Source organism: Nicotiana sylvestris, chromosome 10, assembly GCF_000393655.2.
Source record: "Nicotiana sylvestris chromosome 10, ASM39365v2, whole genome shotgun sequence".
NCBI classification, from domain to species: domain Eukaryota; kingdom Viridiplantae; phylum Streptophyta; class Magnoliopsida; order Solanales; family Solanaceae; genus Nicotiana; species Nicotiana sylvestris.
The window spans coordinates 25068615-25196439 of NC_091066.1; the positions used below are offsets into that span (position 1 = coordinate 25068615).

A 127825-nucleotide genomic window follows, 5' to 3' on the forward strand; every position below is an offset into this window, starting at 1 on the left:
GTGAGGTGACGAATGTGCACTTGTGCTAATTTTTGGAAATTCGACTTTCTTTAAGTGATTACTAGTATGTTCCCTTTTCTGTTTCTATTGCTTGCACTATTAAGCCTGTTGTTAGCCTAGAAAACATGTCTAAGTGAGTTAATTTATTTACTTGATTCATCTTGCCTTACTTGAATTCTATGCAGCATGCTAGGCTAGAATTGCTTATTGCCTTAATATGAATTTTGTTATTTCTGTTTATCTTCCTATTGCTGGTGTGTATTTATTTTGGGACTACGGATGTGGGATTCCGGTAGCTCCCCCTTGTCTATTTACTTTGGGACTACGGGTTAGATTCCTGGTAGATCCCCCTGAACATTTACTTTGGGACTACGAGTTAGATTCCTGGTAGATCCCCCTACACAGTTAAATGGAACTACGGGAATGCACCTGTTAGATTCCCCCAGTACTGGGTATTTACATTTGGGACTACGGATCGGGATTCCGGTAGATCCCCACGCATTGATAGTTGGACTATGGGACGGGATCCCGGGAGATCCTTCGAACATATATATAATGGACTACGGGGCGGTATTCCGGGAGATCCACTGGACAGTTGTAATTGGGACTACAGGACGATATCCTGGAAGGTGCCCCGATTGTAATCTCTGTGTTGAGCTATATTTCTTTTCGTGGCTTGTTTTGTCTCTGATCTAGTTGTTGTTGTTATGTCAGTTCTATGTTATTTCTTACTGTTGCACTTATTTATACTGTTTTATTCCACACTGTTAACCCTTATATTGTATTTAACCTCAGTAGGGCCTTGACCTTCCTCGTCACTACCCAACCGAGGTTAGGCTTGGCACTTACTGAGTACCGCTGTGGTGTACTCATGCCCCTTCTCCGCATGTTTTTCATGTGCAGATCTATGTACCGCTGATCAGGCCTACTATCATTGAGGGAGGCGACTGCTTAGAGACTCCGAGGTACATCTGCCGCGTCCGCAGGAAAAGGAGTCCCTTTCTATTCCTGCCTTTAGTATTTTGCCCTTATGTACTTTCTTGTTCTTTCTTAGAAATTCCGGAGTTAGAGCTATGTAGTATTTCTTTTCTTAGCTTGTGATTCATGGGTTTCTGGGTCTTGAATTTATGTTTAGTATTGAGAGTTAATCATGGTGTATGCCGAGCGGCACATTTAAACGTTGTTACTACTTTATTTTAGTTTTAAATTGTTTACTTTCGCAAGTTTTAGTTTTTCTTCCGCAAATTAGGCTTACCTAGTCGTAGAGACTAGGTGCCGTTATGGTGGTTCACGGAGGGCGAACCGGGATCGTGACAAGTTGGTATCAGAGCTCTAGGTTTGTAGGAGTCATGGATCACAAGACGATTTATTATAGTCTCGCTGATCGGTACAGAGACGTCTATTCTTATCTATGAGAGGCTATGTAACTGTTAGGAAAATTCCACTTTATTTGATTTCCTTGTCGTGCGATATTTTTGACATCACAATTCTAAACTTCTGTCTTCTATTCTCTCACAGATGGTGAGGACACGTGCTACTCGAGATGATTAGGCACCCGTGCCCCCTACTGCAGCCGCCAGAGGCCGGGGCCGGGGAAGAGGCCGAGGACGCAAACGTGGTATAGCCAGAGCACCTGCATGAGCTGCCACCGAGTTACCACCAACGGATCCAGCCGGAGTCCATGCACCTGACACGCCTACTACTACTATTACTCCAGCTCTTCAGGAGACTTTGGCATAGTTCATGAGCATGTACACCACTTTGGCTCAGGCAGGGTTGCTTCCCCTTGCTGCAGCTACATCTCAGGTCGGGGGAAGAGTATAGAATCCTTCCGCCCACACTCTTGAGAAGTGAGTGAATGTTGAGCAGGTCCTTGAGATTATTCCTGTACCACTTGCAGTGCCAGCTCAGCCCGAGGATGAGCAGTTGAGGCTTGAGAGGTTCAAGAAGTACAACCCTCATGTATTCAGTGGTCTAGCATCAGAGGATGCTCTGGGATTCCTTGATGAGTGTTATCGCATTCTCCGTACCATGGGTATCTTAGGATCGAGCGGGGTTTCTTTCACTACCTTTCAGCTTTGAGGAGCCGCCTATGAGTGGTGGCACACCTATGAGTTAGACAGTCCAGATGAGTCTATTTCACTGACTTTGGCTTAGTTTTTAGATCTGTTCTTGAGGAAGTATGTTCCTTAGAGCCTCAGGGGCGCATGGCACGTAGAGTTTGAGAATTTGCACCAGGGTGCTATGACTGTTTTAGAGTATGCTGTCCATTACACCAGTTTGGCTGGGCATGCACCAACCTTGGTTTCTACTGTTCGCGAGAGAGTTCGTCGGTTTATTGAAGGCCTTATTCCCATCATCAGATCTAGCATGGCTTATGAGTTGGAGATAGATATTTCTTATTAGTAGGTGGTGAGCATTGCTAGGAGGATTGAGGGTATGCATGCTCGAGAGAAAGAAGAGAGGGAGGCCAAGAGGTCTCGAGAGTCGGGCCATTATTCTGGTGCCCGTACCCCCAGCTGCAGATCGTCATGGTAGGGGTTATATGAGTTACCCTGTTCATTCAGCTCTTCCATCAGCCAGTGGTATTCCAGCTCCTCCTAGACCTCAGGAGCCTTATTATGCACCATCGGTTTCTAGCGCGCCTCCTGCACGGGGTGTTTTCAGAGGCCAGTCCAGCAGACCTGGCCCTAGCCAGTCATAGCCACCACGTCCTTCCAGAGCTTGTTTTGAGTGTGGCAACACACGCCATATGGTGAGGGATTTCTCCAGACTTGGGAGGGGTGCACCTCCACAGACTTCTCAATTACAGCATGCCCCGCAGAGCTCTCAAGTTATGGTTATAGCTCCAATTGCTACCCCACCTGTGCAACCAACTAGAGGTGGAGGTCGGGGTGGTAGAGGTTGCCCTAGAGGAGGAGACCAGGCCAGATACTATGCCCTTCCTGCTCGTACCGAGACTGTTGCCTCCGATTCTGTCATCACAGGTATTATATTGGTTTGTCACAGAGATGCATCGGTTCTATTCAATTCAGTCTCTACTTATTCTTATGTCTCTTCTTATTTTGCTCCACATTTGGGTGTATCTCGGGATTCGTTGAGTTCCCCTATTTGTGTTTCTACTCCTATGGGAGATTCTCTCATTGTGGACTGCGTTTATCGGTCATGTTTGGATGCTCTTAGTGGTTTTGAGACCAGAGCTGATTTATTGTTACTCAACATGGTTGATTTTGATATTGTCTTGGGCATGGACTGGTTGTTGCCCCATTATGCTATTCTTGATTGTCACGCCAAAACCGTGACACTAGCTATGCCAGGTGTACCACGTGTTGAGTGGAGGGGTACTTTAGATTACACCCCCGGTAGAGTTATTTCTTTTCTTAAAGCTTAGCGTATGGTTGACAAGGGGTGTGACACATATTTTAGCTTATGTGAGAGATGTCAGTATTGATACCCCTTTAGTTGATTCAGTTCCAGTAGTATGGGATTTTCCCGATGTGTTTCCAGCTGACCTTCCAGGCATGCCACCTGATAGAGATATTGATTTTGGCATTGATATGTTGTCGGGCACTCAGCCCATTTCTATTTTTTCCGTATCGTATGGCTCCTCCTGAGTTGAAGAAGTTGAAGGATTAGTTATAAGAATTGCTTGATAAGGGTTTTATTCGGCCAGTGTATCACATTGGGGTGCTCCTGTCTTGTTTGTGAAGAAAAAGGATGGTTCTATGCGTATGTGTATTGACTATCGCTAGTTGAACAAGGTTACAGTGAATAACCGTTATCCTTTGCCTCGTATCGATGATCTGTTTGACCAGCTTCAGGGCGTACGGGTGTTTTCTAAGATTGATTTGTGCTCAGGTTACCATCAGTTGAAGATTTGGGAGCCAGATATCCCGAAGACTACTTTCAGGACTCGGTATGGTCATTACGAGTTCCTTTTTATGTCATTTAGGCTGACCAATGCCCCAGCAACCTTTATGCATTTGATGCACAGTGTGTTTCGGCCGTATCTTGACTCGTTCGTCATTGTCTTTATTGATGATATTCTGGTGTATTCCTGGAGTTGGGAAGATCATGAGCAGCACCCGAGGACTGTGCTTCAGACTTTGAGAGAGAAGAAGTTATATGCTAAATTCTCGAAGTGTGAGTTTTGGTTGGATTCAGTGGCATTCTTAGGCCACGTGGTATCGAGTAAGCATATTCAGGTGGATCCGAAGAAGATAGAGGCCGTGTAGAGTAGGCCCAAACCATCCTCAACTACAGAGATCCGCAGTTTCCTTGGTTTGGTGGGTTACTACCGTCGTTTTGTGGAGGGGTTTTCATCGATTGCAGCCCCTATGACCAGGTTGACCCAGAAGGGTGCTCCGTTTTAGTGGACGAAGGAGTGCGAGGCGAGCTTTTAGAAGCTCAAGACAGCTTTGACCACAACTCCAATTTTGATACTACCTACAGGTTTGGGGTCTTATACGGTTTATTGTGATGCCTCGAGGGTTGGCCTCGGAGCGGTGTTGATGCAGGACGGTAGGGTGATTGCCTACGCGTCTAGACAATTGAAGATAAATGAGAAGAACTACCCTGTTCACGACCTTGAGTTAGCTACCATTGTTCACGCCCTGAAGATTTGGCGCCATTATTTATACGGGGTTCCCTGTGAGATTTATACCGACCATCGGAGCTTGCAGCACTTGTTCAAGCAAAAGGATCTAAATTTGCGCCAGAGGAGGTGATTAGAGTTGCTAAAGGACTATGATATCACTATTTTGTATCACTCTGGCAAGGCCAATGTGGTGGCCGATGCTTTGAGTCTCCAGGTAGAGAGTTTGGGGAGTTTGGCTTATTTACCAGCATCAGAGAGGCCTATGGGGATGGATATTCAGGCTTTATCCAGCCAGTTTGTGAGATTGGATCTTTCGGAGCCCAGTCGGGTTCTAGCTTGTGTGGTTTCTCGGTCTTCCTTATTTGATCATATCAGGGAGCGGCAGTATGATGACCCTCATTTGCTTGTCCTCAAGGACAAGGTTCAGCACGGTGATTCTAGGGATGTGACTATTGATGATGATGGGGTATTGAGGATGCAAGGTCGGATTTATGTACCCAATGTTGATGGGCTTTGAGAGTTAATTCTAGAAGAGGCCCATAGCTCACGATATTCCATTTATCCGGGTGCCGCGAAGATGTATCAGGATTTGAGGCAGCACTATTGGTGGAGGCGGATGAAGAAAGATATAGTTGGATCCGTAGCTTGGTGTCTCAACTGTCAGCAGGTGAAGTATGAGCACCAGAGACCAGGTGGGTTGCTTCACCAGATAGAGATTCCCAAGTGGAAGTGGGAGCGGATCACAATGGACTTTGTAGTTAGGCTCCCACGGACTTTGAGGATGTTTGATGCCATTTGGGTGATTGTTGATCGGCTGACCAAATCCGCTCATTTTATTCATGTGTGTACTACTTATTCCTTAGAGCGGTTGACGGAGATTTATATCCGGGAGATTGTTCGTCTGCATGGTATTCTAGTTTCTATCATTTTAGATAGAGGTACCCAGTTCATATCACAGTTATGGAGAGCCTTTCAACATGAGTTAGGTACTCGGGTAGAGTTGAGTACAACATTTCACCCTCAGACGAACGGATAGTCCGAGCGCACTATTCAGATGCTTGAGGATATGCTCCGTGAGTGTGTGATTGAGTTTGGAGGGTATTGGGATTAGTTCTTGCCATTGGCGGAGTTTGCTTACAACAACAACTATCAGTCCAGCATTCAGATGGCACCGTATGAGGTTTTATATGGTAGGCAGTGCAGATTTCCGGTGGGTTGGTTTGAGTCGGGTGAGGTAAGACTATTGGGGACAGACTTGATTCAGGACGCGGACCGGAAGGTTCGTGATGTTTCCTATATGGTTGGAGAGCGAGTTCTGCTTCGGGTTTCGCCTATGAAAGGCGTCATGAGATTCGGGAAGAAAGGAAAGTTGAGTCCAAGATTTATTGGCCCTTTTGAGATATTGAGGGATGTTGGGGAGGTTGCTTATGAGCTTGCCTTACCTCCCAGCTTGGCCGGAGTTCACCCGGTATTCCATGTTTCGATGCTCCAGAGGTATCACGGGGATCCATCACACATGTTGGATTTCAGTTCAGTCCAGTTGGACAAGGATCTATTTTATGTTGAGGAGCTAGTGGCAATGTTGGCATGCAGATTAGAAAGTTGAGGTCAAAGAACATTGCTTCGGTAAAGGTTTAGTGGTGAGGCCAGCCGGTCGAGGAGGCGACTTGGAAGACTGAGCAAGATATGCGCAGCCGTGACCCTCATCTTTTCACTACTTCAGGTATGTCTCTATGCTCGTTCGAGGACGAACAAATGTTTAAGTGTAGGAGGATGTGACGACCGGGCCGATCGTCTTAAGAATTTACGCCCCGATCCCCTATTAATTGCTTTCCCAAATTTAATTCTACTATTTTGATTTGCCGGGATGTTCGGCTTTGAGTTTCGAAGAGTTTTGGGACACTTAGTCCCTAAATGAGAGCTTAAGTGTTGGAAAGTTGACCGTAGTTGGAACAGTGTAAAGACGACCTTGGAATGGAAATCTGATGGTTCCGTTAGCTCCATTGGGTGATTTTGGGGTTAGGAGCATGTTCGGATTGTGTTTTGGAGGTCCGTAGCTAAATTAGGGTTGAAATACCGAAAAGTTGAATTTTGGAAGTTTCCGGTTCGATAGTGAAATTTTGATCCGAGGTTCAGAATAGAATTCCGAGAGTTGCAGTAGTTCTGTTATGACATTTTGGATGTGTGTGCAAAGTTTCAGGTCATTCGGAGGTGGTTTGGTTGGGTTTTTGATCGAAAGCATATTTTTGAGAATTTTGGAGTTCTTAGGCTTAAATCCTTGAATTATCCAAGGTTTCGATGTTGTTTTAGGTGTTTTAAGGATTGATACAAGTTTGGATAGTGTTTTGTGTTTTGTTAGTGCCTTTGGTTGAGGTCCCGGGGGCCTCGGGATGATTTCGGATGGTTGACGGAAGGATTTTTGAAGTTAAGAGATTGTTGGTTCAGCTGGTACCTATCATAACCGCACCTGCGATTTGGGTTCCGCAGGTGAATAGCCGCAGAAGCAGGGAGGACCGCAGAAGCGGATATTGGCCTTGTCTTCAAAGTCCGCTGATGCGGAAGGTAGACCGCAGAAGCGGTTTCGCATCTGCGAAAAGGTACTCGCAGGTGCGGTTGTTGGTCACTTAAAGGAAAGTCGCATATGCGACATCAGTTCCGTAGAAGCGGGACCGCAGATGCGGAAATTACTGGGCAGAACATATAAATAGTTGCCTTCGCGAATTTGAGGGATTCTTTCACCATTTTCATTCGGGTTTGAAGCTTTGAGAGAAATTCTTAAGGAAAACAAAGGGAAATCGCTTGGAGGTAACATCCTTGACTTCATAACTCGTTTTTATGTGATTAAAGACCTAAATAGTGGTGAGAAATTTGGGGAAAATGGTTAATTAGGGTTTGAGTTTAAGATGCCTTTAAATGAGGATTTGAGGGGTCATTTGGACTCCGATTTCAGTGTTCTTGTTATGTATGGACTCGTGAGAGTACGAGGTTTCTGAAAATGTAAATTTCACCTAATTCCGAGATGTGGGACCGAGGGCCATTTTAGTCATTTTACATAATTTCGCGTATTAGCTTAAAATTTAATTGTAGAATCAGTTGCTTGAAGTGTTATTTACATTATGAAATTGAATTGAATAGATTTGGGTCATTTGGAGTCGAGTACTCGTGGCAAGAGCGTGGTTTCAGATTGATTTTGAGCCGATTCGAGGTAAGTGGCTTGTCTAACCTTGTGTGGGGGACCTTCCCCTTAAGATTAGTATATTTGGTAATTGAAATGCCTTGTACGTGAGGTGACGAGTGTGCACTTGTGCTAATATTTGGAAATCCGGCTTTCTTTAAGTGATTACTAGTATGTTTCCTTTCTTGTTTCTATTGTGTGCACTATTAAGTCTGTTGTTAGTCTAAAAAAGCATATCTAAGTGACTTAATTGATTTACTTGATTCAACTTGCCTTACTTGAATTCTGTGCAGCATGCTAGGCTAGAATCGCTTATTGCCTTAATATGAATTTTGCTATTTTTGTTTATCTTCCTGCTGCTTATGTGTATTTATTTTGGGACTACGGATGTGGGATTCCGGTAGCTCCCCCTTGTCTGTTTACTTTGGGACTACAGGTTAGATTCCCGATAGATTCCCCTGCACATTTACTTTGGGACTATGGGTTAGATTCTCGGTAAATCCTTCTGCACAATTAAATGGAACTACGTGAATGCACCTGGTAGATTCTCCTAATACTGGGTATTTACATTTGGGAATACGGATCGGGATTCCGGTAGATCCCCAAGCATTGATAGTTGGACTATGGGACGGGATCCCGGGAGATCCTTCGGACATATATATGATGGACTACGGGATGGTCTCCCGGGAGATCCACTGGACAGTTATAATTGGGACTACAGGACGATATCCTAGAAGATGCCCCAGTTGTTATCTCTGTGTTGAGCTGTATTTTTTTCTGTGGCTTGTTTTGTCTCTGATCTAGTTGTTGTTGTTCTGTCAATTCTATGTTATTTATTACTGTTGCACTTATTTATACTGTTTTATTCCACACTGTTAACCCATATATTGTATTTAACCTCAATAGGGCCCTGACCTTCCTCATCACTACCCAACCAAGGTTAGGCTTGGCACTTACTGAGTAACGCTGTGGTGTACTCATGCCCTTTTCTACGCATGTTTTTCATGTGCAGATCCAGGTACCGCTGTCAAGCCTACTATCGTTGAGGGAGGCAACTGTTTAGAGACTCCGAGGTACATCTGCCGTGTCCGCAGACTAAGGAGTCCCTTTCTATTCCTACCTTTAGTATTTAGCCCTTCTGTACTTTCCTGTTCTTTATTAGAAATTCCAGAGTTAAAGCTATGTTGTATTTCTTTTCTTATCTTGTGATTCATGGGTTTCCGAGTCTTGAATTTATGTTTAGTATTGAAAGTTAAACATGGTGTATGCTGAATGGCACATTTAAACACTGTTACTACTTTATTTCTGTTTTAAATTATTTACTTCCGCAAGTTTTAGTTTTTCTTCCGAAAATTAGGCTTACCTAGTCATAGAGACTAGGTGCCGTCACGGTGGTTCACGGAGGGTAAACCGGGGTCGTGACAGCTTTTGATCAAAACCCAACCAAACCACGTCTAAATGACGTGAAATTTTGCACACACATCCCGAATGACACAACAGAACTACTGCAACTCTCAGAATTCCATTCCGACCCCTATATCAAAATCTCACCTATCAATCGGAAAATGCCAAAAAATTCAATTTTGCCAATTCAAGCCTAAATTTACTTCGGACCTCCAAAACACATTCCGATCACGCTCCTAAGTCCCCAATCACCTCCCAAAGTTATCCGAATCATCAGAACTCACATCCGAGCCCTCAAACAGATAAGTCAACATCCGGTTGACTTTTCCAACTTAAGCTTCCTCAAAAGAGACTAAATGTCTCAAGCCTTAACAAATCCTTTCTGAACCCGAGCCAACCAACCCGATCATATATAGAACCGATAGACAAAGAAATAAGAAACAGAAATGGGGAAAACGAAGCGGTAACTCATGAGACGACTGTCCGGGTCGTCATAATTGGAAATCTCAAAATATAAGAGATGAAGAGAAAGAAGGATCTTGAAAGAAGAGAGCCCAATGAGGAGAGGAACCTGGTTCTCGAAGCTGACCTCACTGACTCAAGTAGCGATGAATCTGAAATGAAATATCTCACTCGAAGATTTCAAAAGATGGTTCGTTAAAATGGTGGGATCCCAAAGAAAGGAAGTTCCAACAGGAATTTCAAAGGAAATGATTGCTGCCATAAGTGTGGAAAGCCTGGACATTTTACTAAAGACTACCCTCTTCATAAGTAGGATTATTACAAAATCAACATTGATAAGGCAGCTAAGAGGAACCCGGTCTCTGACAGAAAATTCAAAAGAAGAGATATTGCTGACAACATGGTGAAGGCAGCTTTGGCTGACTGGGGAGATTCCTCCAGTGAATCTGAAGGTGAGGATGACCAAGGAGATGCACCTATGATGGTTGTTGACAATGAATATGAGTAAATCTTTACACTCATGGCTAAATCTGATGATGACGAGGACAAGGAGGAAGATGAGGTAAGTTTTCTTGATGTTCAAAGAAATTTAAAAACTTACTCTAAGAAAAAATTGATGTCCTTAGAAAATGTGTTGATTGATGCATATCATAGCCTCATTAATGAGAAAAATGCTTTAATAGAAGAAACTGGTGATATAGAACAAGAAAAGGATAATATTGTAGTTTCTTTTGTAGATTTGAAGGAATAAGTGGAAGAAGTAACTAGAGAAAATAACTTATTGAAAAGCCAAACGAAAAAATGGATGGACAACACTAAGGGTAAAGAAGTGGTTAGTAAGACTCAACTTGAGCTTGAGAAAGTTAAAACAAGTCTTGTTGTTGATCTTGAAAAGAATAGACAACTTCAGGAGGATTTGAAAAGGGTTAAAAATGATCTTGATAAGTCACTTAATTGTACCTGGTCCTCTAATGTAATAATGTCTATGTACAAAAGTAATGGTGGAAATAGGCAAGGAATAGGGTTCCAAAAGGTTAAAACCTCCTATAATCCACATAGCAAGTATGTAACTGTGGCTGATAATAGGTAGTGTACTCACTGTGGTCAAACGGGTCATTAAAATAACTCTTGTAAAACTAAAATTCAGTCTTTGCCGAAAAATAAAGTTTTTGTTGAAAAGAGGTGTACTGATGAGGAACCTGGTTCCCTGAAAAGAAAATATGTGCTGCATGCATGGGCAAAAAGAAGTTTGATCCGCTCGTTCTATCATTATAAGGGACCCAAAATGGCTTGGGTTCCTAAGTCTAATCATGATTTAGTGTGCAGGCTAAAGTGAGAGGTAGCAGTCAAAAAAATGGTACCTGGATAGTGGCTGCTCTAAGCATAAAATTAGAAGAATGAGTGATGTCCGCTCACTCTAGGCCTTCCAAGGTGGGAGTGTGTCCTTTGGAAACGACAAGAAGGCTATATTCTTGGTGTTGGCAAAATTGACAAAATGCTCTCCCATGCAATTAAAAATGTGTACTATGTGAATAACTTGAAATGTAGCTTGTTGAGTGTGTCTTAAATCTGTGATAAGAAAAAATGAAGTGAAGTTCTTGTCCAAATATTGCATTGTCACCAATCTCAAAACTGGTGAAGTGGTGTTGATAGCCAAAAGGTTCAAGAACATCTATGTTGCAGACCTTGATTCACTTAATGGTGGTGATCTAACAAGCCTAAGTGTCATTGATGATGATGCTGAGTTATGGTGTAGATGACTGGGGCTAGGGGTGTACAAAGAAAACCGACAAACCGCACCAACCCGATAATCCGAGTCAAACCAAGAAAAAAAATCCAACTATGGTTTGGTTTGGTTTGATTTGGTTCGGTATTGGAAAAAGAACCCGACCATAATTGGTTTGGTTTGGTTTTAACTAAATAAAGTCAAACCGAAACTAAACCAACCCCACATTACATGTATAGAAATTTCGGATATATTTAATATATAAATATACTTATTGTGATGTAATTTATAAACATTCTTAAAAATATTTCACAATTTTATCTTTTAAGGTATTATTTCAAGGTTGGACCTAAAACTTTTGAATGCTCTAATAAGTTTTATAGCCATTAATATTAGTAAGTTAAATAATGTTAACAAAAGCCCAAACCAAAATCAAATCAATACTAATGCTAACAAAAGACATTCAATTCAATATTACGAGCAGAAATATATTGAATATCTATTTTTTATTTTGCAATAGTTTAGACAAAAATGCATAACCTATTTTTATTTTCTTTAGCATTTAGTCATGTAATTAATACTCCCTTATTAGTCAATTTATTTTAGTATGACTTAGTACTTTTAGATTATGTTTATTTTTATTATGGCTTTTTAATTAGCAATATTTAGATTACATAATTTTATTGTCTTTATTGTTGAATATTTTAGGATAATGCCATGACACATCTCATATTTTGTATTATTTTCTTGAAAAATACTTTATATAGTTGTATCTTACTAGGATTAAAGAAATATTTTGAGCATACGTTATATGTTTTGTTCTACGAAGATTTTACCGGAAAAAACCCCGAAAAAAACCCGAATAACCTGAAAACCCGAGAAAAACCGAGATTGAAAAACCCGAGTTTTATTGGTTTGGTTTGGTATGTAGATTTAATAACCCGACACAATTGGTTTGGTTTGGTAATTATAAAATCCGAATCAACCCGGCCTACGTACATCCTTAACTGGGGCATGTGAGTTTTTATTTGCTGAACAAGTTGGTTATAGAGGACTTGGTTCATGGGCTGAAGCAGTCAACACTTCCTGCTACTTGATTAACAAGTGCATGATCAGGTTCCTTCTCGAGAAGTCTCTCTATGAACTGCTCAATTGGAGAAAACTCAAGCTGACTTACCCGAGAGCCTTTGGATGCAAAACTTTTTGTTCTCAACAATGGTGGCAAAGGGTCACATGACAAAGAAGATGAAGATGGAGAATTCACAAATACTCCTAGTGAAGCTATAAATATTGCAAATGGAAAGGGTCACATGACAAAGAAGATGAAGATGGAGAATTCACAAATACTCCTAGTGAAGCTATAGATATTGCAAATGGAAAGACTGATTTGATGTGTCAATTCAAGTAGAGCAACGTAGAAGATACAACAGAATCTCCGAAAAGCACAAAGGGACTTGGTCCCTTGATGATTGGCTATGTTAAGAAGGAAAGGTACAATGCTAAAAAGTGTTTTTCAGTTACATCTAACTCAAAGCTATACTATTACAGGTACACACATATGGTAGTTTCAGGATAAAACAAGTAAGAGTGATATTGCACTTCTAGAAGTCTTTGCTTAGATTTTCAAAAACCGTCAAGGAACCTGGTTTCTGCGACTCAGGTTAGTAGTCTCTCCAATACTTATATTCCTTTTTAAGCTGCTGAAGTGTCATGTCATTAATTTATTCTCGCCTTTCTCCTGCCTCTCTACTAATTTTTGAAGTCTAAAATATTAAACCTCTTTTGAACTTACCCATTGCCCAAAACAAAAATACTTCTCTAGCTTACACCCGACCAAAATCGATTCTTTTCTTCTCTCCAAATACACCAGAAGTGAACCTAACTCTGTCACTTTCCAAAATCCTAATTCCATCTGAATCAAAACCCCAAGAAGTCTTTGGTAGATTTTGATGGAAGTTTAACTGAAAGGGAATAGGGTATATCTAATATTCTAGAGCGCGAGGCTGAAATCGTTGATGGATTTGTGGAAGTCTTGAAGGATGGAGAAATTGGTAAATGTGAGAACTGAATGAGGGACCTAATCCCTCAAGTCCTTCTCATGAAGTCAATTTTAATGATGATCTTTTTATTTTTGAGTTTTTTGTGTTTAAAAGAACTTCCGATCCAGTAAAAAGAATTGATGAAAAGTAGGCTGATTGATGATAAAGTCGTGTGACCTGCTAATGTGATTATGGAAGAGAGAATGAAGTAAAAAAAATTTGGAGAAAAGTTGGCTGAGAAAGATGCAGCAGATGATAAGGGTAAATAGATTGAGAAGAAGAAGAGGGAGACATGGCTGCTTAGGGATAGAAAGGGTAGTGTAAGTGAGGAACCTAATTCCTTACAGAAGCAAAAGGTTGAGTCATCAGGTTTGGAGAGGTAGAAGACTCTAAAGTCTCAAAAAGTACTGTCAGGCAGAGTGTTGACTCTGATATTGCTGAAAAATAGAGGAACTTCTTGACATTGTTGAGTTCCAAAAATAGAATCACCTCTTTGTTCTTCCAAGTCCCAACATTTATGAAGAAGAAGTAAAAACGTCTATGTTTTATGTGATACTCTAATGCTATATGTGCATGAGACTGAGTTTGTTATTGATGAGAAGAAGTTTGGGGAGATTCTTGGTGATCTGATTGATGGTTCAACCTACTCAGATAGTTTGAGAACCAGGTCTCCGTGGATGATAACTATGGATTTTAGCCTATATTATGCTCTCTTTGCTTAGGTTTTAGATAAAAAATGTATAAAAGTATTCTCGAAAACTAACTTAAGGTGCTTACTTGCAGATTTTGGTCAAAATAAGGTAAAGACGCCATAATGAACTCATAAAGGAGTCGAACTTGCACAAGCCCAAAGAATGGAACTGGAGCGTTGTTAGCGTTATCATTACGCGGACGCGTATGAACCTCCGCTAAGGTGATTAAAAATATGCTGCAGCAAATGTGATGTTCAAAGAAGCTGCATCTAAGTGTTAACACTGCCGCTGACATGTGGCTGCAAAATTACTAGGTGCGGACGCGGTGCAAATTCCGCTGAGGGCGTAAAAGAAGTTCAAAGACTTGGCAATTGGAACATAACTGAGGAACGCGGTCCGCGAACATTCTACGTGGACATGATAAAAGTCAACGCGGATGCGGTAGACTTTACGCTGTTCGCGAAACTTAGCCCAGTCCAAGTCCAAAATTGAAGAAACGCGGTCTGCGCGTGTTTTTGCGCGGACGCGAAAGTCCATGTGGTGAGGCGCCGAGTATTTCGCTAACAGCGGAACCTCCCTAGGTATTTTTGTCCAGTAATTTCAACTATGTATAAATAGATCTTTTTCACATTTTTAGGTTATCTTTTGTATTAGTGAGCTCATGAACAGCCGTACTTTACCATTTAGTGTAATTTTAGAGCAGCTTAACCTTATATTCTTAGATTTTGTTCTTGTAATAAACTTTTATGGCTTATATTTCATCTCCATCTTTGATTTCTACCTTGATTATGAGTAGCTAAACCCATTAGTTAGGGTTGTGACCAAACCCTAGTATGGGTATTTAATGAGTCTTCAATTTTAGGGCTTGATTGTGACCCAACCCTATTATGTCTATAATTAAAGCATGAATCAAGCTAAATAGAGTAAGTAATTATGTGTAAAGGTTATATCACGACCCCAAATATAACAAGTTTGTCCTAAATTATAGACCCCATTAGATACTCGCCTAGGTGTAAGTCACTTCCCTAGTGCTTTTTATCAATTGAGAAAACTCTTACAAAAATATTGTACTTGGATTATTTTCAGCAATCAATAGCATTAAATGTAGAATAGAAACAAATCCAAGCATGGTTAGAAGTGCAGTTAAAAACAATACGCATAGCTAGATTAGATAGAAACCCAACTCCCAACCAATATTAACTCTCTGTGGATATCGATCCTGACCTTTCAGGTAAAAGCTGCATCGACCGCTCCTCGCCATTATATAGTGGTGCAGGGTTGGAGCAGATCACTTTTTGGTGCTGTTTCCAGGGAGTTAAATGGTTTTGGCTAACTATCTGACTAGTTGTGTGTCTTATTTTTCTTTTCTTCTATTTTACTAATTTGTGTGAGTTAATCGATTCAGGTACAAAATAGCAAATAATGATCCTCTCGGAAATGTTCTCCCAGTGGAGAAGGTAGATGATAATGCTGAAGATGAGGTGCCTCTATACCTCAAGCTCAAAGAAGAGGCCGCTAGGCCAATGAAAACATTCCAGACCCTCCTCAGCTCCTTCGCGAGTAGCTCCTCGGGTGCTTCCAAATGAAGGTTACGCAAGTGCAATTGTCCCACCCCAGATCCGGGCGGGAAATTTCCAAATTACAAATGTCATGTTGACCTTATTGGAGCAAAGAGGGTACTTCACAGGCGCTCCCCATTAGAATGCATATAAACATCTAAAGGGCTTTGTGGATACCTGCTGGGGAAGCAAACAGACAAATGTGTCAGAGGATACATTGAGACTGAGATTGTTCCCTTTTTCACTTAGAGGGAAAACTTTGGACTGGCTTGAAAGACTTTCCAATCATTCTATCACCACGTGGGATGAGTTGGACGACAAGTTTATAGCCAAGCTCTTTTCATCGGGGCATATGGAGACGCTGAGAGATGAGATCCTTGCCTTCAAACAAGATCCAAATGAACCACTTCATGAGATCTGGGAAAGGTATCGGACGATGGTGAAAGAATGTCCGAACAATGACATGACTGAAGCAATGATCCAGCAAACATTCTACCGTGGCATCAACACTATCAACCGGTGTGTAGTTAACCAATTCGGGGGGGGAGGGAGGGGGAACTTTATGAACACTCTTTATGTTGAGGCGTGTGATATACTTGATGAGATGGCTGATACTTCCTCGGCGTGGCAAAGCCGAGCTAATGTGCCACAAGGTGATCCCAATGTCATTCACCTGCATAAAGAGCTCCATGACCACGACCAAGTAATAGCCGAATTAACAACCATGAACCAGTTGGCCAAAGCTCAACTGCAGCAAGTTCAAGCTCCGCGACAAGTGAATGCCATAGAAGGGGTAAATATGATGGTTAACAAGAGGCAACAAAGAGGTCAACAAAGTCAAGAAAATCCATATCAATATGAGCAAGGTAGTAGTGGTTACAACCAAGATGAAGGGTATGATGAGAAAAATGAAGAGGTTCAGTATGTGAGCAATTACCAAAGATAATAGGCAATGCTCCTAATCAACAACAACAGTGGAGATCCCAAGGAAATTGGGGAAATCAAAATCAACAAGGAAATTGGAACAATGCAAACAACAACAACCAAAGCAACTAGGGGAACAACAATCAAAATTGGGGCAACCAAGGCAACTGGAGCGGCAATAACAATAGCAATTGGGGTGCCAACAACAAACAAGGGGGTTGGAATAACGGTAATCAAGTTAATCGGGGGCCGGGCTTTCAAAGGCCTCCAATATTTCAACAACCTAACAACCCGCCTGCATTTCCGTCCCAAGGTCCTAGTTTGTCCAATAATGAGATGGGATGGATTGAGTCAATGTTTGAGCAAATGAAGAAAAACACCGACTCCGATGCCCAATTGGCGTCCCATAATACTTCTATCCGCAACCTGGAGGTCCAACTTGGCCAGATTTTGTAAGCTTTGGACACTTGCCCTAAGAGATAACTACCTAGTGACACGGTAGTAAACCCGAAGGGAGGGAACAACACGGGCCACGCTATGGCGGTGACCACAAGGAGCGATAGAGGTGGTGAAGCAAGTACCTCCAAGCAAAAGAAAGTTGTGAGTGATGATGTTGAAGTGCAAATGACAATGATCCAATAGTTGATGAGCAAGTGAGTGAAGAGAATTTGAATAGTGAGGTGAGAATTTATATTCATGACAATGAGGAGGAGACTCAAAATGACGTGAACCCGTCTAGGGAACACATGATAGACATACCGAGAAACGGTAATGCCTAAAGCCAAAGCTCCTTTTCCAAGGCCTCCTCCGCCTTACCCTCAAAGACTTGCAAAGCAAAAGAACAAAAACCAATTCAAGAAGTTTATTGTGATGCTGAAAAGCTTGTCGATCAATGTGCCCTTGGTAGAAGCTCTTGAGCAAATGCCGGGATATGCCAAGTTTATGAAAGACTTGGTGACTAAAAGAGATCTATGGATTGTGAGACCATCAAAATGACTCATCAAGTGATTTCCATTGTGCACTCGATGGCTCCAAAGCTTGAAGATCCCGGCGCATTATTCTATGTACCATTGGGAGTGCGAATTTTGCAAAGCCTTGTGTGATTTGGGAGCAAGTATAAATTTGATGCCTTACTTTGTATTCAAAACTTTGGGTATTGGTCAACCGCGAGCTACTTCAATGAGATTGCAAATGGCAGATCAAACAATGAAGAGGCCGCTTGGTATTATTGATAATGTTCGTGCGGGTTGACAAGTTCATACTTCCCGCGAATTTTGTGATTCTGGACTGTGAGGTTGACTATAAGGTGCCGATCATATTGGGGAGACCTTTCCTAGATACAGGAAAGGCTTTGGTTGATGTGGAAGTAGGGGATCTCACATTTCGGGTGGGTGATGAAAAAGATGTATTCCATGTCTGCAAATCAATGAGGCAGCCCAATAGCAACGAAGTATGTTCCTTTGTTGATTTTGTGACCGAGGTGATTGTTGAAGACACCAGTGCTGTGATAAATGTGGAGGACCCTTTGGAAGCTGTGTTGTTGAACCATGATGTGACTGAGGATGAAGGCTTGGTAGAGTATGTCAATTCTTTTCAAGGAATAGGTTCTTACATATATGAGCCCCGGAAACTTTCCTTGGATCTTGAGAACCGAAAGACTCCACCAACAAAGCCCTAAATCGAGGAACCTCCCATATTGGAGTTGAAGCCTTTTCCTTCACACCTCAGGTATGAATTCTTGGGCCATTGTTCAACTTTACCTGTTATTCTTTCTTTGTGCATAACTAACGTGTAGGTAGATGCCACTATTGCGGTGCTCCAAAGGAGGAAGAAGGCAATTGGATGGACTCTAGCTGATATTCAGGGGATAAGCCCCGCCTTTTGCATGCACAAGATTATACTTGATGATGATGCCAAACCCTCCCTGGAACATCAAAGGAGGTTGAATAAGGCTATGCAAGAGTTCGTCAAGAAGGAAATTATCAAGTGGATGGATGCAGGGGTTGTGTACCCCATTTCGGATAATTCATGGACTTCACTGGTACAATATGTGCCGAAGAAGGGGGTATGACTGTGGTCACAAATGAGTAAAATGAGTTTATCCCCACTAGGACTGTCACCGGATGGAGGGTATGTATGGATTACCGAAAGCTGAACAAAGTGACTCACAAAGATCATTTTTTGTTGCCCTTTCTTGACCAAATATTGGATAGACTTGCCAGGCGTGTCTACTATTGCTTTTTGGATGGGTACTCAGGTTACAGCTAGATTTTGATTGCATCGGAGGACCAAGATAAAACCACCTTCACATGTTCGTATGGCACCTTTGTATTCTCACGGATGGCGTTTGGTTTGTGCAATGCACTGGCTACATTTTAGTGGTGTATGATGGCTATATTTATGGACATGGTGGAGGACTTCTTGGAAGTGTCCATGGATAATTTTAGTGTTGTGGGTGAATCCTTTGAAAAATGCTTGAATAATCTTGATAAAGTGTTGGCCCGATGTGAAGAGACCAACCTAGTGCTTAATTGGGGAAAATGCCACTTTATGATTGAGGAGGACATTGTCCTCGGCCATAAGATCTCATTGAATGGTATCGAAGTGGACAAAGCAAAGATTGAAGTGATTTTAAAACTCCCTCCTCCTACTTCCGTCAAAAAAGTGAGGATCTTTCTTGGGCATGCGGGGTTCTACCGAAGGTTCATCAAGGACTTCTCAAAGGTGGTGAATCCCTTGTGCAAATTGTTGGAAAAGGATGCAAGGTTTGTGTTTAATGATGATTTCATGAAAGCTTTTGATTTTCTCAAGTATAGATTGACTACCACTCCCATCATCACCGCACCCAATTGGAGCTTGCCATTTGAGCTCTTGTGTGATGCTACTGACGTTGCAGTAGGAGCGGTTTGGGGGCAAAAGATCAACAAAATATTTAATCTGGTCTACTATGCAAGCAAAATGATGAATGATGCCCAAGTTAATTATATTGTGACCAAAAAAGAGTTGCTAGCCATTGTCTTTGCCATGGAAAAGTTCAGGCCATATCTCATAGGTACCAAAGTGATTGTGCACACCGATCACGCGACACTCCGTTATTTGATGACTAAGAAGGACTCTAAGGGTAGGTTGATGAGATGAGTTCTTTTGCTTCAAGAGTTTGAACTTGAAATTATTGATCGAAAAGGGTGTGAAAATCAAGTGGCGGACCACTTGTCCCACTTGGAAGAGGAGGGGAGGCCCCATGATGGCCTCGAAATTAATGATTCATTTCCGGGTGAACAACTCCTCTCCATTTCTTTGAATAGTATGCCTTGGTTAGCCGATGTGGCTAACTTTCTTGTGACCGGCATTGTTCTGAGTGAGCTCTCTTCTAACCAAAGGAAGAAGCTTAAACATGACAACTTGGATTACTACTGGGACGAGCCTTACCTTTTCAAGATTTGTAATGATTGTGATCCGGAGAAGTGTTTCGGAATAGGAGCAAATGAGTATTTTGATGCTTGCCATTCCTCACCCTACGGTGGTCATCATGGTGGGGCGAGAACTGCTTCAAAGGTTCTTAGCTGTGGATTTTATTGGCCTACTATGTATAAAGATGCTAGTGAGCTTGTAAGGAGATGTGATGAGTGTCAGAGAGCTGGTGGAATTTCCAAGAAGGATGAAATGCCTCTCACCACTATTCTTGAGATTGACATTTTTGACGTGTGGGGCATTGACTTCATGGGACCATTTGTGAGTTCATGTGGTAACACTTACATTCTAGTTGCTGTTGATTATGTTTCCAAGTGGGTTGAATCTATGGATTTGCCCAATAATGAAGCACGGAGTGTGGCGTCATTCTTAAAGAAAAATATCTTCACAAGGTTTGGCACTCCAAGGGCGATTATCAGTGATGGGGGTTCTCATTTTTGCAACAAGGCCTTTGTTACTTTACTCTCCAAGTATGGTGTCAATCATAAAGTATCAACCCCTTATCATTCCCAGACTAGTGGAAAAGTTGAGGTCTCCAATAGGGAGACAAAGAGCATATTATCAAAAATTGGCAATGCAAACCGGACTAATTGGGCAAGGAAACTGGATGATGCTTTGTGGGCTTACAGGACTACGTACAAGAGTCCAATTGGTATGTCTCCATACCGGTTGGTATTTGGGAACGCATGCCATCTTATGGTTGAGTTAGAGCATAAGGCCATGTGGGCGCTTAAGAAGTTAAACCTTGAATAGGATGTCACTGCAAATCTCCGGGTAAAGCAACTAAATGAACTTGATGAGTTTAATTTTCACTCCTATTCTAACTCATCCTTGTATAAGGACAAGATGAAGTACTTACACGAAAAATATGCACGGAGCAAAGAATTCAAGGAGGGTGACTTGGTTCTTCTATTCAACTCTCGGTTATGTCTATTTCCGGGAAAGCTTAAGTCAAAATGGAGTGGCCCTTTTGAAGTGGTGCATGTAACTCCGTTTGGTGCTCTTGATTTGAAAAACAAAAATGGTGAAATCTTCCAAGTTAATGGGCACTGAGTGAAGCACTATCTTGGCAAGTTTGATGATAGCCACGTGGTGGCAATGATCTATTTCAAGTGATTGATGGTAACCTGCGTCGTGACGCGACGTTAAATTAGGCACTTCTTGGGAGGCAACCCATGTGTTTTTCTTTCTTTTTGATTTTCTTTTTGGTGTAGGCTTTGTTTTGGACTAACTGGTTGTGAAGTTTGTGTAGGAATTATTTGTGCAGTGCAGGACTGTTGCTGAAAAAATTTGCCTAAGTGTAAGAAATACGTTGACCACATTCAAATTTTGCGATCAGCAAGTGCTTTTCACGGGGGCGTAAATGGTCAGCGGACGCAGACTTGAAATGTCCAGAATAGCAACACTATGAAGTTGTATTCGCATCTGCGGTTGAAATTTCGCAGTCCGCGTTACTCGTTCATGGTTGCGGTTGTTTTTTTCGCTCTCAGCGGTTCTTGCTTGGTAACAGCCCTTCAAAAAGTTAAAAGTGCGGACCGCGGTGGAATTCCGCGGACCGCGCTTAGGTAAGTCTATGGGCCCTTTTACTTTTAGTATAAATAGAAGGACCTTTCTCCTGTAACACTTTTCGAACCCTTCTCTCTCACAACAATAGACTACTATTCATCTCCCTCTAATCTGATCCCAATATCATAGCATTAATCAGGAATTAGTTTCTACCACAAAATCAAACAACTGGTATGTTCAAATCATCGCATTGCTTTTATATTTGTGCTTTTCTTTTCTCTTAGTTTTAACTTCTTTTTTTAATTAGGGTCTGATTACTTCCCATAATCTATGCACTGATGTTAAACAATTCATGTGGGTGCTTGTTGTACATGCATAATAGGGGGCAGGGTTGTTCATTATACCGGTTAATTGCTAAAAAGGTGAAACCCTAGGACTAAGAGAACTCAAATATGCCCGTCTAGTTTGAAATTTCGCGAATAGCGATCCAAATTACGTTGTCCGCGTTGATGCTTTGTGAGAACTGAGTTAATTATAGGTTGATGGATGAAGTGCTTTTTCTGCAGTCTGCGGTTGCCTTTACTCGGCCGCGTCTGTTTTTCCGCAGTCAGCGTTAATGAAGTTTAGAGAATTGATAAGTTGGGTCAGCGACCGCATTCGTTTTTACATGGACAGTGGTGCAGCTTTCGCGGCCTCGCCCAAAATTTCTCTGTCAGCGGTGGTCAAGCTTCAGAGACTGGGTAGTCTGAACCCCAGTCTCTCGCGGCCGCGACCCAATTTTCGCGGATAACGGTAGCCAGTTTGGGGCCGCGTACCTTTTTTGCTGACAGCAGTCCACTATGCTGTAAATACTGTAATCATTTATCTGCTTCATTTGATACTCACTTGAATACCAATACTAATGAGCTTTCACTGATTGTGTATGCAGATAATGGTCCGATCTAGAGGACGAAGTGATAAACTAAAAGGGATAGCAGAGTCTTCCCGAGGCCGGGGTAAAGGGAAGATCAAATTACCCCTCGCCATCTAAAAATCAATTGGTAAAATGAGAACTACACTCAAGCGACAAAGCCACATCCCATTCTGACGGTAGTGAGAATGTCCCTTCCCGGGAAGTTTCGGAAGGAGAGACTCGGTGCCACGCCATGTCCGTGCAGACTTTCAAGGGAAATTCCATTTGCGAGACGAGCCTACACCCTCTTCTTCTACTGAGTTGTCTGATGGCTCAGAGGAAAGTAGTGAGGCTTCAGCATCAGCTTCCCCACCTGCTACAACTTTGGCCTCACCAGCGGATCCTATTGATATTGATGCTGAGATCCCTGATGACGGGAGGGGTGGTGACACCCAGACAAGGGGTTGGTGAGATCAAGGAACCCTGTGGTATGGCAAGAATAGTTTGTGAGTGAGAAAGCCTACCACAAGTTCCGGGAGTGGTGGCTCAAAGGTCACTTACACTTGAGAGGGTGTTCATTAAGCGAGATCTGCTACCCCACAACCCTAATGTAAAGGGGCAGTTCAACGAGAGAGTGGGGTGGAAGTTCTTTACCGGCAACTTACCGGAGGCCAATGAACATTTGGTCAAAGAATTCTATGCAAATGTATCCCACATCAAAAAGGGCACATATTTGACCAAAGTCCACAACAGGAGATTATGTTTGATGGCAAGACATTAAATGACTATGCTGCTTTCAATGACAAGGATGAGTCCCTTTATCTGGAGAAGGTGGCTATGGATAAGTTAGACCGCCCTTGGCTTGCATCGGTGATTGCTTTTCCTGGGACTACTCCAGCTTGGCTGACACCTGGTGTCCCGATCTACAGGAATAGTCTGAGCTTCGAAGCGAAGGGATAGTCTACTTTTGTGTGCAATCAGTTAAACCTTACTACGCATGACAGTGATATGCCGGTCTCCCGGGATATTATTATGGGGGCTATCATGGCGGGGTACCCGATCAACATCGGGAATATTATGGCCAAGGTGATTACCAGATCAATTGGCAAGGATGAGAGTTCGTATCCCTTCCCAAAATTCCTCACCATTAGGGGTGTTCAATACCGAACCGATACCAAAAACCGAACCGAAACCGAAGCTTAATGTCTTATTGGTATCGGATTAACGGATGGGGAACCGATTGAAATATTTTTATTAACGACTTATCGGTTTGGGGGAGAATTATTCAGTTTTCTTAACGGATAATCTGTTAACCCGTTAAGAATATATATACATATATATATATATATAAAATTTATTTTTATCCCCATATATTAAATAATCAAAGACTCTTCCACTTCCACTCTTCCAGTACTCAATCTCTAATCAAACGCCGAAATAATTAGAAACCCTAAGTCCCTAACACCTAAATTTCAACCAGCAGCCACCAACAATACTCTATCTCATCGACTTCTAGGCTTCCAACACTCTATCTCGTCGACTTCCGGCACTCTATCTTTCTAACAATTCAAGCAGAATAGACTAAAAGTATTTTACTTTTAACTCAGTTAATACTTTTATGTAGTCTTTTGACTGTCGGCACAAACTTTAAATGAATCCCCAGTAGTGGATTGTGCAATTGTAGGCATTATTTCCTTTCTCTTGATGCACTTGGAGCATTAATATCCATCCATTGTTTTATGTATGCAATTTATTGATCAAAATATCCAGACAACGGAAAAGTAAACGTTAGAGGACATAAAATAAAGACCAGAAGCAACAGACATCAAACCAGATAAAAGCCATGAATAAGAAATTGAATAAAACCAATGACTAAACATGCGTCAATTTTCCTATGTGATCAAATCGAATCTTGAATAAATGGCCAATAAACTGCCCAATAATCGCCCGATAAGAGCTAAATCGATACCAATCCGCCCGATATCTTATCGGGTGACTAGTGGATTAATACATTTAAAAGCCGATAACCGATAAGCCAAACCGTTAAGAGTAAATTACCGCCCAATCTGCCCGATAAGCAGCCTTACTCACCATGTACCTAGAGGATCAGGAAATTGAAGGAATGGACTTCGACACCAAAGAGGCCATTTTCCTGGTACAACCTTCAGGGTCCGGAAAACCCCAAGTCCAAGGGCAAAGCCACCACTTCCACTGGCCAGTCTGAAGAGCTAGGGGTAGTGGCCACTGGTTCCGAGCCTTCTACTGGTCCCTCCAAACCATCTGCTTCTATTACTACTTCAGTGCCTTCTTTATTAGCATACCCTCAGACTACTCTGAGGGTCAACCAGACATTGGCCGGCATCAACAGTTAGATGCGGGTAGCTAAATCAAAGCTATCTGCCTTATCTAGTGCAGTAGCAGCTCAGGTAGCTCCAACACTGCTCCAGATGCCTCCATCAGTGGAGGAATCATTGAAGACTATTCTTGCCAACCAAAGAAAGATTCTGTAAACTCTGGATGCTCATGGGAAAACAATCAAGAAGCTGGGTAAACAGGTGAGGAAAGTGAAGAAGGGTCAAGGAGAGCTGAAGAAGGAGATGGAGAAATTTGCTTCAGTCGGCGACATTCCTATAGATCTCCTTATGGGAGAGACTGCCCTTGCAGCACAGACAGTTCAGCCAGCACAGGGACAAGAATAAGAGGCTGATAGAGATCGGTGAGAAGAGGGGTGATCCCCCAGACTGAGGGTTTGGAGATTGAGCGGGAGGACCCTGAGGGAGGTGACTCAGGCCAGCCATAAGACCCAGCCAGTGACCCCATGCAGACAGAGGCATCATAGAGAGTTTTTTCTACTCTCTACCCTTCCCCTATTCTATTTTTGCTAATAACATTGAGGACAATGCTAATTTTTATTTAGGGGGGGGGGGGATAGCCTTATTTTGATGATGATTTGGATAATTAATCTGTAATAACCTTGATACTATTTTTCGTTATTTTTGTACTTTTTTTATTTTGGTATGTATATAAAGTTACCTTTCAATGTATATATTCATTTCCCTTTTATGTATATTTATCTCAATCCCCTATTGTACATATTCGATTTATTTTTCATATTTTACTTTATAACTTCTTTTGAAATTTTCCTTAATAGCGTAGCTTCTTATTTCATTTAGTAGTTTCTTTTTTAATTTGTAGCTTATTACTTTTACAAGTTTTCATGATCAATAAGCCTTTGGTTTTCTTCATGCCACAGTTCTTTCCAAAGGTGGAATTTGTATAAACCGAGTGGCTCTTCCCGATGATGGATGATGTGACAACCTTCTTAAGGGTTTGAGTCCGTTTTCTTTATGTTTTTTTTTGTAAATAGTAGTAATAAATAAAAGTATCTCAGGCAAGATTCTCTTGGGCCTAACACATTTAACTTTGACCTTATGGTTAGAAACAAGTTGATTTGCAAAGAATAGTGTTAGTTGTGACCTTTAAACTCTTGTGTTGGCTAAACAATCACCGAGTGCTTCTTGGAGCCATTTGTGTTGTTCAATCTTAGCTAGGGTTATTGTGGGCCCTCGACATTGTTCTCTTTAGCAATCCAACAACTTGTGAGGTGGGGTATTGATTTGCAAGTCCAAGTCCCATGCCAATAAGTCTAGAACTTGCCCTGAATGTTTGTCTAGGCAAAATTCTAAGTGTAGCTCGATTTGAGAAATGATTGTAGGCTCTCCTTGATCCAAGTTAAAAATTGAAAGCATCCATAGCCAACCAAATATGATATCCCTTGTCAACCTCGTTGAGCCGAAGCCCTTGTTCTTTCAATAACCATGATACAAGCCTTTATCCGCTCTAAAATGATCCTCTCTTGGCACCCGATCTTTCCTTAGCACAATTGGCAAAAATATAAGTTTGGGGGGGAGAGACAAGGAATGCAAAAGTAATAAAAGGTACAAAATGAAGAAAAGGGGAGACAAAAGAAAAGAAAGAAAAGTAAAAAAAGTGAATAATATAGAAAAATGAAGGGATTCAATGAAAGCAATGATGAAAGGCTTGGAATGATTAGAAAGGAGAAAAATGATTATCATGAACAAACAAGAGTGATAGTGTATCTCTCTAATCCCCTAAGGAAGAAGAAAATGACTCAAAGAGTCAAGAAAGCGTGAGCTGAAATGAGAAAATGAAGTGCTTAAGGAAATATGAAACCTTCATAGACCGATATATCCTACCTTCATTACGTTCCCGCAAAAGCCCTATATGATTTCGAGTTGTGTGAGCTTGCATTAGTGGTGATTCATATAAGGGGAAAGTTTATGGTACTTAGAGCCGGACTTGTGACGTTCCTTTGAGAGAGATCAGTGTACTTTTTCACAATCCTTGTTGTGAGTGCTATAATCTAAAGTGAAATTTGCTTATGGAGAGTAGAGGAGAAAGAGTTTGGGTTCCACAATGACCTACGTAGTAGAGCGAACTTACTTGATGAGTTAAGTCAACTCTTGATGCTCTTGTGTCGCACTAGATCTATGGTACTAAAAAAGTTGTGCGTTGTTAATAATACATTTGTGTTGAGGGTAATTGTTAATCCCAATTGATGCTTGATGAAGTCACCATAGGACATCTGAAAATTTCCTTTCTTTTGTTCTTATGGAGGTGGGAATTACTTTGTTTGCTTGAGGACATGCAAAAGCTTAAGTTTGGGGGAGTTGATAACTATGAATTTTAGCCTATATTATGCTCTCTTTTGCTTAGGTTTTGGATAAAAAACGTGTAAAAGTATTCCCGAAAACTAACTTAAGATGCTTACTTGCAGGTTTTGGTCAAAATAAGGCAAAGAAGCCAAAATGAACTCATAAAAGAGTCGAACATGCACAAGCCCAAAGAATGGAACTGGAGCGCTGTCAGCGATATCATTACGCGGACGCGTATGACCAAGTGTTAGTTTTATTATAATTTTATATGTTTGTTTATAAATTAAATCATTAATTTTTATAATTATATAATATTTAATTATTAAATATTCACATATGAGTTCAAGGCTCGATATTTGTGGCCCAGTAGAACCAAGATATCCTGAATTCTTGTATGTGTTAGTTTATTATTTTACATGTTAGTTTTATAATTTTATATGTTTGTTTGTAAATTAAATAATTAATTTTTATAATTATACAATATTTAATTATTAAATATTCACATATGGGTTCCAGGCTCGATATTTGCGGCCCAGTAGCACCAAGATATCCGGAAAATATTGTTCTTTTTTCATGTTATTTTTTTACGATCGTTGACTATAATTGGATAGAGTTTGTGTTTGATCTATCAGTTATTTTGACGTATTTTTGAGTATAAGAGATACTTAAACCACAGGGAAACTACGCTAAAAGACACTACATTTTACTACGCTAAAAGGCACTTCATTTTACTACGCTAAAAGACATTATATTTTACTACCCTAAAAAAGTACTATATTACTAGTCTTTAAGCAAATAAATAATATAAACCAGATAAAAAATAACAAATACATTTAATCACAAAACATTCACGAAAATACATATACAACAGTAAAAAGTAACTTATTAACATTTGTTTATGCAAATAATAATAATTTCTCAATTGAAACATATTTTTTTAGTACACTAATATTTAAGTCCAGATGAAAATAACATACCAGTTTAATCGCAAAAAAAAAAACAAAATAATATAGAACACATGTAAAACAACTAATATACATTTTTTATACGAGTTTCGACAAAAACTATATCGGAATACCTCGATTTATGTTTTTTGAAAAGTTGAAGAATTGGAGATTTTAGTCCGAAACTAGCAACCACAACAAGAAAAGTCCTTAACTAGGATGTGGCACCAACACTCTATACTTTTTATGGGACGGGTGGGGTCCGCTCGAGTTTTTTTATCTCGTTGGGGGGGATTCTGGTTTGACATGGGGAAGGGAAGGGGGCGGGTATATGAAGAGGCAAAACGTGGTTTATTAAGGCTTTTTATATAAAACACCTTAATAAACCACGTTTATATAAATGTCCAATCAGAAAAGGTAAAACGTATCTAAAAAGGCGTTTTACATAAAACTTCTTTTTAAAAGGGCAGAATAGCATGGCAGACACTTTTACTTATTCGGGTTTGACATCCCGGTCCCCCTACTCCGCATAGTTTCAACCAGGCACTTAAACTTGTTTAAAATATTAATTTTAAATACCTCTGACCCTTGACCAAACTTATGTGACCTTTGTTTTGCTGAGTCAAACAAAATAAGTGATTGCACGCTCCTAAAAGCGAGTAACTATACAAAATTTGATTAGAAAATAATAAAAGAGAAAAATAAAAAAATAAAAAAAACAACGCTAGCCATTATCTCGCCCCTCTCTATCCCATCCGCTTCTTACCCCCAAATCCCTAAAAAACCACCCTCTAAGATTAAATTTTGTTTCAGCCAGAGTTTTCCAAACACCATTACATTATTTCTTCTCCAATTTTAGCAATCAACTGGAGCTATGATAAAAATATTAGTATTATAACACATGGAAAGACCAAATTGATAGAGCTTAACAGAGCAGCTAGTCAAGGAACAAAGTTGTTTAATTTTTGTTTTTCTCAAAATAACGGAAGAAGCCGATGAAGACGTCGGAGAATTAAGTGACGGTGAAGCTTTGAAATAGCGCTCCAAGCCAAAATTGGGTCATCATCGACTGCTGACGACGACGAACCTGTATTTTGTTAGTTTTATAATTTTCTCGGCTATAGCTGAAGGGGTCAATAAGGATTTTGAGGTAGGAAATACTGAGTGAAACATTCTTCTCTTTCTTTTTCAATTTTTTGGTGTTGCTTCTTGGGTGTTTGGCTTGAAAGAAAATTTAAGGATAGATTTTCTTAAATTCATTCATTGTCTGGGTTTTGAAAGGATGACATAAATGTGAAGAGAAGAGGAGAGATAATGGTGATTTTGGAGTGCTTGCCAGCGATGGTGGCGACAGGAACACCATGGCTGGTTGAATAGATTGTAGTAATGGAAAAAAAATTTGGACAAATAAAATGGAATAGGTTTGATTGAGTGTTTTCAGATGGAAAAGGAAGGGTGGCGGTGGTGGGTGAAGGAGGCAGAGATAGAATGGTAGAGAGAGCAGGAAGGTTTGGGTTTTTTTTGGAGAAGAACGGGATGTGTTTGATATTTTTATTAAAAAGTATTTTTTGTAAAAATAAATAATGACATGGTATTAATTTATCGGAGGTGGATATGATTTGTCCTTTATATCAGCACGAGTGAACAACACACGTTTCAGAGGTGTTTAAAATTAATCTTTTAAACAAGTTTAAGTGACTAGTTGAAACTATGTGGAGTAAGGGGACCGGAATGTCAAAGGCTAATAAGTAAAGGTGTATGTCAGGCTATTCTGCCTTTTAAAAGGCGTTTTACTTTAACGTCCCAAACGGACGCTAAGGTAAAACGCGGTTCAAAAGCACGTTTTATATACTTTGGTCACTAAGTTTTTTTCTACCTATTTCGATATTTAAAATCCAAAAAAATCACAATTAGGTTCTCCACTCTACGGCTCTACAGAATAAATCCCATGCGTGAGTCTCAAAGCGTAATTTTCTGAAGTACTAGGTTGCTGGGAGCCAATTGGATAGTAGTTTCACTTCAACGGCTGACGCTTATCCACGTGGGAGAAAAAGAGCATGGGAAACTGGGCAAAATATCAATCACCTTAGCTGCTGGGGACCAATCAATGGCTGAAGATTATCCACGTGGATTTGAAAAAGGTATGGGCAATTGGGCAAAATATCTCCTCGAAAGTTTCAAAATATCATTACGCCAATACGTGACCCTCTCGAAGCTCCGGACAAATATAACAGTTGCTTTTGAAGCGTCATATTTTTTAAAAGATCCTCTTATTTTTGTTACCGTAGTTCCTTGCTTCCACAATAAATCATTATTTTCGAATTAATCTTAATTTTGCATACCAAATAATTAAATTAGAAAATTCTTTTCACACAGTGACTATGAATTTTGACTACGTAATATATTTTCGACCTGATTTTTTTTGTATACACCCTAATTACTAAAAGAGAATAACGTACGAATTTATTATCCTGTAACCTCTTTATGTAATTGAAAACTAGAAAATCAATCCAAATCATGTTTTTCAGTAAACAATGAAAAATATATTACCGAAGCCAAACTTAGTCCAAAAAGCAGTTGTATGAATAAAATGTTTCCCAAAATATTCCAATAGGAAAGACCTACCAATAATTAACCCATAATTTTTGACACAGAGCATAAATTTATATGTAAAACAATACTAAATTTTAATAAATGTTATATTTGAACTCTAAATTTTAATAATATAATGAATTCAATGTTGCAAATCTTAAAAATTGAACTCTATATAATAGGAGTAGTAATAAGTGCCTCTCATTCTTTCTACTTGTTCTTTTGAAGGAGAAAAAATAAAACTTCAATATATCTTTGTTAAGTTTCTCCCAAGCTGCATTTAAAAGACATGGAGAGTCCCAATACCTTTCCTTTCTCCTCTTTTACCTAATAACTTGACATGGAATAAATAACTTATATTATAGGGTAAATATTGTGGATCTCTTTAGATTATAGGTAGGCAGCAGATAGCTTTTCCTTTTAAATTATGGATATGACTAGTAAATCCCTTATCGAATGTCTGCTAAAGTTCTATACATATTCTACGAGAATACACTTTAAAAAGATATACTTTGTCTTTAAGTAGGTGAAAATTGAATAGTGAAAAAAAAGATAATCGTAAATAAAAAATAAAAAAAAAGTAAAGTAAAACTGGCTTATATAAAGAGTTGTCTCTTTCAATCCAACTCATTCGACTTTGCTTTAAACATTCCTTTGTCCCTAGAGGGATGAGTTGTTTCAAAAGTTTTTGACATTGAACCATCGAACCTTCTTTTCTTCTTTCAAAATGATACAAAATCATTAATTCGTTATAACATTAGGAGGAATGAGGCTTTATAGTCTGTTTGGCCAAAAGTACTTTTTTTTTTTGGATCTTTATGTCAATAGTCGGTCATATTTTTTGTTTATTTTTTTTAGCCATATACATAAATTATACATTCATTATACACAATTATAAATATAGCACATAAGTTATGCATATATTATATCTCTACGGCTATTTATAATTTAAGCGGTTGGGTAGGCGGTTATTTGGTTATTTTTTTTTGGGCCAAAAGTATTATTTTTTTTGGAATTTTTACATACCTATACACTAATTGAAAACTTTATTACCCTCCTTACTCAAGTTTCAATTTAATTATACCTATATACAAATTTACCAATTATATACATTTTAGGAATTAAATGAGTATCCTTTTATATTAGGAATTAATTATTTTTCATCTTTATTCTCTCTCCCTCCTGCTCTCTCTCTCTCTCTCTCTCTCTCTCTATATATATATATATATATATATATATATATATATATATATATATATATATATATACATATACCTAATTCTAGTAATGTAGAGCAAAGAAAACGAGAGCAACAATTCCACTATATATATATATATATACCTAATTCTAGTAATGTAGAGCAAAGAAAACGAGAGCAACAATTCCACTATTGACGGCCATTACAAAGCTTTGAATTTGAATTTGGATTTTCAAAAAATAATATTTGTTTGAATTGGGTGTTGTTGCAAACAATTGGGAATTCTCTCTACGTCTCTCTCTATCTCTCAATCCCTAATTCCATAATGTAAATCAAAGGAAAAGAGAGCAGCAACTCTACCATTGACAACCATTAAAAAGCTTTGAAGCTTTGAATTCGAATTTAGGTTTTTAAAAACTATTATTTGTTTAGATTGGGTGTTGTTGCAAATAATGGAATATGGTTTGGAATTTATATCTCAATTTTGAGGGTGTTTTGGTAAAGATTAGACTTGATTTTGGCTGAATTTCAGATTGAAACTCGAAAAAGAAGAAGAAGAAGACGACATGATATACATTATACTTACGAAACTGATTGTAGTAAAATTATATTCTGTTTTTTATATATATATATATATATATATATATATATATATATATATATATATATATATATATATATATATATATATATATATATATATATATATATAACTATTGTACGAAAGTTGAACAACATTGTATAAAAATTGTATTTAAGTGTTATGATATTGTAGTTATATAGAACTGAGTAGAAATAATGTATAAAAATTATAGATAAGTTGTATAATATATAATTAGTTGTATGAAATTTATTTTTACTATGTATAAATCAGATACAAAATATACAAAAGACATATTGTATAAAATTTGTATTTAAGTTGTATGATATTGTAATTGTATTTAACTATGTAGAAATAATATATGAAAGTTGTAAATAAATTGTATAAATCAGATACAAAATATTGTAGGCATATGTGTATTGGGAAAAAACTGAGTCTGAATATTGAAGATGACGTGTCATGACACGTGGACTGGTCAAAAGGTCAAAACGCAATAAATAGCCAAGAGGCACGGGCGACAACAGATAGGGGGAAAAGAAAGCAACATAGGTGTGGACCGTTACTAAAGTAGGTACGAGTCTCGTACCTATTCGAGTCGTTTAAAGATCAAAGATCAGAAGAAATTGAAGATACGAATCTGATGACGTAAAAGAGTTTAAATACAACATTAAATATCAAATACGTTAGAGAATCTGAATTAAATAGAAATGATTGTGTAACGTTTATTTTAAATATCATTTATTGCTCATAATTGCCTCATTAAGACAAAGACATTATATCTTCTCCTAGAATCAACTATAAAAGGGGAGAGACTCAACATCTGTAAGGACATGAAATATTATTGAGATCTTACTGAAATACAAAACTATTTACTGCTTTACCTTCATTCTAAAAAATATATTATTTTTGTCTCCTGATTATCAGTAACCCGAATTTCTTTCTAGCTTTGACCAAAGACTCAGATTTTTGGTTAAACAAATTGGTTCTGTTACCGGGAATCTGATAATCTTTTCTTTTAAGCTACATCTTGTCCATTGTTATCACCATGTCAAACAACAACACCAACAATAACAACGAAAACACTTTGGGAAACCCTGAAAATCAAATCCATCAAAATCAAGGAGATTTACATAACATTGAAGTGGTTCCCTCCCCTCAAAATTCACCACGTCAATCTCGTGAAGGCACTCCTGAATCTCGTGCTGATCAACAAGAACAATCTAAACACTTTGAAGGTGGTACAAATGAAGTTTTACAAAAGCTAATTGATGCACAGGTCGGCAAAGCTCTTCAGGCTCTAGTTAGTCGATTGCCTGCTGCACCACCCACACCAACTCCTAATAATAATACATTGGAGAATCCCCGTTCTGGTCTTGTTAATTCTGGAAATGGAGGAATCACCAGTGATCCACAGGAAGGGGAACCAGGTAATTCAAATAATTCCTATTTGCAAAATTTAGTACTAACCTTGCAAAAACAGATTAAGGAACAAAATGAACGTATTGAGCAAATCCCTGGAGTTCCGCCTGTAATAAAAGTAGTTGACATGGACAAATACTCACAACAACCTTGGAAGCCAAGTGCTGCTCCCCTTCCAATTCCGAAAAAGTTCAAAATGCCTGACATCCCAAAATATGATGGTACTACAGACCCACGTGACCACGTGACTGCATTTACAACAGACGTAAAAGGCAACGACTTGACCAAACAAGAAATTGAATCAGTACTGGTCAAGAAATTTGGAGAAACACTCACCAAGGGTGCATTAACCTGGTATTCTCTTTTATCTGAAAATTCTATAAATTCTTTTGCTGAGCTTGCAGATTCTTTTATTAAAGCACATTCGGGAGCACAAAATGTTGAGAAAAGAATGGAAGATATTTTCAAAATCAAACAAGGAGGTTCAGAGTTGCTCATAGACTTTGTTGATAGATTCCAGCGTGAAAGAATGACTCTACCCCGTGTGCCTGACAACTGGGCTACAATAGCCTTTGCAAGTAATTTAAATGACAAAAGTTCTGAAGCCACGAGAAGACTCAAAGAAAGCCTTCGAGAATTCCCTGCAACCATGTAGAATGATTTTACAACAGGTATAGTACGAAGCTGCGAAATGAAAAAGATATCGTACCTAAGTTTCGTCATGAAGAAAGGGGTGGTTCCAGAAGATCAGAAACCAAAAAAAGATCAGGTAAAAACAGGTACGATCCATATATGGGACCTGTAGGAAAAGACCCACGGTCAAAACAAGATAGCCAACAATATGATCAAAAATCGAGGAATAGGGACTCTGGTTCTTCATCGAAATTCAGAAATGAGAGGAACAGACAAGAGTCGTGAGATGATGACAGAAGATTAAAGGCACGGTTCGGCGGATATAACTTTAATGTCACTACCTCCGAGCTCGTGGCTGTTTTGAGAAGTATGGGAGATAAGGTGCGGTGGCCAAAAGAGATGCGGTCAAATCCAAATAGACGCAATCCAGATCATTCGTGCAAATTCCACAATGATCACGAGCACAAAACTTCAGAATGTAGATTCTTGCAGAGTGAAGTGGATCATCTATTGAAGCAAGGGTACCTCACTGAGTTATTTAGTGAAAAAGTTAAACAAGCCTATATGAAAAATAGGCAAGAGCCACCAAAGCCTCCTTCACCCAAAAGAACAGTGAATGTGATAAGTGGGGGAGAAGATATTCACGGCATAACCTACACAACTTCCAACAAGGTTTCTAAAGTAACAATTACATACAGGAAGCGGGTACGGCAGGTTTTAGAAAATGAAAGTATTTCATTCGATGATGCAGATACCGAAGGAGTGATCAGCCCCCATAATGACGCACTGGTAATATCTTTATTTGTACATGATACTAATATAAAACGAGTTTTGATTGATCCAGGGAGTTCCGTAAATATTATACTACTAAGGGTATTATGTGAAATGCAAGCTGAAGACAAAATGATACCCAAGGCGCATACCTTGTCAGGCTTCGACAATTCAAGTGCGGTAACAAAAGGAGAGGTAATTCTAACAACTTTTGTTGCAGGTGTTGTTAAAGAAACTAAATTTCAGGTAGTTGATATGGAAATGGCCTACAATATGATCATGGGGAGGCCTTGGATCCATGATATGGATGTTGTTCCGTCAACTCTACATCAAATTATTAAATTTCCATCACCGTGGGGGATTTGTCAAATTCGAGGGGATCATCAAACAACGAGGAGTATCAACACTGTAATAAATACGAGCACCGTAAACAAAGAAAAATAGCAATTACAGGAAATAGTTGAAGGTGTCAGCAATCAAACCTCAATTGAGCGAGAGAAAATAGATTTAGACTCAAGACCTGATACAATTCAAGAACCTGAGGAGAATAAAAATATCAAAACAACCATCGAAGAACTCGAGGCTGTGATATTATTTGAGCAATGGCCTGAACAGAAAGTTTATGTTGGAGCTAATTTAAACTCAAACATGCGAGGTATGTTAATTGAATTTCTAAAATCTAACGTGAACTGTTTTGCTTGGTCCTATGCTGACATGACAGGGATACCACTAGATGTGATGACTCACAAATTAAACGAAGACCCATCCTTTACACCAATAAAGCAAAAGAAAAGAAAACAAGGGGCTTTCAAAAACTAGGTGATTCAAGATGAGGTCCAAAAGCTATTAAAAATTAGGTCAATCCGCGAGGTAAAGTACCCTAATTGGTTAGCCAACACAGTTGTTGTACCTAAGAAAAATGGTAAGTGGCGAGTCTGTGTAGATTATACAGATCTTAATAAAGCTTGTCCAAAAGATTCTTTTCCTTTACCACATATAGATCAATTAATTGATGCAACTGCAGGACATGAACTTTTAAGTTTTTTAGATGCATATTCAGGGTACAACCAAATTAAAATAGACCCTAGTGATGAAGAAAAAACTTCTTTCATCACAGACAAGGGGACTTACTATTATAAAGTAATGCCCTTTGGTCTCAAAAATGCTGGGGCAACCTATCAAAGGTTGGTCACCAAAATGTTCCAAGAACATTTAGGAAAGACAATGGAGGTATATATAGACGATATGCTCGTCAAAACCCAGCAGTCTCATGATCATATTTCTCATCTATTTGTTACATTTGAAATTTTGCGAAAATTTAATATGAAACTCAGCCCAGAAAAATGTGCATTTGGAGTTGCGTCAGGTAAGTTTTTGGGTTTTCTTGTTTCTAACCGTGGTATTGAGGTAAATCCTTCTCAGATCAAAGCAATAGAAGAAATCCCTGATATCCTTACTAATAAAAAGGAAGTTCAAAGATTAACAAGAAGAATTGCAACTTTGGGGAGATTTATTTCCAAATCCTCAGAAAAGTGTTTTAAGTTTTTCTCTGCACTCAAAAAGAAAGATCATTTTGAATGGAATGAAGATTGTCAACAAGCCCTTAGAAATTTGAAAGCTTATTTGTCAAAACCACCGTTATTGGCAAAACCAAAGGTGGGAGAAAAGTTTCTCATCTATTTGGCTGTATCTGAAGTTGCGGTAAGTGCTGTTTTAGTCCGTGAGGACCAAGGTAAACAATCTCCTATTTATTATATAAGTAAGTCCTTATTAGATGCTAAGACACGATACCCACAGCTAGAAAAGTTAGCATTAGCTTTGATCATGGCATCTAGAAAATAAGACCTTATTTTCAATGTCATCCCATTATTGTAGTTACTGCTTTTCCGCTTCGAAATATTTTGCATAAACACGAACTGTCAGGAAGATTAGCAAAATGGGCTATAGAACTAAGTGAATACAAAATCATTTATCAACCCAGGACCACTATAAAATCTCAAGTACTAGTTGATTTCGTGGCTGATTTTAGTCAGGGGATGTATTTAGAAGCAAAAAAAGAAAAGTTTTTAATGGTGCAAACCCAGGGACTTGGGTTTTATTCACTGATGGATCATCCAATATAAAAGGAGCACGTCTGGGTATAGTTCTCATACCACATACGGGTGAAATTATTAGGCAAGCTATAAAATGTCATTCTATAACTAACAATGAAGCAGAGTACGAAGCTGTAATTGCAGGTTTGGAATTGGCAAGAGAACTCGGCATAACACAAATTATAATCAAGAGTGATTTTCAACTCGTGGTCAATCAAATGCTGGGGACTTATACAGCCAGGGAAACTCGAATGTAAGAATATCTCGAAAAGGTACTGGAACTAATTAAGCAATTCCAAACTTGGAAGGTAATGCAGATCCCAAGAGATGAGAATGTGGAGGCAGATGCTTTAGCTAATCTCGCATCTGCAGCTGACGTAGCAAATAACGCAAATGCTTCAGTCATACATTTATTTCATTCCATTCTCGAACTTGATAAGAATGAGGTAAATTTTAATCATCTAACATGGGATTGGAGAAACAAAATTATTGCTTTTTTACAGCACGGAATCGTGCCTATTGACAAAGGGAAGGCTCACGTGCTTCGCAAAAAAGCCGCTCGATATTGTTTTTATCAAGGAAATCTTTATCAAAAGATGTTCGGTGGACCACTAGCACGGTGTCTCGGACCCTCTCAAACAGAATATGTGATAAGGGAAGTGCACGAAGGACATTGTGGAAATCACGCAGAGGGAAGGTCGCTGGTAAGAACATTGATTCGAGCAGGATATTATTGGCCTAAGATGGAAAAAGAGGCAAACAATTTCGTGTCCAAATGTAATAAATGTCAAAGATACGGCAACAATATGCACAGACCAGCTGAGTTACTACACCCTGTTATAGCCCCGTGGCCCTTTATGAAATGGGGAATGGATATCGTAGGTCCACTTCCACAAGCAAAAGGTCAGGTAAAGTTTCTACTTGTACTCACAGATTATTTCACTAAATGGGTAGAAGCAGGAGCATTTAAACAGGTACGAGAGAAGGAAGTTAAAGACTTCATATGGCGAAATATAATATGCCGCTTTGGAGCACCAAAGGAGATCGTGTGTGACAATGGACCACAATTCATAGGATCTCAAATCACAAAATTTCTTCAAAGTTGGCAGATTAAAAGGATAACGTATACGCCATACCATCCAGTGGGTAATGGACAAGCGAAATCCACTAACAAAGTCATTATCAACAACTTGAAGAAGAGGTTACAGGATTCAAAAGGTAATTGGCCTGAGGTATTACCTGGAGTATTATGGGCTTATCGTACAACGACAAAAACAAGCACTGGAGAAACACCATTTTCAATGGTTTATGGTGCGGAAGCCTTAATTCTAGTTGAAATAGGTGAACCAAGCACACGGTACGTTCGGGCAACGGAGGAATCTAATGATGAAGAGATGCAGGTCAACCTTGATTTGCTTGAAGGAAGAAGAGAAGCTGCATTGATAAGAATGGCAGCACAAAAGCAAGTAATTGAACGATATTACAATAGGAAAACACGCCTCAGATTTTTCATTATTGGGGACTTCGTGCTTAAAAAGGTGTTCCAATCTGCAAAGGCTGCTAATTCAGAAAAGCTAAGTCCAACGTGGGAAGGACCATACAAAGTTTGTGACATTGCGGGAAAAGGAGCATACGAGTTGGAGATAATGGACGACAAAGTTTTACCCTCACATTGGAATGCCGTCCATTTAAAGAGGTATTACTTCTGAAAAAGTACCCACGGTCAGGTATCGCCATGTTAAAAAATTTTCTTTTGAATTATTAAAGTTTTACTAACGATTTTAGATGCTAGGAAAAAACCCTAACTCGTGCCAAATGATGAGTCACGATCTGCAAGGCAAAATGGAGTGTTCTAAAATTCCCAGCCCAGGGTTACAGTTAATCTGATGGAAATACACACGAGTTAGGCAGTCTTCATCTATAATCACACCTCCGAGTCCCGTATCTTTTTCTGTTTCAGGAAAAGGACCAAATAGAAAGAAATAAACAAGTGCTTGAGGCTTCATACTTCACCGCTCAAACACTTGGGGGACTACATATTATACACAGATATGTGTAGATAAACAGATACGAATATCGAACAAAAGTCGGCCACAAAAAGACAAGTGTTGAGAAAAAGTTACGAAGTCTTCAGCATTCATCATCGTGTTCAACAAACACAAGACATTCATCATAATGTTTTTCCCATGAGAACAACAGAGTCATCTCTCAAACTCATAAAAGCTATGTACTAAAACAGGTTATGAAGAAAAACCTTGTTTATTTCACCACTGTAAAAATCTGTTACAAGAAAAACAGTTATGAGAAAGTCATAGATGGATTTTAATACATGTAATAGTCAAAAAAAACTTGTTAAAGTTCATGAATAGAAATTGTCACAGTTGTTTCATACAAAACATGTGTATTCCTATTTCTTTCATATTATTATAACACCATTGTGAAGTTGAGACGTCTTCTTCATTAAGTGTTGATAAAATAAAAGGGCCCTCTTTTATAAACCTCATGTTAATAAGTCATGAGAAGAATCATAAAGCATTTTCAAAGGATAAAAATGCTAAACTATTCTATAAGTCCTAAATAAGTAAGGAAAAGACAAGAATAGAACACATTGAAGTACTAACAAAACTTCTTAATATAATTAAAAAGACTAAGTAGAAACTTAGTCAATAAAAGTTTATACAAGTGCCCCATTATGATAACTGGGGACTTTCACCAAAAAATCCCTTAAAAGCTAAGGGATAAAACCATCATCCAATTGAAGGGGTTAGCACATCAGAAGTTGCAATATTAATTTCACTTTCAGCCACATGCACGGTGGCAACTTCTGAAGAAGCAACAACAGGAACGGTTTCAATTGAGCTTGAAATGTTAGAATCAACGAGGGAAGCAAGAGTCACAGAAACTTCAACTTCCACAGACTGAGTCATAGAAGTTTCACCCTCTGAAGTTGGAATTGCAACATTTTCAACTTCAACTGCCATAGCAACGACTTCTTCATTTAAAGGTTCTTCAGCCACGAGAGCTTCAATTGACGGAGAAGGAAAGTTAAGTGGTTGTTGGGTTCTCTCAATGGTCTCTAAAACTTTGGCCAACTCTGAGTTTAAATCAAAGTTTTCTTGACTGGCCTCCATTAAAGCATCACGACGAGAGTTTAGAAAAGCCCATCTCACCTCTATGTTAAAATTCTCCTCAAGAAGTTCACACTCCCTTTCCCACATAGCAAGATCATTCTTTAACACTTGATTTTCAGCTAAAGAGGATTCAAGGGATGCTTCAAGGGAGGCATGAGAACTCTCTAAGGTACGTACCTTATCAGAAGAGATTTTTAAATCAGCTTGAGCTTGAGTCAAGCTTTGCACTAACTCCCCTGCATACTCTTCTTTCTTGGCCAAGAGTACCTTAAGTTCTCTGATCTCTTCACTACAATTTGATAGTTGTTCTAAAAATGAACACTCAAGGCGCTCCTTCTCTTTCTCAAATTGGCTTGAAGAAGCCTTGGCAACTGCTAGCTCAGAAGTCAAACCTCGCTTTTGTTGCTCTAGGAGATTTCTACTCTCTAGAAATTCTTCTATAGTTCCCTGAGCATTCTCAAACTGCTCTTTCTAATTGGCTGCTTCTAGCTGTGCTCCCCTGGCTATTTCCTCAGCCTCGTGGATATACTTTTCAGACTCACGGACTTTCTTTTCCAGAAGGGAAATTCCCATCAATTATGTACCAATGAGGTTAGCCTGCAGTGACAATTCATAGAAATAAGAATTTTCTTAAAAAAAAACTTGTTAGTAAGTGAAGGAAGAATACCTTCAAAGTAGAATGAACAATGTCATTCATCAAAGTTAAGCAGCTATGGCTGTCCATCTTCTTCTCAATATCTCCAATCAAAGGCCTAAGCCAGTCATCTGCTCCACCAAACTTCCTTAAAAGGCTGTTGTTAGCAGGAACTTCAAGCGTAACGCTCCTCAAAGCTAAACTTCTACTACTAGAACCCTCCTCTGCATATTGAACGGAGGAAGGGGGAACTATAGAAGGAAGAGTGGTAGAAGAAGTGAAAATAACAGGAGTCATAGGACTCGAAACAGGTAAGGGAGCAGAAGTAGGTAAAGAAGCAGGAAAAGAAGGAATGGGAACAGAGGAAGAAAGAGGAACTTCATCTAAAACTGGACCTAGTTCTCCACTCTCAAAACCACCAACGAAGAGACGATGAATAGATTCGTTGGTGTCCCTCGGAGTGGTTTCATCTTCAGAGGGAATGTGAACTGGTTCAGTAAGTGAGGCACATACAGGGGTAACTTCAACTTCATTCTCGGAAACTATGCGTCTCCTGGCTCTTGGTCTAGCTATCAAAGAGGTGTCTTCATCTTCATCGTCCTCAGAATCTTCTTCTACAACTTTCCTCTTTGACAGCCTAGCTTGAGTTCTCTCCACAGAAAGAGAAGTACAAGAAGAGGCTCGAAGGGCAGTAGCCACTTCGGTTGTCATTCCTCGAATAGCAAATCCTGACAAAAAGAAGGATTTAAAAAAAAAAGTTAGGAAAAATAAAGGACTTGTCATACAAAAAATGATAAAGAGATGCATACCGTGAGTTTTCACTTTCCAACCATGTAAATTGAAAAGGGATTTCCACGTTCTCGCCTCCATAGGCACGACTTTCATGATTAAATCTATCCAACCACGGAAATTAGGAACGGGTTCCACATCTCTCATGGTTTCTATAGAAAAGCAAAAAAAGATGAAATTAGAAAAGGAGTTGAAATTCTTAAGAGGTAAGAATGGTAAGTAAAAAAAAACTTACATGCAAAGTTCCACTTCTCAGGGAAGGGGATATTTGTTTCACCCACCAAATCAACTGTGCGTACCGCAACATAACGAGTGTACCACCCGCGGTCCTTGTCATCTTCAGGGCTTACTAAGACCCTTTTACTTCCTGTAGTTAGAGTAAGAACTCCATTGCGAAATAACTTGGGGTGGTAAAGATGAATAAGGTGGGGAAAGGAAAAATCAACACCGGCTTTAACAGATAAATACCTCAAACAAGCCACTGTTCTCCATACAAGGGGACTAATTTGTCCCAAACAAATTTTGAAAAAATGACAGAAATCAAGTATGAGTGGGTCAATAGCAGGAATAAATCCCAAAGTGAAGGGGTAAGTATAAACAAAAGAAAATCCAATCCTAAAAGAAGATATTCTTTGATTTGGATTAGGGATTACTATACGAAAATCACTTCTCCAGTTGCAATCTTTTCGAACAATAGAAACCAAAGGTTCAGTGATTAAAGAAGGAAAAGTGTCAGCTTTCTCTAAATTGACAACTTGCTCACGAAGAGATTTCCTATCATTCTCAAAAGATAGGTCGTTGGGTACTATTTCCTCAACTAAAGGCTCTTGAAGAGGCTCAGGAAGTTCTTTACCTTTAGAGGAAGATTTCTTAGTGATAGAACCTCTAGAAATAGTACCGGAGCTAGAAGAAGGCATGACAGAACCAAAGGCACCACCACGAATGGATCCTAGGCTACGAAGCTTGCCTCCTCTTCCTCTTCTATGTCTTACAGGGGCATTGGGGAAGCTATCAAGAATTGGGATTCTTTTAGGGTTAGGATTCAGAGATGCCATTGCAGAGAAAAGGATGAACTCAAGGAGAAAGGAGTAGAAATAAAGAGTAAAGGATCTGTTAAGGGTTTATGAAGAAAAGGACAAAGGGAAAAAGGATATATATGTATATAATAGCAACGGTCAAGCAAAGAAGTGTAATGATGGAAAGCCTATAATAAAGGCAACTATCGCTTCGTGAATATAAGGGATGAATAAACCTTGGAAAAGGCTGCAGAATTATGAAACCAATCGGAAGGTGACACGTGTGCAGAGCATTAAATAGAAAAGATAATTGGGGCGTCAGTACTGTCATAGCATTGATTACAGCAAAAAATTCCCTTTTTGTGAAGGTCCACTTCCCAAATATTTAATGGATAAATAAATGAAAAGTGGAGGGACTATCTGTATTGGAAAAAAACTGAGTCTGAATATTGAAGATGACGTGTCATGACACGTGGACTGGTCAAAAGGTCAAAACGCAATAAATAGCCAAGAGGCACGGGCGACAACAGATAAGGGGAAAAGAAAGCAACATAGGTGTGGACCGTTACTAAAGTAGGTACGAGTCTCGTACCTATTCGAGTCGTTTAAAGATCAAAGATCAGAAGAAGTTGAAGATACGAATCTGATGACGTAAAAGAGTTTAAATACAACATTAAATGTCAAATACGTTAGAGAATCTGAATTAAATAGAAATAATTGTGTAACGTTTCTTTTAAATATCATTTATTGCTCATAATTGCCTCATTAAGACAAAGACATTATATCTTCTCCTAGAATCAACTATAAAAGGGGAGAGATTCAACATCTGTAAGGACAGGAAATATTATTGAGATCTTACTGAAATACAAAACTATTTACTGCTTTACCTTCATTCTCAAAAATATTTTATTTTTGTCTCATGATTATCAGTAACCCGAATTTCTTTCTAGCTAAGACTCAGATTTTTTGTTAAACAATATGTTTGCTCAAACTTCAGAGTTTTAATCTGTTTTTTTATTTTCTTTTCACTTTTCTTAATGTGGAATGCTCTCTTAGTAATGTTAGAGTAAAACTTAAATCTTCTCGAAGAAGGTGAAGATTGCAGAGAAGATTCTTATGCTCCAAAAAGTGGTTTAATACTATGTCCTGAAAACCACATCTAAACCCTTGGAGTTTATTTGCTTCTCTTCTTGCTTTTGTCCAAGGCTCATCACACAGACAATAAGTTAAAGTTCCATCATTCTTTTCTTTTTTCCTTCTCTTGCATTTTTCAAAGCTTTACTTGTTTCAGAAAACCACCGTATCTTTAGTATAAATGGTAGGTTTTACTTGTTATTCTTACTTTTGACTTCTAATCCTTCTCCGTTATACCATCACAGAAAGAGTGATATATAAGTGTTGGAGTACTCTACCAAGGTATTCGTTGACGTTATAACATAGATTTTGCCTAAGTTTAAAAAAAAAAGACGAAAGGAATATAGGCAGTGTTCGTATTCACACCTTGTCAACTCTGCCTTTTAGAAGGTGAAGATTGCAGAGAAGAGACGGCCGATGATTGCAGAAAAATAAGGAAAGAGAAGAGGAGAAAAAAAAAATGTTTTGAGTTGAAGTAGAAGCAATTTTTAATAAGCAGAAAAAGTAAATTTTCCAAAAGTACTTTTTTATAAAAGAACTTTTAAGGAAAATACACTTTAAAACTTTTTTAAAAGCTTTCCTAAAGATTAATTGTGCTAAAAAATACTTGTCAAGTTAGTTAACCAAATACAAACTATTTCTCACAATATTTTTTTGAAAAGCATTTTAACATACTGTTATCCAAAGAGAGTTTAAGAGAACTCATTATAAGAACTGAGTCACAGACCAAATTTGTTATTTGCCAAGACTATTCGAACATATGCGGCGCGAATTGTTGGTAGGGAGCGCTTTCTCTCGAATGGGGCCCTACACTGTGTGAATCCGGATATAGTCGAACTCCAATGCGAGTATCGAATATTGGATAAGAAACAAAAAAAAATATTCGAACATTGCGTTTTTACTAAATCAATAAGTGCAAAACAATGTCTTTCATACATTGATCACTTAACTATAATTAAGTGATATGTATTCTCGTTTTAAGTAGCATTTAATTAGAAAAAAAAAATATCACAGACGAATAAAGAATAAAATTATACCTTTTTTGTGACTATCCAAGGCTTTAAAAGATATAGTTTTCCAATATATAGTTCACAAATACCGTGCTATAAAACTTGCTGTTTATACGATACCGATAAATGCATCACATATGTAGAATTTCACTTAACTAAGATTAATTAATATTTAATCTCTCTTCAATTTATTATTTAACTAATAAAAATTATATGGTTCGAAGCAACACACTAAGCATGAGTAAATCTTTGCCAATATATTGTCATACATACATGAACCAAAAGATCAAGATTAACATTAGTTGTTTCACATTATTTCACTTAATTAGGACCTTATCTCTCGACTCTCTCATCAATCCAAGTCCTCATATCAGCTAAAACAAGATTAGAAGCTTCATCAGGTTCACCTTGAATGAAAGAATGATACATTCCATCATAGAGCTTAAGGGTCTTGTCCTCACTGCTTGCTTTGTTGTACAACATTTTCGAGCCAGTGGGACATGTAACACCATCTGAAGTCCCATGTACTGTCAAAAATGGAGTTATTACCTTATGAAAATTATTTTGCACATATTTACATTGCTTCTCAATTTCCCTCATAGTTCCAACCCTTGGTTTAATTTCCTGTATATCTTCTTGGATTACGTAAGATTATTTTCAGTTTCTTAGGGTCTCTGATTGACTTTACCACCATTTTCTTGTCTGGCATTTGTTTAACCAAAAAAGTGTTAAACCCTTTAGTTAAACTAATTAATAGAGATAGAAGGTAAATCTTAGCCTAACATAATTAACTCTAGATCTAAATATATTGAGTACATAAATCGAAGAAGAACAAACTCGAGTAATATTTCTTAAGGCCATTATCATACATCAAATGTAAATGATAAGCTTACATCTTTGACAGGTTTGCACCATAATTGTAAAAGCATAGAAGGAGAAGCGAGAAAGCTGTTGATGACTAAGAGATCCCCCCTTGTTGATTCTATGGTGATGACTATAAAAATTGTAGCCAGATCTGGGCTCAGATGCCCTTTTAACGATCTCCCGCTTCTCTATATATATTAACAATTTTCCCTTTTATCCAATGGTCTTTGACCGTCGCTATTTCTCATGACTTTATCCTTCATTACTTGCCCAAACATTACACTTGTTCTGCGATGTAAGCTTTCTCATGGCTTGATCTCGGCAGTGACCGTGATACTCGTCGGCGTTACGCCTCGTGGGCACGACCATTACTGGGTTGACCTCTTACCGTTCCCTTTAATGATAACCATCTGGTGGTCAGATTTTGACACATATAGTTAGTCCCTCCGCCCGTTAGGGTCGTCTTTTGGCGAGCTCAATGGGTGGACCCTATGGATTCAAGAGTTAGGAGAAATCTGGTCATTATACGAGGACGGGGTTCTCATGGCGAGGTGGCGAGGTGATGCTTTAAGGACTTTATCGGACTGTTACGCCAGTTCAGAGATGGATCGTCACGTCGATTCAAGGTACCATAAATGCCCGTTATGTGTCATTATGGCGCATGTTTCCCAGGCACCGTATCGTTTCCTTTGCCCTTTCATCTTTTTGATTGGCGGCTCTCGGGTTTCCTGCTCAGGACATTTGTGTTCCTATAAATATGGGAAACCCACCATTTGGTTGTTAGACTTTTCGATTTACCTGAGGAATTTTGCAAACTTCCACCTTCTTCAGTATTCCACACTTCTGCTTTGATCAGAATTTGACAAGACCATCCTCTCTATTCCTTCATCACTCTTGTTTATTTCTATCAAGCTAGAAAAATGGCTGGTATTTCTTCCTAGACTGACAGATCCATCGAAGTTCCGGTACCGGAAAATCTATTCCTTCTTGGAAAGGGAATGGAGGTGACAAAAGATGAGGGATTTTCGACAGTGGCTGAGATATTACCCCGTCTCGGGAAATTATGGACTGACTTTAACACCCCTGCCAGAGATGAACCGGAACGTGTCCCTTCCACCATGGATGAAGCGGCGATTACGGCACTCAAGGCTATGTGGGGAATTCCAAATCATATCGAAATGGTACCGACAGCGGGGACGGACATTGTACATTTGCACCGCCTGGGGTATTGAACATTTTATGTGTATCTTTTTTTTGTCGGATATACGCTTCATCTCCCCTCTCTAGTGGTAGAATTCTGCCACTTCTACGAAGTGTTCCCGGCTCAGCTCTCACCGTACTCATACAAGCTCTTCCTCATACTCATCAAGTATGTGGAGCTCGCCGGTCGAGGGATTACTTTGGGGCACATTTTTCATATTTTTGCCCCTAAATTGTTTCGTGGAACGATGATCCACATGCGCCATCGAGGAACCAAGAGTTTGGTGGTGAAGATGGACGATAAGGCTAATCGCCGCTTCTCGGAAAGCTATTTGTATATGCAGACAGAGCTTCTTGTGGCGGACTCGGCAGGCTTCCCTGAGACGTGGAACTTCACTCGTAAATTTTCCTTTGTTTATTTTGCGATTCTCCTTAAGGTGGTCGTCGATCGTTTTTCTCTAGGTAATATTGCTAAGGACTTGTTTTTGTTTTTGCAGTCGAGAGACTACCTCCCCCGATAGTTGATGACATCTACGAGTGGGTGAACGCAATTCTTCCCCATAAATGGGGATTCATAAATGGGCGTCCTTCTACGAGAAATATGGGCGTAAGCCTCTCACTGGTGAGTCGACCCTCTGCAATTTTTCTTTTTGCTTTACCTCATGGTTTAATCTTGTCGTTGTATGATCGTTTTTCTTCGTTGACAGGGAGAGCGCAAAGGACGAGGGCTTCTCTGCTCATATTCCGTCAACCGGTGCCGCTTGCCTGGCCTGCACCGAGGGCCACTATCCGGCCTGCATCAAGAGCTACTACCCAATCCACGCCTGCGGCCGGAGCTGTGTGCGGGGAGGCTACTCCTCAATCTGAGACTTCGGTGTCTACCATCCGCTCAAGGGGCAAATATTCCCGTGCTTGCAATGGAGAATCCCCATCAAAGAGACGACGAGTGGCATTGGAAGTGGCTCTTCAAGCCAAAACATCTTCGAGGGGCGACCTTTCCTTGGCGGTGCCCGAAATTGACGGTGGTGCTAACCCGGCCGTAGAGGCTAGACCCATTGTGAGCGGTCAACAGAATGATGTGGCGGAGAGACGGAGTCCCGAGGCTGTCGGTGTTGTCTTGGGTGGCCTTTCGTCATCCCGGCCGAATTGTATTTCTTCTTCGGTCGAAGAGAGGGGAAAGGGCATCGTGGTCGATGATTACGAGTCTGAATCAGACCTTGATCTTGACGACGTTAGGATGTTTGAGGAGGGCTTTACCCGAATTATGGTAACAGCGGGAGGTCCTTCCCGAATACTCAAAATTCTGTCGGACCTTAATCTTCTGCGAGACACGACGGATTTTGTGATGCAGTTCGACCTTCTATACTCTACCGTAGAAAGCGGAGCTCTTCAAGACGTTAGCGACACTGAATTGTCACGTGGTGTATCCGAGATGGGCCTAAGGGTAAGTTTATCTTCCTTGTTTGTTCCCACCTTTTGTGGCCTTGATATTTATTGACTCTTTTCTTTATTTTCAGTCTTACATGCTGGAGATTGAGAGTGCTCGCAGGGCCGAGACTCGGGCCAAGATTTTTCTGATGATGCTTGAAAAGTATCGGCAGTATCGCAACAAATTCCGTGAGATGCATGAGCGGCTTAGGGCGAGTACTGACGCCCAGTCCATCGGAGATGAGTTGGAGAAAATGGATCAGGAGCTGATGTAGTCCATTCGCTGATGTAGTGAGCTCGAAGAGCTGCTCCGTACCAAGGACTAAGAGCTTGAGTTGGGAAAGGGGGTCGCTCCGGAGTGCGAGCATCTTCAGGCAAAGTTGTTTTTGTTGCAAGCTGAACTTGATCAAAATGCCACTAAAGTTAAAGCTTTGAATGCAGAATGGGTGAGGAAGTTAGCCGAGCTAGAGAGAAAAGTGGCCGAGGTGGAAAATGCCGAGAATTCTCGGGCATCGGCTTTGGCGAGAGCAGCGGTGCTGGAGGACACTATCCGCGTCCTCAGATCTGAGCAGGAGTTTGAGAGATCAACGAACACACTGAGGGAGGCGAGGCTCGAAGAGCGCATCAGCAAAATTGACCGGGAAGCTTTAAACTTGGGAGACCGGGTCGCGACCCTCGAGGCTAAAAAAGCGTAATTACTGGATCAAGTTGAATCTGTTTTCGCTGTTGTTCCTCATTACTTGCATGAGTTATGGGTCCATTATGAGGCCCAACGAGACATATACAAGGGTTTATGGGAGGCAGGCAGTGTTTTCGAAGCTGCTTTCGAAGAAGCTCGGGCGAACGCATGCAAGGCTCCTATCAACTGCGACTACGACCCCGCAACACTAGAGGTTGGCGAGGACGCTGATGTTGAAGAGGGGTTTCCCGAAGACAACGATGGGGAGAACGATGGCGATGAGGCTGAGTGAAAGTTACTCTTTTTTTTCTTTTTGTTGTTCATCTTCGTCTTCTTTTTTTGGGCTTGTTTTGGCCTTTTGTAAGGTGCGGCTATTGCGCATGTATATTTAAATAAAATAGTTGGTTCACCTTTGTGTATCTGTTGATTCTCTTTTTCTTTTCCTCGTTCGTTGGATATCTTTTTGTTTTGGCGTAGACCTTTGGGTTCTCCCCTTTTTTTTTGCGATGAGTCCCTGATATTTTCGATTGGGAGTCTGATCCTGCCCAGATCGAGTAGGATCTCGTCGCATGAGTCTGAATGAAGTCACTTTGGATCTTCAGATCTGGGCAAGGTTAACTTTTGATTTTCCGACTTATGTGGAATCATCCTTGGTTCAAACAAGGTTGAATTCGGATTCGTCATTTTGGACGAAGTCACTTTCTACTTAAGAATTCGAGTGGTTTTGAATTTAGACTTATCGACTTAGGTGAAGTCAATTTTTTCATATGTATTCGAGTGGGGTCGAACTTGGAATTGCCATCTCGGGCGAAGTCTGACTTGTGTTCGAACGAGGTCGAACTTGGAGTTGTCGTCTTGGGCGAAGCCAATTTCTGACTCATATTTGAACGAGTTCGAACTCTTTATTTTATTTGATGGTAGCGGGTGGCTTTAAAGGTGTTATTCTGAGTGATGTTGTATTGTGACCTATTTGCTTTGACGATGGTCGGTGGACATAAGGTGTTATTTCGAGCAAGGTCGAAATGGTAACACGTTGTATGTTTGACATGATATTATGTACACCTATACCTATACATGACACGATATTTATATGAATGTGCATGACATTATAAATGTTTCAGAATTTATAAAGATATTCAGATTTACAGATGGATTTCTTATTTTCATGTTTTATCTATGTCTTGTACGTATTGATTTTCATGCCTTACATACTCAGTACATTTTTCGTACTGATGCCCTATTTCATGGGACCTGCGTTTCATGCCCGTAGGTGCAGGTAGACAAGCTGACGGTCCCCCTTCTTAGGATCCTTGATCAGCGAGAGTTGGCGTGCTCTACTTGATCCGGAGCTGCTTTTGATTTGGTACAATATGCTTATATATATAGGTATGATATGGTTCAGTCTCGTCTTTGTCCAGTTGTATTTCTATTAGAGGTCTGTAGACAGTTATGTACAGTTGGTTAGTGTGTGGCCTTGCCGACTTTCAGTTTTGGGTATATAGGTTTCTATCGCGGCCTTGTCGGCTTGCCCACTGTAATCCGCACGTACATGTATATATGTCTTTTGGACAGGTTTCCTTCATGTATGTTATTATCGTAATTCAGCGGATGTTAATCAGGTCTATAGCTTAGACGCATGCTTAGGGGTGTTTGACAGGTAGGACTCGGGCACCTGTCGCAGCCCTTTGGTTTGGGTCATGACAAAAGTGGAATCAGAGCAGTTCTGTCCTAGGATTTTCTACAGACCGTGTCTATTAGAGTTTTGTTTATGGGTGTGTTGTGCACCACACTTATAGATATGAGGCTACAAGACATATAGGATGTTATCCTCTCTGTTTATCTTAGATCGTGCGAGATAAGAATTCATGTTCCTAATAATATGTTACGTTTTTAGCGATGCCTCCGAAGACTACAACCACCCAGAAGGGAAAATCCGTGGCTGGCGAGACTACTAGTTGAGTGCCACGAGTTACCAGGGCTCGAGGAGAGTCTCATAGTGAGATTCCATCTCAGACTTCACATACCGCGCCCTTTCCAGAAGAGCTCTGAGGGGCACCAGCTCCAACGCCCGCCCCTATACGTCCAACTCCTCAGCCAGATGTACCGGGTCAGGAGATGAGAGATGCTATTCAACTATTAACCCGATTAGTAGCCATGCAGGCTCGGTGTCAGGAGGTAGGTATTGGTCATGTAGATAGGTCCGTCAGTGCGAGAGTTCGTGACTTCTTTAATTTAGACCTTCCGATATTCACTGGAGCAGATCCAAATGAGGACCCTCAGGTATTTATTGATAGAGTGTAGAGGACGTTAAGGGTAATGAAGGCCATTGCGACTGAGTCAATGGAGCTAGCTTCTTATAAACTCTGAGATATTGCAGTTATTTGGTACGAGTCTTGGGAATTGTCCAGAGGTGAGGATGCCCCTCCAGCAGTATGGCAGGATTTTACAGAAGCTTTTCTTCATAATTATCTGCCACCAGAACTTATACGGGCCTGAGTTGATAGGTTTTTGACCCTTCAACAGGGTAACATGAGTGTTCGGGAGTATAGTCTTTAATTTGATTCATTGGATAGGTATGCTCCCACTATTGTATCTAAGATGGAGGATCGGGTTCACCGATTCGTGATGGGATTAGAGTTGTACTTGCTTAACGATTGTATGTCGGTCTCACTCAGACGGACATGGATATTTCTCATATTCAGGCGTATGTTCAGGGTGTAGAGGAGCGTAAGTAGAAGCAGAAGCAGAAGCAGAAGATGGATCGTGAGCATGATAGGGCCCAGAATAAGAGAGCGAGGTCTTCGGGTCCTTCTGGTGAGTTTCGAGGTGGTCAGAGGCAACAATACCTGAGGTATCAAGCCCATCCATCGGCTAGCGCACCCCCTCAGTTTGGCGGCAAGAGAATTGATTGTTCCACATATTCAGGGTCTGGTCAGAATTTTAGGGCCTTAGGTTCTCAATATAGGGAAGAGTCAAGTCAGATGAGGCCGCCCATGCCACGATGTGCTCAGTGTGGTAAGCAGCATGTCAGGAAGTACCATATGGGACTGTATGTTTGTTATACTTGTGGTTATCCGGGCCACGTTATGAGGGATTGTCCGGCGAGGGGTGATACAAGCATAGCTCAGCCAACAGGATTTGTAGCTGGTTCGTTATCATCAGTACGCCCCTTGGGAAAGGTTCACAAGCACCAGTGAGTTGCGGTAGAGGCAAAGGCAGAGCATCTAGCTCAACGTTCCTCAGAACCGCATTTATGCATTGGCAGGACGACAGAACCAGGAGTCATCGCTTGATGTTGTTACAGGTATATTATTAGTCTCCTCATATGATGTATATGCATTAATTGACCCAGGTTCCACTTTATCATATGTTACTCCATTGGTGGCTAGTAAGTTTGGAATAAAACCTGAATTGGTTAAACCTTTTGAGGTGTCTACACTTGTTGGGACTCAGTGATAGCTAAGCGAGTATATAGGGGTTGTATAATATTAGTTTATAGTCGAGCTACCGTAGCTGACCTAATCGAGTTGGATATGGTAGAATTTGATGTTATAATGGGTATGGATTGGTTGGCTTATTGTCATGCCAACGTTGATTGTAGACCAAAGATAGTCCATTTTCCATTTCCAGAGGAGCCTGTTTTGGAGTGGAAAGGTAATACAACATTGTCGAGAGGAAGATTTATTTCCTATCTCAAGGCAAGGAAGATGATTAGAAAGGGCTGTATTTATCACTTAGTTTAGGTTTAGTATGTGAAAGTAGAGTCACCAACTATTCAGTCCATCCCTGTGGTTAATGAGTTTCCCAATGAGCTTCCAAGTTTTCCGCCAGAGCGAAAAATTAAGTTTGCTATTGACCTACTACCGGATACTCATCCATATCCATTCCTCCCTATAGAATGGCCCCTACTGAGCTGAAAGAGTTAAAGGAACAACTAAAGGACTTGCTTGAAAAAGGCTTTATCAGGCCTAGTACATCACCGTGGGGGGCACCTGTGTTATTTGTGAGGAAGAAAGATGGTTTCTTACGGATGTGTATTGATTATAGACAGTTGAATAAAGTGACAATCAAGAATAAGTACCCGCTCCTGAGGATTGATAATTTATTTGATTAGTTGCAAGGTGCCAAGTGTTTTTCAAAGATAGACTTGAGGTCCGGGTACCATCAGGTAAGGGTTAAGGAGGAAGATATTCCGAAGACAACATTCAGGACTAGATACGGCACTTTGAGTTTCATGTTATGTCGTTAGGTTTGACTAATGCCCCAACAGTATTCATGGATTTGATGAACCGTGTGTTCAAGCCCTTTTTAAATTTGTTCATAATTGTTTTTATCGATGATATATTGGTGTATTCTCGTTTAGAGGCTGAGCATGCAGATCATCTACGTACTATGCTTAGAGTTCTACAAAAAGGAAAGTTGTATGCAAAATTCTCTAAAAGTGAATTCTGGTTGAACTTTGTAGCTTTCCTTGGGCATATCATTTCGGGTGAAGGAATCCGGGTGGATACACAAAAGATTGAGGCAGTAAAGACTTGGCCTAGACCCATGACACCGACGAAGATTCGTAGCTTTCTCGGTTTGGTAGGTTATTACAGGAGATTTGTAGAGGGATTTTCTTCCCTTCAACACCTTTGACAAAGTTGACTCAGAAGGGAGCAAAGTTTCAATGGACCGATGCTTACGAACGGAGTTTCTACGCATTAAAGGACATATTAACTTTTGCACCGGTTCTAATGCTCCCAGAAGGGACAGATGGTTATGTGATCTATTGTGATGCTTCGGGCGTTGGGTTGGGTTGTGTACTGATGCAGCATGGTAAGGTTGTAGCTTATGCTTCTAGACAACTGAGAAAGCATGAGAAGAATTACCCGACCCACGATTTAGAGCTACCCACAGTGATTCATGCACTAAAGATGTGGAGGCACTACTTTTATGGCATTCATGTTGATATCTACAATAGCCTCCAGTATATCTTCAGGCAAAAGGAATTGAATTTACGTCAAAGAAGATGGTTGGAAGGCGAATGTGGTAGTCGATGCCCTCAACCATAGATCGATGGGTAGCATGTCATATTTACAGCTAGAGAAGAGGGGAATAGCCCATGAGATTCATCAGCTAGGTAGTCTTGGAGTTCGGTTGCTAGACTTAGGTAATATTGGAATTACTACTCAGGATACGGCAACATCCTCTTTAGTAACTGAAGTAAAGAAATACCAATATGAGGATCCCGTGTTAGTTCGTTATAGGGATACCACCCCTCAGAAGGAGAAGACATTATTTGAAATTACAAGGTCCTCAAATATCAAGGACGATTATGTGTCCCTAATGTTATAGGGTTGCATCAGCAGGTTATGGGAGATACTCACTATTCTCGTTATTCTATCCATCCCGGAGTGACAAAGATGTATCATAATATCAGGGAAGTATACTGGTGGGATGGAATGAAAAACGATATAGCAGGGTTTGTTGCTTAGTGTCCTAACTGTCAGCAGGTTAATATTGAGCATCAAAAACCCGGTGGATTATTGCAGGCTATGAAGATTCTGACTTGGAAATGGGAAATAATCAATATAGATTTCATCATAGGCTTACCTCGTACCCAGCATAAGTTCGATTCGATATGGGTGATTGTTGATAGGCTTACAAAGTCGGTCCATTTTCTGCCCGTTAGGACTACATATTCTATAGAGGATTATGCAAGGCTTTATATTAAGGAGATAGTACGACTGCATGGTGTCCCTGTATCTATTATCTCGGATAGAGGAGCTCAATTTACAGCTAACTTTTGGAGGTCCTTCCAAAAAGGATTAGGGACTCAGGTAAGTCTTAGTACAACATTTCATCCCTATACCGACGGACAGGCTGAGCGTACTATTTAGACACTTGAGGATATGTTACGGGCTTGTGTGATAGACTTCAAAGGTAGCTGGGATGATCATCTGTCGCTTATTGAATTTGCATATATAATATCTACCATTCCAGTATTCAGATGGCTCCATACGAATCTCTTTATGGATGGAAGTGTAGGTTGCCTATAGGGTGGTTCGATGTTGGGGAAACTACGTTAGTAGGACCAGAATTGGTACAATAGGCAATCAAGAAAATTAAGCTTATACAGGAAAAGCTATTAACAGCTCAAAGCCGTCAGAAGTCTTATGCGGATAATCGATGGCGAGACTTGGAATTTTAGGTTGATGATTGGGTATTCCTAAAGGTATCATCGATAAAAGGCGTTATGAGATTCGAAAAAAGGGGAAAACTTAGCCCTCGGTACATTGGACCATATAGGATCATACGCAAGGTAGGCTAGGTAGCATATGAGTTAGACTTGCCTTCGGACTTGGAGTCTGTACATCTAGTCTTTCATGTATCTATGCTCCGTAAATGTATCGGAAATCCTTCCATAATTGTGTCAGTTGACGACGTTCAGGTCACAGAGAAGCTATCATATGAAGAAACTCCCATTGCTATACTAGACAGGCAGGTTCGGAGATTGAGAACTAAAGACGTAGCTTCGGTAAAAGTACTTTGGAGAAACAACAATGTGGAAGAAATGACTTGGGAGGCCGAGGAAGACATGAAGTCTAGATATCCCTACTTATTTCCTCCTCCAGAGAAGGGTTCGATAGAGACATCACAACCTTAAGGTATGTGTACAGATTCTTGTGTTAGTTATTATCATTGGTCGTGTGAGGCCATTATCGTTATTGATAATGGTGGTCCCATATGGCATTAAATTATTGAGTTTCTACAGGAAGCATTGGTAGTAGTATTGTTACAAAGGTGACTCTGCCAAAGTTATATAGATCCCAGGGAGTTAAAACATTCGAGGACGAATATTTCTAGGGGGGGAAGGATGTTACATCTCGCGTTTTCGTACGTTAAAGGTTCGTCTTTAGCTAATCGATGTAGACTCGGGGATGAAATTATCTCGAGGTTAACATATTTATGCTATTTATAACAAGCGATAAGTAAGTGTCATGAAGTCTAAAAGGGTACACAAATTAAGAAAATGACTTTCGTTGAAGGTTGTCGATTTTGGATAAAATACGGGTCGAGCGATAATAATCGATATTTATGGACTAGTATCATACAAGGTACCATATGACCGTGATAGTATGATGTATAAAGTATAGTAAAAATGAGTTGTATTTTTAGGTAATTTGAGATAATTCTTAATTATGCGGGTAATTGATTAATTATCGGGTAACGAGATATTACCTAGTTAATTAATAAATTAGTGGAGAATAATTAAATTCTCCCCCCCCCCAACGTGGAAAACTTCCTAAGCTCCCTTATGACTAATAATAAGAATGAGTAAGGTGTCACACCTTAAGGTGACACTAATCTTTCAATGGGGGACCCACCTAAACCAAAGATAACAATCTAAGAAAATGAAAATTCATTCATTACCCCTCTTTTGAAGGAGTCCATCAAATTCTAGGAAATTATGTTTCAAATTAAATAGTCCAGCAAGATTCTTTTGCATAAAAAGCACGTTCAACTTTTCTAAAATGCAAATGCATATTATATAACCTATAAGTTGCGCCCAAGCTTTCAAATTAACGTGAGATTTTGCAATATTAACGGAGTATGGTGTAATCTTTATCAAGCTAATCGACTCAGGTATATTAAGGCTATCCCTTCTATCTTTTTGGCTTGATCCAAGTTATACGGAAGAAACGAGAAAACACACAATTTTCATAAATGACTTTATTCATAGAAATACTAGGGGTCTCTGTGTTCTTGATTCCCCATGTGACATATTATTATATCTTCTGTTCATGGGTCTTAAAATAATACACAGTTGATAAAGTTTATCCGAAAAGATACTGAGATTTTTAACATATTTTCATGCATTTTATTCATTTATGCATGTACATTAACCCATGATCAGACGACTGTATATGTGATATGGGAAAAAGGTTACGACTTCATATACGCACTACTACCTAATCAGTTGGTATATGTTGATGATATTGCCCACAGTGGCCGAGACGATATGATGGGATACCCTTAGAGGCTTGATGATATTATGTACACCTATACCTATACATGACACGACATTTATATGCACGTGCATGACATTATAAATGTTTCAAAATTTACTAAGATATTTAGATTTATAGATGGATTTCTTATTTCCATGTTTTATCTATGTCTTTTATGTGCTGATTTTCATGCCTTACATACTCAGTACATTTTTCGTACTGACGCCCTATTTCATGGGGCCTGCATTTCATGCCCGCAGGTGCAGGTAGGCAAGCTGATGGTCCCCCTTCTTAGGATCCTTGATCAGCGAGAGTTGGCGTGCTCCACTTGATCCGGAGCTGCTTTTGATTTTGGTACGATATGCTTGTATATATATATATGTGTGTGTGTGTGTGTGTGTGTGTGTGTGTGTGTGACGTGGCTCAATCCTGTTTTTGTATCGTTGTATTTCTATTAGAGGTCTATAGACAGTTATGTATAGTTGGTTAGTGTGTGGCCTTACCGGCTTTCAGTTTTGGGTATATAGTCATCTATCGCGGCCTTGTCGGCTCGCCCACTGTAATCCGTATGTATATGTATATATGTCTTTGGGACAGGTATCCCTCATATATGTTATTCCTGCAATTCAGCGGATGTTAATCAGGTCTATAGCTTATTTGCATTCTTAGGGGTGTTTGACAGGTAGGATTCGGGCACCCGTCGTAGCCCTTCGGTTTGGGTCGTGACAGTCAGGGTGTTATTTCGAGAAAGGTCGAAATGGTAACCCATTGTAAGTTTGAGCGAGGTCGAATCCTTCTATTGACGACAGCCGTTGGCCATAGGGATGTTATTTCGAGCAAGGTTGAAGTGGTAACTCGTTGTAAGTTCGACCGAGGTCGAACCCTTCTTTTGACAACGGCCATTGACCATAGGGGTGTTATTTCGAGCAAGGTCGAAATGGTAACCCGTTGTCTCATTGTTATGTATATTTTTGGAGAACTTTACGCATCGTTGTGCTATTTATGTGTGCGTCAGGGTGAGCCCCGGTGTGCTCAGCTTTGTTTTTACTAGAAAATACTGGGCGTTCCTTGGGTGACTCCCGATTTGCTTTATTTTGCTTTCATTGGAGAATACTGCGCACTTCCTGAGTGAGTCCCAGTTTGCTTAATTTTGGTTTCATTGGAGAATACTACGTGCTTCCTAGGTGAGTCCCAGTTTGCTTAATTTCGCTTTTATTGGAGAATACTGCACGCTTCCTGGGTGAGTCCCAGTTTGCTTAATTTCGCTTTTATTGGAGAATATTGTGTGCTTCCTGGGTGAGTCCCAGTTTGCTTAATTTCGCTTTCGTTGTAGTTTTTTTATAGTTGTTCTGTACCGAGCCATTTTCGTTATTCGTGATATCCTGCGGTTTGGGGGGGTTTTGCTTGGTCATTACTTGTGGGGCTATATGCTACGGAACCATCTCCGGGGGTGTTTTGGAGGCGTTGGTCCCTCGCTCGCTTACCCATGCGAGTGCTCGCGTTCCTGTTTGATCCAACAAAAGAGTGAAGATAAATCAAACTAAAATTGTCTGTTACCTCGACCCAACAAGCTAGTGAAAGAAGGAGCGACGTTGTAGGGTTACTCTCTCCGCCTAGTGCTCGAATAGTGGTTTTAGATTTGGCGGCTGTGCTCGGCTTCATCGTTAATAGGGTCTAGGCTTCTCACGGGTTGGGCCCACCTCGCTCGCTGAAGTGTTGAAATCGAGTCCCCATTCGACCTCGTCCGATTTGCACAAACAACAAAGGAAAATAGGGCAAGATGTGCCCTCTCTTTCAAAAGACCACACAGCAAGCTGTCGTCCCTTCCCAAGGGGTGGGAATACGGGTTAGTATATAAGGTAGACACGTCAAATAGGGTTGTGGCAATGACGGACAATCGCGATCCTATTTTAAACGTACATATGTCGTGCCAAACCCATTGTTACATGTGAGACGTGGGTTTTGCATAGACATTGGTTATAACTTCTATTTTATGTAGCAATCTGACCTAGATTGTCATCTTGAAGGATTATCTATCGCTCTTTCGAGTCGGTGTTTGTGCTTGATCGCTGCCAACTCAACACTACACTAAGGTAGGAAGAGCGGGTCGCAATAACTTTTACCCGATATGAAGGTCGGAATCGAATTCCTCAGGGAGCTAGTAGTGGAGTTGGATTGTCTGTCTATCCTAGAGATGTGTTTGTACTCCTAATGTCACTTCAAACATTTTTGGGTTTTCAAATTATAACTATTTTTGTAAAACTATTGATTAGCACTAAATTATGCTACGAGAATATTGCTAAGTTGTATCTAATGGAATGAAGGGCACTAGGGTTGTGACACTACCTAGATGGCTAATTAACGGGTAGATGTTACTAAGGTTCGATTGACATAATTGGGGCTTATGCTATAACCGTTGCACAATTTTACCCACTCTCACACCTCTCGGTAGAGAAAGTGACTTTGCCCAATTGACTTTCTCGAGACCAAATGGGTAGGTAAATTAGACCAAGCAACTAGGGTTCAAGTAGGGTAATTACTCTCTCGAGGTTTAACCCGTTAATTGAGACTATCATTTCTCATGAGTCCACTCTAATTCCTTGTTGGGTCAATTTTAGGGTTATAGACTCTCTTTCTCAAAAAGAGTTAAACCCACAAAGCTTGAATCAGTGTTTGCAATCACCAATTCTAGATTAAAACATAAAATCAACCCAAATAGCAAACACCCATAGTCAATCTAACACTAGATGGCAACATCGATCAATTACCCACACTAGGGTTGAGCCACAACACTAGCTAATGGGTTTAGCTACTCATGCTAGATAAAGAAATTGAATAAATAGATGAAGAACTAAACATATTAACTAATTGCTAAAATTAAATTGCAAGAATTTCTCGTAAATGTAAAGCAAAAGTGCCAAAAATGGCTACAAAATACGTTCTCACGAGCGCAGCTTTGTACTGATGTATCTGATTACCTAAAAAATGGTAAAATGTTCTATTTTATACTAGGCTAGAAAAACTAGACAAAAATACCCTTGCGAGGTCAGTGCGGGCCGCATTAAATGGACCGCGGCTGCACTGGGCTTACTTCTGCTTCTCTGAACTTGGATTCCGCGGACTGCGTAGAACGGCGCGGCCGCGGAGGGAGCTGGCGTGGTCCGCGCAACCACGACCGCGGACCGCATGGCACTGGCTTTGAAAACTTCATCTCTCTGAATCTCATGACCTTGGACGCACAAAAGAGTAGTGTGGTCGCAGAGCCTTCACCGCGGTCCGCGAGATGTGTACCGCGGCCGCGCTTCTTCTAGCCTGATTCACCAACTTTCTGAACCACCTAGTGCGGCCGCATTCCACTTTACGCGGTCCGCACTAGGCCTTCTTTTCTTAAATTTCTTGGTCTTTGATACTTGAGCAGGTTTCACTCTTTTTTGAGCCGATCTTTGATATTTCGTCACTTTGTCGATCAAACCTACGATCAAGCACCACTTGTGAGCCTTTTAGGACTATTTTGTAACAATATATAATCAAAGCATAGGCAAGTAGGGGCATAAAACATGTTAAAATCCTAACTTATCAACTCCCCCAAACTTAAACCTTTGCTTGTCCTCAAGCAAACAAAATAAGACCCACCCCTTAATGGAAAATCCAAGTAATTCCAGCTGTTCTAAAGTAACCTCAACGAGCATCAATTGGGACTAATAATTGCCCTCAATACGAATGGATCATTAACAGAATTTAAACTTTGAAAAACTATGGATCAAGTGTGACACAAGAGCATCAAGAATTGACTCATTACATTAAAGAACTCTCTCAATTACTTTGGTCGCTGTGGACCCCAAACTCACACATCCTCAACTCTCCCTAAGCAAACCTCGCCTTTTTAGAGTATAAGCACACAAACCAAGGTTAATGGGAAGTCACTCGTCTCTCTCAAGGAAAGGTCATAAGTCCGGCTCTAAGTACCATATGATTGACCCTCATGTAAGTATCCACTAATGCGAGCGTCATCCAACTCAAGACCATATAGGGCTTTTATGGAGTCAATGTGAAGGCTTTTGGTTCAGGGTAGGGAAAGTTGTTGGTCTATATGGGTTCCATCTTCCCTTAAGCACTTCTTTTGACTCATTCTGGCACAATTCTCTTTGACTCTTTGAGTATTCCACTTCTTTTCAAGGGGTTATAGAGACACATTGTCACTCTTTCTTATGCAATTCAAAGCATTTCTCCTTTTTCTACTTTTTTCCACACCTTTTTCACTTTTGTTTTTCTTGAATCCCGTTTTATTCTTTGCACATTGGGCTTTCTTTTAGTCTTTTTCTTTTCTTTATATTTCATCGCCTTCCTTTCCTTTTGCTTTTGTTCCTTTTACCCCTTTGTTTCTTTTCTTGTCTCTCCCCTCCAAACTTAGACTTTTTTCATTACTTAAGGGACGATTTAGGTGCCAAGAGAGGGTATAATTTAGAACGGGTATAGGCTTGTAGCATTGGTTCTTGAAAGAAAAAGGTTTAAGGTTCAAAAGGTTAGCTAACGATTATATCATTGGTAGGCTATGGAATTGTTCGACTATTGTTTGGATCAAGTAGAGCCTATAATCACTTCTCAAATCGAATTTCACTCAAAATTTCGCCTCAACAAACATTCAGGGCAAGTTCTAGACCATTGGCTTGGGACTTGGACTCACAATTTGATTTCTTACCACACACACTCAAGGATTGCTAAAGATATAGAGTCGGGGGCCCACGACAATCTTAGACACGATTGAGCACACAATAGTCCCGAAAGACCACATGATGTTTGTTTGGTCAAAACAAGAGTCTCAAGGTCACTACTTTCACCATCCTAAACACAACCACTTGTCTTTGACCATGGGATCAAAGGAAAATGTATTAGGCCCAAGTGAAGCTTTGCTTGAGGTACCCTTAACTATAAACTACTAAAAATGAGGGAAAATAAAAAACGGATTCAAACCCTTAAGAAGGTTATCACGCCATCCATCATCGGGAAGATCCACCCGGTTCGCATAATATTCCACCCTTGGAAAGAACCGTGGCATTAAGAAAACCAAGGTTTTATTGAAAGCGCCAAAACCGAAACAAAAAAAAAGGCTGCGAGCCTATCTACTAAGCTAAGAATGAAAAATTTGTACGAAAATAGAAAATAGAATGAATATTTACAATAGGGGATTAGAATATACAACGGGGGATGAATATATATACAAAAATGTAACTTTATATATGTCACACCTCCTTTTTCCGCACCCGAGGGGGCGCAAGGGGAGTTTTTTCCAATTAAAGGACAATCGAAACGGGATTGGTTTAATTATTTCAGAGTCGCCACTTGGGAGATTTAGGGTGTCCCAAGTCACCAATTTTAATCCCGAATCGAGGAAAAGAATGACTCTATATTACAGTCTGCGTACCAGAAATCTGGATAAGGAATTCTGTTAACCCGGGAGAAGGTGTTAGGCATTCCCGAGTTCCGTGGTTCTAGCACGGTCGCTCAACTGTTATATTCGGCTTATTTATCTGATTTTAAATACAATTATGAACCAATGTGCCAATTTTAACTTTTTACCGCTTTATTATTGTTATTTCAAAAGAATGTGAACATCGCTTAAAACACGTCTTTGGATTGCGTCACATGAAATGCACCCACAATCCGGAACGCATTTTATTTGATGTTTTGAGATTTGGATTTGGGTCACATGAAATGCACACCCAAGTTTAAGAAAATAGATTATTAAACACGCGCCTAAAGAGACTATCGTGTTATTATTTTGGGAAGGCCGTGAAATTCGCTAAACGGCCCTCCTGAATTCTAAGTAATTTAAAACAAGTATTTACTGAGGGCCCCACAATTTGTATTTTTATTCGGCGAGGCTCATCTCATTCTTATTTTTTTTTGAAGGAATTTGCAACGACGTGGAAATGCGTCTCGGGCCACGTCACAATCAATGTGCCCGTGACTAGAGACATATTTCGACTCCGTTGAGATTTGGATTTGGGTCACATAAATGTGCACCCGAGTTTAGGGAGATAACATTATTAAAGGCGCGCCTAAAGCAACTAGCGCATTATTATTTTTGGGTAGGGCCGTGAAATTTGCTAAACGACCCATCCCGGAATCTAAGTATTTAATACATATATTTTGTGAGGGCCCCGCAATTTGTCCCTTTTATTTGGCGAGGCTCGTCTCATTTTATTTTTTATTATTATTATTTATTATTATATTTTTTTTATATTTTTAAAGGGATGCCATTTTTACGCTTTTAACCATACTAAACCTTACAGCTTCTTTACAACTAAAATCTCATAACTTGTTAGAAGTTTAATAAAAAGAGTTTTAGCGAATGAGTATTTCGGGAGTAGTAATAACATGTACTAATAATAATTTTTTTTTGAATGAACTAAGCGAAGGAAAGGACGAACAAATTAACGTCAAACTTGTGTCATAGAACAACTAGTCAAACTTAATTACATGACATCAAATAAACAAGAATCACATAACGCAAAATGAGCAAAAATGCATACGATGAAAACATAAGCAGAAAATTATCATACCAATTTCTATATTGCATCTTCGAACATTTAACGTAACATTTCCTTATCTAATACTTGAGGTTTACTAACCTTTGAAACCTCGGCAAACTCAGGACGACAAACACGACCCCGACGGAACTCAAGCCGGACCTCACTGGACGAGGAACAACGACGAAACCTCGGACAAACACCTCGACGTACCGGACCTCGACGTACCGGACCTCGTCGAACAGAAAGCTCGGACCCACAACTGTCAAGGACCAGGGATTGTTTGGTTGCTGCTGTATTTTTCCGGCGCGACACCTGTGTACGTGAAGCCGCAGTTGGAGGGGTCGTTTGGGCAGTTGATGAAGGGGGTGGTTGGACGACGCAGCAGCGATGGCTGCTGCTTGACGGGTGGTCGATAGGTGTTGCTGGGTTTTTGGTTGAGGTCGACGGGACTGGGGCTGCGACGGGGGGTGGGACTGACTTGTTGGTTACGACAGTGGGTGATGGGGAAGGTGTCGGTGATGGTGAACGAACTGGGTCGTTACTTGTGGTCGACGGGCAGTGGACGATAGACCATAACGACGAAGGCTAAGACGCGCAGCGGCAAACTGCTCGGAAACGCAGCCACAGCTGCTTGGCACGCAGCAACAGCTGCTTCGTTGGACTGAAAATGGTGAATCAACTACGGTCGGGGTTGTCCGGTGGTGTTCGCCGGTGAATGACAGTAGGGTTTTGCTTAGGTTTTTTCGGTCTTGAGGAAGGGAGGAAGACGATGGTGATCTTTTGTTTTCTGTTTCGGACGTGAGGGAGTGAAGGTTCTTGGCGACGAGAGTGGTTTCAGACGTTGGTGAAGGTGACGGAGGGAAATGGTTTCGACTCGTTTTTGGGGGCCCTCTGCATAGGGTTCTGTCTTCTTCTTCTTAAAGAAGAAGATGAACAGTATTCCTTTTTCCAAAAATTTTTCCAAGTCCCCCCTTGTCAAATGTGTTTGTCCGTGTTTTGTAATGTTTTGCCAAGAAAAATGAGCCTCACGCATGGTGGGGTTCAAGGTTTATGTCCCCCACTCGTGGTGGGGTTCCCCATGTATCCTGGACACGGTTTATTATGGGTTAGGTCCGAAATTAGGCCTAAAACCGGGTAGTTTGAACCCGAATATTATTCTTTTGCCCGGACCCGAGAAATAGGAAAACGTTGCTTAACTAGTCCTATGTAAGCAAAATAGCTACTAAAATAAGACTAATTATTTAAAACAAAACTATATTATTTTCTTAATATTTTTTCAAGATTTAAAATACTACAAAATATTAATAAAACTATTTTTTTGTAATTTTCGTTTTTTATATAAAGATAAAATATAAAGTAATATTTTTGTATTTTTCCAAAATTAAAATGACTATAGAATATTAATAAAACTATTTTTTTGTAATTTTCGTTTTTTAATAAAGACAAAAATATGAAGTAATATTTTTTTGTATTTTTCAAAATTATAATGACTGCAAACATTAATAGAACTATATATATTTTTTGTAATTTTCGAATTTATATAAAGTACCAAAATAAAGTACAATTTTTGTATTTTTCAAGTTTATGAGAGATACATAAACTAAAATTTATATATATTTTTTTGAAATTTTTCTTTTTGCAACGAAATAAAGTGAAAATAGTTAAAATAGCTATACTAGACCCAATTTCACATATTCACGCTAAAATGTGAAAATTCTCGGGGAGGGTCAAAAATCACGTGCTTACAGCTGCCCCTCTTTGACTGGAAACACGAAGAGTTTTCCGACAAAGAACGACTAGACGTGTTTTTGACCCGACCATTACTTGGACGGACTACACTTAAGGAAAGGGAGGGAATGTGACCGAGCCCTGGTATCTGAGCTGCCTACATATCCTTGGTTATACAGGAATCAGGCCACGTGTAGTTCGGGAATGAGAGAGATAGTGAAGTGTACCGAGGTGAAGAGCCGATCGAGGTGCCGTTCCATTGAGGTTCCAGTCCGCGGTCCTGTCATTACAACAAAAATGAAAACTGAAAAAGACTAACTAAGCCTATCAGCTACTAGTTACAAGGATTTCTATCTCTAAGTCTTCTGAAACTTGATCTTGAGTCTTGAATGGTGCTTCATACAGACTTTGGATTTGAACCTTGACTTGCTAGTTGTAGGTGTTAGTTCTTGAGCAGACCACATCTGTTCTCCACTTCCGTAATTTGGGTTCTTTCCTTTTCCTCTTTTTTTCTCTTTTTTTTTCTTGTTTTTGTTTTTTGGTGACCAGCTTCTGTTGATCATCCCAGACTGTTGACTTGCATTCTTGAGGCGAGCTTCTTGTTGCTTCTATCTTGGATTGAGTGCTGGGGATTTTTGTTGTAACCTTCTGCTTTCCAGTGGGTCACTGCTTGATTTTGAAAAATGTTTCTCCGTTCTACAGGCGGACTCCTGACTTCTTCTATCTTCGACACGCAACAACCTCCGTTCTACAGGCGGGTCCCTGACAATCAAAACAAACAAGACAAACAAAATTTCCTAACCCAGTTTGTACTGGGAAGATTTGTGAGTCGTTAGCAAAACTGTAACTCACTTACACCACTGATGCAATGATGAGAGTAAACTAAAGGCTAGGATGTGCATCTCCTATGAGTAAAACCAAAACTCTTGCTAGCAAATGTGTCTGCTAAAATAAAAACCTCAATGACTCAAACTAGAAAGTGTGTCTTCTATGGTTGAATCGGAATGAGCTAAACTAGGAAGTGTGTCTCCTAAGGGTGAAAACTTCAGTGACTAGAACTAGGAAGTGCGTCTCCTATGAATAAAATCTCGATTAGGAAGTGCGTCTCCTACGGGTAAACTTCAAAAACTGGACTAGGAATTATTTCTCCTATGGTCGAACTTAAAATGAATCAAACTAGGAAGTGCATCTCCTAGAGGTGAAATCTCAATTCCGGAAGTGCGTCTCCTGAAATAAAATATAATCTAAAAAGCCAAACTCGGGAGTGCGTCTCCTAAAGCAAAAGCATAACCTGAGTGAACCAGACTAGGAAGTGTGTCTCCTAAAATAAAATAGTCTTAGGAAGTGTGTCTCCTATGGGTGAAATCTTAATTTAGGAAGTGCGTCTCCTATGGGGTAAAAGTAGACTTAGGAAGTGCGTCTCCTGTGGGGTAAAACTAATCTTTAAGGAAGTGCGTCTCCTATTGGGTACAATAAACTTAGGAAGTGCGTCTCCTATTGGTAGAAATGAACTTAGGAAGTGCGTCTCCTATGGTAAAACTGAACTTTAGGAAGTGCGTCTCCTATTGGTAGAACTGAACTCAGGAAGTGCGTCTCCTATTTGTAAAACTGAACTTAGGAAGTGCGTCTCCTATGGTAAAACTGAACTTAGGAAGTGCGTCTCCTATCGGTAGAACTGAACTTAGGAAGTGCGTCTCCTACTGGTAAAACTTGCTTAGGAAGTGCGTCTCCTATTGGTGAAACTTCTTAGTAAGTGCGTCTCCTATTGGGTGAAACTTCTTAGGAAGTGCGTCTCCTATTGGGTAAAACTGAACTTAGGAAGTGCGTCTCCTACTGGTAAAACTTGCTTAGGAAGTGCGTCTCCTATGGTGAAACTGAACTTAGGAAGTGCGTCTCCTATTGGTACAATAATCTTAGGAAGTGCGTCTCCTATTGGTGAAATTAACTTAGGAAGTGTGTCTCCTATGGGTACACTGAACTTAGGAAGTGCGTCTCCTATTGTAAAACTGAACTTTAGGAAGTGCATCTCCTATGGTAAAACTATTCTTAGGAAGTGCGTCTCCTATTGGTGAAACTTCTTAGGAGTGCGTCTCCTATTGGTAGAACTGAACTTAGGAAGTGCGTCTCCTATGGTAAAACTGAACTTAGGAAGTGCGTCTCCTATGGTAAAACTGAACTTAGGATATGCGTCTCCTCTTGGTGAAACTATTTTTAGGAAGTGCGTCTTCTTAGGACGTGCGTCTCCTATTGGTGAAACTTTTCTTAGGAAGTGCGTCTCCTCTTGGTAGAACTTACTTAGGATGTGCGTCTCCTTAGGAAGTGCGTCTCCTATTGGTGAAACTAAACTTAGGAAGTGCGTCTCCTATTGGTACAATGGATCTAGGAAGTGTGTCTCCTATTGGTGAAACTTACTTAGGATGTGCGTCTCCTTAGGAAGTGCGTCTCCTATTGGTGAAACTAAACTTAGGATGTGCGTCTCCTCTTGGTGAATCTTATCTTAGGATGTGCGTCTCCTTAGGAAGTGCGTCTCCTATTGGTGAAACTAAACATAGGAAGTGCGTCTCCTAATGGTACAATGGATCTAGGAAGTGCGTCTCCTATTGGTGAAACTTACTTAGGATGTGCGTCTCCTATCGGTGAAACTTCTTAGGAAGTGCGTCTCCTATTGGGTAAAACTAAAACAAACTTAGGAGGAAATGCATCTCCTATGGGTAACGACGTGGAATGTATGCCTCTGTTATCTGGGCGGGCTCCCAACTTCAATACTTGAAACGTAAAGACTGAATGTATGCCTCTATTATCTGGGCGGGCTCCCAATTTCAATACTTGAAATAAAAAGACTGAATGTATGCCTCTGTTATCTGGGCGGGCTCCCAATTTCAACACTTGAAAAGTAAAGACTGAATTTATGCCTCTGTTATCTGGGCGGGCTCCCAACTTCAACACTTAAAAGTAAAGACTGAATGTATGCCTCTATTATCTGGGCGGGCTCCCAACTTCAACACTTAAAAGTAAAAAGACTAAATGTATGCCTCTGTTATTATGGGCGGGCTCCCAAAAAAGACTAAATGTATGCCTCTGTTATTATGGGCGGGCTCCCAATTTCAACACTTAAAAGTAAAAAGACTAAATGTATGCCTCTGTTATTATGGGCGGGCTCCCAACTTCAAAACTTGAAATAAAAGACTGAAACCAACGTATCCTATTTGAGGGCGGATGAACCCAACATATCCTATTTGAGGGCGGATGAACCCAACAGATCCTATTTGAGGGCGGATGAACCCGACATATCCTATTTGAGGGCGGATGAACCCGACATATCCTATTTGAGGGCGGATGAACCCAACATATCCTATTTGAGGGCGGATGAACCCAACATATCCTATTTGAGGGCGGATGAACCCAACATATCCTATTTGAGGGCGGATGAACCCAACATATCCTATTTGAGGGCGGATGAACCCGACATATCCTATTTGAGGGCGGATGAACCCGACATATCCTATTTGAGGGCGGATGAACCCAACAGATCCTATTTGAGGGCGGATGAACCCAACAGATCCTATTTGAGGGCGGATGAACCCAACAGATCCTATTTGAGGGCGGATGAACCCAACATATCCTATTTGAGGGCGGATGAACCCAACATATCCTATTTGAGGGCGGATGAACCCAACATATCCTATTTGAGGGCGGATGAACCCAACAGATCCTATTTGAGGGCGGATGAACCCAACATATCCTATTTGAGGGCGGATGAACCCAACATATCCTATTTGAGGGCGGATGAACCCAACATATCCTATTTGAGGGCGGATGAACCCGACATATCCTATTTGAGGGCGGATGAACCCGACAGATCCTATTTGAGGGCGGATGAACCCGACATATCCTATTTGAGGGCGGATGAACCCGACATATCCTATTTGAGGGCGGATGAACCCAACATATCCTATTTGAGGGCGGATGAACCCGACAGATCCTATTTGAGGGCGGATGAACCCGACATATCCTATTTGAGGGCGGATGAACCCAACATATCCTATTTGAGGGCGGATGAACCCGACATATCCTATTTGAGGGCGGATGAACCCAACATATCCTATTTGAGGGCGGATGAACCCAACATATCCTATTTGAGGGCGGATGAACCCAACATATCCTATTTGAGGGCGGATGAACCCAACATATCCTATTTGAGGGCGGATGAACCCGACAGATCCTATTTGAGGGCGGATGAACCCGACATATCCTATTTGAGGGCGAATGAACCCAACAGATCCTATTTGAGGGCGGATGAACCCGACAGATCCTATTTGATTGCGGATGAACCCGACATATCCTATTTGAGGGCGGATGAACCCGACATATCCTATTTGAGGGCGGATGAACCCGACATATCCTATTTGAGGGCGGATGAACCCGACATATCCTATTTGAGGGCGGATGAACCCGACATATCCTATTTGAGGGCGGATGAACCCGACATATCCTATTTGAGGGCGGATGAACCCGACAGATCCTATTTGAGGGCGGATGAACCCGACAGATCCTATTTGAGGGCGGATGAACCCAACATATCCTATTTGAGGGCGGATGAACCCGACATATCCTATTTGAGGGCGGATGAACCCAACATATCCTATTTGAGGGCGGATGAACCCGACATATCCTATTTGAGGGCGGATGAACCCGACATATCCTATTTGAGGGCGGATGAACCCGACATATCCTTAAGACTTGAAGATATCTTACCTTGAATACTTGTTGGGATGAATTTTCCCTTTCTATCTTCCCCATTTATTTTTTATTTATTTTTTTTATTTTATTTTTTATTTTTTTATTCCTTTTTTGTTTTTGTTTTGTTTTTGCATAGCTTCTTCCTTCAAAGACTACCTCCCTTGATTTACTTACCTGTTGGGGGGTAAAATGTTATCAGCTGGGGGTACCTGACTTCCAGAAAATTTTCTAAATGGAAGGAAAATTTTCTGCCCCAGTTTGATAATATCCCTTGTGGCACGCAGTTCTGGCATCAATGCCATTTCCTTTACCTGTTTCAAATCAAACAAAATTGTTAGTTTAAAACATGGTGGTTGGTTGTGATACTCCTACTGGGATGGCTTTTCCTTTTTTTTCCTTCCTTGCTTTGCGTTGCACAACTTGTTGGGGACGATTTTATTTGCTGGGTACAATCCCTTTCTGCTGGGGATATCCCTCTTCTTTTGTGGCATAGCTCGGAAACTGGCATTTCCCCGACCTTTTAGTCTAGTATGGATTTCGCCAAATCATGCTCACTGCTTTCCTTGCTTTGTCCATGGGCCTTGGCCTTGAGGTTTATAACTTTTGATAAAGGCAACGGTATCCCTCTTGACACTCGTCAATCCTTTTGTCAATTTCCTTTTGCTGGGGATATCTTTATTGACACTGGCCTCGCGTTTGTTCCTTGCTGACTATACCATTTGGATGTACTAGTCAAATCTCATCTTGAAAAGCTGATGGCATATTTGAAGTCATTTCATACTTGTTCTGACCAGACAGACTCTATTGGGGATTTTCTATGAAAGGAAAATGATAAAAGGGAACAGAATAAAAGACAAAGGAGACGATGATTCTCTTACAAAAGAAACTATAAATAAAAACCCTATCAAATGCAGATGCCGACTCTAATGGCCATGACATGCATATGGGGCCTATCCTTTACCGTCAATCCTCTTTCAAGATCTTCAATTGGCGATTCCCCATCTGATTCTCACTCTTATTCGACTTGTAGTGCCCGAAGGGTTTTCACTATCAAGCCTCTCTCATTTTGGTTTTCTCTCAGCTTTTATCGCCTTATGGTGTCTGTGAAGGTTTTCACCAATAAGACTCTCTCATTTGTATCACTTTCCAGCTGGGAATTTGGAGTGTTGCCGGCATGACTCTTTTTGTTGGAGATTAGAGTCCTTTCTGTTGTGGAAACAGAATGTTATGTTCGCCGGTAAGAATCTTATTTGTCTGACTTGGCATCTTTTGAAGACTGGTCAGAAGGTCTTTCTTTGGACCGTAATGTGGGTTTTGGATAGGGCTAGAAAGAAAGGGTATTAAAGGCTCAAAAATGCATTAATTTTGGGTTATTAATTACAACCTTCGGAATTAGATTTATTTACATCAAACGCAACTTTTGCCCCAGTTTCTTGCTTGGGGATATTTTAATTGATTTTTTTCATTTTTCAAAACTATGACCGAGCCGTGAAGCGCCTACGTATCCTCTTTGAGGAATCAGGTCAAACGTAGTTCCCAATTCCTCTTTTTCATTTGACTTTCCCTTTTTTTTTTCTTTGTTACCATTTTCTTTTTCTTTTTTTCTTTCCGTTTTGTTGTTTTTTTTTCTTTTTTTTTTCTTTCTTTTGTTTACCTGTCGCGCTTGCGTATTCTATTCGTTGCTACTAATTCCGAACGAGGGGTATGAAAGAAAATAAATAAGGCTCAAAAGGGGTAACGAAGGATAAAGTGTTTAGGTAGCAGAACAAAATGCCTTCGTCATTCCAATCTTCAAAACATGCCAAGTGCAAACAACACAATTTAAATTTGTAGTCTCTTTTGATGGTGCTTGACTTGACAATTATATTCAACATCTGTTTGTTCATTTGTCACTTCTAAAGCACCGTTGGGCGACACTCTTATTATCATGAATGACCCTCATGCCAATTTGGCGAATCTTGCTTTTAACGGTTTTCTTTGTGTTTAACTTGCCCCAGTTCCACATGACTCGGGCTTCAAATAATCCAAAACCGTTCTTATTTCCTTTGAATGCTTTGATCACCTTCCTATGGTTTTATGATTAACTTTTAAGATTAGGCCCAAACTGGGTGCGCATGTCATGTCCCTAGAATCGGCATTGAACGAAATGATAGAAGGACTAAACAAAAGACGACTGAAAATAACAAAAGACCGGCTTTGTATTAGACTACCGGCGAAATGGTTTGAATAATAAAACAAACAAAACAACCAGAACAAAATCCTAAAACAAACTGGACAAGACAACATCCGACTTATAACCCTAATAATCCGAACAACAGAAATGACAACAAAATGAGCCACCACAAGCTTCTCTCTTGCTGACCAAGGAACAAAACGTCCTCCCACTTTATCAAAATTGGCATTTTAGCCACTGAGCTTTGCATCAATATTACCAGCTTCAACCTCATCAACCTCCGTAGGCAAGTTCTCGAGGAGGTTCGAGTGCTCCATGTCACTGTTATTAATCGCAACCCGCCCTTCTCGGATCATTTTCTCTACTTCCCTTCTCCAGCTATGACAGCTCTCAATGTTGTGCCCTATGACATTGGAGTGGTAGGCGCATCGTGCTGCCGGATCAAAGCTCCTTGCAAGCGGATTTATAGTACATGCGGGGAGTGGCTCAATCGAACCAGCATGCCTTAGCCTTTCAAACAGACTGGCATAAGATACCCCGATGGGGGCGAGAGCATTTCCTCGTTTCAGCAACCTCTTCATTCTTGCATGTTGACAGGGCCGGAAACCTGACCCAGGTGGCTTTTGGTAGGCTTGTGTAGGTGGGTAGGCATTTTGTGGAGCCGGGTGCCTGGAAAGTGAAGTATGGCGGGGAAAGAAGTGATGTTGGGGAGCGGAGAAGCATTGAGGAGTGATGGAGCTACTCGGGTAGCTGGGAAGGCTGCCATAAGTGGGTTGGGATGGAGAGTGTGGGGGATCTTCCATTATGGTGTTGGGTGCTTGGGAATTGACCGAGTTCAAGGGACTTGGCGGTGGAGGGGGTGGTGCTTTTCCTGTTATCCATGCCTGATACATGTCTGCCACATGCTGTCTCAGCATTTTCACTTCTTCTACCAACCCGTTGTTCCGTTCGACCAATTGTTGTCGGTCATCAGTACCGACCCACTCGGTTCTGCGGTTCTGAGCCATTGTCCTTTGATTTTGCTTTGCAGGGAGGAGTTACCACAACCAACCACTCTCTATATATGGACACATCAAAGGGAAGTCATCACGTTAGTGTTAGGGCATTGGACAGACAATCATATATCAAAATGTACCCAAGCAGTTAGGCAATTGTGCCCCCTGAAAATCTTCCACACTCTCTTTTATTTATTTATTATTATATATTTATTTTATTTTCTTTTTATTTTATTTTATTATTTTTCATTTTAGTGGTGGTCGAATCTTATGGAGATTGCCTACGTATCATGTCCCCGCATGAATCAGACCTTGCGTAGTTCGGACCAATAAGAAACAAACAATAATGAACATTTTTTCCAATTTTCATATTTGAAACAAACTGGGTTTCAAGGATTTAAAGATGACCCGCAAACTTGAAAATCAAACAAACCGCATGTTCTAATCAAAAGATTGGTAGACTCAAAAACAAAATTCCAGCTCCCCTTCTCTATTCGACAAAGGCAACCAAATGGTTATTTTTTGCAAATGTGGTCCCTTCCAAATTTCACATGAATTTTGAGGCCGGGGAGGATTATTTTGACACTTTACAAACTTGTCCATTCTTTTACGAAGATAACCTTTCGACAACTGAAAGATACTCTAAGGCTATTTTGGCAAGAACGGTTTAAGATGCGGCCGAAGCTGGCTCGGCTTATTATGACAAAATTCAAACGGTATTCACCTGACCGTCGACTCTTTTTTTTCAAATTATAATAAAAACTTGGTGTTGCAAAACACGGCCCTTCAGCGTCTCGGAGACGAAGCTTTTTTAAGGCTGTGTGGGTCCATATCTCAAAATGACCCAAAGGTGGCTGTTTATGCCAAGTCAGCCTTCCGGCGTCCCTTTCGGGAACATTCGGCTATTTATGACAAAACAGCATCACCTGACTTATTTATAACTCTTTTTCATCGTTTTTCAAATTAGAAAAGTCAATACTGCAAACACGGCCTTTCAACGTCTCGAGGACGAAGATTTTTAGGTTGTGGGGGTCAAATGGACCAAGTCTTAAAAATGACCCAAAAGTGGCTGTTTATGCAAATTCAGCCTTCCGGCGTCCCTTTCGGGAACATTCGGCTATGTCTTGATAAAACAGCATCACCCGACTTCTTTATGAAACTTGACATATTTGCTATTTTTTTGTAAAAGGGGAAGTTGGACATCACCCGACTTATTTATGAATAAAAACTTGACATGTTTTTTTTTATTATTATTATTATTTGTTTTTGGCTTTTTTAGCAAAAAGGGGGGTTGGACCCGATGAGGGTTGCCTACGTATCTCACATCCGGTGAGAATCAAACCCGCGTAGTTCGGGCAAATGAACTACTTTAAAAGAAGAAAGGAAGCATTTTTTGATTGATTTTCTTTTTACAAGAAACACTTCTAAGATATATTTTTGAATTTTCATTTGCTCTTTTTTTTTTCTTTATTCTAAATAAGCAGAAGAAAATATTTTTCGGAATTTTGCTTTTAATAAAAGAAATGCCTCTCAAAAATGTTTTTTTTTTGGATTTTGAATTTTCTTTTCAACTTTGAAAAAGAATCAAAATATTTTCGGATTTGTTTTTTTTTATATTATATTATTATATTTTTTTTTGAAAACAATTAGAAAGACTTCCTAAAGAAGTCAATAATGGAGAAAATATTTTTGGATTATTTTAATTTTGTCATTTTCATAAACAAATAAATAACACATATTTTAAAAACAAGACTCTTTTTTTCATTTTTATGGCAAGACAAACAATTTTCTTTTCTATTAATGCTTTTTTTTTAATAAAACAAACTAATAAGACATATATTTTTTATTTTATATTCTCAAAATTTCGGCTAATAAGACATATTTTTTTTATTTTATATCCTCAAAATTCCGGCAGAGTTTCGTCACTACTTGGACATTTGTTTTTTTTTCTAATAATAAGTAGTATTCTAATTTGTGGATGATGATGAAAACATATACCATTTTTCGAATTTTCCATGTTTTTTTTTATATATATACATATATATTTTATTTTTTATATTTATTATATTTTCAAAAATGTGGCATGGGGGACATAGGGAATTTCAAGACTTCTTGGATTCCGCAAATGTTCCTCATGTGCTTTTCCCAGAAATGAAGCGTGGGGGACATAGGGAATTCCAAGACTTCTTGGATTCCACAAATGTTCCCTAGGTGCTTTTCCCAAAAATGAAGCGTGGGGGACATAGGGAATTCCAAGGCTCCTTGGATTCCACAAATGTTCCCCATGCTTTGATTAAAATAACACCATGCTGGAAATGACCAAATGACCCATTCGCCCTTGACTAAATACAACATGTAGCACATAGGATGCCAAAAGCTGGTCTATTATTTTCAGGTTGCTTGTCCTAGACGGACCCAACCCCTGTGTTGAGTCCCCTAAGTCAAATGCACATGATGCAAATAAACGTTCCTACTAGGGATCCGGCATGTGGCTTTGTTATACTAGGTTCAGAACCTGGGTGTTTGTTCTAGACCTGGCTTACCCGAGCGGACAGCTCGAGCCGAGGGGGGGCAGCGTACCGGGAATACAGAAGCTTCACCGGCTTAGCAACTTATCCGAACCTCGTTCTAAATTGGGATTTGACACTATACAGAAAAGAAGTCATACGAAGTACGCCCTTCTTCATGATTTAGAAGACTCAGAGAGAAGATGGGTTTCGGCACAATTTATATACAGTTCACATAATATCAAAGCGGTAAAAGCAGCATTTAACACATTAGGCTCAAACATGTAAAAATCAGATAATAAATAAAGCCAAATAATAACAATTATTCCAAGCTCGAATTCTTAACCCTGAACCAGTGGTTCTGGGTCCTTAGTCCCCAGCAGAGTCGCCAGAGCTGTCACACCTCCTTTTTCCGCACCCGAGGGGCGCAAGGGGAGTTTTTTCCAATTAAAGGACAATCGAAACGGGATTGGTTTAATTATTTCAGAGTCGCCACTTGGGAGATTTAGGGTGTCCCAAGTCACCAATTTTAATCCCGAATCGAGGAAAAGAATGACTCTATATTACAGTCTGCGTACCAGAAATCCGGATAAGGAATTCTGTTAACCCGGGAGAAGGTGTTAGGCATTCCCGAGTTCCGTGGTTCTAGCACGGTCGCTCAACTGTTATATTCGGCTTATTTATCTGATTTTAAATACAATTATGAACCAATGTGCCAATTTTAACTTTTTACCGCTTTATTATTGTTATTTCAAAAGAACGTGAACATCACTTAAAACACGTCTTTGGATTGCGTCACATGAAATGCACCCACAATCCGGAACGCATTTTATTTGATGTTTTGAGATTTGGATTTGGGTCACATGAAATGCACACCCAAGTTTAAGAAAATAGATTATTAAACACGCGCCTAAAGAGACTATCGTGTTATTATTTTGGGAAGGCCGTGAAATTCGCTAAACGGCCCTCCTGAATTCTAAGTAATTTAAAACAAGTATTTACTGAGGGCCCCACAATTTCTATTTTTATTCGGCGAGGCTCATCTCATTCTTATTTTTTTGAAGGAATTTGCAACGACGTGGAAATGCGTCTCGGGCCACGTCACAATCAATGTGCCCGTGACTAGAGACATATTTCGACTCCGTTGAGATTTGGATTTGGGTCACATAAATGTGCACCCGAGTTTAGGGAGATAACATTATTAAAGACGCGCCTAAAGCAACTAGCGCATTATTATTTTTGGGTAGGGCCGTGAAATTTGCTAAACGACCCATCCCGGAATCTAAGTATTTAATACATATATTTTGTGAGGGCCCCGTAATTTGTCCCTTTTATTTGGCGAGGCTCGTCTCATTTTATTTTTTATTATTATTATTTATTATTTTATTTTTTTTATATATTTTTAAAGGGATGCCATTTTTACGCTTTTAACCATACTAAACCTTACAGCTTCTTTACAACTAAAATCTCATAACTTGTTAGAAGTTTAATAAAAAGAGTTTTAGTGAATGAGTATTTCGGGAGTAGTAATAACATGTACTAATAATAATTTTTTTTTGAGTGAACTAAGCGAAGGAAAGGACGAACAAATTAACGTCAAACTTGTGTCATAGAACAACTAGTCAAACTTAATTAAATGACATCAAATAAACAAGAATCACATAACGCAAAATGAGCAAAAATGCATACGATGAAAACATAAGCAGAAAATTATCATACCAATTTCTATATTGCATCTTCGAACATTTAACGTAACATTTCCTTATCTAATACTTGAGGTTTACTAACCTTTGAACCTTGGCAAACTCAGGACGACAAACACGACCCCGACGGAACTCAAGCCGGACCTCACTGGACGAGGAACAACGACGAAACCTCGGACAAACACCTCGACGTACCGGACCTCGACGAACAGAAAGCTCGGACCCACAACTGTCAACAACCAGGGATTGTTTGGTTGCTGCTGTATTTTTTCGGCGCGACACCTGTGTACGTGAAGCCGCAGTTGGAGGGGTCGTTTGGGCAGTTGATGAAGGGGGTGGTTGGACGACGCAGCAGCGATGGCTGCTGCTTGACGGGTGGTCGATGGGTGTTGCTGGGTTTTTGGTTGAGGTCGACGGGACTGGGGCTGCGACGGGGGTGGGACTGACTTGTTGGTTACGACAGTGGGTGATGGGGAAGGTGACGGTGATGGTGAACGAACTGGGTCGTTACTTGTGGTCGACGGGCAGTGGACGATAGACCATAACGACGAAGGCTAAGACGCGCAGCGGCAAACTGCTCGGAAACGCAGCCACAGCTGCTTGGCACGCAGCAACAGCTGCTTCGTTGGACTGAAAATGGTGAATCAACTACGGTCGGGGTTGTCCGGTGGTGTTCGCCGGTGAATGACAGTAGGGTTTTGCTTAGGTTTTTTCGGTCTTGAGGAAGGGAGGAAGACGATGGTGATCTTTTGTTTTCTGTTTCGGACGTAAGGGAGTGAAGGTTCTTGGCGACGAGGGTGGTTTCAGACGTTGGTGAAGGTGACGGAGGGAAATGGTTTCGACTCGTTTTTGGGGGCCCTCTGCGTAGGGTTCTGTCTTCTTCTTCTTAAAGAAGAAGATGAACAGTATTCCTTTTTCCAAAAAATTTTCCAAGTCCCCCCTTGTCAAATGTGTTTGTCCGTGTTTTGTAATGTTTTGCCAAGAAAAATGAGCCCCACGCATTGTGGGGTTCAAGGTTTATGTCCCCCACTCGTGGTGGGGTTCCCCATGTGTCCTGGACACGGTTTATTATGGGTTAGGTCCGAAATTAGGCCTAAAACCGGGTAGTTTGAACCCGAATATTATTCTTTTGCCCGGACCCGAGAAATAGGAAAACGTTGCTTAACTAGTCCTATGTAAGCAAAATAGCTACTAAAATAAGACTAATTATTTAAAACAAAACTATATTATTTTCTTAATATTTTTTCAAGATTTAAAATAACTACAAAATATTAATAAAACTATTTTTTTGTAATTTTCGTTTTTTATATAAAGATAAAATATAAAGTAATATTTTTGTATTTTTCCAAAATTAAAATGACTATAGAATATTAATAAAACTATTTTTTTTGTAATTTTCGTTTTTTAATAAAGACAAAAATATGAAGTAATATTTTTTTGTATTTTTCAAAATTATAATGACTGCAAACATTAATAGAACTATATATATTTTTTGTAATTTTCGAATTTATATAAAGTACCAAAATAAAGTACAATTTTTGTATTTTTCAAGTTTATGAGAGATACATAAACTAAAATTTATATATATTTTTTTGAAATTTTTCTTTTTGCAACGAAATAAAGTGAAAATAGTTAAAATAGCTATACTAGACCCAATTTCACATATTCACGCTAAAATGTGAAAATTCTCGGGGAGGGTCAAAAATCACGTGCTTACAATATACAGACTAAAGAGAAGATAAAAAGTGCGACAAAAGTGACTAAATGTAAAGTTATATACAGACCAAATAAAAAAATCAACAGAAACATAAACTAAGTCAACTAATATATACAATCATCCGGATAAAAAGTAGGGCGCACCCCCCACAAATAAAAGCTGGCATTGTCCCCAATACCAACTAAACAAATAAGCATAAAAAAAATCAAGAGGAAAGGATATAGGATCTCCCTAAGCCTCGTCTGTCTACATGGAAACATAAATGGCCCCTGGTCCTCTGTATGTACGGGAACCTCAGACTGGTTCCCGGTCTCCTGCTGCTCAGCTGCTGGGACTGGGGCCTGGACCTGTACAGGTTGAATATTAGGAACATCCTGTGGCTGACTGGAGGAAGCCTCTGGTGGGTCCGCCAACTGGATGATCGCCTCATCTGCACTGGGGAGCTTCCTCTTCTTCTTTGGAAGCTGTTGTGTCTCTGCTACTATTGTTGCTGCTGGGCTGGATCCTTGAATAGAAAGTCTAAAGGCAGCTAGTCTGCCTTCAGTTTGTCAACATCCTCCCTCAGCACCTTCACAGACTCCTTGGAAGCCCGTGTTTTGCGCAACTTCTTGTGCTCCCTGGAAAGCTCCTTCAGGGCCTTGCCATGTGAATCCACCGCCTTAGCCAAGGCAGCCTGAGAGTCGAGGATCTTTTGTTGGTTGGCAAGAATCTACTTAAGTGAATCCTCGATAGACTGGAGCACATGCACTGGCTGTGGTGCTGACTGAGCCGCAATGGTAGAAGTCAAGGTGGACAACTTGGATGAAGCAGTCGCCATCCAGCTGTTCAAGCTATGAAGTCTGGCTCAGCTGGTGGTCGGTGATAGGATAGGCCCAGGAAGATAGAATCCCCAGGCCAACTGAAGTAGAGGGACCAGCAGTAGTGGAAGGTCTAGGAGGCATGTCAGCAACTATGGAAGTAGGCTTAGTGGAGGGCTCTACCGTAACCGGCTCTTCAGACTAGTCGGTTGGGGAAGAAGCAAGCGGCTTATAATTTTTGTCCTTGGGGTTGTCTGACCCCTTCAAACTGTACCATGAGAAAGAAGCCACAGGTTTGACCTTTACGTCAAAAGGTCTCTTCTCCACCTCCAGGTCCTGGAAATACATAGTGAGGGTGCTGGGAAAAGGGTAGTTCCGGTCATGCTCAACCCCCACTGCAAAAATGACACGGGACATCACATTGCCCAAGTTGATAGGATATCCTTCCATAATATAAGCAACAAGAACAGCCCGGGCAAGTGGAATAGTCTGATCATGGGTAGTGGGGTCGAGCCGACTGCACACAAAAGTCAACCACCCTCTAGCCTCAAAGTTGAAAGTTCTCTGAAGTATTTTGGCCCCTGCTTGCAACCACTCTGGAACTATACCCGGGATTTCCAGGTATGAAGCTAACCACGGACGAACCTCCTCGCCCATTGCCAACTTTTCATTGTAAAGGGACCCATCTTCATCATTGAACCCCAAGTATTCATTTAGTGCCTTCCCAGTAAATACCACATTTTTGTTTCTCACTTTGGTCACCTTAGTGCCCTTCAAGATGTGGGTCATATTGCTATAGAACTCCTTGACCATATGCTCATTCGCCTTCACACAATTATCTTTAAAGAACTCCCAACCCACTCGAGCCTGAATGTCACGACCCAAACTGGAGGGCCATGACTAGCACCCGACCACACTTGCCGAGCACCAATGTACATTTCATCTAACCTTCATTATTATCTTTTAGGGTTGACGAGATCAATATAAATGGTAGACCTGGATCATGGACAACCAGCAATAAAATATGACGGCATGAACATACATAGCAGGGGATGAACAGACAATCAAGAAACTACACATAAGGTATGAGCTACCACGCTACTATGAAAGACTATACAACAAAAACTAGCCGATAAGGCATACCAAACTATACATGAGTCGACACCTGTCTATGAGCCTCTAAAGGAACATAAGTGCTGCAACATAGCCGGAACAGGGCCCCGACATACCCATAATGTCTATAACAAAAATGCATACCAAGACCAAGGCAAGTCCGGAGAAGGGATCTCGCCAATCACCGCTGAACTGGACAGTCTACTGTGGTGGGGGAGCTGCACCTGCCTGTCTATCAGGACCTGCAGCACGACATGCAGCGTCCACAAATAAAAGGACGTCAGTACGAATAAAGTACTGAGTATGTAAGGCAAGGAACCATAAATACGATCAGTAATGTAAGCAAGGATAGAGAATATACAACTTGTAACATCTTAGTACCTCTGAGGGCTACTTACATGAAATGCATGATACATATGTATAAATACATAAACCTTTAAAGCATTCACCTCTGTGGGCATCATCATCATCATATCGTACCCGGCCATAATAGGCTCGGTAAAAAAACGTACCCGGCCATCATAAGGCTCGGTAGAATCGTACCCGGCCACGTGGAGCTCGGTAAAACCCAACTGATCAGTGGTTGCACAATAGGTGCCGTACCCGGCCAACTATAGCGTGGCTCGGTAGAGTAAAATAGATACATATATATAATGCATGCTCGACTCATGGAATCACATTCTAAACCTTTCGGAGTGACGTAAGGTCGGTATCCTCTGTACACGTTATTAGGACTAACTCTTCACTATGAACCTTATAAGAATCAGGAAGTACCAACAACATTGATAACATAAGAATAAGAGAAGCAACATTAACATCAATCGTTCCATAAGAGGGAAAACAATGTAAGTACTGCTAGCTTCTAAGAGTAGAGTATCTTGGAAGCTCGTTCATTACATTATGTACAATCAGAGTCGTGCAAAAGAAGGAAAGGGATAGCCTCACATACCTTGTATATACTGCCCCAATCTCAAGCTATGCAATTGTCAAAACTCCTTAGTCTACAATAAGAGAAACGATACTATCGTTATCATTTAAGCGTCATAACTATTATGTATCGACCACAACCTATTTTACGATGAAACGGACAGCACCTCCCCTATATATATGACCTCACACCATTCAAAACAGTCACCAAACAGCCCAAACAACATCAATAATAAACATATTGAGCCTCCCAAAATAGTCCACACATAGCCTAATCACTCCATACATACGACGACCACCGTAGTCGTGTCAAACAACCTGGAAATGTTACGAATAACTATCAGCCCATAACCCTACATATATATGGTGTTTCTCCACACCCTTCCTCCTCCAAAACTCCACAAGATAGTAGTAAAATACGCAGCCCAACAGCAACGCAAAACAGTCCACAAAACAATAACATTACTACCAAGCCTTTCGATATATATTTCACAAGTTCTAGCTTCAATGGCTTAGCCGCAACTTGGATAATCTTAAATACATATAGAGTAAGAGGTTCCTTACCTTTATACAGAAATAACAACTCCAATTTGACCTTAAATTTCCATGAAATATCCCTCCAATGCTGCCACAACAACAAAAAAGCGAAACTAGCGATCAATTAGTGTTTTTCGGCACTAGAATCACTTTAGAAGGCTTGAAATCACCTAGGATTGATATTAAGAACATGAGGGAGTATTTACAGAACATAAACCCTTTAAAACAACCTCCCACACGAGCTGGAACGACACAAAAATGAGCAACAACAAGAAGAACAAGAGACTTACTAGCGCCACGGAATTCCCGACACTTGATTTGTGTTGTTTGCCCTTTTTTTGGGTCTTGAATCTTGAGAGAACCTTGAGAGGATGTTCCTAGGGTTCTAAGGTCTGAAAATAGTGAAAAGAAATGACTTAAAACGGGTTGGAGTCATCCTATATAGGTCCAAATATCTTAAACCGACTTAGTGGGCCCCATAGAGAGGTGCTATCTCTCTACTCCGAGATTGTATCAATAAACGGTTTAATGCATTGAAAATTATACTCATAGATCTTTAATTTGGTTGGTAGATCACCCCGTAATTCCTTGTAAATTAGGAGAAAAGATTAGAAACATTTGACCTAATGTTTAAGTAAAATTATGAACCTAAGTTGCGACAACTTTTGTCGACTTTTGTTTCATAACTCGTTTCACTTCAAGACTTATGATACGGATATTATATGATTAAAATACCTTAATAAATGAACTCTTGAGTATATTAATAACCGCTAGATTACTTGAAAATACGAGTTACAACGTCCTTGATTCATTTAACTTCTAATACTTGTTAATCACCCTTATACACTCTTGTATCACTTAAGACCAATAGGATTGACTTCTTATCATCTCAAAGATAATTCCTTCTTGGATTTATGTTAACTAATATATGGCATGAACTAACACATGTGGATATGGGTTGTAACACTGAAACTATCTATGTACATTGGGGTGTAGGGTTAGGAGGTCTCTGTCAATGAAACACCTCTCAAGAATCAATTTCCGTGCCGGCCACCATTCCCTAAACTTGTGGAACGCCACCTGGCTGACGAATCTATCCTCCCAAACAACTGGATTCCTAGTCTGGTAAACAGCCCCAACCTGCGGCACACCACCCTCGGTAACTCCCCATTTCCCTCATCACCTCTAGCACCCTCTCCAGATATTGATGCTGTGGGAGAGGTAGAGTATTCATCCCCACTACCTGCCGCTGAGCCCTCAGACAACCCAGAAGTAATGTTGATTGAGGCTCGAGTATCGGGGGAAGATGGGGGAGTGTCTCTATGTAAGGCGTTCTCCAGATATGGAATGTATAGAGGGACTGAATCTGAAGAGATCTCTCGGGAGGGCTCGTACTCACTCCTCGAAGTGTCAAGGGCTCTATCAGCCGCTTTGTTTGCTTTCCTCATGTTCTTTATGTTTTTTCTAGCCTGGGGAGTGAGTTTTACCATCCGTTGCTTCCCTACCCGGGAGGAATTACCTCGGCCGGGTTGTTTGGCACCTTTACCTCGTTGTTATTTGCAAGAATACACATCTAATATGGTTAGTATCAACACAGGCAGTGAAACAAGTCTTGAAATTGAATTGCAGACAGCAGGTTAAATATTACAGAAACTGTTGCAGAACATGGAATCGCGGCCCGCACAAATAGGAGTGCGGCCGCACTGGGGACACTGTGAACCGCGCAAAGGCGACCGTGGTCCGCATTGGGACAAGGCCCTGGACAACATCTCTCTGATTCTCTCCACCGCAGCCCGCATAAAAAGTAGTGCGGCCGCATTGGGGCACCGCGGACCGCATAAAAGCGACCGTGGTCCGCACTGATGTAAGGACTATAACACCACCTCTCTGAATCCAAACACCGCGGCCCACACAAAGTAGCACTGCGGCCACGGTGGGCCAGCGCGGACCGCATAAAGTGCAATACGGACGCGTTGGGCATAGGTTCAATTTCAATCACATGGGCACCGCGGTCCACGCAAAATGGTAATGCGGACCGCGTCAGGGCACAGCGAACCGCACAAAGGCGACCGCGGGCCGCGGAGAGTACTTTGAACAGGCACTAAGTTAGGGTTTAAGTTTTTGCTATTTTTGTTCATGTTTTCAACCGAACTTGTCCCTACTCATTTTACCCAGTTCACAAAGGTCTCTAAACACACAATATCCAACCATTCCACTTTTCGATGCTAACAAATGAAATAAAAACTAGAAGAAGAATAGACTCTAGCTACTGGGCATGAAAAACAAAACGAAATTATAATATAAAACAAATAAAGATGATGAAATGTTACCAAATTGTGATGATGAGATGCAATTAATCAGGCTAAACAAGAATTACTATCAGAAGAGAGAGTGAACAGTAGCTTTTAGGGGTCTGAGTGTTAAAATTCGAAAAGTGTAAGTTGTGACCCTTAGGCTCTATTTATAGAAAAACAGTGGGACCCAGCCTTACCTACCAGCGCGGCCGCACAAAACCGACCCCGGACCGCGCTGGTTTTGTTCAGAATGAAGCTTAAGCAAGCAACCTCTGCGGTACGTACAAAACAGACCGCAGCCGCGGAGGTCCACCGCGGTTCGCACTAAATGGAATGCGGCCGCGGTGGCAAACTTCAGAGAGTACCACTTTTCACCATCACCAGTGCGGACCGCACAAAAGCAACCGCGGTCGCACTAGCAATCTTCAGAGACTATTCAACTCTTTTTTTTCAAACTATTTTGCACTGCATCAACTCAATCCCTGCAACATCTCATAATTAGTTAGCTCAAAAATCAAACCTACACTACCAAGAAAACACAAAAAACAACAAAAAGGAAAAGATATGGGTTGCCTCCCTTACAATGCCTGATTTAACGTCGTGGCACGACGCATGTTACCAGCACATTACTTTAGATGGAGAAGTGTCACCACGTGGCTTTCAACAAATTTCCTAAGATAATGCTTGACCTGATGTCCATTGACTCTGAATACTTCACCATTCTTGTTCCTTAGATCAAGAGAACCAAATGGGGTCACAAACACAACTTCAAACGGCCCACTCCACTTTGACTTGAGCTTACCCGGAAACAGACGTAATCGGAAATTGAACAAGAGAACCATATCTCCAATCTTGAACTCCTTGCCCCGAGCATATTTGTCGTGAAGGTACTTCATTTTATCCTTGTATAAGGACGAGCTGGAGTAGGCATGGAATCTAAACTCATCAAGCTCATTAAGTTGTTCAACCCGCAGATTTGCCGCAACATCCCATTCTAAGTTTAACTTCCTCAAAGCCCACATTACCTTGTGCTCTAATTCCACCGGAAGATGACAAACTTTCCCAAACACCAACCAATACGGTGACATACCAATCAGAGTTTTGTAAGCCGTCCGATAAGCCCAAAGAGCGTCATCCAACTTTTTCGACCAATCGGTCCTATTAGCATTGACAGTTTTAGACAAGATACTCTTAATTTCTCTGTTGGATACTTCCACTTGGCCATTAGCTTGAGGATGATAGGGGGTCAAAACCTTATGATTGACACCGTACTTAGAAAGCAACGTGTCGAAAGCATTGTTGCAAAAGTGAGACCCCCCATCACTAATGATAGCACAAGGAGTGTCAAACCTTGTGAAGATACTCTTTTTCAAAAATGCCACAACACTCCGGGCTTCATTGTTGGGCAAAGCCACGGCTTCAACCCATTTTGAGACATAGTCTACCGCCAAGAGAATGTAAGTGTTCCCACAAGATCTCACAAAAGAACCCATGAAATTGATGCCCCAAACATCAAAAATATCCACTTCGAGAATTGTATTGAGGGGCATATCATCCCTTTTAGAAATTTCACCGGCTCTTTGTCACTCATCACATCTCTTCACCAAATCGCCCGCATCTTTAAACAAGACAGGCCAGTAAAATCCGCAACTAAGCACTTTAGAAGTCGTTCTCGCCCCGCCATGATGGCCACCATAGGGAGAGGAATGGCAAGCCTCCAAAATACCCAATTGTTCCTCCTCCGGGACACATCGTCGAATCACACCATCCGTGAAAATCTTGAACAAGTATGGCTCATCCCAATAGAAATCCAAACTATCCCGCTTGAGCTTCTTCCTTTGGTTAGAAGAGAGCTCACACGGGATTATTCTGGTCACAAGGTAATTGGCAACATCGGCAAACCATGACATATCTTTCATTGACACCACAAGGAGTTATTCATCGAGAAATGAATCATTGATCTCAAGGCCGTCACAAGGCCTCCCCTCCTCCTGCAAACGGGACAAGTGGTCCGCCACTTGATTCTCACTACCCTTCCGGTCAACAATTTCTAGATCAAACTCTTGAAAAAGTAAAACCCATCTCATCAATCTCGCCTTGGAGTCTTTCTTGGTCATCAAATACCTAAGGGCAGCGTGATCGGTGTGCACTATAACTTTGGCCCCCATAAGGTAAGGTCGAAACTTTTCCATAGCAAACACAATATCCAACAATTCTTTCTCGGTGGCTGTATAGTTTCTTTGAGCCTCATTCATGGTCTTGCTTGCGTAGTATACTGGATGAAACATCTTGTTGATTCTTTGGCCCAAAACAGCCCCAACTGCAACGTCACTAGCATCACACATAAGCTCAAAAGGCAATCTCCAATTTGGTATGGTAATGATGGGGGTAGAAGTCAACTTGAGCTTAAGAAGCTCAAATGTGTGCATACAACTCTCATTGAACAAGAACTTTGCATCTTTCTCTAGCAACTTGCACAATAGATGTACCACTTTAGAAAAATCTTTTATGAACCTCTAGTAGAAACCCGCGTGCCCAAGGAAACTCCTCACCCCTTTGACAGAAGTAGGGGGAAGGAGCCTCGGAATAACCTCAATCTTGGCATTATCAACTTCAATTCCTCGCTTCGAGATATTGTGACTCAACACTATACCTTCTTCTACCATAAAATGGCATTTTTCCCAATTGAGAACAGGGTTGGTGTCTTCACATCGAGCCAACACTCTATCCAAGTTTACCAAACACTCCTCAAAAGAATCCCCAACCACGCTGAAATCATCCATGAAGACCTCCAAGATATCATCCACCATGTCGGTGAAAATAGCCATCATGCAACGTTGGAAGGTCGCCGGAGCATTACACAATCCAAATGGCATTCTAGAGAAGGCGAATGTGCCATAAGGACATGTAAAGGTGGTCTTCTCTTGGTCCTCCGGGGCAATTAGAATTTGATTGTACCCCGAGTAACCATCCAGAAAACAATAGAAAGCCCGGCCCGCAAGACGATTAAGCATTTGGTCAAGGAATTGCAATGGGAATGATATTTTCTAGTCACCTTGTTCAGCTTCCGGTAATCCATACAAACTCTCCACCCGGTGACCGTTCTAGTGGGAATGAACTCATTGTTATCATTGGTCACCACGGTCATACCACCCTTCTTCGGCACACATTGCACCGGAGAGGTCCACGAACTGTCAGAAATAGGATAAACCACCCCTACATCTAGCCACTTGATAACCTCTTTCTTCACCACCTCTTGCATCGCCTCATTTATTCTTCTTTGATGCTCCAAGGAAGGCTTTGCATCCTCCTCCAAGATGATTTTGTGCATGCAAAATGCGGGGCTTATTCCCCGAATATCAGCTAGAGTCCATTCGATTGCCCTTTTCCGCTTTTGAAGAACTGCCAAGGTGGCCTCAACCTGCATGTTAGTAAGGCAAGAAGAAAGAATAACAGGTAAAGTAGAATTTGAACCCAAGAATTCGTACCTAAGGTGCGGAGGAAGTGGCTTCAACTCCAACACCGGTAGCTCCTCAATCGATGGCTTTGTTGGTGGAGTTTTGCGGTTTTCAAGATCCAAGGATAGCCTCCTAGGCTCATATGAATATGAACCCCTACCATGCAATGCATTCACACACTCCACTCTACTAGCAACATCATTGACATCCATATTAAGAAGCACGGCCTCTAGGGGATCTTCAACATGGATCATGGAACTTGTGTCATCCACATCCCACTTCAACATCAACCAATGCCTTCCCCGTATCTAGGAAAGGCCTACCAAGAATAATTGGCACTTCAAAGTCCACCTCACAATCCAATATGACAAAGTCGGCCGCCAGTATAAACTTATCCACCCGGACAAGTACATCATCGATTATGCCCAAAGGTCGCTTCATTAATCAATCCGCCATTTGAAGTCTCATTGAAGTGGGTCGAGGTTGTCCAATTCCCAAAGTCTTGAAGACCGAGTACGGCATCAAATTTATGCTAGCCCCCAAGTCACAAAGGGCCTTGGCAAAATCCGTACTTCCGATAGTACAAGGGATAGTAAAAGCTCCGGGATCCTCAAGCTTGGTTCCATTGAATGCACTATGGCACTCACTTAATGAGTCATTTTAATTGTTTCACACTCCATTGACCTCTTCTTTGTTACCAAATCTTTCATGAACTTAGCGTACCCCGGCATTTGCTCAAGCGCCTCCACCAAAGGGACATTGATTGTGAGGCTCTTCATCATGTCAATGAACTTTTTGAATTGATTGTCACTCTTTTGCTTTGCTAACCATTGAGGATAAGGTGGAGGTATCCCAGGCAAAGGTGCCTTGGCCTTTTGTACAACCGGCGCAGGCATGTCAATCACATGTTCCCTAGACGGGTTCATGGCATCTTGAGTCTCTACCTCGGCTTCATCATCAATATCAATCCGCACATCATTGTTCACATTTTGATTAACCACATCATCAACAATCAAAGGTACATCATCATCCCACAATTCAACATCTTCTTCCATAATTTGCTTTTGCTTTGAGGCATTCACATCACCGCCTCTCCCACTTCTTGTTGTAACTGCCATCATATAATTATTATTCCTACCCTTCGGGTTCACTACTGTATCACTTGGTAGCGCACCCTTGGTACGAGTATTCAACGCTTGAGAGATTTGGCCTAATTGCACCTCTAAGTTCCGGATAGATGTATTATGAAAAGCTAATTGGGCATCGAAATCTTGGTTCTTTTTCATCATTTGCTCGAACATGCTTTCAATTCGCCCCATATCACTCCCAGAAGAATTAGTACCTTGAGAAGGAAAGGGGGTGGATTGTTCGGTTGTTGGTACATGGGGGGCCTTTGAAAACCTTGCCCCCGGTTGCCTTGGTTCCCGCTATTGTTCCACCCTCCTTGATTATTGTTGTTGGCCCAATTGTTGTTATTACCATTCCAATTCCCTTGGTTGCTTTGATTACCCCAATTGTTGTTTTGGTTGTTATTATTCCAATTGCCACCACCTTGTTGTTGATTGTTGTTATTCCAATTACCTCCGCCTTGTTGTTGATTACCCCAATTTCCTTGAGGGCGCCATTGTTGATTCGAAGAGTTGCCTCTATTCCCTTGGTAGTTATTGACATATTAGACCTCTTCGCTTTGGTCATCATAGCACTCATTTGAATAACCACCACCATCATTGTTGTTTTCATATTGTTCACAATTACCTTGAGGATGTTGCCCTCTTTGCCTCATTTTAAACATAGAAACACCTTCCATTGCATTGACTTGGCGCAGGTTTTGGACTTGTTGCAATTGCGCCTTTGCCAATTGATCCATAGTTGTTGTAAGCTCGACAATAGCTTGGCCATGATCGTGCAATTCCTTGTGCAAATGGATGACTGTAGGGTCACCTTGGGGCACATTTGCTCGGCTTTGCCATGCCGAAGAGGTGTCGGCCATTTCATCAAGTACATCACATGCCTCTTGGTAAGAAAGTTTCATAAAGTTCCCTCCATCCAATTGGTTCACAATGCATTGATTCGTGGTGTTGATGCCCCGATAAAAGGTTTGTTGAATTATAGCCTCAGTCATGTCGTTATTAGGGCACTCTTTCACCATTGTTCTATATCTTTCTCATATCTCGTGCAAAGGATCTGTTGGCTCTTGCTTGAAGGCTAGAATTTCATCCCGAAGAGCCGTCATATGACTTGGAGTAAAGAACTTGGCAATACATTTATCCGCCAATTCATCCCATGTTGTAATAGAATGATTGGGGAGCCTTTATAACCAATCCAATGCTTTACCCCGAAGAGAGAACGGGAAAAGCCTCAATTTCAATGCATCCTCGGACACATTTGTCTTCTTACTACCCCAGCATGTATCTACGAACCCCTTCAAGTGCTTGTAGGCATTTTGATCGGAGGCGCCCGTGAAATACCCTCTTTTCTCGAGCAAGGTCAACATAACATTTGTGATTTGAAAGTTCCCCGTTCGGATTCGGGGAGGTACAATAGCACTGGCGTATCCTTGATTTGGTAAAACTCTGGGAGCCACTCTCGGCGGTTACGGAGGAGGGTCTGGAATATTGTTGTTCTCATTTGCATTTATATTGGCATTTCGGCCCCTCCGTGGAACTTGAGGTAAGACCTCATCTTGTTCTAGATCCTCTACCTTCTCCCCCGCTATCACATTGCCGAGAGGGTCATTTGCATTAAGAGCCATTTGTACCTAATTGATCGACACAAATAGAATTAGTAAACAAGAAGGAAAGAGAAGCCAAACATAAAACTAACTAAACAGATAGTCAACATCATAAGCTCCCCAGCAACGGCGCCAAAAAGTGATCGCTGCCAACTCAACGCTACACTAAGGTAGGAAGAGCGGGTCGCATAGCTTTTACCCGATATGAAGGTCGGGATCGAATTCCTCAGGGAGCTAGTAGTGGAGTTGGATTGTTTGTCTATCCTAGAGATGTGTTTGTACTCCTAATGTCACTTCAAACTTTTTTGGGTTTTCAAATTATAACTATTTTTGTAAAACTATTGATTAACACTAAATTATGCTACGAGAATATTGCTAAGTTGTATCTAATGGGAAGAAGGGCACTAGGGTCGTAACACTACCTAGGTGGCTAATTGACGGGTAGATGTTACTAAGGTTCGATTGACATAATTGGGGCTTATGCTATAACCGTTGTACAATTTTACTCACTCTCACACCTCTCGGTAGAGAAACTGACTTTGCCCAATTGACTCTCTCGAGACCAAATGGGTAGGCAAATTAGACCAAACAACTAGGGTTCAAGTAGGGTAATTAATCTCTCGAGGTTTAACCTGTTAATTGAGACTATCATTTCTCATGAGTCCATCCCAATTCCTTGTTGGGTCAATTTTGGGGTTATAGACTCTCTTTCTCAAGAAGAGTTAAACCTACAAAGCATGAATCAGTGTTTGCAACCACCAATTCTAGATTAAAACATAAAATCAACCCAAAGAGCAAACACCCATAGTCAATCTAACACTAGATGGCAACACCCATCAATTACCCACACTAGGGTTGAGCCACAACCCTAGCTAATGGGTTTAGCTACTCATGCTAGATAAAGAAATTGAAGAAATAGATGAAGAACTAAGCATATTAATTAATTGCTAAAATTAAATTGCAAGAATTTATCGTAAATGTAAAGCAAAAGTGCCAAAAATGGCTACAAAATGCGTTCTCACGAGTGCAGCTCTCTACTGATGTATCTGATTACCTAAAAAATGGTAAAAATATTCTATTTATACTAGGCTGGAAAAATGGACAAAAATACACCTGCGGGGTCAGTGCGGGCTGCATTAAATGGACCACGGCCGCACTGGGATTACTTCTGCTTCTCTGAACTTGGACTCCGCAGACCCCGTAGAACGAACCGCGACCGCGGAGGGAGCTGGCGCGGTTCGCGCAACCACGACCGTGGACCGCATGGCACTGGCTTTGCAAACTTCATCTCTCTGAATCTCATGACCGTGGACCGCACAAAAGAGTAGTGCGGTCGCGGAGCCTTCACCGCGGTCCACGAGATGTGTACCGCGACAGCGCTTCTTCTAGCCGGATTCACCAACTCTCTGAACCACTTAGTGCGACCGCATTCCACTTTGCGCGGTCCGCACTAGGCCTTTTTTTCTTATATTTCTTGGTCTTTGATACTTGAGCAGGTTTCACTCCTTTTTTAGCCGATCTTTGACATTTCTTCACTTTGTCGATCAAACCTGCGATCAAGCACAACTTGTGAGCCTTTTAGGACTATTTTGTAACAATATATGATCAAAGCATAGGCAAGTAAGAGCATAAAACATGTTAAAATCCTACCTTATCAGTGCCGAGATAGTGAGGCCATGACAGCTTGGTAGTAATATATTGCTGGTTCTAGATCTATAGGAAACTAAAAAAATTTGGCTAAGAAATCCCCACAGACGACCCAAAATTGTTTAACCAAAAAAGTGTTAAACCTTTAGTTAAACTAATTAATAGAGAGATAGAAGGTTAATCTTAGCCTAACATACTTAACTCTAGATCCAAACATATTGAGTACTAAAATCGAAGAAGAACAAGCTCGAGTAATATTTCTTAAGGACATTATCATACATCAAATGTAAATTATAAGCTTATATCTTTGACAGGTTTGCACCATAATCGTAAAAGCATAGAAGAAGAAGAGAGAAAGTTGTTGATGACTAAGAAATCTCCCCTTGTTGATTCCATAGTGATGACTGTAAAAATTGTAGCCAGATCTGGGCTCAGATGCCCTTTTAACGATCTCCCGCCTCTCTATATATATTAACAATTTTTCCTTTTATCCAATGGTCTTTGACCGACGTGCTTTCTCATGACTGTATCCTTCATTACTTTCCCAAACATTACACTTGTTTTGCGATATAAGCTTTCTGACGGCTTGATTTCGGCAATGATCGTGATACTCGTCGTCGTTACGCCTCATGGGCATGACCATGACTGAGTCGACCTTTTACCGTTCCCTTTAATGATAACCATCTGGTAGTCAAATTTTGACCCATACAGCATTGATGCCCAAGTATCAGCTAGTCCAAATAGTAGCCCATACATGAATAGATGTATCTGCATATTAGACAACAAAGATAAACGTTCTTTTTAATTCAAACATAAAACGTACAAAAATTAATTAGGAGTAATTTTTTTTTTGTATCTTTACACAAATTGTCGGTCATTTTACTCTTTCTAACCATATACATAGATTATACATTGATTATAAACAACTACATATATAGTACATAAGTTATGCATATATTATACCTCCATTACGGCTATTTGGTTTAATTTTTCATATTTTTTAAACTCGGTGTTCTCTATTTTTCCGGTTTAATTCCTTCTCATGCTACTGTTTCCTAGACATACTTTAAATATTTTTCTTATAAATTAACATTGTGATTCAGATTCTTCTAGCTTGTTTCTAGATGTGTACATATTATCTAAAATTATTGACAGCCATGCTCATAACCTCATCATTATTGGGATTTAGATGTATTATTCTTTTTATTTTATATAAAAAGTGTTTGACTGAAACTGTACAAAAGAAAGAATGAAAAAATTGATACTTAACCTAAATATAATATTGTACTAGTATAACATAATGAAAGTACCCTTATAAGTATCATGTTCATTCCACTCTATTTCATGTCTTTTGGTCTGTTTCAGAAAGACTACACCTTTTTATATTTAAAATTCATTAATTTTAAAATTTTCATGTTTCCCTCAATTGTAACATGTTTTTATTATAGATACAAAAAGAATATCAAATAGAGTGGAGTACGGATAAAATGATTCCTAATTATGTAAATCTTATTTCAAACAAATGAAAAAAATGTATCACATACATAATAATGATTTGATCCTATTCTAAACCCATCATTGTTTAGAAAAAGAGGAAGTACTGCAAAATAACAGTTCATGAAAGATTATACGCAATCGAGCAAAAGAAAGGCAATCTAGACTCTACATTAAATCATAGGGAACTAAATCTTCTGCAAGCAATTCAATTACATAAATGATAGTACATCCTTTTCAGGAAAGGAAAAACTCAAGTTCAAACATTAGTAATTGGTAAGCAGATAAATATGAGTTATCACATATTAAAAGTTCATTAATAGTATAAAAAATTTATACTTCAATTATAAGGTAAATTTCATAAATGGTCATATAACTATAATTTTTTTATATCTAAAGTCATGTAACTATGTTTTCTTACGCAAAAATCATAAAATTTTCACTAAATCGCACTAAAATCATAATGACCGAAAAATAATTTTTTCTTGTTCCATAATTTTTTTCCAGGTTAATAAATAATCCAATTAAAATAAGAATGGCCCAACCGAAAGCAACATCCCTATACATAAATTAAAATAATACTAAAAGTGAATCATTCTCCAAAAATGCACGATACTTGTATTTTTATTTTTTAAAAATTTTCATTCAAATTTATAGCATTATTTTTCCAAGAGCTCTCTGATTATCCATACATTTTATCTCTTTCTATTTTTATTGTCAGAATCTCATGCAAAATACTCCAAATCGATTATGTTAGATAGATAGTAGGTGGTTATAATATATAAATATATATATGTGTGTGTGTGACCTTATTTTTTTTTCATTGGAGCATTTTGCATATGATTCTCACTAAAACAAAAAGAAAAAGAAATAAAAGATATGAACAATCAGAGAGCTCTTGATATAACGAAAATCTTAAAAATCAAAATCAAAAATAGAAGTACCGTGTATTTTGAGAGAAGGATTCAAATTTAGTATTATTTTAATTTATATATATGGGTATTGGATTAGGTCATTTCTATTTTAATGTGGTTATTATTTATTAGATAAAAAAATGGAATAAGAAAATAGAAAAGTTATATTTTTCGGCCACTATGATTTTTGTGTGAGTTAGTGAAAGTTTTATGATTTTATGTAAGACAATATAGTTATATGACTTTGGTGAAAAAAAGTCATAGTTATGTGACTATTTATGAAATTTACCCTCAATTATACAGGAGTATAACTTGTTCTTTTTTTTAACTCGATGAGAAAATTAAAGTATAGTACTCCACCTTAGATGGCTTCATAGGCTCAGGAATGACGAAAAGTGGAGCAGAGAAGATCAACCCTGTCCACATTTCAGGCTCCGACTGAAAATACATAAGCAAAGTAGCAAACCGACCCATAGATTCCCAAAACAAAAACGCAGGCAAATCCTTATACTCTTCACTACTCCGCACACTCTTTAAAAAAAAACAAAGAAGCAGCAACAATCTTGTTCAAATTACCAATGTAACACCTTATTCTATCAGAACGAGCATGACCTAATAAATCTGCAGCAAAAATAGCATAACCCCACGTACCGTAATTAATGCAAATTTTCTGAAATAGCCAACATGTGTCTGAACCATAGCCATGGGTCATGAAAACAGTTGCTTTGATAGGTTGGTTAGTTTTGTAAAGTGGGAGAAATGATTGTGTGAATATTTTGCCATTGGGTATATTGAAATAGGATTTGGAGTTGATTATACCGACGGAAGTGTAGTATTCTTCCTCCGGCATGTCACCCCAGAAGTTTGGAGATTCCGATGGCATTTTGAGTATGTTTTTGTTTTGTGGAATGGTGGTTTTATAAGTAGTTGGAAAAAGGTGGTTGGTGATCTATTATGATGTTTCGAATGTGTGTGTTATTCTAGAAGAGCTTAAGTTATACTATATAATGATAGTATAATATTTTTTACATTTGTATATGGTAGAAATCGGGGCTACGCGATTTCATCCTTTGATCAAAAAAGAGATACCGCATCAAAAGACCAGGACGTGGAGTCCGAGATCGGAGTTTCCTCCCAAGATCGAGGTCGACATCACTAACCGAGGTCAGAAGAGGGCATACTTCAAAATGATGCCAATATTATTTAATAATGGAAAGAGCGAGATATCCGCAATAGAACGAAGATCGTGGCGTGAATTTTGGAATGGACTGATCTTCAGCAGTTTATTAGTTGTCAAATATGATTTCCTACTATAATTAGAAGTGTACCTTGTATAGATCTCCTCTATTATATAAAGAGGGATCCCATTCATTTGTAACATTCATTGTTCACTGATAAGAATATATACACTCATTACTTTTTTTGCTATTTCGCTTACTGTTCATCAGAGTTGCTTTAACATTTGCTATTCTTATTATCACACATCGAGACGACCACAAGTCGAGGTCAAAATTTCGCTACCATACTAGATTGATTTATCTATTTAATTCCTTGTTTATCAATTGGTATTGGATTGGATCACATATCCTTAAAACCATAATATAAGTTTAATGGTTACTCGAATTTTAGGGTAAACAGTTTGGTGTCCACCGTGGGACTAAGGATAATAGGGATTGTTCGGTACTGATTATGATAACACATATTATTTCAGGCTTGTTCTTGTCAAGTATTTTTGCTTTCAGGTTAAAACATGTCAAACTCACAAAATGCATCCACACATGGTGACGATGGCCTCGGGTTTCACACGGTAAACGGTAATGTAATTGCTCCAGGAGCTGGGGTACCAGCAGCTAACCTCGGGGGAGCATCGATTGCCGACCCAGTCGATGTCAGTTTGCACATTGCTTTAAATTCGGATCTAGGTACGGACCCCGAAGGGAGTGTGCACAGGGAGGACCGATATGGTGGCCAAGGTACACAGGGCATAGGAGACGGAGAAGCTAGTCTCCAGGTGATATTCGAGATGCTACAGGCTCAGCAGGTCGCTATTGCTCAGCATCAAAATCAACATAGAACTCCGAGTGGGGTTGAGCCGGAAATCACTCGCCATACAGAGCCAGTGCCGGAAAGGTCGAATGGTAATTTGATCGGGGACCGATCCTACAGTAATGAAAATGCTCGAGCTCACCAATAGAATCGAGTCAGGAGAGAAGAAAATCGAAGCTAATGATAAAAAAGTGAAGACATACAACTCTCGTGTTGATCAGAAACCGGGGGCACCACCAATCTTGAAAAGGATGGATTCGAAGAAGTTTGTACAAAAGTCATTTCCACAAAGTACGGCTCTGAAGCCTAATCCAAAGAAGTTTCGTATGCCAGACATACCCAAATATAATTGGACCATATATCCCAATGAACATGTTAATTCATATACATGCCCTATCAAGGGTAACGATTCAGAAAATGATGAGATCGAATCTATGCTGCTGAAAAAGTTCGGAGAGACCCTTTCAAAGGGAGCAATGATTTGGTATCACAACCTGCCTCCAAATTCCATCGACTCATTTGCCATGTTAGCTAATTCTTTCTTAAAGGCACACGCCGAAGCCATAAAGTTGCAACAAGAAAATTGAACCTTTTCAAGGTAAGACAAAGGGATAACAAAATGTTAAGGGAGTTCGTATCCCGATTTCAAATGGAACGCATGGAGTTACCACCGGTCATAGATGATTGGGCCGTTCAAGCTTTCACCCAAGGGTTGAACGAGCGGAGTTCGATAGCATCACATCAGTTGAAACAAAATTTTATCGAGTATCCAGTTGTACATCCAAATAGGTCGGTAGTTGGAACTTAGAGGGACGTCGATAGGGAGCCAAGGTCGAACAGGGAACGATATCAACCATATACCGTAGATCGAAGGACCAATAGTTTAGGACGCAATTCCGCCCGGAATGATTAAAGAAGTGATCGAGGACAGAATTCTCGGGGACTTATGAGCAAAAGTGGTTTTGATAAGCATGTTGATCCCATAGAGGCACCCCAGCTATCGGAATATAACTTTAGCATCGACGCATTAGGAATTGTATCAGCAATCGGAAGGATCAAAGATACTAAGTGGCCCAGACCCATACGAACCGATCCTTCCCAAAGAAATCCAAAATTGATGTACAAGTATCATGGCACGCATGGTCACATGACCGAGGATTGCAGGCAATTAAGGGATGAGGTAGCCCGTCTATTCAATGAGGGCCATCTTCGAGAGTTTCTCAGCATTCTGGCCAAGAATCATTTCAGAGAAAGGGACGCCAACAGGAAAAATGAATAGGAGAAACCCCAACATGCCATTCCTATGATCGTTGGAGGGGTCGACATTCCACAAGGACCCATATTCAAATGCACTAAGGTATCAATCGGTAGGGAAAAACGAACCCGAGATTATGTGCCGAAGGCTCCTTATCATTCCACAACGAAAAAGTAGAGGGCATTTCTCAGCCCCACAATGACGCTCTGGTAATTTCTATCTTATTAAATAAAGTTCAAGTTAAGCGTGTTCTAGTGGATCCAGGTAGCTTGGCGAATATCATCCGATCGAGGGTCGTGGAGCAGCTCGGCCTACAAGATCAAATCATGCTCGCAACTCAGGTCTTAAATGGCTTCAATATGGCCAGTGAAATAACTAAAAGGGAGATTATTCTACTGGTGAATGTGGTTGGAACCATTAAATTTACCAAGTTCCACGTGATCGAGGGCGACAGGAGGTACAATGCCCTGCTTGGAAGACCTTGGATGCACAACATGAGGGTAGTCCCCTCGACTCTCCACCAAATGATGAAATTCCCGGCGACGGACAGTGTAAAAATAGTATGCAGGGAGAAGCACGCTGCAAAGGAAATGTTTGTGGTTGATGAGGTAACGTCGATATCGACGTTATCAACCTAGGAAAGGTCGAGCATCAAAGGTAAATAGGAAGCCAAATAGCAATCACAGCCACCAGCCTCGACTGAATCGGGGAAGCAAGGGATAGAAGAAGAAGAAGAAGAAGAAGAAGAAGAAGAAGAAGAAGAAGAAGAAGAAGAAGAAGAAGAAGAAAAGGAGGATTTTCTAACTCCTTGAACCTTTATTGTTCTCGAAGATACGAACGCCACCCAATCAACTGTCGAAGAACTGGAAGAGGTTATATTGATCGAGTACTTGCCCTGAGCAAAAGGTATACCCGGGAACGGGATTAACCCCCCAACTCAAGAAAAAGCTTATTCAATTTCTTATTGATAACATAGATTGTTTTGCTTGGTCCCAGTGACAGGAATCCCATCGGAGATAACGAGGCATCGGCTAAGCCTTGACCCTAGGTTCAAATCGGTGAAACAAAAAAGAAGGCCCCAGTCCAAGGTAAAGCACGCATTCATAAAGGACGAGGTAACTAAACTTCTCAAAATAGGGTCCATTCGGGAGGTAAAATATCCCGAATGGTTAGCCAATGTAGTCATAGTCCCTAAAAAAGGGAATAAACTTAGAATGTGTGTAGATTATAAAGATTTAAGCAATGCATGCCCTAAATATTCTTTTTCACTTCCTAACATCGATCTCATGATCGACATCACGGCTGGCCACGAGATCCTTACCTTTCTCGATGCCTATTCCGGGTACAATCATATTAAAATGAACCCGGAAGACCAGGAAAAGACTTCATTTATCACCAAATATGGAACATATTGTTATAATGTAATGCCCTTCGGGCTAAAAAATGCAGGAGCTACTTACCAACACCTAGTAAATAAAATGTCCGAAGAACAAATAGGTAAGTCAATGGAAGTTTATATGGATGACTGATAAGTTAGGATTTTAAAGTGTTTATATCCCTACTTGCCTAGGCTTTGAGTATAAATTGATACAAAAACAGTCCCAAAATGCTCACAAGTTGTGCTTGATTGCAGGGTTGATTGACAAAGTGACGAAATGTCAAAGATCGGCTCAAAAAGGAGTGAAACCTGCTCAAGTATCAAAGACCAAGAGAAGTGAAGAAAAAGGGGCCTAGTGCGGACCGCGTAACAATGACCACGGCCGCACTAGGAGGTTCAGAGACTGGACATTTTCAAGCTTAAGGTCACGCGGCCGCGGTAGAATTCACACGGCCCGTGGAGAAGCTTCGCGGCCGCACTCCTGCTCTGTGCAGTCCACGTTCATAGGGTTCAGCAAAGAGTATTTATCCTCACGCGGTCCGCGGTCACGTCTGTGCGGACTGCGCCAGTTGCCTTCGCGGCTGCGGTACACTCCCACGCGGTCCGCATCCCCCAGTTCAAGTCATCAAACAACTGAATCCCAAGAGCCAGTGCGGCCGCGGTCCATTTTGTGCGGCCCGCACTGACCCCACAGGGGTATTTTTGTCCAATTTTTCCAGCCTAGTATAAATAGAATATTTTACTATTTTTTCAAGAGGGCAGTCAGATCTGAGAACAGAAGAACAGTTGCGCTTGGTGTTGTAGTCATTTTTTGGCATATTTGCTTCTCATTAACAATAGATTATTGTAGTTTCTTCTTAGTAATTAATTAATATGTGTAGTTCTTCATCTATTTCTTCAGTTTCTTCTTTAATTATGTGTAGCTAAACCCATTAGCTAGGGTTGTGGCTCAACCCTAGTGTGGGTAATTGATGGATGTCATCTAGGGTTAGATTGACTATGGGTATTTGTTATCTGAGTTGATTTTATGATTTAATTTAGAATTTGTGGTTGCAAACACTGATTCAAGCTTTGTGGGTTTAACTCTTCTTGAGAAAGGGAGTTTATGATCTCAAAATTGACCCAACAAGGAATTGGGATGGACTCATGAGAAATGATAGTCCCAATTAATGGGTTAAATCTCGAGAGAGTAATCACCCTACTTGAACCCTAGTTGCTTGGTCTAATTTGCCAACCCAATTGGTCTCGAAAGAGTCAATTGGGCAAAATCACTCTCTCTACCGAGAAGTGTGAGAGTGGGTAAAATTGTGCAACGGTTATAGCATAAGCCCCAAATAAGTCAATCGAACCTAAGTAACATCTACCCGTCAATTAGCCACCAAGGTAATGCCACAACCCTAGTGCTCTGCCTTCCCATTAATTACAACTTAGCAATATTCTCCTAGCATAATCTAGCTTTAATCCGTAGTTTTATAATAGTAGTTATAAATACAAAAATTCAAAAGATGCTTGAAATGACATTAGAAGCACAACCGCAACTCTAGGCTAGACAGAAAATACAACTCCACTACTAGCTCCCTGTGGAAATTCGATCCCGGACCTCTATTAGGGTAAAAGATATTGTGATCCGCTCTTCCTACCATAGTGTAGTGTCGTGTCGGCAGCGATAAACTTTTTGGTGTCGTTGCTGGGGAGCTTACGGTGTTGACTATCTGTTTAGTTAGTTTTGTGTTTTGCTTCTTTCCTTCTTGTTTACTAATTTTGTTTATGTCGATCAATCAGGTCCAATGGCTCTTAATGCAAATGACCCTCTCGGCAATGTGATAGTGGGGGAGGAGTAGAGGATCTAGAACCAGATGAGGTCTTACCTCAAGTTCCACGGAGAGGCCGACATGTCAATGTAAATGCAAATGAGAACAACAATATTCCAGACCCTCCTCCGGCACCACCGAGAGTGGCTCCCAGAGTTTTACCAAATCAAGGATACACCAGTGCTATTGTTCCTCCCCGAATCTGGGCGGGGAACTTTCAAATCACAAATGTTATGCTGACCTTGCTCGAGTAAAGAGGGTATTTCACGGGTGCCTCCGATCAAAATGCCTACAAGAACTTGAAGGGGTTCGTGTCCGAGGATGCGTTGAGATTGAGGCTTTTTCCGTTCTCTCTTCGGGGTAAGGCATTGGATTGGTTAGAAAGGCTCCCCAATCATTCTATTACAACATGGGATGAATTGGTGGACAAATTTATTTCCAAGTTCTTTTCTCCAAGTCATATGGCAGCTCTTTGGGATGAAACTCTAGCTTTCAAGAAAGAGCCAACGGAACCTTTGCACGAGATATGGGAAAGATATAGAACAATGGTGAAAGAGTGCCCTAATAACGACATGACCGAGGCTATGATTCAACAAACCTTTTATCGGGGCATCAACACCACGAATCAATGCATTGTGAACCAATTGGCCGGAGGGAACTTTATGAAACTTTCTTACCAAGAGGCATGTGATGTACTTGATGAAATGGCTGACACCTCTTTGGCATGGAAAAGCCGAGCAAATGCACCTCAAGGTGACCCCACGGTCATCTATTTGCATAAGGAATTGCACAATCATGTCCAAGCCATCGCCGAGCTTACAACAACTATGAATCAATTGGCAAAGGCGCAATTGCAACAAGTCCAAAACCCGCGCCAAGTCAATGCAATGGAAGGTGTTTCTATGTTGAAAAGGAGGCAAAGAGGACAACAACCTCAAGGTAATTGAGAACAATATGACAACAACAATGATGGTGGTGGTTATTCAAATGAGTGCTATGATGATCAAAGCGAAGAGGTCCAATATGTCAACAACTACCAAGGGAATAGAGCTAACTTTTCAAATCAACAATGGCGTCCTCAAGGAAATTGGGGCAATCAACAACAAGGCGGAGGTAATTGGAATAACAACAACCAAAACAACAATTGGGGTAATCAAAGCAACCAAGGAAATTGGAATGGTAGTAACAATAATTGGGGCAACAACAATAATCAAGGAGGGTAGAACAATAACGGGAACCAAGGCAACTAGGGGCAAGGCTTTCAAAGGCCCCCCATGTACCAACAACCGAACAATCCACCCCCCTTTCCTTCTCAAGGTCCGAGTTTGTCTGGAAGTGATATGGGGAGAATTGAAAGCATGTTCGAGCAAATGATGAAAAAGAACCAAGATTCCGAGGCCCAATTATCTTTACATAACACGTCTATCCGGAACTTGGAGGTGCAATTAGGCCAAATCTCTCAAGCATTGAATAATCGTCCCAAAGGTGCGCTACCAAGTGTTACGGTGGTGAATCCGAAGGGTGGTAATAATAATCATGTGATGGCAAAAGCAAGTTATGAATGAAGATGTTGAGTTGCGGGATGATGATGTACCTTTGATTGTTGATTATGTGGTTAATCAAAATGCGAACAATGATGTGCGGATTGATATTAATGATGAGGTCGAGGTAGAGACTCAAGATGTTGTGAACCCGTCTAGGGAACACGTGATTGACATGCCTAAGCTGGTTGTACAAAAAGCCAAGGCACCTTTACCTAGGCCACCTCTACCTTATCCTCAACGGCTAGCAAAGCAAAAGAGTGACAATCAATTCAAAAAATTCATTGACATTATGAAGAGCCTCACAATCAATGTCCCTTTGGTTGAGGCACTAAGCAAATGCTGGGGTATGCAAAGTTCATGAAAGATTCAGTTACAAAGAAGAGGTTGATGGAGTGTGAAACAATTAAGATGACTCATCAAGTGAGTGCCATAGTGCATTCAATGGCACCCAAGCTTGAGGATCCCGGAGCTTTTACTATCCCATGTACTATCGGAAGTGCGGATTTTGCTAAAGCCCTTTGTGACTTGGGGGCTAGTATTAATTTGATGCCGTACTAGGTCTTCAAGACTTTGGGAATTGGGCAACCTCGACCTACCTCAATGAGACTTCAAATGGAGGATCGATCGATGAAGCGAACCTTGGACATAATCGATGATGTTCTTGTCCGTGTTGATAAATTCATATTGCTGGCCGAATTTGTCATATTAGATTGTGAGGTGGATTTTGAAGTGCCGATTATTCTTGGAAGACCTTTCCTAGCTACGGGGAAGGAATTAGTTGATGTTGAAGCGGGTGAGTTGACATTCCGAGTAGGAGATGAGAAGGTGGTATTCCATGTTTGCAAATCAATGAGACAATCAAATAGCACGGAGGTGTGTTCTTTTGTGGACATTGTCACAGTCGTGATAGTGGATGACACAAGTTCCATGATCAATGTTGAAGATCTTCTTGAGGCCGTGTTTTCTTAACATGGATATCAATGATGATGCTAGTAGAGTGGAGTGAGTGAATGCATTGCATGGTATTGGTTCATATTCTTATGAGCCTAGAAGGCTATCTTTAGATCTTGAAAACCGTAAAACTCCACCAACGAAGCCATCGATTGAGGAGCCACTGGTGTTGGAGTGGAAGCCACTTCCTCCACACATCAAGTATAAATTCTTGGGTTCAAATTCTACTTTACCTGTCATTCTTTCTTCTTGCCTTACTAACATGCAGGTTAAGGCCACCTTGGCGGTTCTTCAAAGGCGAAAGAGGGCAATCGGATGGACTCTAGCTGATATTCGGGGTATAAGCCCCACCTTTTGCATGCATAAAATCATATTGGAGGAGGATGCGAGGCCTTCACTTGAGCATCAAAGAAGACTAAATGAGGCTATGCAAGAAGTAGTAAAGAAAGAGGTTATCAAGTGGCTTGACGCAGGTGTGGTTTATCCCATTTCTGACAGTTCATGGACTTCTCCGGTGCAATGTGTACCGAAAAAAGGTGGAATGACTATGGTGACCAACGACAACAATGAGCTTATTTCAACTCGGACAGTGACGGGTTGGAGAGTTTGCATAGATTACCGGAAGTTGAACAAGGTGACTAGAAAAGATCATTTCCCATTGTCATTTCTTGACCAAATGCTTGATCGTCTTGCGGGCCGGGCTTTCTATTGTTTTTTGGATGGTTACTCGGGGTACAATCAAATTCTCATTGCCCTGGAGAACCAAGAGAAGATGACTTTCACATGTCCTTATGGCACATTCCCTTTCTCCAGAATGCCATTTGGATTATGTAATGCTCCGGCGACCTTCCAACGTTGCATGATGGTTATTTGCACCGACATGGTGGAGGATATCTTGGAGGTCTTCATGGATGATTTTAGCATGGTTGGGGATTCTTTTGAGGAGTGCTTGGTAAACTTGGATAGAGTGTTAGCCCGGTGTGAAGATACCAACCCTGTTCTAAACTGGGAAAAGTGCCATTTTATGGTAGAAGAGGGTATAGTGTTGGGTCACAAGATCTCGAAGCGAGGAATTGAAGTTGATAAGGCCAAGATCGAGGTTATTTCAAGGCTTCCTCCCCCTACTTCTATCAAAGGGGTGAGGAGTTTTCTTGGGCACGCGGGTTTCTATCGGAGGTTCATCAAAGATTTTTCTAAGGTAGTTAACCCGTTGTGGAGATTGCTAGAGAAAGATGCCAAGTTTGTTTTTGACGAGAAATGCATGGAGGCTTTTGAGCTCCTTATACAAAAGTTGACAACTACCCTCATCATCACCGCACCAAATTGGAGCTTACCATTCGAGCTCATGTGTGACGCGAGTGATGTTGCGGTGGGGGCGGTTTTAGGCCAAAGGATCAACAAGATGTTCCATCCGGTGTACAACTCAAGTAAGACCATGAATGAGGCTCAAAGGAACTACACAGTCACCGAAAAAGAGTTGTTGGCTATTGTTTTTGCTATGGAAAAGTTATGTCCTTACCTTATGGGGGCTAAAGTTATTGTGCACACCGACCATGCTGCCCTTAGGTATTTGATGACCAAGAAAGATTCAAAAGCAAGATTGATGAGATGGGCTCTTCTCCTTCAAGAGTTTGATTTAGAAATTATTGACCGGAAGGGTAGCGAGAATCAAGTGGCGGACCACTTGTCCCATTTGGAGTAGGAGGGGAGGCCTTGTGACGGCCTTGAGATCAATGATACATTTCCCGACGAGCAACTCCTTGCGGTGTCAATGAGTGGAATATCATGGTTCGTCGATATTGCAAACTATCTTGTTACTGGAATCATCCTGTGTGAGCTCTCTTCTAACCAAAGGAAGAAGCTCAAATGGGATAGCTTGGATTATTATTGGGACGAGCCCTATTTGTTTAAGATTTGCACTGATGGTGTGATTCGACGATGTATCCCGGAAGAGGAGCAATTGGGTATTTAGAAGCTTGCCATTCCTCACCCTATGTGGCCATCATGGCGGGGCGAGAACGGCTTCTAAAGTGCTTAGTTGCGGATTTTATTGGCCTACTTTGTTTAAAGATGCCGGTGATGTGGTCAAAAGATGTGATGAATGCCAACGAGCCGGTGTAATTTCAAAAAGGGATGAAATGTCCCTCAATACAATTCTCAAGGTAGACATTTTTTATGTTTGGGGCATCGACTTCATGGGTCCTTTCGTGAGATCTTGTGGAAACACTTACATTCTGGTGGCGGTAGATTATGTCTCCAAGTGGGTTGAAGTCGTGGCTTTGCCTAATAATGAAGCCCGAAGTGTTGTGGCATTTCTTAAAAAGAGTATCTTTACGAGGTTTGGCACTCCCCGTGCTATCATTAGTGACGGGGGATCTCACTTTTGCAATAAAGCTTTTGATTCATTGCTAGCCAAATATGGAGTTAATCACAAAGTAACCACCCCCTATCATCCTCAAGCTAGCGGTCAAGTGGAAGTCTCCAACCGAGAAATTAAGAGTATCTTGTCTAAAACTGTAAATGCAAATAGGACCGATTGGTCGAAAAAATTGGATGATGCTCTTTGGGCCTATCGGACAGCTTACAAGACTCCGATTGGTATGTCCCCGTACCGGTTGGTGTTTGGGAAAGCTTGTCATCTTCCGGTGAAATTGGAGCACAAGGCTATGTGGGCCTTGAGGAAGTTGAATTTAGAATGGGATGTTGCTGCAAATCTGAGGGTTGAACAACTTAATGATCTCGATGAGTTTAGATTCCATGCATACTCCAGCTCGTCCTTGTATAAGGATAAAATGAAGTACCTTTACGACAAATATGCTCGGGGCAAGGAGTTCAAAGTTGGGGATATGGTTCTCTTGTTTAATTCCCGGTTACGTCTGTTTCCGGGTAAGCTCAAGTCAAAGTGGAGTGGGCCATTTGAAGTTGTGTTCGTGACCCCGTTTGGTGCTCTTGATCTAAAAAACAAAAATGGTGAAGTCTTTAGAGTCAATGGTCACCGGGTCAAGCATTATCTCGGAAAGTTCGATGGCAGCCACGTAGTGGCGCTTCTTTATCTAAAGTGATGTGGTGGTAACATGCGTCGTGTCGCGACGTAAATCAGGCACTTCTTGGGAGGCAACCCATGTGTAGCTTAGGATTTTTTAGCTAACTATTTATGAGATGTTGCAGGGATTGTGTTGAAGTAGTGCAAAACAAAGTTGGAAAATGGCATAGTCTCTGAAGATTGCCAGCGCGGCCGCGGTACATTTTGTTGGTCCGCGCTGGCATGAGTCAAAAGAGGGGACTCTCTGAAGTTCTTACCGCGGCCGCGGTCAAGTTAGTGTGGTCCGCGGTGGGCTGACGCGGTCGCGGTACATGTTTGTGCAGTCCGCGTAGGTTTCATCATGAGGGGTCACACAAATAAACCCAGCGCGGTCCGCGGTCACTTTTGTGCGGCCGCGCTGGTAGGTAAGTACGGGTCCTACTGGGGCTCTATAAATAGAGACCAAGGGTCTCATTTTACCCTTTTTGCAAATTGGAAACCTAGAACCCTAATTCTACTGTTCATCCCCGTCCAAGACTGAGATTCTTGCTTGTGTGGATAGATTGCATTCATTCTTCATAATCCTGGTAACATTTCATGCATTTTTGATTATTACTCTTTTATTTTTATTTTAATTGCTTGCTAGTAGTCTGTAACTTCTTTGCCTTCACAATTGTCTTCGAATTGTTAGTCTAGGGTAGCTTCCATGTTAGTTTGAAACAACTAAGGATTGGGTACATGAGTAGGGACAAGTAGGGGTAAAAAGTTGAACAAAAATAGAACAAAAACATGCAATCCCTAGCTTACTCACTGAACCTAACCTAGTGCGGCCCGCGGTCCGCGGTGCCCTAATGCAGTCCGTGTTATGCTTCCACGCGGTCCGTGATGCTTGAATGACTGAGGAACAACTTGTGTCCAGCGCGGCCGCGGTAACTTTTGTGCGGTCCGCACTGGCCCACCGCGGTCGCGACCCCATTTTGTGCAGACCGTAGAGTGAGATTCAGAGAAGACCCTTCCTGGGGTTTTGTTCAGTGCGGCCCGTAGTCGCCTTAGCGCGGTCTGCGATGCCTCCAATGCGACCGCATTCCTGATGGTGCGGTCCACGGTGCCTGGTTCTGCAGCAATGTCTACAACTTTCATTTTGCTTCTTTAATTTTAATTCAGTCACATGTTTCACTGCTCGTGCTTCAACTAACAATGTTAGATGTGTTTGTTTGCAGACAATGGTAAAACAATAAGGAAGAGGTGCTAAACAACCCGGCCGAGGTGACTCCTCCTGGGGAGGAAAAGGGAAACAAGTTAAACTCACTTCCCGACCTAAACTGAAAACAAGGAAACAAATTGTTATAGACGACCAATCAGGGAGTGAGTACGTACCCTCTCAGGACCTCTTTTCTGATTTAGGGCCAGCTACTGCAGTCTCGGCTTCACATACTGCCCACGCCTCATAACGTATACTTTTTGAGTCATCTGATGGCTCAGCAGAAGGAAGTGGTGAATACTCCACCTCCCCCACAGCTTCAGTATCTAGGGAGAGTGCATAAGGTGGGACTAATAGTGATAATGAGGTATTGGACAGTGGGGTGCCCCAGGTTGGGGGTGTTGAGAGAACTAGAAAACTTGAAGTTTAGGAAGATCGATTTGTTAGCCAGGTGGCGTTCCACAAATTTAGAGAATGGTGGCCGTCACGGAAGTTGATACTTGAGCGGAGCTTTATTGAGAAAAACCTTCTACCCCTAAACCCCAATGTGCATAGACAGTTCCAGGCTCGAGTGGGTTGGGAGTTCTTTAAAGACAATTGTTTGAAGGCAAATGAGCATATGGTTAAGGAGTTTTACAGCAATGTGGCTCATATCTTGAAAGGCACTAAAGTGACGAAAGTGATAAACAAAAATGTGGTTTTCACCGGGAAGACGTTGAATGAGTATTTGGGGTTCATTGACGAAGATGAGTCCCTGTACAATGAAAAGTTAGCAATGGGCGAGGAGGTTCATCTGTGGTTAGCTTCGTACCTGGCAATCCTGGGTACGGTTCCGGAATAGTTACAAGCAGGGACCAAAATACTTCGGAAAACTTTCAACTTCGAGGTTAGAGGGTGGTTGACCTTTGTATGTAGTCGGCTCGACCCGACTACTCATGATCAGACTATTCCACTTGTCCGGGCGGTTCTTACTGCTTCTATTATGGCAGGTTATCCTATCAATATGGGCAATGTGATGTCCCGCACCATTTCTGCAGTAGGGGTTGAGCATGACTGGAACTACCCTTTTCCCAGCACCCTTACTATGTATTTCTGGGACTTGGAGGTGGAGAAGAGACAGTTTGACGTCAAGGTAAAACATGTGGCTCCATTCTCCTGGTACAGTTTGAAGGGGCCAGACAACCCCAAAGACAAAAGTTACAAGCCGCCTTCCTCTACTCCAGTTGGCCAGTCTGAGGAGCCAGTGGCGGTAGTGTCTTCGGTTGAGCCCCCCACAGAGCCTTCCACTATGACTACTATCACCACTTATGATGATTTGCCTCCACGACCCTCCTCCTCCGCTAGACCCAGTACTTCAGTTGACACAAGGGTCCCTTCTTCCCGGACTCATCCTTTCACGGCCCAGCAGTTGAGCCGGACACTAGCTAGTTTGAAAAATTGGATGTCAGCTGCGACATCCAAGTTGTCTACATTGTCTGCTACAGTTGAGGCCCATTCATCACCTTCCACTACTCAGTTTCCTCAGTCCATTGAGGACACACTAAAGAAGCTCTTGGAAAATCAGGAGAAGATTATAAGGACTCAGGACGCCTTGACTATGGTGGTGGATTCACATGGTAAGGCTTTGAGGGAGCTTGCCAAGGAGCAAAAGAAGATGAGGAAGTCAAGGGCGTCTAAGGAGTCAGTGAGAGTGCTACGGACTGATGTGGACAGGCTATTGGCAGACCAGATGCCTTTAGACTTGTTATTCGGGGATCCAGCCCCAGCAGTAGCACCAGTGCCACAGCCACAGCAGGAGCAGGAGCAGGCACCCAGTCCCCCAAGAAAGAAGAGGAAGCTCCCCAGTTCAGTTGGTGCAGTTATTGAGCTACCAGACCCACAAGAGACCCCCTCCAGTGATGCACCTATCAGTCAGCCGGTTCAGGAGCAGGCCCCAGTCCCAGCAACTGAGCAGCAGGAGATCGGGAACCAGTCTGAGGTTCCCGTACATACAGAGGACTTGGGGACCATTGATGATCCTATGCAGACGGGCCAGGACTAGGGAGATCCTATATCCTTTCTTTTGTTTTGATATTTATTTGATAGTTGGCATTGAGTACAATGCCAGCTTTTATTCGTGGGGGTGCGCCCTACGTTTTTCTGGATGACTGTATATATATAGATTCTTAGTTTATTTTTATTTATTTTGTGTTTTTTTACTTTGGGCTGTACATAACTTTGCATTTCTGTATATATTCATCCCCCGTTATATATTCTACTCCCCTATTGTACATATTCATTCTATTTTCTATTTTCGCAAAATTTTCATTTTTAGCTTTGTAGTTAGGCTCGTAGCCGCTTGTTTTGATTTTGGCGTTTCCAATAAGCCCTTGGTTTTTTTAATGCCACGGTTCTTTCCAAGGGTGGAGTATTGTGCGAACCGGGTGGCTCTTCCCAATGATAGATGGCGTGACAACCTTCTTAAGGGTTTGAGTTCGTTTCTTTGATTTTTCTTTTGTTTTTGATAGTGTAGTTAAAGGCAACTCAAGCAAAGCTTCACTTAGGCCTAGCACATTTGCCTTTGATCCCATGGTCAAAGACATAATGTTGTGTTCAGGATGGTGAAAGTCGTGGCTTTGAGACTCTTGCGTTGACCAAACGATCATTATGTGGTCTTTTTGGATCATTGTGTTTTTAAATCATAACTAAGGTCGTTGTGGGCCCTCGACTCGATGTCTTTATCAAATCCCTAGCGTGTGCGGTGAGGAATTGAAATTTGAGTCCAAGTCCCGAGCCAATGGTCTAGAACTTGCTCTGAATGTCTGTTGAGGCGAAATCCTAGGTGAAATTTAACTTGAGAAATGATTATAGGCTCTCCTTGATCCAAATGCTAAGTTGAACAATTTCATATCCTTCCAATGAAATAATCCCTAGTTAACCCTTTTGAGCCTTAAATCTTTTTCTTTCAAGAACCAATGCTACAAGCCTATACCCGTTCTAAACGATTACCCTCTCTCGGCACCCAAATCTTCCCTTGAGTAATAGCAAAAATCTAAGTTTGGGGGGAGAGACAAGAAAGGAAGCAAATCAATAAGGTACAAAAGAAAGAAAAGAAGGCAATGAAAAAGCAAGAAAAAGAAAAAGGACAAAAAGAAAGTCCCATGTGAACAAGAATAAAAAGGGATTCAAGGAAAACAAAAGTGAAAAAGGTGTGGAGAAAGTATAAAAAGGAGAAATGTTTTGAATTGTATAAGAAAGAGTGACAATGTGTCTCTCTAACCCCTTGTGAAGAAGTGAAATCCTCAAAAAGAGCCAAGAAAGTTGCGCTGAAATGAATCAAAAGAAGTGCTTAAGGGAAGATTGAACCCACGTGAATAAAAATATGTCCTACCCTTGCCTAAAAGCCTTCACAATGACTCCACAAAAGCCCTATTTGATCTCAAGTTGAAGGGAGCTTACATTAGTGTATACTTACATAAGAGGCAAGCATGGTACTTAGAGTCGGACTTGTGACCTTCCTTTTTGAGAGAGATGAGTGAAATTTCATTTTCTTCTATTTGTGTGTCAATATTTAAAAGGTGAGGTTCGCTTAGGTAGAATTGAGGATGTGAGAGTTTGGGTTCCACAATGACCAAAGTAAGTGAGAAAATCTCTTTGATGAAATGTGTCAACTCTTGATGCTCTTGTGTCACACTTGATCCATAGTTTTCAAAGTTTTAAATGTGTTAATGATGCATTCGTATTGAGGGCAATTGTTAGTCCCAATTGATGCATGTTGAGGTTATTTAGGATAGCTGGAATTACTTGGATGTTCCTTTAAGGGGTAGATCTTATTTTGTTTGCTTGAGGACAAGCAAAGGTTTAAGTTTTGGGGAGTTGATAAGTTTTAAAGTGTTTATGTCCCTACTTGCCTATGCTTTGAGTATAAATTGATACAAAAATAGTCCCAAAATGCTCACAAGTTGTACTTGATTGTAGGGTTGATTGACAAAGTGACGAAATGTCAAAGATCGACTCAAAAAGGAATGAAACCTGCTCAAGTATCAAAGACAAAGAGAAGTGAAGAAAAAGGGGCCTAGTGCGGACCGCGTAACAATGACCGCGGCCGCACTAAGAGGTTCAGAGACTGGACATTTTCAAGCTTAAGGTCACGCGGCCGCGGTAGGATTCACGCGGCCCGCGGAGAAGCTTTCTCCTGCTCTGTGCGGTCCGCGTTCATAGGGTTCAGCAAAGGGCATTTGTCCTTACGCGGTCTGCGGTCATGTCTGTGCGGACCGCTCCAGTTGCCTTCGTGACCGTGGTACACTCCCACGTGGTCTGCATCCCCCAGTTCAAGTCATCAAACAACTGAAGCCCAAGAGCCAGTGCGGCCGCGGTCCGTTTTGTGCGGCCCGCACTGACCCCACAGGGGTATTTTTATCCAGTTTTTTCAGCCTAGTATAAATAGAATATTTTACTATTTTTTCAAGAGGGCGGTCATATCTGAGAACAGAAGAACAGCTGCGCTTGGTGTTGTAGCCATTTTTGGCATATTTTCTTCCCATTAACAATAGATTATTGTAGTTTCTTCTTAGTAATTAATTAATATGTGTAGTTCTTCATCTATTTCTTCAGTTTCTTCTTTAATTATGTGTAGCTAAACCCATTAGTTAGGGTTGTGGCTCAACCCTAGTGTGGGTAATTGATGGGTGTTGCCATCTAGGGTTAGATTGACTATGGGTGTTTGTTATTTAGGTTGATTTTATGATTTAATTTAGAATTGGTGGTTGCAAACACTGATTCAAGCTTTGTGAGTTTAACTCTTCTTGAGAAAGAGAGTCTATGACCTCAAAATTGACCCAACAAGGAATTGGGATGGACTCATGAGAAATGATAGTTGTCACACCTCCTTTTTCGCTACACCCGCAAGGGCATAAATGAGTTTTTCCACTTAAAGGACAATCGGAACGGGATTTAATTATTAATTATTCAGAGTCACCACTTGGGAGATTAATGGTGTCCCAAGTCACCGGTTGAATCCCGAACCGAGGAAAATTATGACTCTGTTTTACAGTCTGCGAACCAGAAATCCGGATAAGGGATTCTGTTAACCCAGGAGAAGGTGTTAGGCATTCCCGGGCTCCGTGGTTCTAGCACGGTCGCTTAACTGTTATATTTGATTTTATCTGATTTTAATACATGCTAGCTTATGTGCCTTTTATTCGTAAACCACTTTTGTCATTATTTTAAAAGAATTGCAACGTCGTGAAAACGCGTCTCGAACCACGTCGCAATCAATGCACCCGTGGTTGTTAACACATTTCGACTTCGTAGAGATTTGGATTTGGGTCGCATCAATGCGCACCCTAGTTTAAGACAATAATTTTATTAAAATCGTGCCTAAAGAATCTAACGCGTTATTATCTTTGGAGGGCGTGAAATTCGCTAAACGGCTCATCCCGAATTCTAAGTAATTTACTATAGACATTTAAAGAGGCCCCCGCAATTTATGCATTTTTTATTTGGCAAGGCTCACCTCATTTATTATTTAAAGGTCAATCCTAAAGCAAATTACAATTTTCTATTCACTTTGTCTCTAATAATAAAGAAGAAACCATAATTATTTAGCAAGATATGCGAAATGGATTCAGGCCAATTTTATAACACTAATGGGCATTTGTACAAGCCCAAGCGTAATCAAGGAGCCTAAAGTGAGACCTCATGGTCTCCACGTGAGGCTGCAAGTGAAGCTTATGAGGCCTGGGCCTTGGGGCAACGGTCCTGTTCAACTGAAGGCACCAAGTGATTTTAGCTACGCAACAGGCCCAAAAGCAACTCAACATTTGGTTTTAAAAGGAAAAATTCGAGCAGGGACGGGAGATGTAAGCCAATCCAGAATGGTTTTCAACCTAATGGTGACTATCTACAATTAATCCAATCTTTTTAAAATGAATGAGATTGCAATTTTCATGAATAACAAGGCAGCAAAGTTTTGACCTTTCACAGTTCAATTTCATATGGACTGGACTAGTTGCATTACTTCCATTATTTCAAATTAACCATAGACTAGCAGGAAATTACTAAAACTAACATGAATTATTTTATTAACTGAACGTGAGATCAATTACAATTAGTACTTAACTCAAAAAGCTCATGTGAATCTGCAAAGTAACAATTTAGCCCAGTTAATACAAAACCAGCACAGATCTAACAATATCAGTGACTTAACTCCTTAAATAACGTCACTTCCAACTCGAACCTAGACAATCTTACAATTAATACTCATGCCCTTCCGAACACAATCCGCATATTCTAATTAGTACCAATAGCGATTGTCCAAATAGCATTTCCAAAATCAGTTATAATTTGTGCCATTTTTGAAACTGTGAGAGTTAACTAACGCCAGAAATTATTTCAATAGGCACAAACACACAACTAATAGTTCACATGAACAAACTCAATCCTAGCAGTTCAATACAGTCCAAAATCATTACAAAACTATAATGAAAGCATTGAAACCAACGGAAATTTCAACAAAATATGTTTCCTCTTCATTTCATTTCAGCTGGAGATCTACATAGTATCGAGTTTCATGTTGAGTACCTGGAGCTTTGAAATACAATAAGAAGAGGAAGATGATCAGCAGCAATAACGGCCACGAATAGAAATCAATCAGCCAGTAACTTAATTCAATAGCCACGAAGAGTTGGAAAACCAAATAACACCCAGGCATCAACCACAATTTACTACACCCAAATGCAATTGCAATTTGACCAGAAACTACAACACTTCTTCAACAATCGAGAAATAATCAGCAATCACTCGAAATAGTCTCGAAATACCTTCAAATGCCCTAAATACTCAGGTACAGGACAGAACCTGAGAAATTCGTGCTACTTATCATCCTAAATGAATTAACTTGTGGAATACTCACATTTATTTTCTGATTTTCAATAGAAATCACCAAGAGAATTAACTATGTTTAGGACCAAGAGACATCGATTATGTTTTACGAGAGGCCCATGAAAGCACTTGTGGGAACCACTCCGGCACCGAATCATTGATTCACAAAATCTTTAGAGCAGGGTACTACTGGGATAGCATGGAAAAAGACACTAAGGAGTTTGTTCGAAAATGTGATAAATGTCAAAGATTTGCACCGATGATCCATCAGCCCGGAAAATAACTTCATTGAGTCCTTATCCCCATGGCCATTCATGAAATGGGGGATGGATATTGTCGGCCCTCTGCCATCAGCCCCAGGTAAATCTAAGTTCATTTTATTTATTACTGACTATTTCTCTAAATGGGTTGAAACACAGGCGTTCGAGAAAGTGAGAGAGAAAGAGGTCATAGTCTTCATCTGGGATCATATTGTATATCGATTTGGGATACCCACCGAAATAGTGTATGACATATTATCAATGCCGTATCACCCTAGTGGGAATGGACAGGCCGAATCGACGAACAAGACTATCATTCAAAACTTAAAGAAAAGGTTGTACGACGCTAAGGGGAAATGGAGAGAAATTTACCCAAGATCCTTTGGGCGTATCAAACAACATCAAAGTCCAGTATGGGGGCAACCCCATTCTCCTTAGTATATGGCTCCGGGACCTTGATTCTAGTTGATGTCGGGGAACCTAGCTCCAAATTTTGACATGCAACGGAATAATCAAATCACAAGGCTATGAATACTAGCCTTGAACTATTGGATGAAAAACGAGAAGCTGCACTTGTTCGGATGGCTGCACAAAAATAAAGAATCGAGAGATATTATAATAGAAGAACCAACCTTCGCCATTTCAGAATTGGGGACTTAGTTCTGAGAAAAGTCACCCTCAATATTCGAGACCCAAACAAAAGGAAGCCAGGACCGAATTGGGAGGGACCATATCGGATCATCGGTGTCATCGGAAAGGGGTCTTATAAACTTGACATAATGGAGGGCGAACAATTACCAAACAATTGGAATATATCACTCGTCAAACGATATTATTGCTAAGGTATGACTTTCTCCCTTTCCATTTGTATTTGAGACTAACTTATTGCAGGTGTTCGATCGAGGACGTCGAGAAACTCTTCAACACGAGGTCCTTAGGTTTTAAAGCATGCATTGCACTCTTTTTCCCTTAGATCGGTTTTTATCCCAAATGGGTTTTTCCGGTGAGGTTTTTAATGAGGCAACAACTATGTGCTACCTGAGGAAAATTCAACAGTATATGGCTTCTTTACAATCAACCTCGAATACTGGGGGCATCACCCTCGGGTGTTATATTTTCAAGGAAATTACTTCTTATCAAACGGTCTCGATAGGTAAACTTTGTAATGGGCCAAATGGTCAAATGAACTGTGTCCATATAGATTAGTCAAGCCCCAATGGCAGAACATGTACGCATGTATAAATTATTCAAAAAAGCATTCTTTCTATATCAAACATCTTGTGTCTCAAAGAAAATTTTCTACTATACGAGCTTTATACTTATGATTTTGTGAGAAATGGCTCAAGGGCCAAGCGCAAATATGCCTCGAACACTCAGGGACTGTCATCGATGATAAACATATTCAAGTTATCTAAGCTCGAATTCATAAGATCTCAAAGAGGCACCCTTCGATCTATAGGCCAAGGCCATCATTCTCAGGGACTAACACTTCGAACAAGTTCAAAGTGTTAATGGGAAATAATCCCAAGAGGCATACCCAAAGGCTACGGCTGAATATATGCGTCTTGGAGACATCTGATTCCTGCAATAAAAATAGGCCTTCGAATTCCTTGAAAACCCGGTTAAAAAAGGCTACCCTCGACAAATAATTAAAAGGGATTCGATAAAATCAACCCTCGAAAAACCTCAAGAGGTATCAAATTATCTTAACACAAACATGCTAAGGCACAAAAACCAAAGGGGTTTCAGTCGACATCGAACCCTCGAAAAACCCAATGGGTAAAAAAAATACATACTTAGTAAAATTCTACTAAGTATTTTAATCCGAAAGAAGGGAATACAAGATATCTTTTAGAGGCCATATTGGCCCAATCTAAAGAGCCTAAGGTCCAATATACTTAGAATTCGAGATCTTGTTCTCACTCCACCCAAACCCAAGGGTTCGACTATTCGGAGCCCAAATAAAAATTACTTGACTATGTCTCGGGGACTCATCATTATTCGACACAAAACCCTAAAGGGCCCATGCTTTCAAGTTTGAACTTTATTCGAACTCGACCGTGGTGACTTCAAGGAAGCCACCCAAAATCAAAATCTCGAACGCACCGTTCAAAGCATAAGATTGTGCTAAAGTTTTACAAGGCAAAAAACGTATGTGTGGATAAAAATTGAGAAGGCATTCAAAAGGAAAAATTTCTTTATATATATAGGCAAAAATATGTACAAGGGACCGACAGGGGTCTTACAAAAAAAGAAAAAGGAAAAATAAAATCCTAACTATGCCCGGGGCTGGTTTCTCCCTCAGGGGCAGCTTCTCCTTCGAGCCCCTCGTCGTTATCAGACCCACCTTGGCTACCTTCATCATCGGAGAAGGAGACAAGCAACCTGGCATCAATGTCAAGCGCCTTAGCTTGAGCTATCTCTTTGGAGATGTCAAAACCTCGAGCATGGATTTACTCGAGGGTCTCCCTCCGGGATTGGCACTTCACCAAGTCATTGCTCTGTCACTCTCGATCGGGAGCCTCCCTTAGCTGCGTTTGAGCAGCCTCGGCATCGGCCATGTACACGGCTATGGACTTGTCAGCTTGGTCTTCGTCTTCTCGACCTCCGCCTTGGCCTTAGCAAGCTCAGCTTTAAGCTCCTCGATCTTTTTGCCCTGAGCTGAACTTTTCTCTTTATGCTCTGAAGTTGGACCTCTACCGATGATAGTTTTTCCAAGGCAGCCTCTTTCTCCGCAGCAAGGCGGTCCATGTTCTCCTTCCACCTCTCACAATCAGCTTTGATTTGATCAACTTCCCCCTAGAAGAGCTCGATCCTTTCTAGCTTTTGCTATAACTGAGATACAAAAGTATTAGCCTCCACCGTTGGGTTAAGTCTGTACTCTTTCAAAAGGATAGTTACATGTTCATCTAGCTAGACCGCTTCCTTACGAGCCTTGGCCAAATCCGCTCGAAGGTCCCTGAGCTCTTCATCCTTTTGACCGCAAAGGAGCTTCAAAGCATTCCTCTCCTCCGAGGTCTTCTAGAGCTCGCCTCACATTGGTTCAGGTCGACTCAAGACTTGGTAAAAACCTAAATAAGAATAAAGATATAAGTTAGGTTAAAGGGATAAGAAGGAAAAAAAATTCCATCAAAGAGGATTAGTACTTACTCGAGATAAAAGGCGTTGGGCCTCTTCAAAAAGGGTAGACGCATCATTGAGATCAGCAGCGTTATCAAACCCGGTAAAGCAATCCTGGAAAAGATCTTCTTCATAGAAGGCTCCGCCTATGTCGAGGATCTGCAAAGCCCGAGCATCCCTTATAGCTTCCTTAGAAAAGGCCGGAAGAGAAGGAGAGTGACCTAGTGTCACAGCCCCAAGCGAGTCGCTCGAGGCACTCTATTCAGCCTTAGGGATCTCAAAAACGGCCACCTCCAGTATGTTTGTTGATGGTCGAGGGATAATCTCAACCTCGGGCGATTTAGGGTTTTGCCCGAATCTTTCTTCGAAGTCTCCTCATCACGAGGCAGGGTCTCGACAATCACCCCTAGCTTGGAAGACTCGGTGGCCTCGAACGGCTTCCTTGCTCGAACCACCAATACCGAATCGTCGCCCTCATCTTCATCTTCTTCTTCCCCCAGCTGGTGGACCGACTCTATAGCCACGGGGATGAGATTTCTCATACGTCTTAAAACTGGATCCCTTTTAGGTTGGGGGTCCTCGGACTCCGAGACCCTCTTCTTCTTGTTATCTTTCCCCGATTTCGGAATCGGGGACTCAGTTTCTTCCTCAGGCGGGGCCGGCCTCATTTTAGAGACATCTCCAAGGCCTGCATAAAAGAGAGTCAAGTATAAATAAAGAGAAACGTTATAGAAAAAGGCATCGAAAGCCTACACGATAAAATTACCATGATTTTTGGCTTCCCATCTGCCCCTTGCCAAGTCACGCCAACAGCGCTCGGTATGGGAGAAAGTCGAGGCAAACTTCTGAACCTAGTCTTCGAGGTTGGGGACTGCGTAAGGCATCCAAGCAACTGCTACAAAATAGATGAAGGCATTACATAAAGCAAAAAATGGAGTACGAAGACAAATGGGTAAACACGACACTTATGATTGGGCTTCCACTTCTCTGGGAACGGCAGTTTCTCCTCCGGGATGAGGTTACAGGTTCTTACCCACAAAAACCGGCTCATCCAACCCCGATCCTTTTCCTCATCATTGCTTGCAAAAAAGGCTTTCGTCGCTCGGTGTTGGAGCTTGATCAACTCTTAAAAAATTCGAGGTCGATATAACCGTATGAGATGGTTGAGGCTAAACTCCAGCCCTTTGGCCTTGCTGGAAAAGAAGAGGAGCATGATCACTATGCGCCAAAATGAGGGGTGAACCTGGTCGAGGGTGACCTGATACCTTTTACAAAAATAAATAATAACTGGGTCGATAGGACCCAGTGTGAAGGGGTAAGTGTAGACACTTTGGAACCCCTCCACGTGAGTGGTAATGCTCTCTTCGGGAGCGGGGATCTGTACCACGACCTCGGCCCCCAGCCACAATCTCTCTTCACAACCTTGAGATGTTTTGCCATTATCGAGCAAATGTATCTAGACATGGGCTCACATCGGCCACGAATCGATGGAGGGTTCTCGACTTTGAAGTCGAATTTTAAGACACAAGGGCCGGGAACATACTCGTGAGGGAGTGGTTCCACCGGCGTTTTACCAGCCGGCTGGGAAGAAGAGGAAGAAGCTTTCTTATTTTGTGGGACAGTCTTGGAGGTTTTCGCCATTGATTCTAATGGAAGGAAGCAGAAAGAGGTGAAATTTGGTGTTTGGTACTAACAAGATTGACTCAACGGGTGGTGAAAGAGAAGAGATGGAGAGAGGAAAAAACTTAGAAAACTTGGTGAAGGTGGAAGTAAAGTTTTGATTCAAATAAAGAACTTGTATTTATAGATCCACACCGATGGTCCAGTGGCGTTAGTGGTCGACCGCCCACTGACAGACATTAATGATTTGGGGAACCGTGCCGACGGTGCATTTTGGTCACCTCGACTGCTTACGTCACGGGGATGATGCCATTATAGAGGTCTCTAAAAAATCGAGGCTCAAGTCATTTCTTATCATTTCACTCTAAGAAACGAGGGGACTATCTGTATACGGTGGAAATCGAGGCTACCCGATTTTATCTTTTGATCAAAAAAGAGATACCACGTCGAAAGACCAGGACGTTGAGTCCGAGATCATATTTTCCTCCCAAGATCGAGGTCGACATCACTAACCGAGGTCAGAAGAGGGCATACTTCGAAATGATGCAGGTATAATTCAGTAACGGAAAGAGTGAGATATCCGCAACGGATCGAAGATTGTGGCGTGAATTTCGGGATGGATTGATCTTCGGCAGTTTATTAGTTGTCAAATATGATTTCCTACTATAATTAGAATTGTACCTTGTATAGAACTCTTCTATTATATAAAGAGGGATCCTATTCATTTGTAGTATTCATTGTTCACTGATAAGAATATATGCACTCATTACTTTCTTGCTATTTCGCTTACTGTTCATCAGAGTTGCTTTAACATTTGTTATTCTTATTATCACACCTCGGGACTACCACAAGTGGAGGTCAAAATTTGGCAAGCATACTAGTTTGATTTATTTTATTCTCTAATTTATCTATTTAATTTCTTGTTTATATTGGTATTAGATTGAATCACATATCCTTAAAATCACAATATAAGTTTAATTGTTACTTAAATTTTAGGGTAAACAACATTATTAATAAATTTTAACTTAAGCACATTTAAAAAAGAATGATACAACTAACTATTCTCCTCTTAACATGATAGAGAGTCTTGTTTACGTATCATTTAGAATATTAATGTATATTCGTTTATCAGGGACAAAGTTAGGTCTTTATTAATTTGGGTATATCTTTTAAAAATAAGTTAAAAAAATATTACAAAGGTTGAAACTAATAGTATTATCTTTTGTTTTGCTGAAGTTTGGTGATTAATCACCAGTAGAAACCCTAGCTATGAGGGAGAAGAGAAATAAAAGAAGAAGAAGGAGTTATCTGAGAAAGAGAATGAATGAAACAGTGAAAATCGTATTCACCACTTACTGTACATATCTTACACTTACACATATATATACACACGTGTGACTAACCACTATTGTAACAAACTAACCAACTATGTACTTCATTAACCTCACTAACTTCCTAGCTAATCAGTCATACATAAATAGGCTAAACTACTCTCATAATCAAGTCACTCCCTTCTCCTCAACACTCCCCCTCAAGCTAGGTGGTATGAAGATATCAAGTACCCCTAGCTTGGACAGCAAATAATCATCTTGAACTCTGGTTAACTCTTGGTTAGAATGTCTGCTAGATGTTCCTTAGTTGATACATATTCAGTCTTCACCAGCCCATTCTGTATCTTCTCTTTTATAAAATGACAGTCAATCTCAATGTGTTTGGTGTATTCATGGAACACTGGGCTGGAAGCTATTTAGATTAATGCTTTACTGTCTATGAGTATGTTCATTGGGAGTTCAATATCTACCCCAATATCCTTGAATAAGCCAAATATCCAAACCAACTCTGCCACAATTGATGCAATGCTCATGTACTCTGATTCTGCAGAGCTCCTGGATATAGTACTTTGCTTCTTTGACTTCCAGGACACTAACGAATCACCATACTTGATAAAATATCCGGTTACTGATTTCCTAGTGAGAGGGAAGGCCGCCCAGTCAGCATCACAGTATGTTGTGGTAGTGTTGTTTTTTCTGCTAGACAGTAGTATGCCTTGTCCAGGCTGCCCCTTCACATACCTAACCACTCTTTGTGCAGCTTCCATATGAGACCTCTTTGGTTTTTGCATAAATTGACTTAGTGTCTGACCACTGAATGTTATGTATGGTCTTGTGACTGTCAAGTAAAGTAGCTTTCTAGTAGCCTCTGGTACTTGCTAGGGTCTGTCAAGGTTTCTTCTGTTGTTCCATAGAGGATGACAGTGTGTTCATCATATTCCTTAGTAGTCAGCTTGACATTGGCTTCAATAGGTGTAACTGCAGGCTTTGTAGCTCCCAGTCCAAGTTCAGAGATGAGCTCTATTGTGTATTTCCTTTGATGCATCAGGATGCCTTGCTGTGATCTGGAAAATTCACTGCCAAGAAAGTATTTCCTAAGTCCTTCACCTTAAAGGTCAGTTGTAGCTTAGCTTTGACTTCATCTATCAGTGTCAAGTCAGGCCCAGTAAGAAGCATGTCATCCACATAGACCAAGATGATGACAGTATGTTTTCATGTCCCTCTTACAAATAAGGAGTGATCATGTTGACTCTGCATGAAGCCTAAGTGCACCAATGCTTCAAATAGCTTAGCATTCCACTGTCTTGGTGCTTGTTTAAGACCATACAAGGATTTCAAGAGTCTGCATGTTGGTCTACTCTCCCCTTGAGTCTGAAAGCCTTGTGGTAAAGTCATATATATCTCGTTATGCAAGTCTCCTTAGAGAAAAACATTGTATACTTCCATCTAATGAATGTGCCAATGCTCATATGCAGTGACAACCAGAACTGTTCTGATTGTAACCATTTTAACCACTGGACTAAATGTTTCCTGATAATCGATACCCTCCTGTTGACTATACCCCTTGGCCACAAGCCTGTCCTTGAACCTTTCTACCTCTCCTGAGGCCTTGTACTTTACTTTGTATATCCATTTGCATCCAATAGGAACTTTTTCATCAGGCAAGGAGACCACATACCAAGTATGGTTAGATTCTAAGGTAGCAATTTTAGCCTGCATAGCATCCACCCACCTAGGATCTTTAACAACTTTTTCAAAGAGGTAGGTTCCACTATAGTGGAGAAGGCAGCTAGATAGGCCTGATATTTGGGAGAGAGTCCAGCATATGACACATAGTTAGTAATAGAGTAAGGCATAGATTTGTGTCTTGGCAAAGACACAAAGTCTTTCATCCAAATAGGAGCTTGTTTGGTCATTAATGATCTTCTCGGAGCAGTGAAGCTCTGATCCTGAAGAGTCAAGGAAGATGGCACCACCTTTGATATTGAGCGGTGTTGTAGAGATGAATTTGGGCCTGATCTGCTAGCTACATGGTCAGAATTGTAGAAGGATGAGTTGAGATGAGTTCTGCATCATAAGTGGATGATTCAGGAGGCAAGAACGCATGTGGTACATATGTTGGAGAGTCCTTGAAAGGGAAAACATCTTCCCTGAAGGAAACATCTCTGTTAATGAGAAAGCAATGAGTGTCCAAATCTAATAGGATATATCCCTTTTGAGTATCAGAAAACCCCATAAGGACAATAGGCTTAGCACTGGGAAGAAGTTTTTCTGTTTCTTGAACTTGTTTGGCATAACACAGACAGCCAAGAACTCTCAGATGCTCCAAGGTGGGTGCTCTACCATACAACAGTTCAAAAGGAGACAATCCATTGATACAGTAGATGGCATTCTATTGATAATATATACTTCTACAAGAACACAATGACCCCAGTACTTAATAGGAATATTGGCTTGAAACACCTCCAGGATATGCATGTGTTTCCTCTCAACAACTCCATTTTGCTAAGGAGTGTAAGCACATGTCTTCTGATGGACAATGCCATATTTCTGGAATAAGTTAGTGCATACAGAATTGACAAATTCAGAGCCATTATTAGATCTGTCTGCCTTCAAGGTTTTGTTAAATTGAGTTTGAACAAACACAATAAATTGTACAAGTACAACACATACATCATATTTTAGTTTCAGAAGAAATAACCAAGTCATTCTGGTGAAATCATCAACAATAGTCAAGAAATATCTGTTTCCATCAAAGTTGCATATTTGTAAGGACCCCAAACATCCACATGAATTAGATCAAATGCATCATTGCTTTTAATACAACTAGTAGGGAATGACAACCTAGTTTGCTTAGCACATGGACATACAGTGCATTTATTTATAGTGTCAGTAATACTTGATAGTTTAGCAAGAAACAGTTTTGTGAGTATCATACTAGAGATATGACCTAGTTTTTATGCCACAAAGTAAAATCGGTATTTCTTGACTTTATTCCAGCTGCAACTAAAGAGACTGTGATAAGCTTCTTGGCACCATGTTTCTATAGGAAATATAGGTCATCTCTTTCTCTACCAATCTCCCTCACTTTGCCACTGAAGAGATCTTGAAATATACAGAAATCAGGATAAAAGGAAGCAAAGCATATTAGATCTCTTGTCACTTTGGAGACTGACAATAAGTTGAATTTGAATTGAGGTACATAGAGCACTTCTTTAATAGTGTTTCTGTCTGAAATATGAATATCTCCAATCTGAGTAACTTGAGTGACATCTCCATTGGGTAGTAGAACTCTTCTAGGCTTAGAAGGTGTGATTAGGGAGGTTTTGGTCAGTAAATTAAGATCTGACACCATATTATTGGTGGCACCTATATCAATGATTCATTCTTGTAAGTTAGTGGATGCTAAAATAGCAATATCAATACCTGCTGCATTTGCTTGAGTAGGAGGAGTTGGGATATTATTCAAAATCTGCATTATTTGATCATATTGTTCCTTGGTGAAAGGAAAACCACCTCCTTGTGAAGCAGTACTTGTTGATCCTTGAGGCTGTGAGGAAGAAGAACCTACTTGAGTCTGAGTTCCAGAGTTTCCTTGATCCTGTAATCCTTCAGTAGCTTGGCTCACATACTGATGGCCATGATACATGGACATGGATTGCATTGGCATAGGTGTCACTGACATGTTCTGAAGACATGATTTGTGTGAAAAGACACAACATGACTAGGTTCTATCATAACATTATATGCTCCAGCTCCCCCTTTCTTTTTAAACTTATAGTCTTGTGGATGTCCTATTATTTTGTAGCAGTTTTCCTTACAGTGGCCTTTCATTTTACAGAACTCACACTGAACGTTGTAATTTTTCCTAAACATTGGATTGAAATTAGGCTTAGCACTGTACAAAGCAGTGGAATTCAGACTTATCTCAGGTGATTGAACCACCGACTATACCACTCGATGAGAGGTTGTCTTGCGAGGAGGAGCCAATGGCTATTGTTGATAGACAAATAAGAAAACTACGGTCAAAAGAAATCGTGTTCGTGAAAGTCTTATGGAGAAATCATACAGTTGAAGAAGCTACTTGAGAAATAGAAGATACTATATGAGTCAAGTACCCCCATTTGTTTCAGTCTACAGGTACGTACTTGAGTTAAATTCGGGGACCAAATTTCATAAGGTGGGGAGGATGTAATACCCTATATTTTTTAAATAAGGATGTATAATAATAATAATTATTAATAATAATAATAAGAAGAAGAAGAAGAAGAATAAGAAGAAGAAGAAGAAGAAGAAAGTAACTACCAAAAAAACAAGCAAATAATGAAACAAAATAAAAAGGAAATATAATATAAGTGGTCTTAGCCCATGTCGTGAGAAAAAAAAAAGAGAAGAATAAGGATTAAAAGGGCACGAAGCCCATTCTCTAGAAGACGTTAGAAACAAACAAAAAGGGGGAAAGCATCAAGCTGCGCAAAAGAGAACAGAAGCAACGAGTTTCAGAGAAAAAAAAGGGTTTCAGAGAAAAAAAAGGGTTTCATATAACCCTTTTTTTCAAGAGGTTAACCGTCTTCTTCTCATCTGTTGAATTATTTCACTACTTCTATGTAATTTCATGTAGTGCAAAAGAATTCAATATCAACTTTCTCTTCTATAAAAAGAAATATACAATTATTATGGAGATAACAAGGCTATAAAGGTTTGGTTTAAGCACTGATAGGTCTAATTTTAGAGGAATAAATTATACTAAATAGTTTGAAATTGATAGAATTATGGACTAGTTCTATAACTAAATATAAATCCACAAATTAAGACTCAAACATGAACCCCGATGATTGGGTATTCGAAATTAGCTATGAATTAGCCTAAATAAGAAAATTAATGTGAGATCGATATTATGTAATTATAGATTGATTGGAGGAATTTGTACGAATTACTCGAGGTGAAGCATTTGGTATTTCGGCATGAGTAAGCTGAGTAGTAATCTTACCGAAATTTGTGTTTCACAACTTGCATGATTTACACATGATTTTTAATATGAATATGCTACCGATTATTTTGAATTGCATGTGGGACAAGTCTTTTACTCGATATGATACTGAAATAGTTATTTGAGATGAATATTGTGGTTTTAAATATTTTCGTTGTCACTAGATCTGTTTTACCACTACTTGAATTTACTGTTATCGAAAAGAAATTATATGATTTGATAAGAACTGAAATGCCCTATATTGTTTTAAAATATTTTCTACGAGTATATACGGATTATAGAGACAAGTATAAATGGGAGTAGACATTGAAGGATCCCGTAGCTAACGGCGGGTTCATTAGACCTGGTGCACCTTGTATTTACCGATTACAGAGTATAGTTATAGCTCTCGCTAGTGGGAAGGTAGAACTAGCATACCGGTACTGATTTTCCTCGAGTAGGGACTACCGTTATATTTGACTTCTTGCGAAGAAGTCCACAACTATACCGATTATATGATCCGTTCATTGAAACCTCCCAAATATGAATATTGATATTATACAGTGGTTACCAAGCATATTACTGAATTGTTGATTGTATTATACTACAAGAAAAGCATGATGAGACTGAAAATTATTTATTATTTCAGAAAGGGCATTTTTATGTTAATTTCTGTTTGAGATACTAGCATGTTTTCTGACTTGTCCCCAATAAAAACGGTTGTGGTTAAGTGTTACTATTCACTAATCTAGCACTCATTCCCCGCTAAATTTTTTTTATAGAGACAGCAGTTGACGCGGGTGAGGATTTCGTTAATTAGAGCGAACAGGATAGTTCTTGGTGAACTGCGTACTTGTTCGCGTGGGCGGAGATTTTATTTATTGTTATGGTCTTTCTTTGAACTCTTAGAGTCACTCCATAGTCAATATTTTAGTGTCATGAGTATTATTTTGTTATTATAGTTTTATGTTGAGTATCGTTCTTTAGTATCAAAGTTGGAGATAAATTAGTATTTTTGGTTGTTAGTTGGTTGATTAGCATAATGGTGGAGACTTGTTTTGGTTAATTGATAAGTTGTCAATTGTTTGGTATGATATTAGGATGTTTAGTTGTTGATTTGAGACAGGAAATATTTGGGATAGTCCAAAAACAGGGAAAACTCTGTCTGATTTTCTGTAAAATACCGATGAGGCCT

At 40.6% G+C, this 127825-nt stretch overlaps 1 pseudogene; it reads right to left on the reverse strand.

Annotated features, from left to right (window-relative positions):
- Positions 1–45421: 45421 nt before the first annotated feature.
- Positions 45422–96144, reverse strand: LOC104241415 (caffeoylshikimate esterase-like; annotated as a pseudogene).
- Positions 96145–127825: the final 31681 nt, after the last annotated feature.